The sequence below is a fragment of the Schistocerca americana genome, chromosome 2 (genome assembly GCF_021461395.2).
Source record: "Schistocerca americana isolate TAMUIC-IGC-003095 chromosome 2, iqSchAmer2.1, whole genome shotgun sequence".
In the NCBI taxonomy this organism is placed as follows: Eukaryota; Metazoa; Arthropoda; class Insecta; order Orthoptera; family Acrididae; genus Schistocerca; species Schistocerca americana.
The window spans coordinates 273,135,999-273,257,894 of NC_060120.1; the positions used below are offsets into that span (position 1 = coordinate 273,135,999).

General features: G+C 39.9%; 1 protein-coding gene across 3 annotated transcripts; it reads left to right on the forward strand.

Annotated features, from left to right (window-relative positions):
* Positions 1-50,766: 50,766 nt before the first annotated feature.
* Positions 50,767-119,317, forward strand: LOC124594766 (oligoribonuclease, mitochondrial). 3 transcript variants are annotated; one of them, XM_047133154.1, is made up of 7 exons: positions 50,767-51,115; positions 64,835-64,937; positions 74,036-74,139; positions 97,238-97,399; positions 97,477-97,570; positions 118,675-118,801; positions 119,113-119,317. In XM_047133154.1, exons 2-7 carry the CDS (start codon positions 64,910-64,912, stop codon positions 119,234-119,236), a joined length of 639 nt encoding a protein of 212 aa, XP_046989110.1. In that variant the 5' UTR covers positions 50,767-51,115; positions 64,835-64,909; the 3' UTR covers positions 119,237-119,317. The 3 variants fall into 3 exon arrangements, with proteins under 3 accessions (XP_046989110.1, XP_046989111.1, XP_046989108.1); XM_047133155.1 differs by lacking the exon at positions 64,835-64,937 and having other exon boundaries at positions 50,770-50,949; XM_047133152.1 differs by lacking the exon at positions 64,835-64,937 and having other exon boundaries at positions 50,771-51,115.
* The last annotated feature ends 2,579 nt before the right edge of the window (positions 119,318-121,896 follow it).

Sequence of the window (121,896 nt, forward strand, 5' to 3'; positions counted from 1 at the left end):
TCTGCTATCGTATTCATCATTTAAAGTCGTTAAAATAGTACCTGCAGATTTTATTTAATTGCAATCTTTCATTTATAAATTTCTATGTTACATTCAAAATACGCAATTGCCGAGTGATAGGAACCTTCGACCATTCGATTCATGCGTATATTCATATTGTATACTGTAGACTCAGCAGTATCTGTCTTGTAATGCGCAACTACGTATCCCAGCCCCAAGACAACGAAAACAGCCAAACCTTTTAATATTTCAACTCTGAGTCTGAAGGTACGTGGTTGAGGGCCACCATTAATTTTTTTAAGCCCGCAGGCTTATGTCACAAGTAGAAAAACTGCGATCCCTTAGGGTCAGAGGGACAAGCGTTTAGGAGCTATAGGACCCACAAAGTGTCAGTAAAGTAGTGGAAATATTACACCAACAGTCGCTAAAATGCTCGGTTCACGTACTCACATGAATCAATAACATGGTAGGAAGTTGGCAATCTCAAAATAAAGGAAGAAAGAAGTGGTTGAAGAGAAACAATATACGTTGGGATGTTGAAAATGAGACTTTTCACAGACTTCAAATAAAATCTATTACAAAAGACAAAGTTCGATGCAGTTCATCAAACAAACAGTGAGACTGGAAGAAAGAGAGTTCCCAATTGGCACAATTTACAAAAGCGGTAGCCTCACACTTTGCACACCGATCATTTGTCAATGAATGGAAGCAGAAATCCAGTGGCAGAATCCGCATTCCAGGTTCGTCGTCCAAGCATCCGTCCTTATAAACAGCAAGCTTAATCAAATTCTTGAAACGAGGAGCGCTGAACTGATGAAGAGAAAAGGACTGCAGGGCCAGAAAACTATCGCTATGCCAAATGTGGTGCAGTTTCTCGATAATGATTGTGTCCGTTATGTAATGAACAAAAGATTTATAGTGCATGAAAAATTGAATATCCGGAGGCTGGATCTTTCCCGTACACCCTTCAGATAGCAGCTCCTTTTGTATACCATCAGGTACTTCGGAAGCAGACAATACACAATCTTTGTCAGAGCACCATGAATCCACTAAAAGCAGAATTTTCTTCCTGTCATCGCGCATACTTGGCCAACGTACGTCACAACAGAACGGTTTGGGGCCCGCTTTCGACATGTTTGCTGTTTTTCCAGCACACGATTGTATATTCGGAGGATTTGCCGGCTTTGACTGCGGGAATTTTCCAGATGGCCCCAATATTTCGCCTTCCATTGATATCGCAGGCAGAATCATTCAACTGTGCTGCGTTGTAGAGACTTATCAAACAACAGCGCGAACAACTGTTGTTCCTCTGGTTCCTTTGTCAAATCTGCTTTGGTCAGCATTTACCTAAAACATGTGCCGCTGGAATGTTTTCTGTAACGATGAGGATCCGAATCTTCGCAACAAAATAATAGCACGCATGTGACAAATTTGCCTCCTTATGGTGGCAGTTCCTGCCGACTCTGTTGATTATTGCTCTGTCAGCAATGTTATTCAGCTTCTTGAAGCGATGTGTCCAGGAATCAGAAGCTTTGAAATCGATTGCATATTGTCGATCCATCGCTATCTTAAGTTGCATGGCTCACAGTCGCAACGCCCGGTCGTGGATAATTGCTCCTTCTGTTTCCTTCTCTTTGAATTTCTGCGGCACAGCCTGACTGATATTTTTCGATCGACTGAGTATTAATTTTTTTCTCCAAATTGTACAGAATGTTCATGTCCTTAATTTTCTTGAACTGTATCTTTACTGACCCATGCGAACGACGTTTTGTCCGAGGTTGATCTGACTTAGGATCTGTGGTCCAGAACTCTAAAAGTGCGCTGCATGTAAGCAGCCCAGTCCTCTTCTCTCATACCTGCTGGACCATCATGCTCTCGCCTTTCGGGCGGACGCACGTGCTCGGATGCCGATTAACTCGAAGCAGAGGCAGGCGACTGCTGAGCATTGCTGTTCCTTATCGACAAGTCATCTCCTAAGCCCATTTCCTTGTACCTTCTTCTCCATTGCCTCCAACAAATCGTAATGTTCGGATCTCTTCCACAATCTCGATATCGTTTTCCAGGAGAGTAGTTATGTGTTTTATCATCTCCGATTCCTCGCTATTCGGAGATCGTTTGCTTGTTCAGAATCTGGAGACCAAATCCGCTACAACGACTATCGGATCTATCTGTAATGTAAGAAGACATCCAATACGTTAATCCTTGACAGCAGCTTAAACAAACACAGAAGAAATCGAGACATCACGACGGAAATATGCTCATCTATACACACTTTACTGATGTTCTCTGGGTCCTATACCTCCTACACGCTTGTCCAGCTGCCACTAAGATCTCACAGTTTTTCTGCTTGTGGCATAAGCTTTCAGAAAATAGACGGGTTTCCGGTAAACCGGTATCAAAGGAGAGAAGGTTTCTTGCACTACTCTAGAAGGTAGTAACAGCGGAGCTCCTCAGCACCGTTGCCGAAAACGACTTACAGAAATGACCTCCCAATTTTTCTTGGTGGCATTCAGGTATAAAACGTTCTCGTTGTTCAAGCGCCATCAAATCACAGATGAAACTCAAATTTCTGGGGATATTCACGATCTTCCGATCTTCGCCGTTAGCAGCCGACTGAATGCCGAGACCGACGTGTGTCTTACAATGTAGTGGCCTTGCTTACTATTGGTGGGATAACCTTACAAGAGGTGGTAGATTGCTCGTCATTAAAACTGGATCACGTTGTAGACGGCACGCAACAAACGTCGAACTGGCATGAGGTGAACTACGTGCTTGGATATGAAAATGGTTAGCATTGGAGACAACCACACAATGTATGAGGGGCAGTCAAGCGGAAACTAAATACCCGCCACAGTGGGACCATGGAATGGTTCCATTCAAAAGTAATCACCATGTGCATTAAGACATTTATCCCTCTAGGAAACGAGTCGGTCAGAGGGCTTTCGGCCGCTGACGGATCCACAATCGTACCACTTTTCCACATCCTAGTCCCACGTCAACAGGCGTCCACGCATGTTTTTCTTCAGGTCGTCAAAGAAGACAGAATCACATGGGGGGCCATCTGGATTGTGCGGAGGATGTTGCAGTGTTTCCCAACCAAATCGCTGAAGCGTAGTCTTTCGGTGATTGGCAGTGTTGGGGCGGCCGTTAGCGTGCAGCAGAAGGATGCCGTCCAACAGCATTCCTGGGGGACTTTACGACGCGTCGCAGTTTCTGCAAAGTGTCTTCATAGTGCGACTTTGAGAAAGGTAGGATTGTAGCCTGTCGCGATTGCGGTTTATCGTATCGCGATATTGCTGCTCGCGTTGGTCGAGATCCAATGACTGTCAGCAGAATATGCAATCGGTGGGTTCAGGAGGGTAACACGGAACGCCGTGCTGAATCCCAACGGCCTCGGATCACTAGCAGTCGAGATGACAGGCAATTTATCCGCGTGGCTGTAACGGATCGTGCAGCCACGTCTCGATCCCTGAGTCAACAGATGGGGACGTTTGCAAGACAACAACCATCTGCACGAACAGTTCGACGACGTTTGCAGCAGCATGGACTATCAGCTCGGAGACCATGGCTGCGGTTACCCCTGGCGCTGCATCACAGACAGGAGCGCCTGCGATGGTTTACTTAACGACGAACCTGGGTGCACGAATGGCAAAACGTCATTTTTTCGGATGAATCCAGGTTCAGTTTACAGCATCATGATGGTCGCATCCGTGTTTGGCGACATCGCGGTGAACGCACATTGGAAGCGTGTATTCGTCATCGCCATACTGACGTATCACCCGGCGTGATGGTATGGGGTGCCATTGGTTACACGTCTCGGTCACCTCTTGTTCGCATTCACGGTACTTTGAACAGTGAACGTTACATTTCAGATGTGTTTCGACCCGTGGCTCTACCCTTCATTCGATCCCTGCGAAACCCTAAATTTCAGCAGGATAATGCACGACCTCATGCTGCAGGTACTGCACAGACCTTTCTGGATACAGAAAATGTTCGACTGCTGCCCTGGCCAGCACGTTCTCCACATATCTCACCAATTGAAAATGTCTGGTCAATTGTGGCCGAGCAAGTGACTCGTCACAATACGCCAGTCACTGCTCTTGATGAACTGTGGTATCGTGTTGAAGCTGCATGGGCAGCTGTACCTGTACACGCCATCCAAGCTCTGTTTGACTCAATGCCCAGGTATTTCAAGGCCGTTATTACGGCCAGAGGTGGTTGTTCTGGGTACTGATTTCTCAGGATCTATGCACACAAATTGCGTGAAAATGTAATCACCTGTCAGTTCTAGTATAATATATTTGTCCAATGAATACCCGTTTATTATGTGCATTTCTTCTTGGTGTAGCAATTTTAATGGCCAGTAGTGCATGTTCATTAATCGTTGCGCTCGCAGTGTGTGCTGAAAAAAAAAGTTATTCTTTCTGCCACCAGGTGAAAATATGATACAGTAAGCAGTCAGAATGTCTTGTGGGTGCAGCAAAAGGGGAGGAACGATCAAGCACATGGTTACGGTGGTTCTGGCACGTTTATTAGCATGTCGTCACAAGTTACAACATACTTTCAGTATGGTCCCCGACTCAGCAACATAATTCATTTGTAACATGGCATGGTCAATAGCTGATCGTAGCATTTCCGGTGTAATCAGCATGATGTATCGTTGTACGCTATGTTTCGGACCCGGAAAAGTCCATGTACGAGGGTTGTCCAGAAAGTAAGTTCCGATCAGTCGCGAAATGGATACCACTGGGTAAATCCGGTAAAGCTTTGCATAGATGTGTTGGGCAGTGTCTCTAGTATGCGCGTCGATTGTGTCGCGTCGCTCTTTAAGGATTTTAGTGAACAGTGAGCACGTGAAGGCCAAGTATTAGGGCCTGGTTAGAGATTTCGCCTGTGTCATGCAGCCCATGTAACACAACTGTCGAGCAGTTCCTTCTTCATGCCAATTCTAGGGGGCACGCTGCAGGGGCAATGAAGACGCTCCTGCAGCGTTTCCGATGAGGAGTGTTCGATCACCCACAATACAGTCTGTAATTGGCTCTCCCTGAGTCTCATCTCTGCTCACAAGAACTTCTGGCCATGAAAACTAATTTTTTCCACAGACAACGTGCTGCAGAGCAGTGCAGATAACTGGCCGAAAGCACATGCGGCTGCTTTCTATGACGAGGATATTGGAAAGTTGATACAACACTACGGCAAAACTCGAAGTTGGAGTTGCGACTATGTAGAGAAGTAGGTGCAAGGTGTACCTAACTGTTGCAAATAAAACGTTTCTGGTTTTCACTGTGGTTTCCATTTTGTGACCGATCGGAACTTACTTTCTGGACAACCCTCGTACATCCCCAACAGACACTATCTTTCAGATATCCCCACAGCCAGAAGTCACATGGAGCTAGGTCGAGAGGTCTGGATGGCTACAAATCTTGAAATTACCTAGAGACGATGTGGTTGTTAGCATCCTGAGTAATCTGTTCCTCGTCCATCCAAAGAATATTCCGTGTAGGGATACGAGTGTAAAAAGCGCCGCAAAATCGTTTGAACTGTTGACCAGGTATAAGACAATTCCCATGACACGGATCGAGCAGCTCCAGAAATTGAAGTATGTGTTGCAAGTTCCACTATAGCTACAGCAACTTCATCAACATATGCCGTGGGAATGGTTCTACACCACGTAATTGCCTGATCATATTCATTAACCCATTTATTGAGATGGGCCCTTTTTTCAGTTGTTTCTATCGAAATATTCCCGCAATGAAGCGTTGCTATTGCTGCTAATACGCTGAAACACGTTTACCAGCAATGCCCGCTCTTTCTTCTCAACAGCCATTGGATTTCATACTTCAGCCTTCATAAACCTTTGTTGTATGACGGTATTGATTTGCATCTGGACTGAGTACCATAGACAGCAGTGTTCTCTAGTAGTCGCTTGTGGTACCAACTGTGTGTAGCCAAACGACTGTAGTGCAGAGAGTTTAGAGGACCTGCGACACAGCTTTGCTTTGTTAGTTGGTGCGGCGTACATATTGGAATTCGGGGGAGGCCTGCTTTTTGTGTTGTCGAGTATGCATAGAGGTACCAGTTGGTTATAATTAAATTGACGGTGTTCCGAGTGCTGAAGAGCGAGCTGAATACATAACAGGCTTTAGTCGAAGGTGGTCGTCACGTCCCTACATGAGCTCGTGTGAACAGCTTTGGAAGATGTGGGATGTTTCCACTGTTGGATTTGCCGTTTGCCATCCAACAGTCGGAATGCTGTTGTATGCAATCATCATTAACTGGTGTGCTTGAAGAGCACGCTGAAAACATAATAGTTTCACTTTCTGCCACCTTTCTAGTACTGTAAGCAGTCAGAATGTGAAATGTTTCCTGATTTGACGGCTGTATGCTGTTTGTCGCTTGGAGATGCGTGTTGATTTCTTTTGTGAAGTGACCGTTGGATTAAAGGGCTACGATAGTTGAAGTTTTCTGTATGAAACGCAGTGGCTGATGAGAAGAAAACCGTGCACTGCTGGTAAAATTGTTTCAACAGAACGGCAGCAGTAGCAATGCTGCATTGCGAGAATATTGCCGACAGAAACAGCTGCACAAAGGGCCCATCTCAGTAAATGGGCTAAAGAATACGATCAAGAAATTTGAAGAAACAGGTGAATTAGGTGGTGCAGGCCCATTCCCATGGCAGATATTGACGAAGTTGCTGCAGCTACATTCGAACGGGCGGCACATACGTAGTGGTATTAGTTTATATGTGGTCTGCCTTTCATAATTAGCAGTGTTCTCTGGTGGTATCTTGTGGTAACCATGTAAGTAGGCTGTTTAGGTTTTCTTATTGGTAACGCCACGTAGCGCTCTGTATGAAAATCACTGGCTGTGCTGTGTGCAGTCTGTGGCCAGTTTGCATTGTTGTCTGCCATTGTAGTGTTGGGCAGCTGGATGTTAACAGCGCGTAGCGTTGCGCAGTTGGAGGTGAGCCGCCAGCAGTGGTGGATGTGGGGAAGTGAGATGGCGGATTTTTGAGAATGGATAATCTGGAGGTGTGTCCATCAGAAACAGTACATTTTTAAGAATGGATGTCATGAACTGCTATATATATTATGACTATTAAGGTAAATACATTTTTTGTTCTCTATTAAAATCTTTCATTTGCTAACTATGCCTATCAGTAGTTAGTGCCTTCCGTAGTTTGAATCTTTTATTTATCTGGCAGTAGTGGCGCTGGCTGTTTTGCAGTAGTTCGAGTAACGAAGATTTTTGTGAGGTAAGTGATTTGTGAAACGTATAGGTTAATGTTAGTCAGGGCAATTCTTTTGTAGGGATTACCGAAAGTCAGATTGCGTTGCGCCAAAAATATTGTGTGTCAGTTTAAGCACAATCTTGTACAATATTTGTAAGGGGACGTTTCAACCATTGTGTATAGTTAAACGACTGAATCTCACAAAATTTCGGCGTTTAGAGGACCTGCGACACAGCTATGTTATGTTGGTTGCATTCAGCTGTGGCCCATTTTTTTGCTGTCAAGTGTACACCGTTATTATCTTTAGTAAGTAAGCTCCGAGCTCTCCGTCTAATGTTCTTGTGGACATAGACGGAATGGTAACTCCTATTATAGTACACTACGGGCCATTAACATTTCTACACCAAGAAGAAATGCAGATGATAAACGGGTATTCATTGGACAAATATATTATGCTAGAAATGACATGTGCTTACATTTTCACCCAATTTGGGTGCATAGATCCTGAGAAATCAGTACCCAGAAAAACCACCTCTAGCCGTAATAACGGCCTTGATACACCAGGGCATTGAGTCAAACAGAGCTTGGATGGCGTGTACAGGTACAGCTGCCCATGCAGCTTCAACACGTTACCACAGTTCATCAAGAGTAGTGACTGGCGTATTGTGACGAGCCAGTTGCTCGGCTACCATTGACCAGGCATTTTCAATTGGTGAGAGATCTGGAGAATGTGCTGTCCAGGGCAGTAGTCGAACATTTTCTGTATTCAGAAAGGCCCGTACAGGACCTGCAACATGCGGTCGTGCATTATCCTGCTGAAATGTAGGGTTTCGCAGCGACCGAATGAAGGGCAGAGCCACGGGTCGTAACACATCTGAAATGTAACGTCCACTGTTCAAAGTGCCGCCAATGCGAACAAGAGGTGACCGAGACGTGTAACCAATGGCACCCCATACTATCACGTCGGGGGATACGCTAGTATGGCGATGACGAATACACGCTTCCAATGTGCATTCACCGCGATGTCGGCATACACGGATGCGACCATCAAGGTGCTGTAAACAGATCCTGGATTCATCCGAAAAAATGACATTTTGCCATTCATGTACCCATGTTCGTCGTTGAGTACACCATCGCAGGCACTCCTGTCTGTGATGCAGCGTCAAGGGTAACCGCAGCCATGGTCTCCGCGCTGATAGTCCATGCTACTGCAAACGTCGTCGAACTGTTCGTGCAGATGGTTGTTGTCTTGCAAACGTCCCCATCTGGTGACTCAGGGATCCAGAAATGGCTGCACGATCCATTACAGTCATGCGGATAAGATGCCTGTCATCTCGACTGCTAGTGATAAGAGGCCGTTGGGATCCAGCACGGCGTTCCGTATTACCCTCCTGAACCCACCGATTCCATATTCTGCTAACAGTTATTGGATCTCGAGCAACGCGAGCAGCAATGTCGCGATAGGATAAACCGCAATCGCGATAGGCTACAATCCGACCTTTATCAAAGTCGGAAACGTGATGGTACGCATTTCTCCTCCTTAAACGAGGCATCACAATAACGTTTCAGCAGGCAACGCCGGTCAACTGCTGTTTGTGTATGAGAAATCAGTTGGAAACTTTCCTTATGTCAGCACGTTGTAGGTGTCGCCACCGGTGCCAACCTTGTGTGAATGCTCTGAAAAGCTAATCATTTGTATATCACAGCATCTTCTTCCTGTCGGTTAAATTTCGCGTCTGTAGCACGTCATCTTCGTGGTGGAGCAATTTTAATGACCAATAGTGTAGCATATGCCTGCACACATGATTTCTGCGTATTACCTGGATTCACTGCCTGATAGTAGCTGATGGTAGCCTAATATTAAATGATTGTTTATATATATATATATATATATATATATATATATATATATATATATATATATAATATTTATTCAATATTTTCCAACCTTTCTCTGTCTGTTTCAAATATTTCATTTCCTTCGCATGTGCCCAGTACTAAACGTTCGTTCCTGTTCTCCTATGACAAACAGTGGCTTATTATATTGACTGTGTCAACATTCTATAATTCCTGCTGCAAGCATTCATTCCAGCTCTTCCTCAACCGCTACCTTCTTCACCTGACGAATGGGATATGGCGGTACAAAATATAAGACATGTTTTTTGATCTTTATTTTATATGGTGGCTCTTTGATTCCACCTCGTACCTGCGAAACTACCTTTCTGTATTTACATAACCTTCACAGCTTTTGAGCACCGCCTTCATCTACATCATGCGCAGTAGCAATCTCCTGTCGAATTTCATCACCTAAAAGAGCCTCTTTTTCTTCTTATAATATCTTCTCCTACTCATTCACGCTATCTCCCTATTTTATTGTCTCCTCTTGACATCTTCTTCAGCAGTAGCTCAATAAATACATGTAAAACTTATATTGCCATCAGAAACTACTTTTTTTTACAAAATGTTACTTCTATCATTTCATCGTTAGTTGGTATTTTCACTACCTTTTTTACATAAACTATCTTCACTTTATTATCTGCCATACTTCAATCAATGCTTCCCTGATTGGATGACATTTTCTACTTGCAAGTTATACCTACAACTGTCTGTAAAATTCTGTATACTACCTGACTTTCTTTTGAATACTTTGTCTGACCAAGTGTTTGCGACCAGCCACATTAACAGCTGTTGCACGGATGAGTGCTCAATAACAAGTCACTGTAAAACTTAATGTTGAGCTAAGAGATGCTTGACCATGTGTTATTGCACCTCACAGGTGTTGGATTTGTTCTCACATTGATAGAGATGCAGCAACGGTTACCTCCTATCGATGAAAACCAGCAACCTTCCCTACACTTCTGAAGCTTCGGCACTCACATGTCGCTGCTACAACGTGACTCCTAAGCTGTACATCAGTATGTTCTGGAGACTGAATGTACCTACTTACGGAAGTGTATGTGATTTCTCCAATACATCCCAAAAAGTGAGAGTCGCTGTTTGCCTTGGGTTCTTTTTAGAACATCTGTTATCAATTTTTTTTAAAACCTACAGACGAAAGTGACACTACCCTTTAAGACCAGCGGTTCTGGAAAGACTACACTGGAACGTAAAGTTATCAGGCACTGGTGTCTTCTAATGCCAACTTCACCTTACAGATGTGTCCCTAAACGCGAAAGAATTCAAGCAGTTCACAAAAAGACCTGTTTTTAAGTTATGATGATTAGCAACTTTTCTAATCCAAGTAGGTATTGACTCATGAAAATGAGTGGAAAATATCTTATAAGACGTGTATATTTCTATTCTCTATTGTCAAACCACAATTTATGAAAGATGTTTATATTTCATTAATAGGATTAAGTAGGAATAATTAATATTTGTCATGTTGGAAATCACTGTGGTAGCAGGGAATGTCTGCACCAAAGTACTGTTGGCAAGAGAGACCGCAAATTGATATACGAGGGCAGTTCAATAAGTAATGCAACACACTTTTTTTCTGAAACAGGGGTTGTTTTATTCAGCATTGAAACACACCAGGTTATTCCCCAATCTTTTAGCTACACAACACTATTTTTCAACGTAATCTCCATTCAATGCTACGGCCTTACGCCACCTTGAAATGAGGGCCTGTATGCCTGCACGGTACCATTCCACTGGTCGATGTCGGAGCCAACGTTGTACTGCATCAATAACTTCTTCATCATCCGCGTAGTGCCTCCCACGGATTGCGTCCTTCATTGGGCCAAACATATGGAAATCCGACGGTGCGAGATCGGGGCTGTAGGGTGCATGAGGAAGAACAGTCCACTGAAGTTTTGTGAGCTCCTCTCGGGTGCAAAGACTTGTATGAGGACTTGCGTTGTCATGAAGAAGGAGAAGTTCGTTCAGATTTTTGTGCCTACAAACACGCTGAAGTCGTTTCTTCAATTTCTGAAGAGTAGCACAACACACTTCAGAGTTGATCGTTTGACCATGGGGAAGGACATCGAACAGAATAACCCCTTCAGCGTCCCAGAAGACTGTAACCATGACTTTACTGGCTGAGGATATGGCTTTAAACTTTTTCTTGGTAGGGGAGTGGGTGTGGCGCCACTCCATTGATTGCCGTTTTGTTTCAGGTTCGAAGTGATGAACCCATGTTTCATCGCCTGTAACAATCTTTGACAAGAAATTGTCACCCTCAGCCACATGACGAGCAAGCAATTCCACACAGATGGTTCTCCTTTGCTCTTTATGGTGTTCGGTTAGACAACGAGGGACCCAGCGGGAACAAACCTTTGAATATCCCAACTGGTGAACAATTGTGACAGCACTACCAACAGAGATGTCAAGTTGAGCACTGAGTTGTTTGATGGTGATCCGTCGATCATCTTGAACGAGTGTGTTCGCACGCTCCGCCATTGCAGGAGTCACAGCTGTGCACGGCCAGCCCGCACGCGGGAAATCAGACAGTCTTGCTTGACCTTGCGGCGATGATGACACACGCTTTGCCCAACGACTCACTGTGCTTTTGTCCACTGCCAGATCACCGTAGACATTCTGCAAGCGCCTATGAATATCTGAGATGCCCTGGTTTTCCGCCAAAAGAAACTCGATCACTGCCCGTTGTTTGCAACGCACATCTGTTACAGACGCCATTTTAACAGCTCCATACAGCGCTGCCACCTGTCGGAAGTCAATGAAACTATACGAGACGAAGCGGGAATGTTTGAAAATATTCCACAAGAAATTTCCGGTTTTTTCAACCAAAATTGGCCGAGAAAAAAAAATGTGTTGCATTACTTATTGAACTGCCCTCGTAGTTTCAAAAAGGGTGGGAGAGACCACGTATGGATACATTTTAAGAAAAGAGTGGGAAAGACCGCGCATTGATACATTTTGTAATGATAGCAGGGATTGTCTGCAACAGAAAGCATTGTTGGCAGGAGAGACCGCACTTTAGCGTTCGTAGGAAGTCAGTAGTAAGCGAGAAGTGAAGCGAGTCGGTAGCAGGTCTGAAGCGAGAGGTTGGAGAGGAGCGGTGTGCCTGCCAGCCACTAGCTATGACTTACAAGAGATTATAAACGAATGTACAGAGACATCAGCTAACTATTATCGTAAGAGGAACTAATATTATTGAATTAATTTTTTGAGAAACTCAAGACTACTGAAGGTATGTTTGCGCATTGCTACTTGTAAGATTATTGTAAAAAGTAAGTCCCATTTGAACGTTTGTAAAATCATTTCATTCAGAATATAATTAATTTTTGCCAGCAATATTGCATTACTGATTATAATCCATCCCAAAAACCATCAACGTAAAACTTCGTAAAAATTTTATTGTTGTCAAGAAAAAGTGTAACTATGAATTACGTAACTTCAGTCAAATTAATTAAAGAATAACGTCAGCTTTGCTATTAAAGAATAACGCCCGCTTTGGTAATAAATACAGCCACTTATTATGACAGCCCACCAGCAGTTAATAGAATATAGTAAACCAGAGTAAGTATATTCATGTCACAGTTCGATGTAGCAGTTAGATGGCGATCCAGTAACAGTAAAAAGGTAAGGAACAGTTTTGGGTTATTGCAGATAACGACTGGGGGCCACGACGACGACACATTCTATGTTTCGTCGAAATAATCAGAAAATCACTTTTAATAAGCAGCAATTAAATTTGTATGCGAAGATTGAGAAAGAAAATAAACTTCAAATGGAAGATTTCATTTGTTATTATTAAGCAAGAGATAGAAATCCTAAGGAAAGATTTCATAGGTTATTGTAGAAGGAAACAAGAAAAGAGATGTAGAGGAGACGGGAAGGTTTCAATCTCTAGTCCTATTTAGTCATCATTATCTGTTTGTAATGTCTCGTCTGCCTTCATATTGCATATAAAACTGATATGCACACTCACAAATTACTGTTGTTCCTGTAATAATTTTTAGCCTCAGTCGCATTATTTTCTTTACTCTAAGTAATTATAAATTTCTATCATTTTCTACAATGAAAGCTTTCAGTGTGTGTGATTCTATCATTTTATTGCCACCCCCTGAGGCATGCCCCCAAAAGCTTGTGATACGTTCTTAGCTCTGACTTGTGCACACCTTCTCCAGTGCTGACTTAACAGAACGTTCATTTACATGTCAGCTTGCATTTCCTCAACGAGAACAACAGGTCTCTACTTGGCTCAATTTCCATTTTTAAAGGGGCACATTGGAAAGACACTGGACTCACATTCGAGAGGATGGTGGTTTAAATCTGCTTTGGACCCATCCAGATTTAGGTTTTCAAGTCTTTCATGTATGGCTTAAGATTAATACTCAGTGGTTTCTTGAAAGGAAACTGCCGATTTACCTCCCCTTCTATTCCAACTCTAATGACTTCATCATTGAGCCGGCCGGGCTGACCGAGCGGTTCTAGGCGCTTCAGTCTGGAACCGCGCGACCGCTACGGTCGCAGGTTCGAATCCTGCCTCGGGCTGATGAACACTCCAAAGGGATGTGATTGCTGTAACATGTACTTATGAAATAATTTAAAAATATACAACAGTAATATAAATTTTGTTATTTCTTTCTCATTATTTCTTTACTGCATGGAATTGATATTAACCATCCCAGCTCAATGACACATCATCCAGCCTCAGTTTTATTGTCAGTTACTGGCCTTGGCAAATTATTGTAACTCTATTAAGTTTCCATTAAATTTGAGGCACCAACCTGGTCAAATCACACACACTCATCAGAGTGAGGATGTGCAATAGTTGAGGCTCTGAACTGGATTAGGGATGCTTTAGATTTTAATGGATGCCCTAAATTAAAAGTGGCAAGTACCAGTTAATAGTGAGCTTCAGGGTTGTTCAGCCAAGTTGCTGATTTCATTTCATGCACAATTCTGCACATTTGGCAGAAAATGGTAACAACAACTTGGCTGAACACCTGCAAGCTCACTGTTAATCAATTACTCCAAGAAAACCTGAGAGATCACAAGTGCCAATTGGTTCCTTTAAAATAGACACAGCCAAAATAGTTCCCAAAAGTTGCTCCATCTGAGATGTTAGGCTATTTCTAATATCTTTGGCGTCGTAGAGGCATTGATTCACAATGTACAATATCAATGAGTCCCAATTAGAATCGGTCAACCCTGTGGGTTTCTCTGTGATGGTGAGTAGGTGGAATAAAATGCACAAAATGATTCCATGAAATGTAATCACTTTATTAATCATTAGTGATCATGCAAAAAATGACACATGCATTAGCACACATAGTCCATAACGAACTAGATAAAGACCATGCTCATGGAACACAGGACACTTATATTAGCACATACAGTCCAAAACGAACTAGACAAAGACCAATAACAAATTAAAGGACATAACACACATTATATTCTTAGGGCTCGAATTTGCTTGCTTATATAGACATCAGCATGTCAATGTCACTACAACCCACACAAATACCGGTGCGTAACTAAAGGTCATCTTAAAACAAACAATGGAAACTCCATGTTGGAATATCAACAATATTAGGTAAAGGACAGATTACTACTCATTGTAAAGATGATCCGCTGAGCCGCAGGCAGGCACAACGAAAAGCCTGTTCCTCATTTATAGCTCCCAGCCAAAGCCTTCTTCAGCAAACAAAAGAAAACACACACATGTTCACACAAGCAAGTACACCTCATGCACAGGCGTCCGCTACAACTGGCATCTCTGACCAGAATGCGACTGCCACGTGAATAGGAATCTGCAGTGGGGCAGGGAAGTGGTAGAGATAGCAGGGTATGTGTGCAGCGCTGTATGGCGGGGTGCACAGGGTCTAGATGGCAATCTGACGTGACTGCCAGGCGGAGTGTCGAATTAACACTGGCCGTCATGTCACGTCACATCATGTATGTCAAAACATTCCACGATTCACTTCAAATGGCGGCTTTCACACAGTCAGTTGTAGCGATCTAACGATCAATAAAAAACAAATGATTACAATGGTGAAATGTGGTATATCTTTCATACAATTTCTTTGTCTTTGTTTCCAGAACCTTTTGAGTTCATTTAGTCGAATGTTCGTTTATATGTGGGTAATTATTAGAGGAGTGTTCCCTATGTTCTTTGTGTCTACCTACTGGATCTACAGCTCCACCTAGCATTCCTGCAGTGATGATCAGGCTTTGAACAGGTAAATAACGACTCCATCAGCAACAGTGGGGTAAGACAGGAGGACAACGGCAATTCTCAGTTTCCACTCTGAACTGCAGGATCAGGTATTTCCGACGCCCTACAACCGCAACGTCATATAAAATTGCCAGCATTTTGGACGTTCAGATCCAAACTTTGGTTCTAGCATGCAGAGAGCATTTTTTGCCAGCATGCCATTCACAATGACACCATCCAATCCCATTGCATCATAGCACATGTCAATGGATTACAAACGATTCTGGCAGAAGGGGTCTTACATTCTCGCAGTTATGTGGTGCTTAAGAACTGCTTAATTAAACATTTCGCCTCAACACCCGAAATTAGGCTACAGCAGTTAATGACTGATGAAGGGTTCGGTAAAAAGTCACCTTGTCAACTTCTGCATGAACCTCATACACTAGCAGTACCGGATTACCTTCCAGAACAATCTTTTTGCATGCCTTGGCTTAAGAGATTACCAGATAATATGAGGATAATTTTGGCCATGGAAAAAGATGTCCCCTTCAAGAGTCAGCAGAAAAATCTGAGGCTCTGGCGGCATGCTTACAATTGAAAGCTGGCACTACTATCGACTGCATTATTTCCCCTGGAGGCCACAGAGTGAGCATTTTGGAAACAGGTTCATTCAATGGTCCTGGAGCAAGCACAGAAGGGGAAACACCAGCTACCCCTACCGAGCAGCTAGCAGGAAGCATTCAGGTTCTGTCCACGTAAGTGACAGCTCTGCAAAACAAGCAATGTTTGTCAGACATAGTACAATGAAAGGTTATAGAAGGATAAGACTCTCTGGTGCTGGTTTCATCAGATGTTTGGAGTCAAGGCATGCAAATCCGCAGCATCATGTCAGTACCCACGCTCATTTGATGGCCTCTAAAGAGCTCTGCAGGTCGTCGCACAAGAATTCTCAGTCCCCCTCCCTTATCCCATTCTGCTGCAGCTACAATGCCAAAAGGCCTTGTTCATTCGCAAACGATATTGTCTATGGTGTGCAATGCACGATGACTATGGTGGAAATATCAGGTCATCATCCTTTACTCGCACCCAGCTGTTCAGATTGGCACATGTTCCTGAGTTCAATGACATCAGCACCAGAGGAAGTTATCGGATGTTGAAATACACTACTGGCCATTAAAATTTGCTACACCAAGAAGAAATGCAGATGATAAATGGGTATTCATTGGATAAATATATTGTACTATAACTGACATGTGATTACATTTTCATGCAATTTGGGTGCATCGATCCTGAGAAATCAGTACCCAGAACAACCACCTCTGGCCGCAATAACGGCCTTGATACACCAGGGCATTGAGTCAAACAGAGCTTGGATGGCGTGTACAGGTACAGCTGTCCATGCAGCTTCAACACGATACCACAGTTCATCAAGAGTTGTGATTGGCGTATTGTAATGAGCCAGTTGCTCGGCCACCATTGACCAGACGTTTTCAATTGGTGAGAGAACTGGAGAATGTACTGGCCAGGGCAGCAGTCGAACATTTTCTGTATCCAGAAAGGCCCGTGCAGTACATGTCACGATGTATGTAAAGCCCTCTATCGGTTAAGTTCTTACGATTGGTGCGCGCCTACCTAAGATCCTGGCGAGCGACCCAACAGAGGGCGCTGTTCATTGATCTGTCTCTGTTTCAGTTGTCATATAGACATTTTATCTTTCATAAGTAATTTATAGGTTGCCACAGGCAATGTATTACGCTATATTAATTGTTGAACGTAAATTCACCATAAAAAATAAGGGTCGGACCTATACTCTTCATATATTTTCTTTTAATAATTTTGCACGGGTATGTGCATTCATCTTTTAATGTATCACAATTGGTTTCTATGATAGTCATCAATTTTAATAAGTCTGCTACATGCATTTTATCAAATGTGCTTTTATCATATTATGTTTTTGCATAAACGATGACTACATATAAGCACGCCCACAGTAGCGACATCTAGGGAGCGTGTAGGCAAACAGGTTTCTGGATGCTACTGTACCTCAGTAGCTAGTTGGCAATAATCACTATGTGGACGACGTGTCCTATTCTACACTATATTTTAAATCTATGTGACGATGCTATGCTGATTATATTTATATGTTTTGATGATGCCATTATGGCCGTATCACTTTAGGACATGGTGTAAAAAAGGTATGTTATACCATATTTCATCTGTACATTTCCCTGGTGTATGACAGTAAATTGTGATACATATTGCTGTTTTATGTTAAAAGGCACACTGCTCATTAGATGTATCTAATTTAGATCTGAAGATTGTCATTACAGAGTGAAATCGGTCATCATCTAAAGAATTCATTTGTGATCAGAGACTGGAATAAAACAGCATTTTACAGTATTGGATCACTGTTTGTACACACGATTATGTCGCAGTTGGTGAAAATAACTTAACAGTTATGATTTTTTAAAAATAGGATGGTTCTTTTTGATACACGCTGTAGTGTGCTGCCAGGACACTTGTTTCAGCCAGACAGCATGGCGGGAACTCTCAGCCATGAATAATTGAACTATTATAGCATATGCCAGAAGGAATTTTGCGTTAGATCTTGGTTTACAAGGACACTTAGCTTAGAGCTTTTGGTTGTGAATGTCACTGAGTCCATCCTGGGAACACACTTTTTGCACTATTTCGACCTCGTTGTGGATGGAAAGAGCGGACTATTGAAAAATGACCTTGGTGACTAGTACTGATAAAAAATGACACCACATTCTCAACAGATTTCCAGGCATTTCTTCTATGTCAGAGGCTAAGGCGACAGTTCGTCATAACACACAGCATTTCATGTGCCTCTTACCAGAACAGCCAGTGGTAGCTAAATCACACTGTCTCACCCCTGAAAGGTTTACAGCAGCGAAAAATGATATAGGCAGGCAGATCAGTGATGGGATAATGAGACCTTTGGAAAATCAAGGTGCTTCGCCATTGCACATGGTGCAGAAAGATGACACTACAAGGAGGCTGTGTGGTGACGACTGGATATTTAATTCAAAGGTGATTCTGGGTCAATATTCTATATCAGATGTTGTGGACTTAAACATTTCAGTGGTGGGTGCAACAATATTCTCCTTTATTGACTGAATCCACAATTACCCCACTTCCTGACTTCCTGGTGGTACCACCTGACACATCCAAAACAGCAATCACCACACACTTTAGGTTATTTGAATATTGTTATTTGGTATATACGTTGAAAAATGCTACCCACACGGTAGCATGCCATTCATCAAGTGCTCACTGGACTCGACTACTTATTCTTTTATACAGACGACATTCTAGTCTTTTCACAGTCATGATACCAAAATAAAAAACGTCTATGGCAAGATTTAAGGCACCTATGGGATGCTGGTGTCGGAGTCGACAAAGACATGTGCGTTTTTGACGAGGCGAGAGTGAAATTCCTCGGTTTTGAGGTGTCAGGGGAAGGACTCTCATTCTTGCAAAATGTGTAACGGGTATTCTGAAAGTTTCAAGGCCAAAAACATTCAAAGATCTAAGAAGTTTCGTTGGAAAGTTAAATTATTATCAGTGGCACTTAGTCCAAGCCGTGGCATTGCTGACACCATTAACAAAACTATTTAAGGAAAGTACACAGTGTGTTCAAAGAAGGTACCTTGGAATCCAAAATAAGTGACATCATTCAAGAAAGCAAAGGAATATGCTGTGGGGGCGATTCTGCCTGCACATTTGCAGCTTAAGGTACCAATGGCTTACATGTTTGACGCAAGCCAGATGGCCGTTGGGATGATCCGTTGAGAGTGCTTGGCATGACATTTCAGGGCTCGACTGAAGGAAGAAACTTTACAATTTATATAGAGTCTGGTAAGAGGCACGTGAAATGCTGTGTGTTATGACGAACTGTCGCCTTAGCCTCTGACATAGAAGAAATGCCAGGAAATTTGTTGAGAATGTGCTGTCATTCTTTATCAGTACTAGTCACCAAGTCATTGCATTTTTCAATAGCCCACTCTTTCCATCCTGAGATCCTTCCCATTGCCAACATCACTGTTGTAACTGTGCGAAAACACTACTCGCCAGTTGGATCGCAAAATTCGACACACCCCAAACAATAACAACCCACAGGGTCTATAATTCGAGGCACAATTATTCCAAGAGCTACTTTGCCTTTGCAGTTGTACCCACATTCATACAATGAGCTACCATCCACCCAGCAGTGGGATGGTGGAAAGATTCCAAGTTGGTCAGGCATGTGGACTACATACTGCAATCCACAACAGACGTGCCCCATATAGATGGTAGCAAAAACATAGTCGCTGACGGCCTGTCAAGATGTGCAAGCGTGAAGATCGTACAATGGGATAACAATGTCCACGCCCAAGAACTGGATCCAGAGCCATGCATCGGCATGAGCAGGAATGATTCAGTTTAAACCTGAAACAAGTAAAGACACTGCCATGCAGTTATGTAGTGGGATGCTTCACATGGCATAACATGGGTTTTCAAACCCAGGCCTTTTCAGCACGGTATTTCTGCTACATTCCATGGACCATCGCATCCAGGAGTACAGGCTACCACACAGACGCTGTCCAAGTAGGTGGTGTGGCCCAGAGTCAATAACGACTGCCGTAAATGGGTACAGTAGTGTGATCACTGCCAGTACCTACAGCGTGGTTTAGCCACATCCATCTGGATCTGGTCCAGTCACTACCACACTCAAATGGCTACTGTTGTTTGGTCGCTATCGTAGATTATTTCACAAGGTGGCCTGAGACCCTTTCCATTGCCAATATCACTGTTGTAACTGTGGGAAAACACTACTCGGCAGTTGGATCGCAAAATTCGACACACCCCAAACAATAACAACTGACAGTGAAGTATAGTATGTTGTTGTCGTTGTGGTCTTCAGTCCAGAGACCGATTTGATGCAACTCTCCGTGCTACTCTATCCCGTGCAAGCCTCTTCGTCTCTGAATAACTACTGCAAACTACATCCTTCTGAATCTGCTTAGTATATTCATCTCTTAGTCTCCATTTACGATTTTTACCCTCTACGCTTCCCTCCAATACTAAACTGGTGATCCCTTGATGCCTAAGAACGTGTCCTACCAACCGATCCCTTCTTCTAGTCAAGTTGTGCCACAAATTCCTCTTCTCCCCAATTCTATTCAGTACCTCTTCCTTAGTTACGTGATCTACCTATCTCATCTTCAGGATGGTTTTGTAGCATCACATTTCAAAATCTTCTATTCTCTTTTTGTCCAAACTAGTTATTGTCAATGTTTCACTTCCATACGTGGCTACACTCCATACAAATGCCTTCAGAGAAGATATCCTGACACTTAAATCTATACTCGATGTTAACTAATTTCTCTTCTCCAGAAACGCATTCCTTGCTATAGCCAATCTACATTTTATATCCCCCCAACTTCGACAGACATCAGTTATTTTGCTTCCCAAATAGCAAAACTCATTTACTACTTAAAGTGTCTCATTTCCTAATCTAATTTCCTCAGCATCACTTGATTTAATTAGACTATATTCTATTATCCTCGTTTTGCTTTTGTTGATGTTCATCTTATATCCTCCTTTCAAAACACTGTCCATTCCGTTCAGCTGCTCTGTCAGGTTCTTTGCTGTCTCTGACAGATTTATAATATTGTCGGCAAACCTCAAAATTTTTATTTCTTCTCCATGGATTTTAATTCCTCCTCCAAATTTTTCTTTTGTCTCCTTTACTGCTTGCTTGGTATACAGATCGAATAACATCGGAGATAGGCTACAACCCTGTCTCACTCCCTTCTCAAACACAGCTTTCCTTTCCTGCCCCTTGACTCTTATAACTGCCATCTGGTTTCTGTAGAAATTGTAAATAACCTTTCGCTCCCTGTATTTTGCCTCTGCCACCTTCATAATTTGAAAGAGAGTATTCCAATCAACACTGTGAAAAGCTTTCTCTAAGTCTACAAATGCTAAAAATGTAGGTTTGCCTTTCCTTAACCTATTTCTAAGATAAGCCGTGGGGTCAGTATTGCCTCATGTGTTCCAACATATCTATGGATTAAAAACTGATCTTCCCCAAGGTCGGCTTCTATCAGTTTTTCCATTCATCTGTAAAGAATTCGTGTTAGTATTTTGCAATCGTGACTTATTAAACTGATATTTTGGTAATTTTTACATTGCTTTCTTTGGGATCGGAATTATTATATTGTTTTTAAAGTCTGACGGTATTTCGCCTGTGTCATACATCTGGCTCTCCAGATGGAAGTGTTTTGTCATGGCTGGCTCTCCCAAGGCTATCAGTAGTTCTAACGGAATGTTGTCCACTCCCAGTGCCTTGTTGCGACATAGGTATTTCAGTACTCTGTCAAGTTCTTGACGCAGTATCATAACTCCCATTTCATCTTCATCTATATCCTCTTCCATTCCCATAATATTGACCTCAAGTACATTGCCCTTGTATAGATCCTCTGTATCCTCCTTCCACCTTTCTGCTTTCCCTTCTTTGCTTGGGACTTGTTTTCCATCTGAGCTCTTGATATTCATACAGCTGGTTCTCATTTCTCCAATGTTTGTTGTGGTCTTCAGTCCTGAGACTGGTTTGATGCAGCTCTCCATGCTACTCTATCCTGTGCAAGCTTTTTCATCTCCCAGTACCTACTGCAACCTACATCCTTCTGAATCTGCTTAGTGTATTCATCTCTTGGTCTCCCTCTACGATTTTTGCCCTCCACGCTGCCCTCCAATACTAAATTGGTGATCCCTTGATGCCTCAGAACATGTCCTACCAACCGATCCCTTCTTCTGGTCAAGTTGTGCCACAAACTTCTCTTCTCCCCAATCCTATTCAATACTTCCTCATTAGTTATGTGATCTACCCATCTAATCTTCAGCATTCTTCTGTAGCACCACATTTCGAAAGCTTCTATTCTCTTCTTGTCCAAACTATTTATCGTCCATGTTTCACTTCCATACATGGCTACACTCCATACGAATACTTTCAGAAATGACTTCCTGACACTTAAATCTATACTGGATGTTAACAAATTTCTCTTCTTCAGAAACGCTTTCCTTGCCATTGCCAGCCTACATTTTATATCCTCTCTACTTCGACCATCATCAGTTATTTTGCTCCCCAAATAGCAAAACTCCTTTACTACTTTAAGTGCCTCATTTCCTAATCTAATTCCCTCAGCATCACCCGACTTAATTAGACTACATTCCATTATCCTTGTTTTGCTTTTGTTGATGTTCATCTTATACCCTCCTTTCAAGACACTGTCCATTCCATTCAACTGCTCTTCCAAGTCCTTTGCTGTCTCCGACAGAATTACAATGTCATCGGCGAACCTCAATGTTTTTATTTCTTCTCCATGAATTTTAATACCTACTGCGAATTTTTCTTTTGTTTCCTTTACTGCTTGCTCAATATACAGATTGAACAACATCGGGGAGAGGCTACAACCCTGTCTTACTCCCTTCCCAACCACTGCTTCCCTTTCATGTCCCTCGACTCTTATAACTGCCATCTGGTTTCTGTACAAATTGTAAATAGCCTTTCGCTCCCTGTATTTTACCCCTGCCACCTTTAGAATTTGAAAGAGAGTATTCCAGTCAACATTGTCAAAAGCTTTCTCTAAGTCTACAAATGCTAGAAACGTAGGTTTGCCTTTCCTTAATCTTTCTTCTAAGATAAGTCGTAAGGTCAGTATTGCCTCACGTGTTCCAGTGTTTCTACGGAATCCAAATTGATCTTCCCCGAGGTTGGCTTCTACTAGTTTTTCCATTCGTCTGTAAAGAATTCGTGTTAGTATTTTGCAGCTGTGACTTATTACGCTGATAGTTCGGTAATTTTCACATCTGTCAACACCTGCTTTCTTTGGGATTGGAATTATTATATTCTTCTTGAAATCTGAGGGTATTTCGCCTGTTTCATACATCTTGCTCACCAGATGATAGAGTTTTGTCAGGACTGGCTCTCCCACGGCCGTCAGTAGTTCCAATGGAATATTGTCTACTCCGGGAGCCTTGTTTCGACTCAGGTCTTTCAGTGCTCTGTCAAACTCTTCACGCAGTATCATATCTCCCATTTCATCTTCATCTACATCCTCTTCCATTTCCATAATATTGTCCTCAAGTACATCGCCCTTGTATAGACCCTCTATATACTCCTTCCACCTTTCTGCTTTCCCTTCTTTGCTTACAACTGGGTTTCCATCTGAGCTCTTGATATTCATACAAGTCGTTCTCTTATCTCCAAAGGTCTCTTTAATTTTCCTGTAGGCGGTATCTATCTTACCCCTAATGAGATAGGCCTCTACATCCTTACATTTGTCCTCTAGCCATCCCTGCTTAGCCATTTTGCACTTCCTGTCGATCTCATTTTTGAGACGTTTGTATTCCTTTTTGCCTGTTTCACTTACTGCATTTTTATATTTTCTCCTTTCATCAATTAAATTCAATATTTCTTCTGTTACCCAAGGATTTCTACTAGCCCTCGTCTTTTTACCTACTTGATCCTCTGCTGCCTTCACTACTTCATCCCTCAAAGCTACCCATTCTTCTTCTACTGTATTTATTTCCCCCATTCCTGTCAATTGCTCCCTTATGCTCTCCCTGAATCTCTGTACAACCTCTGGTTCTTTTAGTTTATCCAGGTCCCATCTCCTTAAATTCCCACCTTTTTGCAGTTTCTTCAGTTTTAATCTACAGGTCATAACCAATAGATTGTGGTCAGAGTCCACATCTGCCCCTGGAAATGTCTTACAATTTAAAACCTGGTTCCTAAATCTCTGTCTTACCATTATATAATCTATCTGATACCTTTTAGTATCTCCAGGGTTCTTCCATGTATACAACCTTCTTTCATGATTCTTAAACCAAGTGTTAGTTATGATTATGTTGTGCTCTGTGCAAAATTCGACCAGGCGGCTTCCTCTTTCATTTCTGTCCCCCAATCCATATTCACCTACTATGTTTCCTTCTCTCCCTTTTCCTACACTCGAATTCCAGTCACCCATGACTATTAAATTTTCGCCTCCCTTCACAATCTGAATAATTTCTTTTATTTCATCATACATTTCTTCAATTTCTTCGTCATCTGCAGAGCTAGTTGGCATATAAACTTGTACTACTGTAGTAGGCGTGGGCTTCGTATCTATCTTGGCCACAATAATGCGTTCACTATGCTGTTTGTAGTAGCTTACCCGCATTCCTATTTTCCTATTCATTATTAAACCTACTCCTGCATTACCCCTATTTGATTTTGTGTTTATAACCCTGTAGTCACCTGACCAGAAGTCTTGTTCCTCCTGCCACCGAACTTCACTAATTCCCACTATATCTAACTTCAACCTATCCATTTCCCTTTTTAAATTTTCTAACCTACCTGCCCGATTAAGGGATCTGACATTCCACGCTCCGATCCGTAGAACGCCAGTTTTCTTTCTCCTGATAACGACATCCTCTTGAGCAGTCCCCGCCCGGAGATCCGAATGGGGGACTATTTTACCTCCGGAATATTTTACCCAAGAGGACGCCATCATCATGTAATCATACAGTAAAGCTGCATGCCCTCGTGACACATGATTTTAACCGGCCGCTGTGACCGAGCAGTTCTAGGCGCTTCAGTCCGGAACTGCACTTCTGCTACTGTCGCAGGTTCGAATCGTGCCTCGGGCATGGCTGTGTGTGATGTCCTTATGTTAGTTGAGTTTAAATAGTTCTCAGTCGAGGGGACTGATGACCTCAGATGTTAAGTCCCACAGTGCTTAGAGCCATTTTGTACATGCTTTTACATCCTTACATTTGTCTTCTAGCCATCCCTGCTTAGCCATATTGCACTTCCAGTCGATCTCAATTTTGAGGCGTTTGTATTCCTTTTCGCCTGCTTCATTTACTGCGTTTTTATATACAAGGGTAATCCCAAAAGTAAGGTCTCCTATTTTTTATAAGTACATACACCTGTTTATTTCTACAATGGCTTTCATTAATATACAGCTTGAACATTTAGCTCTTTTTCGACATAATCACCATTTCTGTCGATGCACTTTTGTAGACGCTGTGGCAGTTTTTGTATGCCCATGTCATACCAGCTCGCCGCCATGCTATTCAGAAACTTATGAACCTCTTCTTTCACCTCGTCGTCTGAGCTGGATCGCCTTCCGGCCAAATGTTCTTTTAACGTAGGGAACAGGTGATGCTCAGGACTATAGGGCGGGTGGGTGGTTATGTTCCACTGAAGCTGTTGCAAGAGAGCAACGGTTTGCCGAGTGATGTGTGGGCGACCGTGGTCATGGAGAATGTGTACGCTCTTGCTCAACATTCCTCTTCTCCGGTTCTGAATTCCCCGTTTGAGTTTTTTCAGTCTCACAGTACCTGTCAGCGTTAAATGTGGTCTCGGCGATACAGCCCCGACGACGAGGTGAAAGAGAGGTTCATAACTTTCTGAACAGCATGGCGGCGAGCTGGTATGACATACAAAAACTGCCACGCCGTCTACAAAAATGCATCGAGAGAAATGGTGATTATGTCGAAAAATAACTAAATTTTCAAGCTGTAAACTGTTGTAACCCATTGTAGAAATAAATAGGTCTATGTACTTATAAAAAAATAGGAGACCTTACTTTTGAGATTACCCTAGTACTCTCCTTTCATCAATTAATTCCACTATATCTTCTGTTACCCACGGATTTCTACTAGCCCTTGTCTATTTACCTACCTGATCCTCTGCTGCCTTCACTATTTCGTCTCTCAAAGCTATCCATTCTTCTTCTATTGTATTCCTTTCCCCTGTTCTTGTCAATCGTTCCCTAATGCTCTCTCTGAAACTCTCTACAGCCTCTGGTTCTTTCAGTTTATCCAGGTCCCATCTCCTTAATTTCCTACCTTTTTGCAGTTTCTTCAGCTTTAGTCTACAGTTCACAACCAATAAATTGTGATCCGAGTCCACATCTGCCACTGGAAATGTCTTACAGTTTAAAACCTGGTTCCTAAATCTCAGTCTTACCATTATATACTCTACCTGAAACCTTCCAGTGTCTCCAGGCCTCTTCCATGCATACTACCTTCTTTCATTATTCTTAAACCAAATGTTAGCTATGATTAAGTTATGCTATGTGAAAAATTCTACCAGACGGGTTCCTCTTTCATTTCTTACCCCCAGTCCATATTCACCTACTACTTTTCCTTCTCTTCCTTTTCTTACTATCGAATTTCAGCCCCCAATGACTATTAAATTTTCGTCTCCCTTAACTGTCTGAATAATTCCTTTTATCAAATCATACATTTCCTCACTCTCTTCATCCTCTGCGGAGCTAGTTGTCATACAAATCTGTACTACTGTGGTAGGCGTGGGTTTCATGTCTATCTTGGATTCAATAATGCGTTCTCTATTATGACTGTAGTAGCTTATCCATGTCCCTATTTTTGCTCATAATTCGTATGTCTTTCATATAGTTTCTTCATCTTTGTTTATGGCGCCTTTTGAACTTGTGCAATCGAATATTCATCTATATGTTGATGATTAGTGAAGGAACGTTCTCTACATTCTTTTGCATTTGCCTACTATGTCTGCAAATAGCATTCCTACACTGACAACGGACTGTCACATCACGTCACGTCAAGGTTCTTTGGGAAGAAGGGTTTGACGCTGTCACCGTCTGCTAACATCGGAAGTTAACTTGTCTTTGCCAGGCATACTTATGCAATAATACCATAGTGGATTTTGTGGTTTTGTGTTTTCTTAATTTTTATTTTATTATTGTGCTTTGTTTTTGTGTCAAATTGAAAATGCTCCATGACGCCTTACATATTTTTTTCAGTTGTTTGTTCTTCCACAAGACAGGTGAGTTATCTGAAAGTGTATAATTATCTGTTTGTCTTCTTGTACAATTAACCACAAAACCACAGTATTTTATTTTTGGAAACTTCCTTTTTGTTACAGGACCTACATCGCACTCCAACAACAAAACAACTGAAGTCTAAATCTGTTGCTCAATACATTTTAAAATGTTATTTATTATAAGAAAAATACGCTTAACACAAAGAACAATTATTTACAGATCTGTAGCTTATGAACATAAACATAACCCTGCATCACCCCCCACCCTCCGCTCAGTTTGTAAGTCAATTATGCGAACTTTTTGGGGAATTTCACAACTTGACCAAATTGGGTAACTTCCTTTGATGAAACTGTTGGAGTTGTGGGTAACTCATTCACTGGTGAAGCACTCTCGTAGGCACGTTTCAATCTGTCAAGTGAGATGTTCGATGGCACAGCCTTAAATTTTAGTGCGAAATATTTGGCTTTTCATCCAGGACTTCATAGGAGCCTTCATAGGGAGGCACTAGTTTGGCTTTCAATTTTTCATTCCTTAAAAATACATGAGTTGTATTATGCAGATCTTTACTAACAAGTGGTGTTTCCTTAACCTTCTGGGAACATTCTGAAGGGCATAGTTCATCCATATGTTTTGGCGTAACTGAGAAATGAAAGATGATGGATCTAGTTCTAGTTTGTTTTCTGATGTTACAATTAAATCACCAGCAGTGTTAGAGTTTGTCATACACCATCTCTGCAACTGTTGAGTTCTTGTCTTCTCTCACACAGCAACACAGTAGTGGGAGACTGCTTGGAATTATGTCATTCCATTTATTTTTACAATGTGCTCTGATGGCTGCCTTCAATGTGAGATGTAATCACTTTATTTTTCTCATTTCATTTGGGTGGTATACCGTAGTCTGAGTTAACTTAGAACCACAAGTCTTTGCTAATGCATGGAACAGCTCTGATTTGTACTGTGCTCCTTGGCCAGTCACTATTTGGTTAGGTGCTCCAAATCTAGTGATCCAGGAGTTATAAAATGCTCATGTCGCGGTTTCTGCTCGCTCATCACGTAATGGAATGACTTCTGCCCAGTTATTGAACTGATCAACGCACGTTAAACAGTCTATGAATTCGTCTGAGGGGGGCAGGGGGCCAGTTAGATCTATGTGTACTACCTTAAGTCGTCCATCTGTACTTGGAAACTGACCAATAGCAGATTTAGTATCTCTAGTGCCTTTGTTCTTTTGGCATGCTATGCAGATTTCGCCCAGTTCTAGATATCCCATTTTATGTTTGACCAAATGAATCTGTGCATGAGTAATTTCACAGAAGACTTAATATCAGAATGTGTCATGCTGTGGTAATGCTGAAAAACGGAATATATAAATTATTGTGTAATATGAGGACGAATGTTACTGGTTGATATCAGCACACCAGAATATCTTCCACCAGGGTTTCATGCTGTTTAAATTTCAATGAGGTATGAAGACTAGAGCGAAGTTTCATAAATTCTTCATCACTCACTTGAACATCTGCTATCATCTGGTAAACTGTTGGTACTACTTCTTCCAGTCTGGATAATTTGTCAGACACACTATTTTCTTTTCCAGAAAGGTGTCTGCTATCTGTCGTAAATTGTGATATGAATTGTAGATGATGGAATTGCATAGAGGTTGCTTTAACGTTCGGTTGTTTAAAAGCATGTGTCAGAGGAGCATGGTCAGTATACCCAGCAAATGAACGTCCTTCAAACGAGTATTTAAAATACCTTATTGCCATGTACATGCTGAGAACTTCCCTATTGTATGTTGAATATTTCTTCTGAGATGGCGAGAACTTTTTCGAGTAGAAACCAGCTAATTTCCATATTCCTTCTTCTTTCTGTTGCACCACTGCACCAGATGTAAAATCTGAAGCGTCTACAAGTAATGCAAGATCATTTTTACATTGTGGTGTAAACCAACTCGCGTCCACAGTAGAATACTGCACGTGCACACTGGGTAATGCTAAATGAGCTAGAGCGAATTTCAGAATCCAGACTATATCTTTGATCTCCTGGCTGACATACATGGATCCGAGAAGACCAGTAAGGCCCAAACGACAAAGAACCTTGGAAAAATAATCTGTATCTGCCAACTAAATGCTGAGCGACTTAGCAGAGTCAAGAATGAATACATCTCGAAGTTCCTGCTAGAAGAAAATATTGACATGGCCTTGATCCAGGAAACTCATATGGAAAACGACAACCAGCAACACTATAGGGGTAAAATCCGTGGACATGAACTACTCGGCCCAACCTATCATCGATCATTTGGTGCTGCGACCTATGTCTAGAACAACATCGAAAACGCCCAACTCGTACAGTCAAGCACAGATGGCGATATCCACCAATTAACTGCCAAAATAGCCGATATAATTGTTGGTAACATACATAAGCCACCGAAAATACAATGGCCTCAAAGGATGTTATATGCCCATGCACACCCATCTATATATGCGGGCCACAGTAATAGTCATCATACAACTTGGAAATATAGAACAACAGATCAAAACGGTGAACAATAGTCGCTCTACGTTAAGTTCCTATTAAATTGTCTTTCGCCCTGACTTCTGATAATCAAAATAATTGCTCACCACAAAAGTGGAAAATAACTGTCACCACTTACCAAGCGATTTGTTAACATTATGGGCGGCACACTAACAGTTACTCTGAGAAATCTAAGTCATCCAGGACGGTGTGTATTCCCAGGAGGGTCCATGGCAGTGTTTCTGACCAGGAACTGCTGTGGCACATTAGGCTGCCTTAACGGTGTGATGCCACCACTCTGTGAGACCATTGCTCAGTGACAGGTACGAGGTGATTTAGAACTTGTGAACACCGCACAGCTCACAAAGTTTGGAAAACAGTGAGGATTTGAATTGGCAGACCTGGTCAGTAGTTACAGATTAAGGGCAACCAAAACGAGAAATCCAGGTGTTGATGAAGGCACTGGCGACTGAATCATCTCTAATATCAGATAGATGAATGACTTTGATCTACTTTATGATCGAGTTGATGACTGACAGTATATACCGAAAGCCCTGGGAAGGAGGGAGGGGGCGACGATATCGATGTGCACATGATGTAGGCGTCCTTTGGAGATGCTGAATGGCCTAGAGAGGCCTGTGCATGTTGTTCAACTTTATTTCTCTGGCAAGGTACAGAGACCTGTGTTCAATCGCGACAATCGTTGGTTACCCCTCACCAGACGAATCGTTCAACCAGTTTAGTAGAGTCCTTGACGCCTGGGTGAGCGAGAGAGTGTATGGAGTTGCAAACTGCTCGTCAGGGAGGGGGTGGTATCGCTGGTTGGAAAGTACCTGTTGAAGTGTCGCACACAATGGGGATGGCTGAGCCAGATGGTTGGCTTGGTTCAAGAGTCACATGCATTTTGTGTTCTTTGATAAGTTTGCCAATGGACGTCGTTGGTTTGCTGGAAAGCCAACTCACCCACGTCAATGGGTAAAATGATAATGTTCTCCTGTGACAGAAAATCAGCGACAACTTTGTAAAAACCGTGCACATAGCATATGTTTGTCGAAAAATGTCTGATTACATCTACGTGCTGCAGGTGTCAGAGAGGGATGTCTTTGCCTGGGCTGCAGAAGGCATCTGCATGTAGCCAATGGTTGGCAAAGATAGTAAACGCTCGCCCTTCGATAACGTCACGAAAATTTATTATCACCTCACGGACATCAAGGAGTTTGTAGCCTAAAGTAGACCAGTTTTGTTAGGCAGGAGAGAGTTTTTGGAAAAAAAATCGGAGAGGTTCAGTAGTATCACTGATACGTTGTTCTATTGACGTACTGCTCACGTCAGCAGAGATGTAAATGCGGGCGACAGACACCAGGTGTGCCAGTGTGATGGTGTGGAACAAGGCAGACTTGAAGGACGAATGCTTGGATCATGTCATCAGTCTATGGAACTTTCCTCATGCCCGAAGTCTTTTTACTGATCAGGGTGTCAGTGAGCAGTGCGATGGAGGTAATGTAAGGAAGGTGACGACGGTAAAAGTATATAATGGCTAGGAATCTTCACAATTCATACTTGTCCGTTGGTACAGGGAGGTTACAGATAAACTCGACATGGTCGGATGTCAGATGGATGCACTCAGTTGATACTGTATAGCCAAAAATAGTTACATCATCGTGAGGTAGTTGATGAGACTTCTCATGGTTAATTTCGACATCGTTGTTGTGGAGAGTGTCTTAGACCTGCACCAAATGCTTTTCATGTTCCTTGGGAGAGTGAAAGAAAATCAGGGTGTCATCTAAATAGGCATATATGAATGGGAGGACTGAACAATAAAGAATCATTTAATCGCTGGGCCGCATTTTTCAGACCATATAGCGTGAAATAGTACTGGGAAAGTCCGAAAGGAGTAGTTAGAGGAGCCTTGGGGATGTCCTTGAACATGGGAATTTGGTGGTAGGCCTCGTGGCAATCAAATACAGTGAACACATGTGTGCCATTGAGCAGTTGGGAGACATCCTGAATGTGTGGGATTGTATAATTTTCTATAATAGTGTAAGAATTCAGAACCTTATAGTCACCACACAGTTGAATCACCTCATCTTTCTTCTGGACAAGGTGTATGAAGGAAGACCAATATGCATGTGTCAAGTAATTCACCAATAGCTGATATGTGTCACAGTTTTTTGGGATTGAGGCAGCAAGCCTTGTGTATGGGGGGGGGGATCTTATTAGTAATTGTACCTATGTGTGGGCTGTGTGAACCTGTGGGAATAACTTCACTCTTGGTCCGAGGGGGAAGAGCACACTTCGAGCAATCACTAGATCACTGGGTAGTATGTTTACTGACCTTGGAGTCCTGGACAGAAGGTGGCAGCGGAGGTGGCGCGAGTGTAGCTACTGAAATGTCGTTGGGCATAATGATTGCTTCATGGCGAGCTGATGTAGTGTCTGATGAGTTCACACCATTGTGCCAATGCTGTGCCAATGCTGTGCCAATCAGCTGGTGAAGTATGGCGTTGTGCCCTCACAGAGCAGCAGGAGCAGAGTGTTCAAGCATAAGTTCGACCAGTGATGTGATGAATTGAGACGTTATATTGGAGAATTTGGGTGAGAGAGTTAAAGAGGGGATACTTAGGGGGGAAAATGGAGTAGAGCTTAATGATCACAGGAATAGAGAGCCATAGGTGTGCTGGAGCAATGAGGCCCACTGGATATTAGGTGATAGCCCGAAATGTTGAAGGAAGTCTATACCCAAAATGGATATATCGATATCTGCAATGTGGAAAGTCCAAAAAATGAAGATCTGAAGTGAGGTGGACCTGAAGCTCTGCAGTACGAAGGGGAGTGATACTAGTGTTGCTAGCCACACATAGCAAGACCAGTCCACAAGCAGTGTTTGGGAATAAACAGGGAGGTCAGCAGTTCCATGTGATGTCGCCAAAGGTAGTGTGGTACCAACAGAGGGGGTATGTAGAGTGAGAGGTACTCCGTATTGCCTGTGGGACATCTGTTGGATTCTGTGATGAGACAGCCAACTGCTTGGATGAGGCCTCGGGATTGCTCAGGAACACTCAGCAGTAGGTGCAGGTTGGGCACAAAGGTTGTCGCTAGGTGGCTTAATGTCCTCTTGAAGAGCTGTGTGTACTCTTGCACATCCTCTGCCAATTGGGCAAGATAGAGGGTTGTGGGGGAAGGGGTCATCAGTAGTTCCAACCCTGTTTTCCACATACCCATCAGGGTTGGTGCACTGGTGTCTATGATGAAGGATGTGGTAAACCTGGTATGCAAGGTGTAAATTAGACTCCAAATAATCTGAATCGTCAGAAAGGAACTGTAGTTGTAGCTCATATGGTAGCTTAATGAGACACAAGGTCCATAATGCGATTCAGGCATGAACTGCACATCAACCAATATGCCAGAGCTGGGATGGAGTCTGTGAACCCAAGCTTTCTTCGTGGATAATGTGGTGAATAACTTCAGATGGAGGGGGGTCAGAAACTCGATTATCGATGCTTTGGCAGTTGAGTACTTATGGAGAATACACAGGCAGAGAACAACGGCGCTAGTAAGGACTGTGTGATCATGTTGATAGCTCACCAGGAAGATAAAACGTGAGTCCTCATCTGTGATGCTGTGTACGATGAAACGGTTGTCAACCAGGGCGAACCAGGTCTCAGGGTTGTATTAAAATGGGGGTCAATTTAGGGAACCTGCTTGTGAGAACACGCTCTGTCGGAGAAAGTTGAATTGGTGCACCCTGAGTGTTTGAGAGAGACGACGCACTGACGGAGTAATCTTGACTGAGTGATGCATGGTGTCCAAGAGCAGTGTCACCCAGCATTTTCGTGGGAGGGTCGAGAAGGTGACCACACGCAGTGCACGACGTGGTAGGCGCGAGAGCTGCTCAACACAGTTTTCAGATAAAGTGTTCACAATAACTTCGGAATACTGTCCGTCTGTACCTTCTGCAATGAACCCATAGAGGTCCCAGTCTATAGTCAGTAGGTTTAAGTCGCCTCCAACTAGCGTTGCATGATCTGGATATTTGCGCGCTACTGACCATAGACTTTCTTCGAATGACTCTAGAATTGTCACAGTGGAATCAGGAGGCTGATAAAAAGTCCAACAATTAACTTCGTTTCACCTAGATCTGTTATACACGACCAGATAACTTCACTATCACACTGAACTTCGACCTCAATAGACTGGAATCGGAAAGGGAGGTAATGACAGTGGCACGTAAAGTGCCCTCCGCCACACACCATTGGGTGGCTTGCGGAGTATAAATGTAGATGTAGATGAATAACCACTCCACTCATACGGCATCTCGTCTGTCTTTCCGATATATGTTCCATGACTCGTTAAATATCTCAGAGCTTTCTACTTCAGGTTTCAGCCAGCTGTTGGCCCCAAGGGTAATCTGAACACGAGAACTGTCCTGAAAAGACAGTGAATTCAGGAACTTCATTACTAGTACTTTGAGAATTTACTGATAAAATTTATGCAGTCGAGGTTTCTTTATTCTGAATGTGGTCTGATTTCGCTATTGCATATCAACTGGCGAATGTTCATCACAGTATCTTAAACAACGTCATAGTGTAAAATACCCCAACTGCACTCCACAAGTACTTTGCTACCCAAATACCTTCTTCCTTTGTGTAGTTTATCCCTGATCTGTCAAAGGGAGTACTATAATTCCCCACCCAACAATGCAGATCCAGAAATCTACTGTCAAGACTGTCACAGAGTCGACAAAGTCTTTAGCTGAGACCCTGCACATGGCTCCAAACCAAAGAACCTCGACTGACTCTGGAAACAACGCTTCAAATTGCGAGCTCTGCTTGCACCCTGCGAGCAACGCCAGCAGTCTTCATCACCTCTGCCAGCCGCCTGTATAAACTGTGAATGGCTTCAGAATCGAAACAAGTGCCGCTGGTGCCGACGTGAGCCACAGCTTGAAACCAACTGCACCCTGCATGCTCAATAGCCGCAAACAAGGCCTCCTCCACATTTTTTTTCGCAAGCTTTTGTACATGGCTGTACGTTCAGAGACTGTGAATGGTTAAAGTAGTTCAAATGGCTCTGAGCACTATGGGACTTAACTTCTGAGGTCATTAGTCCCCTAGAACTTAGAACTACTTAACCATAACTAACCTAAGGACATCACACACATCCCACACACATCCATGCCCAAAGCAGGATTCGAACCTGCGAACATAGCGGTCGCGCGGTTACAGACTGTAGCGCCTAGAACCGCTCGGCCACTACAGCCGGCCCGTGAATAGTTACAATTGAAAGAAAACAGCCCTCGGTCACTATTTTTTAACGAATTAACCGGGTTTCAACACTGCTAGGGGTGCCTTCCTCAGAATTTAAATCGAAGAATGGTCTATAACATGGTCACAGAATTATGACAAAAAACGTATGATACAGGGTATAAGTACGGAATCATTGTGAAAGACTGGCAGTACTTATATGTCATTTATAAAATAATAAATATGCCAAAAAGGCATTAGTCACAAAGATATTTAAGATAAAAAAAACTGTGATGGCAAGCCACTAAGGGCTGCTCATTACTTGCATAGTGCAGGTTGCAAACGGACTCTAATGCCCTTTTGGCATATTTATTATTTTATAAATGACATATAAGTAGTGCCAGTCTTTCACAATGATTCCGTACTTATACCCTGTATCATACTTTTTTAGTCATAATTCTGTGACCATGTTGATTTAAATTCTGAGGAAGGCACTCCTAGCAGTTTTGAAACCCGGTTAATTCGTTAAAAATTAGTGACCGAGGGCTGTTTTCTTTCTATTGCCTCCTCCACATCTTGGTACAGAGCCCCAACGCCACCCCTCCAGCAGAAATATCGAGTGCATGTTGCTTTTCTTTCTGGCTCTGAACGCCATCTGTCTAAGGGGCTCCATAATGCGCATAATGTTGGGCCTCCCAATAACTAGTAAATCCCTCTCCTCCATGTGCCAGCTAAAACCCAGCTGAAGGAGCAGCCACCTGTCCGCTCACAGGGTGAATGGGCAAGGCCATATGACCTTCCATATTGGCCCTCAGCCTCAAGAGACGTAAATGCATTACCACGGACCACTCATGAGTAGCATACAAGAGCATGTAATTTCAATTTCTATTTTGGTTTATCTGACTTTCTTGTCTACTGCGACAAACACACCATCTCCATTTTCCATTTACCTACACTTTCGATGCACACTTAAATTTTCTCCAAAGATCTTATCGCTACCTGTTTCAGGTTTCAGCCAGCTTTTTGTACCTCGTATTATGTGAGCTTTACTGCTTTTCCGAAGTGCTTCAAACACTGACACTTTGTTGTGAATGGTTCTGCAGTTAACCATTAGGATTTTAATACTCTCACGCGTGGGAGGCATGTACTGTCACATGACACAAGTTCGAAGTAGAAAAGAAGTTTCAGTGGCAAGCGCCTACAGTGCCTTGAGTGACATGTTGAGTGTAATAACTTGTAGTCTTGGGGGCGCTGTGCGCCAACGACGATGTATACACCATATTATCCCATGGACAGTGATGTCTGGTCCAAAACATGCGCATTCAACAGTCTGTGAAACATGTGGAGTGCTGAGGTCGACATGACCTTGTGGAAACATTGCAGATGATGCACTTGGTTCGCAACACTGTGAATCTGGATATGTTAGAGGGCCATCTTGTGTTGCATGAGGAAGGAAATGTTACTGTTCCATTTTAAAGGTTACTTGAAGTAGACGCTGCACTTGAGATTCACAGTGCATAGGCAAATTGAGATGAAAGAACAAGGGGTTCATTGTTTGTGGCGTGCAAACAAGAGTCACTGAAATAATGGCTGAAAAGGCGAAAAAGAGTCCGGCATCATCAATAAGGTAATTCTCTACCTTTTGTTGTATGGCGAACGAATAAGAATCATCAACACAGTGTCTGCTGAAGAACACTTTCATTAAGTAGCAATAGCGCATATACACAAAGCGTTAACATCCGAGACTACATCCATGAAAAGATAAACATGTCAAAGGTCCTTGATCAAAGAGTCTGCAAGTCAAACATAAAGATGATGTTTCATGTGGTTGATAGTTGACACATGGTATTAAAGGTCCGTCCTCAAACAACGACCAATCTGCACAGATACCTGCACAAGTCTAGATCTATACTCTGTGAACTACCTTGAAGTCCGTGGCAGAGTGTATGTCTCATTGTACCAGTTGTTAGGGTTTCTTCATGCTCCGTTCACATATGAAGTGTGGGAAGAATGATAGTTTGAATCCCTCTGTGAATATAGTAATTATTCTAATCTTATCCTGACGATTCCTTTGTGAGTGATACTTAGGAGGCTGTAGTATACTCCTAGTCATCATTTAAAGCCGATTCAGGAGTCTGGCCGGCCGGGGTGGCCGAGCGGTTCTAGGCGCTACAGTCTGGAACCACGCGACCGTTACGGTCGCAGGTTCGAATTCTGCTTCGGGCATGGATGTGTGTGATGTCCTTAGGTTAGTTAGGTTTAAGTAGTTCTAAGTTCTAGGAAACTGATGACCTCAGAAGTTAAGTCCCACAGTGCTCAGAGCCATTTGAACCATTTGATTCAGGAGACTGCTGGTTTAGCTTCTTCAGTATCTCTATGACTCTCTCCCATGGATCAAACAAATCTGTGACCACTCGTGCTGTCTTACTATGTATACAGTAAATATCTCCAGTTAAACCTGTTGGTGTGGATACGACACACCTGAGCAATATTCTTGAACCAGTTGCACGAATGATTTATAAGCAGTCTCCTTTGTGTACTGATTGCACTTCCCTCATATTCTATCAATAAACTAAAGTCTACCACCTGCTTTACCCATGACTGATCATTCCATTTCATATCCCAACAAAATGTTACCCCTATGACTTCGTTTGAGTTGGCCGATTCTAGCAGTGAGCCCATCGATATTATAGTCATAGGATATTGGAGTGTACAATTTTTGATTTGTCAGTATGTAAAGCAAATTGCCAATCTTTGCAAGATCTGTCTGAATAGTTATGTAGCTTCTTTCATTCAGTACTTCATTATATATAAATGCATCATGTGCAAAAAGTATGAGGTTACTATTAATAATGTCTGCAAGGCAACTAATATGCAACATAAACAGTAAGGGTCCCAACGCACTTCCCTGGAGCGCACACAAAGCTACTTCTACATCTGACGATGACTCCCCACCCAAGATAACATGTTGTGTCCTCTCAACCAAAAGGTCCTCAATCCAGTCACAAACTTCACTTGATACCCCATGTGATCGTTCTTTTACAATAAGTGTAGGTCTGGTATGGAGTCAAATGTTTTTCGGAAATCAAGAAAAAATGCATCTACACGTTTCATTCAGCAACTTTCTATCTATAGCCCTACTCTCTGTTCTACACCTATTATGCAGTAATTTGTTTCTCTGTAAATTTCTTTATAGTGACTGTATACCATGGAGGGTCCCTCCTATTATGAACTGTTCTACTGGGTACATATCTATCCAGTGCATGGTCAACTATTCTTTTAATCTTGAGTCAGCATTCCTCTACATGTTCTTGTTCTGTGCTGAAAGCTTCAAGTTCCTCATTGAGGTATGATGCTACTGGTTTTTTTATCTTGTTTACTGAATATATATGTCTTTCTGCTTGTTTTAGTTGTCCTTTGTACTTTTGTAATCATTGTTGCCAAAACCACATCATGGTCACTCATACCAGTTTTGATGTGAATGTCGTCAAAAGGTTCAGGTATATTTGTTGCCATTAGATCCAATATATTTCCATCACGAATGTGGTTCCTAACTATCTGTTCTAGGTACTTTCCAGAGGAGGCATTTAGTAATGTGTCTTATCATGCCCACCCCTAACAAAACTGTAGTTCTCCCAGTTGACTGTTAGGGGATTAAAGTCTCCACCAATGATCACAGTATGTTGGGGAACTTACACACGAGTGACTGGGGTTTTCTCTAAAGTTTTTGGTTATTTCAGGAGATTCAATTGGTGGGCGATAGATGGACCCAGTTATCATTTTATAACCACCCCTGATACTGAGTTTTCCCCAAAGAATGACACATGCAGCTTCAATTTCTATTTTGGTTGACCTGAGTTTCTCGTCTACTGTGACAAACACACCACCTCCATTTTTCATTTACCTATACTTTTGGTGTGCACGGAAATTTTCTCCAAAGATCTCATTGCTACCTATTTCAGATTGCAGCCAACTTTTTGTACCTAGTATTATGTGAGCCTTACTGTTTCTCAGGAGCGCTTCAAACTCTGGCACCTTGTCGTGAATGCATCTGCAGTTAACCATTGTGGGAGGCATGTATCATCACATGACAGAAGTTCCAATCTACTGCTCCCTCACCATCTGTCAGTGTAGAAAAGAAGTTTCAGTGACAAGTACCTACACTCTCGTACAGTAACCTCAAAGTTCATTTCATTTATTCAGAAATGGAGAAAATTCTATTGGAATCTGTATTCACAACTTGTTTCACAAAAAAAAGACATAGGAAGATGGTCTACATAATGGATGTTTAAGTAAAGGCAGTTTTTGCGTGGATGACTGGGTGTTGTGTGATGTCCTTAGGTTATTAGGTTTAAGTAGTTCTAATTTCTAGGGGACTGATGACAATAGATGTTAAGTCCCATAGTGCTCAGAGCCATTTGAACCATTTGAAGTGCCGGCCAGAGTGGCCGAGCGGTTAAAGGCGCTACAGTCTGGAACCGCACGACCGCTATGGTCGCAGGTTCGAATCCTGCCTCGGGTATGGATGTGTGTGATGTCCTTAGGTTAGTTAGGTTTAAGTAGTTCTAAGTTCTAGGGGACTTATGACCACGGCAGTTGAGTCCCATAGTGCTCAGAGCCATTATTATACTATTTGAAGTTTTTGCGTGTTTATTTCAGACTTGCAGGATGAACTCAATGACTGGCGTAATTATTTGAGAATGGATTTAGAAACATATATCTATCTTTTGACACTCATAACTCCTAGTATAATATGAAAAAAACCTTGTATTGGGAGATCAGTTTCTCCACGTGAATGCATACCTTAACCAACTGATAGGATCATTGCGCAAAGGTTTTACAAAGCAGGATCACGTTGTGATAGTGGGTGGAGCAGGAAATAGTATTGACAGGGTTCAGGACTACAATATTCATCGTGACCTCGTAAAAACAGTATCTGCAATGAAACATACAAATGTTGGCTTTCTGCTTTCTTGCAGTATGATAGGCCCCAATTCAAAAGGTCTGTCAGGAGGGTCAATATGGAGTTAGATCACTGCTTTGGACTGCTACTTTGACACGCTTGGGTTTGGTTCCTGCTGATACTATTGGTAGGTGGGACATCACAAGGCATGCCTTGCATCATAATAGGAAAGGAAGGGTAAATTGGCTGGGATGATAGTAAAATCCTTAAGAGGGTGGGGGCACTGAAATTCATGGGAGTTCCTTTCTTTTAGGCTCAGATTAGTGTGCAATGATTCAGCATTATCTGAAATTAAGCTTAATAAGATCCTCAGACAGGCAGATGTTAGAGAAGATAAAATACCACAACATTCTCACAAATGTACAATGAAAATAATGTTAATATATCATAAGATTCTTATAAAAATTCAGTGAAAAATAATGTTAGTACGTTGCATCGGAATATCAGGGGATTGAAAAACAAAGTAGATGAGCTTCCTGTTTGTTTTGAAGATTTAGAAACTGAGGGTGGAACAGATGTACTATGCATGTCTGAACATCATGTAGTCATAGATATGGAAAAGGTAAATGTAGGTGAATATTAGCTTTCAGCACATATAAGTATACATACCATGGAGAGAGGAGTATTTTCCATATATGTTACTACTGCTAATAGTGTTAAAAATTTAGAAACTAAAAAATTTTATGTAGAGCAACATTTAGAAGCGAGTGCCTGTGAGTTTAAACTAAATAATGGTACTTTTATAATAGTTGTGTATAGGTCTCCACTGGGAAATTTTCACCTATTTCTGAAAAAGTTGGGTTTTTTATTGTGCTATCTGTCAGACAGAGGAAAGCAAATTATTATTTGTGGGGATTTCAATGAAGATTTTCTGAAAGAGTTTGATCGAGAGAATGACCTTGATGTATTACTTGATTCATTCAATTTGACATTATTTATTGGTTTTCCTACTCAGGTAGTACAGGAAAGTAGCACAGTGATAGATAATGTTTTTACAGACAAAGATAAATTTAATCAAACTTTTCCTGCTAAGAATGGTCTTCCTTATCATGATGTGCTGTACTGAGTACAGTGATGCAGGACAATCCTCCAAAATAATGCATTCAATTAACGATTTAACAATTGTACATTTTAGGGAACCTTGCAAAAATTAGATTGGGGCAAGGTGTCCAGGGAACCTGACACTAATTTAAAGTGTAACCTATTTCATAATGCCTTCATGGGTATATTTGAAAACAGTGATACATAAGTATAAGAAACTGTCTAAAAAGCCAAACTTACTAAAGGGATAAAAATCTTGCAAATAGACAAGGAAAATATATCTTATAGCTAGAACAAGTAATGATCCACAAACAGTTAAACATTATAAAAACTGTTGCACTATATTAAGAAAAGTCATTAAGAAGTCGAAAAGGATGTGCATTATGTCTGAGATTATCACCTCTGATAAAAAATTAAAACAATTGGGAATATTGTTAAAAGGGAAACAGGGCAACCAAGAGTGCAGGCAGACTGTATTTGTATCAGACTCAATGCAAGTTTGTTAACAAAAAGTCAGAAGCAAATACCATTGATCATCGTTCTTATTTGTTGTAGAGAAAACAGGATCCAGTTGTTCAGTAGAAAATGTAAGGCTGTGTATGGAAGAGTCAATACCTATGCACTTTTATAAAATTGAAATTCAGCCCGCCTCTCCAACTAAAATCAGGAAAATGATATATTCACTCCAAAGTGAAAGCTCACATGGAATTCATGGCAATTCCAAGAGAGCACTAAAAGCTTGTTCCCAACAGATCAGCCATACAAATAGTAGCTCACTGAAAGAGGACATTTTTCTGGATAAACTGAAATATATTACTGTTAAACCATTGCATAAAAAGGGGGATAGGTCTGATGCTAACAGCTAGCGCCCAATCTCGCTTCAGACAGCTTTATTCAAAATCACTGAAAAAATCATGTATTAAAGAGTAGCTTCACATATTTGTAAAACTCAAAACTAACAAAATGTCAATTTGGTTTTCAAAAAGGCTTTTCAACCGAAGATGCTATATATGCTTTCACTGATCATGTATATTAAATGCTCTGAGTAACCACACAGCACCCAAAGGGATATTTTGTGATCTCTCAAAGACTTTTGACTGTGTGCATCATGAAATTCTTCTAGATAAACTTAAGTATTGTGGTATGTGTGGGACAGCACACAAATGGTTTGGTTCATATTTAACTGGAAGAATGTAGAAGGTTGAAATTAACAGTACAGATACTCTGCAAAAATCAGCAGAGTCCTCTAACTGGAGTGGTATCAAGAATGGTATTCCACACGGTTCAGCCATCAGTCCCATATTGTACTTTTAATGACTTGCCCCTCTATTTCATGAAAATGCAAAGCTAGTTCTTTTTGCTGATGATACAAATATAGTACTTTGTCTAAAGTACTGGAGGGGACTTGGAGTGTGGGCCTATATAGACGTGAGACTTGGGCAATGGAAAGAGAAGTAGGCTAGAGGCCCTGGAGATGTGGTGGTATAGAAGGATGGTGAAGATCAGCTGGAGAGGCAAAGTAGCAAATGAAGAGGTGCTTAGAAGAGTACAGGAAACCAGATTCTATGGAGCCACATCTACAAAAGAAGAGACAAAATTGTAGGGCATATCCTAAGACACAACATCATTGGAACAATAGCAGAACGAGCTATCGAGGGAAGCAATCGGCAGGGTGACCATCGATATCATATATGCAACAGATCATGAATGATGTTGGACATAACATGTACATGGAAATGAAGAGGAAGGCAGACAGAAGGGAGGAATGGCGCTCTGCTGCGAACCAACCTCAGGGTTAAACACAAGAAGAAGAAGACACACCCAACAAAGAAGAATCAGCTGCAGAAACTGTAAATAGCACCCTTCATGTAATTATTAAGTGGTTCCCTGGACTCTCTTTATATTTTGAGAAAACGCAGTATGTACAGCTCTAACACCATTGACAAATATTGACTTTGAACAGAAATCTATTGCTAAGGCAGAATATTCAAATTTCTGAGAGTATGCATTGATGAGAAATTGAATTGGAAGAGAAACATTTATGATCTGCTGAAATGTATGAGTTCAGCTACTTATGCTATTAGTGTTATCTATCAGGGTTATTCCAAATTTTGGTGATAAAAATATCAGTAAATTATCCTACTAAGCCTATTCTCATTCACTGCTTTTATATGGCAACATATTTCGAGGTACTCGTTGCACAAAAGTGTGTAATCAGAATAATAGCTGGAGCACACCCAAGATCACCCTGCAGACATTTAAAGAACTAAGGATATTCACAGTACCTCCACAATACATATATTCACTTATGGCTGGCCGGAGTGGCCGTGCGGTTCTAGGCGCTACAGTCTGGAACTGTGAGACTGCTACGGTCGCAGGTTCGAATCCTGTCTCGGGCATAGATGTGTGTGATGTCCTTAGGTTAGTTAGGTTTAAGTAGTTGTAAGTTCTAGGGGAATGATGACCTCAGAAGTTGAGTCCCATAGTGCTCAGAGCCATTCACTTATGAAATTTGTTACTAACACATCCCAACTCAAAAATACAAACATCAAAAAAAGTTTTGCATCTCCTCGGTTCCAAGAGTTCTGGAACCTGTACGGAAAATTGGAATAGAGATCAACATAAACATCATTTCCGCCCTTTTTATTGCTCATGAAAACCACACACTGCATATTGTATAACCATACAGCGAGGCCTTCAGAGGTGGTGGTCCAGATTGCTGTACACACCGGTACCTCTAATATCCAGTAGCACATCCTCTTGCATTGATGCTTGCCTGTATTTGTCGTGACATACTATTCACAAGTTCATCAAGGCACTGTTGCTCCAGATTGTCCCACTCCTCAACGGCGATTCAGCATAGATCCCTCAGAGTGGTTTGTGGGTCACGTTGTCCATAAACAGCCCTTTTCACTCTATCCCAGGCATGTGCAATAGGGTTAATGTCTGGAGAACATACTAGCCACTCTAGTCGAGCGATGTCGTTATCCTGAGGGAAGTCATTAACATGCCTGCACGATGGGGGAGAAAATTGTCGTCCATGAAGACGATGCTGCCGATATGGTCGCACTATCAGTCAGAGGATGGCATTCACATATGGTACAGCCGTTACGGCGCCTTCCATGACCACCAGTGGCATACGACGACGCCACATAATGCCACCACGAACCAGCAGGGAATCTCCATCTTGCTGCACTCGCTGGGCAGTGTGTCTAAGGCGTTCAGCCTGACCGGGTTGCCTCCAAACACTTTTCTGATGACTGGCTGGCTGATCACACATCAGTGAAGAGAACGTGATGTCAATCCTGAGCGGTCCATTTGGCATGTTGTTGGGCCCATCTGTACCGCGCTGCATAGTGGCGTGGTTGCAAAGATGGACCTCGCCATGGATGTCAGGAGTGAACTTGCGCATCATGCAGCCTATTGCACATTGTTTGAGTCGTAACACGACGTCCTGTGGCTGCATGAAAAGCATTATTCAACATGGTGGGCGTTGCTGTCAGGGTTCCTCCGAGCCATAAACCATAGGTAGCGGTCATCCACTGCAGTAGTAGCCCTTGGGCGGCCTGAGCGAGGTATGTGATTGACAGTTGCTGTCTCTCTGTATCTCCTCCATGTCCAAACAACATTGCTTTAATTTACCCCGAGACGCCTGGACGCTTCCCTTGTTAAGAACCCTTCCTGGCACAAAGTAACAATGCGGACGAGATCGAACCGCGATATTGACCATCTAGGCATGGTTGGACTACACACAATATGGGCCGTTTACCTCTTTCTTGGTGGAATGACTGGAACTGACCGGCTTTCGGACCCCCTCCGCCTAACAGGCGTTGCTCATGCATGGTTGTTTATATCTTTGGGCGGGTTTAGTGACATCTCTGAACAGTCAAACGGACTATTTCTGTGATACAATATCCACAGTCAACATCTATCTTCAGGAGTTCTAATAACAAAGTGTGTAGCTATAACACCAGAAGAAAGAATGATCTTCACTATTCTGGGTTAAATCCGACTTTATCACAGCACAAAAGTCTTTGGTCGTTTACCAAATAGCATTCAAAATCTGGCAGGTATCCAACCAACATTAAAACAAAAAAAAATTCATTACATGAATTTTTAGATGTGAAGTAATAACTGTAATATATATATATATATATATATATATATATATATATATATATATATATATATATATATATATATATATAAAGAAACCTTATGTTAAACTGACACATTCCACAGCATTACGAAATGCTGTATTCATGATCTAGGGAACAAGTCTTAATGCAATGCAACGTAATGAGTCCTGGCGGTGATGTTGAGAATCTTGGCAATTGGAACTGCAAGGATCTAGAATTTGTTACTGCAGTTTCGAGACAAGAGTTGACTACAATCATACCCAACACACGAGCTACTTACTCTGTCCTGGAGGATGATTTCACGAAGGCACATACTGTACTTCAATTTTGACAAGGTGCAAATCATATTTTTACGATTTGAGATATGTTTAAGAAAAAGCGTAATCTTAAAATCTATGTGGCCAATGGGCTATGTAGTTCATTTTGTTTCTAAGTCGAGATTTTCAATTCGCTGTCTGAAGGCTATCAGCAACTTTTGCAGCAGAATATAAAATTCCATTCTGAACTCTACACAGGGATTCATAGTATATCTGGAAAGTTGTGCTCATTGTACTGAGGTAGTGAATTCTACAGTTCGCCTCTAAATAACTCTTGTTATCACATATCATTTTAGGAAAGAAAGAGATGTAATAATTACTATGTCCCTGAAGGCCATGTTCCAAGATCTTCCATTATTTGCTCAACACAATATCCTGATTGCAGTCTTCTTTAAAACAAATAGGGCCTACCATATTTTTGTTATGCTGTCACATCTCACATTATATTCAGGCATTGGACAGCAGTGAGTGAAAGTATTCTAGCAATCCCCAGACACCAGATCGAATAGATTTCATTACTTCGCTTAACTCTTTGCAGTAAACAGTCGGCAACGAATATTTTTTTTAAATTGTGTAGTACAGTTTCCCTGTTTGACTTGGGGTCATTCGCTCGTAATTTCTCTGTTAATGAATTACAAGACCTGCCTTCTTATCCCTATAGCCGAGTTCACACACACATCTAACGTGGCTCCATGGCTTGTGGCTTGCTGTAGTGGTATCGGGAGCTATGGTTCACGCAGATTTTAGAATCTTATTGTATTCGTTGATATAGGCATTTCGAACAATTAATTTTTAGTTTAACAGCTACCACATCACACTTTGGAGCTATTTTCTGGATATAATCCACAATTTATATAATGCTTAGTCTAACAAATTACGAAATTACGAAGTTTATACGACATACATACGCACACGAACACACACACACACACACACACACACACACACACACACACACACACTGTTGTAGAAAATCAGACATAGGTTGCTATTCTTGTAGTTCTAGAAGCCGCGGAAGTGTACCTGCCGACCGCTGTTTTCACTTTTTCAGAAATAAAAGGGAAACACACTGAAATCGAATAGATTACAGTAGCAATTACTGCACAATAACTGCGACAGAGTGCACGTGTTTCGCAACACTGCCACCAGAGAGCAGTGGTGATAGCAAAATGGAGCAACAAAGTACAACCAAGCTGAACTTTTCGTGGCGTGACAAAAGTTGTATATCTTAAGTTGCTCCACTAAAATCTGGATGTTGACACATACAACTGTAGTATGCCACTAGATGTGGCAAAGTTTTGTTGTATGTGTGAATCTGGGTTATCACTCTATTACCTGCTTTTAATTATCCGCTAATAATATGACTCCTACACATTTCGATAAATTTGGTCATGAGTCATCTAGAAAACGGACGTGTATCTGCCATTTTAAAATTATCTCTGTACACACAGACGAGAAACACCTGAGTGAACAAACAACTGACTCAAACACATTTTAGCGATAGACTGTGGCGATCTCCCGCCCACAAGATCCAACTTGTCTGTGCAGATGTGATTTATTTATTTATTTTATCCATCTTTCAGCATTAACATGCAATCGATGTCGTCAGAAGAATTACATCTATTTGTGCATTATGTTTTATGTAATAAATATTACATGGTAAAAATATAGCAGTGTTGTACCCTATTGGTTTATAACTGCCTCTACACCCATATCTATACATAACAGTAAACCTTAATTTATCAGCATTAACATGCAGTCGATGTTGTCAGAAGAATTATAGGTATTTGTACACTATGTTTTAAATAATAAAATACTACATGGTAAAAAATATAGCAGTGTTGTGCCCTGTTAGCTTATAGCTGCCTCTACACCCATATCTATACATAATAGTAAGTCTTAATTTATCACTCTATATTATGAATGTATTTTCCTTCACCCACATTTTGGTTTTAGTTTTGAAAATATCCAGTGAAACCAATTGAACCTGTATGAGTAAAGCATTGAATAATTTTATGCCTATGTATTCATACCTAGATTGGGTTTTCTTAATCCTGGTTGTGGGTATATCAATCATATTTGTTTGTCGAGTAATTTGTTGATGAAAAGATTTCCTTATAGTATAGTGGTTTAAGTTTTATGTTAAATAGGCAACAATATATGTAAATAGATGGGACTGTGAGAATTTTTAAGTCTTTACAATCAAGTCTACGTGGGGTCTTATTGTCAGTGATTCCATAAAGACATCTAATTGCTTTTTTTTGCCAAGTGAACATTTTTTTGGCTCCTGGGGAGTTATAAAAGAATACCACATTGTAGGTGGCAGTAAAAGAAGGCATAGTATGAATGAAGTAATAAATCTTGTGTAACACATATGTGTAGTTTGGCTAGTAGGTAGATAACTCGTGGTAACTTTTGACATACATATTCTGTATGTGTGACCCACGTTAATTTCGTGTCAACGTGTATTCCTAGTAGTTTAACAGGTGATAACTCAGTGTTACTGTTTGATAGACTGAAGATTATCTTGATAGTCTTTTCATGGTTCATAGTTAACTCATTAGCTTTAAACCAGATATTAGATGTTTTGCGACATTCTTCACTTTCCTCCTTCAATTTGCTTATATCCTTTCCAGAATTAGCTAATGTTGTGACATCAGGATAAAGAATAGATTTACAGGGTAAGTTACTCGGAAAGTAATTTACAAATAATATAAATAGTAGAGGGCCAAGCACTGAGTCCTGAGGAATATCTCGATTTATACTTAGAGTCTGTGACTTTTGGCCATTATGCTGTACAATTTGTTTTCTATTGCTGAGGTATGATTCAATTAATGAGAGTTCCAAGTGTTTGATTCCATAGCAACACAGTTTATCTAGTAATAATTTGTGGTTAACTGAGTCAAAAGCCTTACTCAATTCAATTAGAATGGCTTTAGCAGATAATTCTGGCTCGAATGAGCTTAGTACAAAAGAGATAAGGTTTTCAACTGCTTTGACTGTTGATAAGTTTAACCTAAATCCATACTGAGAATCATTTAATATATTATTGTCTGATAGGTGTATGCATATTTGCTGCAGTATGCAATATTCTATTACTTTTGAGAGAATAGGCACAAGTGATATTGGTCTATAATTATTGATACAAGACTTGTCACCCTTTTTGTAAAATGGTATGACAACTGTATTTTTGAGACATTCTGGAAAGTGTCCACTAGAGAGCATCCAATTTATCGGTATGCAAAGAGGATATGATATGAGATCTACAATTTTTTAATTACAATGTTTGATAGGCCATAAACATCTTCATATCTGGAGTATCCTAATTTAGAGGTTGCTTTAATTATATCAATTACCTGCACTTCTCTCCATTTACAAGCTGACACTATATTTGTAATGTTTTGTTGAAAATTTCTGCCAGACGTGGGGTGAGAAACAGATATGTGGGTAGAATTGGAATTATAGTTGCCCTGAGTTGAGAGGCTAAGTTTGGCAGGGTTGACAAAAAAGTGATTGAAATCATCAGCAGTGATATTAGCAGCATTTGTGTTGTCTTTATAGTTTATATTCATACCTAGCTCTGCTTTTATTACTTTCCATGCAGCCTTACATTTAGTGTGTGATTTTTTAATGAAATCAGCATTTGCCTTACACTTGGCTATTTTAATTTCAGATTTGTATTTTCTTTTCAGGTTTTTGTAAGTTTCTTTATCCACTGCTCCCTTTTTGACCTTATCGTGACAAGTAATTACCAATAGTCTCAGTTTTTGTAACTGAGGTGAAAACCACTTCTGTGAAGTTGAGGAACTAGGTTTCAGTAATTATTTTCACCCATATACCTCATAGTCTGACAGGTAATCGGCAATAAATAAGCCTAGCTCAAAATCACATTTGTATAGATTTGTTATTAGATTGTCAAGACAGGAGAAATGCCTTGTAGAACTTTCATTAACACAAAAGAAATTATAGGATCTTAAAATGTTTACTAAATTAACATTTCTGGCTGTCATTTTCCTAATGTCTATGTTTAGATCCCCAAAAATTAATATTTTGTATTTAGTATACTTTTGTATACTGATCTCAAGTTTTTTAAACATTCTGTAAATTGTTCCACATTACTTTCAGGAGTGTGATATAAAAAAAAGTTATGAGCTGTATACTAGGTATAATTAAAGCAGCTGCTTCAAAACACCTTTAATGCATAAGTCACTAACTTCAAGTACAGAAAACTTTAAGTCTAGATCATTTGCTGACATATGTGGATGAACCCTCATAAGATTCACTGGGTCTGCCGCAGTATGTAGCTAATTTGAAGCCTGATGGTACATTACAGTTTTATATCTTCTTCCTTTAACCAATGTTCGTTTATACATAAAATCGTTCTTTTGTTACTTTTTAATAGTATGCCAACCTCATCAGCTTTATTTTTCAGAGACCTGATATTTAAGTGCAGAAATAAGATAGAGTTTCTGTCACAGGAGGGGAGGAGTACAGTATTATGGGGCAATGGAGAACGGTTAACTGTTTTTCCAGCCCCGGAATCTATGTTGGAACCTACAGATCCGAGCAATTTCGCTCAAGTCCCCAATTCCAATTTCTGCACAAATCTCATATCTACGCAGATATTCCGTTCACACACAATGATCTGTCTGCGCAGATGTGATGTGCGTAGACATTTTCGCATGCAGATCGTGCGTGTGGACAGGCCTTAAGATAAAAATGCAGAAATATACAACAGCTTCCTGTGTGCCGCTCCTGGACGAACGGCAAAGACAAAATTATGCTTATTACATAGTGCTGTCAAAACGAAATCTCGTATGACGAAACGCAGAACAGCAGTAGAACAGAAAAAAGAAGAAATATAAATCAGCATCTACAAAATTAGCCTCTGAAGATGCCTTTCAAATAATGAAGGCAGAACGCGGATGGTGAAGAAAAAATTTTTCATTTATGATTAGATGTTTCTGAAGTAAAAATTACCAACATAAAAGTAATCGGTAAATTCATTTCGCAGTTGTTTGGCTGCTGTGATCATTGATAAATGTTTAGGGGTCCCAATGCTATATTTGATTCGGCCCATCTGTCTTTGCGTCATTCTCCCTTTCGACACTGGCATTTAGCACGAGTATTGAACACACAAAACTTCTGCCAGTTTGATAAAAACTTCTTGTAACTGGCAATTACTTGAGCAAGATACAAGAAACTGTGTCCACTACAACTTGCAGAAGCTATGGGGTCTAAGTTCTGCAAGTTGACGAAACTTGCGGAATTCAACTAGCCAGGAGACTGGGGTTGTTTTTACGTGCAAGGCTCTTGCAGATGTTTATTTGGTAGTGGACACACACTGTACAGAAGAAGCCACACATTTCTGAGTACACGAAGGATTACGCTCTTAACAACAGAGGTGTTAGCTGACATGCACTTGCTTTTGGGTTCATAGTTCGCGCGAATTACAAAGATTTTGCGAGCCCGTAAATGTTGATCAAAATAATGAGGGGCTTTTGAGGGCAGAGGGTGTATAGTAAGTGTGTTTTGATTATAATGTTGGAGAAGCGCTCTAGTTTAGCAGGAAGATTCATATATCGGACGTTTTCAGTAAGAATTGCGTTAGATGTATTGCAGACGCCTGTATAACGCCGCATTTCAACCAGTTCTTCAGTACTTTGGCCGCTCCAGAATAAAACTAAGTAAGAAACCTGTATGTTATATACGACTTCTGAACTGGCAGAATGTGTTAAAACAGTCTCCTCCAATTACCTCCCTCTTTAACGCGCATTTGATAACTAATTACAGTAATTACTGAATGACAACTTTTTCCACTCACTAGCTGATTTTTATATATATCAGTAATCACACAAATACTAAAAGAAAAAAAGAGAACGTTGAATTATATAGTTTAAAGCAAATTTTGTTAAAAGTCGTATTCATGGTGTGTGAAACAAATATTAATCTAATCTGATCAAGCCATTTTTGAAACTGTCGAGAAGGTGTTACACTCTAACCTTCGTTTTAAAAAGAAATTGAGTGTCATGTAATATTTTGTCTAATGTAATATCTTGTTCAGACACCTTTTATTAAACTGACACGTTCCACATCATTACGAAGTGTCATATTCATGATATATGGAACAAGTACTAATCTAATCTGTCTTGAAAACAACAGACACATATCCGATGAACGTATTGAGAGTAATATATGCATATTGAAACACCGCTTACGTTGTAGGTGTCTGGCTTTACCTTAAGACTACAAATTGTAACATTCTGTACTTCCTCTGAGTTTGTAAGTAACCCGTTTCGTTTCTTGAGCGGCAGCAGCCGCCAGGCAGTTTATTTATTTTGATCCAGCTTTGAGCATTTTTATGCAATGGATGTCGTCGTAGGAAAATTACATATATTTTACAAATATGTTTTGTTGACATTGTTACAGTACACATACTGACAATAATACAAGGCACATAAAATATGTATAATTTTGCAGTACATAGAAAATAATATACAGAAGTATCAAATAAATTATTGACATACTAAGGCAAATACAACATAGTTTACAGTTAGAAATAATTTACTATCTCAGATCATCTTTAGAACAGTTTTGAAATTCTAAAATATTGTAGAAAGCCTTTTCTTTCACTCATTTTTCATTTTTTGTTTGAAAGTCATTAAATGAGACATGATATACCTGTAAAGGTAAAGTATTAAATTATTTTATGCCCAGGTATTCATAACTAGAATGTGTTTTCTTTAATCTAGCTGTGGGCATATCTGTCTGTTTCATTTGCTTAGTTTTATGTTGGTGTACAACTTCCCTTGAGATGTAGGCTTAGCTGTTTTAAGTTTCCTTTAATATTGAGTAGACAGCTGAATTTTTATTGTTCCTTAAACCAGACATCTTTCACCTGATTGCAGTGAGCATTTTCTTCTGGTCTACATTTGTGACCATTTGCTGTTGTGCAAGCACTTCATGAACCACACAGTAACTTTCCAATCAGTCATAATTTTACAGTTCACTGCACATAACCTTGCAGTGCATTGCACTTGACATTATACAATAATTGTATTCTTTTAGTTTACCTGATGAAGAAGACTGTAGTTTAGTAATTTGGATATTGCATTTATTACTACATTTTATCAAAGGCAAATTCATTCAAGAAAACTATAGAATTATTAGACTGATTTACAGGCTAGTAGGCCTACTTACCTTCAGGAAACAAAATGTTTGGTGCTGTCAATACACACGTATCAAAGAGTGTGTAAGTGGTGACACCATCCGCCAACTTTGGAACTGTTGGTTCCTGCTCAGGGTGGGGGGAAAGGATAGGTTGGGGAGATTAAAAAGGAAAGGAAGGTCACCAAGACCCCAGCTACTCTGTGATGTAGAACATGTCATTTGTAAACTAACTTATCATCCATACAATCTGCCGTATGAATCTCATACTATTGTACTCTCCCATATTACCTATCACTAACCATTTTGACAGTATTCTTATTTTATTATTCAAATCCAGCTGGTAAGCAGATGTTACTGTTAATATTTGACTGTTTAGATTTACCTTATGTTATCCTTTTAAGATATAAATCACTAACGGTAGGTAGATTGAAAAACAAGTTATCAGTGAGGCTTGCACTGTGCCTTAAACAGTCAGAGGACAAATAAATAAACATTATTTAGACACAGTAGAATCCATAACTTAGCAAAAACTTGAGAGAATCTGTGATAATACTTGAAGGTGTAACATTAATACGGCACTGGAAAGTAATGGATGGAATACAAATGCTGGAGAGTGTCAAGATAATGCTCACTATATGGTGGAGGCATTGAGTGGTAGACTAGCACATAAGAAACATTGAAATTACTGCTTAAGTTTTTGGACAATGTTCTTCTGGTTGGTCATCAAGCAGATGTAAAAAGGCTGTTCAGAAATCGAAGCAAAGTTTTGTGTATGTCAAGGCTGTTTTCACAGGTGGCACTACCTTGTTGCTGTGCACTACCCCTGGGGAGACTGCAATAGGATGGGGTGGTTGGGTGCGTGTGAGACAGGTCTTTCACCTGAGTCTTTCATACAGATATGCCATGTATAGTAAGGTGTAGGGAATAGATGTGGCATAAAGAGATACCAGGATGTTTTGTAGGTTGGGTGGGCAAAGGAAAACCACTTTGAGTGAGGAAGGAAGGATATCGCCCATTTCAGGGCACATTGAACGGCAGTTGAATGCCTGATGGAGGATATGGTTAAGTTGTTCCATTCCAGGAATGGGGTGGTAATTCCTAAGCAGATGGGTAGTTGAGGGATCTCTCATATTAGGAGGATTTGCAGATATGGTGCAGGAGCTCTGTGAACTAGATTTGCACAGTAGTACTTGTTCTGTACAGCTTTCACAAGACTTTCAGCATAGTGGACAATGGCATCTCAGCTGGGCTCCACAGTATTAATGTCTAGAGTCATGGGGGTCATACACCACTGTCATGAGTGTGGACAGTTCTCAGGAATAGTGCATTGTCTTGCTGAAAGTACAAATCACCTGCAGCGTACTGTAGGTGAACAAGTGGATGCATGTGATAGAAAAGAAGTTCATGTATCGTTTGCCAGTGAGAAATGATGTAGATATATCTTGGAATCAACTTCATCTGTTGTAAACATACCACCATGCAATAGTACCTGAACTACCTTCCTGAACAGTTCTTCATTGGCAAGTGAGGTGCATTGCCTTGTGTGGTACCTTTGGCACATATCAGTGAGTGTCACACTAGTCATTCCAGGTAACATTTTTCCCTTTTTTGCATTCAGAATCTATAACAAGCTCACTAGATATTACTGTATTTTTTTGTGGCTATAAACATGCTTCCACCACCAGTGTTCGATCTATCTTTGTGATATACATTCCAGTTGGTTTTTAGAATTTCATTGCTATTAACATCTGGTTCAGACAGCTTTATGTTCCTAGTACTGTTTGGGAATTGTTACCATTTATAAGTAGACTAGTTCTGGGCCCATTCCAATGACACTCCTGCAGCAAACTGCCACTATATTAACATTTTCTTTCTCTGAACTATTATGACAAATGCTACCCTGCCTGGAATTGGAATGCACCTTATCGTGCCTGTGGAGGGATTTCTCTGTCTCAAAAAAAAAACCACTCGTGCACACCACACATACTCTGCTAACCTAGTAGGTACTTCATTGGTGTGGGACTCGCCTGACCAAAACCCCACTTGTGCACACCACACATACTCCGCTACCCTAGTAGCCACTTCATTGGTGTGGGACACGCCTGACTTACATGGGGGATCCAACAATTTTCCGCCCAATAGCTGAGGTCAGGAAATCCACGTAAAAGATCATCACAGAATTGCTGAGCCTCTAGCTTAAGCGTTCCACTCAGCTCCAACCGAGATTGATTGTGAGAATGATGCTGCTAAACGATAGCTCTGTTCCCACCCTGCAGGCAAGGCTAACGGTCTTTACCAAAGCAGCCAGTCACTTGTAGGAAATGAGGATGGCCTCTGAACCCATGCGGCAAGCATCGTTCGTGCCTACATCAGCCTCAATTTGCAGAAGGGTGCAGACCCTCCTCCAGACCTTGGACAAGGCCCCTGGAAAGCAAACAAAGTGGACACTGATCTTCTTTCTCACCCTGCCCGCTGTTTCCTGACGCTTAATGGCTCAGCGTTCATTAGCTGGGTACGGGCTACCCTGGGGTATCTGAGCTGGGGACTAGGGATGGCAGTTGAAATAACCGTTTTCCAGATGCATCAGTTTATTTCATGTCCAGTTTAACCTGATCGTTAAAACTGCTGAAAATAACTGGTTCCTGAAATAAGTGATGTTCTGTTTCTTATTGCTGTTATTTCCAGTAATAAGTGTAGACATCGAACAAAGAGTGAGAAATTCTAATATTCCCTCGTACTTTTGCATTATATGTTTAAAGACAAGCAGAGTCAAAATATAAAATAAAATGGATTAATGAAAGAAAACTTAGTCTGTTTTGCTGCAAAAGTAATGTGGGGTTGAATACTACAAAAAATTTTCCTACTGATTCTAATTTTTTGAAACTCTGCTCAAAAATGGTGTTGTGATTGAGGATTGTACCTGGTTTGAGCGTTATGAATAGCCAGTGCTAAAATATGAAAGCTGAGATTGGAGAGCTCTTATTTTTCGTGTTGAGTTGTCTGTTTACAGGGTCTACATGCAGAAAAAAGCACATTATGTAGACACAGGCAGCGAATCAGTTACTTTTTATTTTTGTTAGAAACTATAAATGAATTGTTAAGTTTTTAGTTTATTACTGTTGCCATAATTTCCTTTCTGTTTTAGGATTTCATGTAAATGGTTGACAAGGAATAAGTTTTTGTGTAAACTTTGTAGTATTCTTTTACTTTAGTTATTTTGAATTACAAACCTGTTTTGTAGTCGGATATATTAATCTAATTTTTAACAGGGATTTGGATATATTTGATGCTTTTCCAAAAAATTCAAATACATGCACGCATACATACATACATACATACATACATTAATCCTTGTTCCATAGATCATGAATACATTATTTCGTAATGATGTGGAACATGACACTTTAACATAAGTTTTCTTTACCCAAAATAATTAATCAGTTTTTTATTTATTTTCTTTTTTACTTTTTTACGGTTACTACTTTGTATCTAAGAATTCATCTATTGAGTAGAGGGAGTTGTCATTCAGAAATTCTTTTAATTTACTTTTAAATGTTGGTTGGATATCTGTCAGATTTTTAATACTATTTTGCAAATGACCAAAGATTTTTGTGGCAGCGTAGTTTACCCCTTTCCGTGCCAAAGTGAGATTTAATCCGGAATAGTGAAAATCATTCTTTCTTCTAGCATTGTAGCTATGTACTTCACTGTTATTTTTGAATTGGGATGGGTCATTAATGAAAAATTTCCATAAGTGAATATATGTATTGCGAAGGTACAGTGAATATTCCATCTTCCTTAAATAAATGTCTGGAAGGTGATCTTGTGTGGGCTCCAGCTATTATTCTGACCACACACTTTTGTGCAATGAATATTTTCTCTGTTAATGACGAATTACCCCAAAATATGGTGCCATATGAAAGCAGTGAATGAAAATAGGTATACTAGGCCAATTTACCGATATGTTTATCACCAAAAATTGCAATAATCCATATAGCATAAGTAGCTGAACCTAACCGTTTCAGCAGATCATCATTGTGTTTCTTCCAATTCAATTTCTCATCAGTGCACACACCCATAAATTTTGAGTATTCTGCTTTAGCAACAAACTTCTGTTCATAGACTATATTTATCAATGGTGTTATGCCATATACTGTACAGAATTGTGTAAACTGTTTTTTCTCAAAATTTAGTGAGGGTCCATTTGCAGAGAACCACTTAATAATTTTCTTAAAGACATTATTTGAAATTTCCTCAGCTGATTCTTGCTTGTTGCGTTTGATTACTATACCTGTATCATCAGCAAAAAGAACTAGCTTTGCATCTTCATGAATGTAGAGTGGCTAGTCATTAATGTATATTAAGAACAATAAGGAACCCAAGACTGAACCTTGTGGGCCACCATTCTTGATACCTCCCCAGTTAGAGGACTCTGCTGGTTTTTGCAGACCATCTGTACTGTTAATTTCAACCTTCTGCATTCTTCCAGTTAAGTATGAATTAAACCATTTATGCAATGTCCCACTCATACCACTATACTGAAGCTTATCTAGAAGAAATTCATGATTCACACAATCAAAAGCCTTTGGGAGATAACAAAATATCCCAATGGATGATGTTCAGTTATTCAATGCATCTAACATTTGATCAGTGAAAGCATATATAGCACTTTCTTTTGAAAAGCCTTTCTGAAAATGAAATTGACATTTTGTTAGTACTTCATTTTTACAAACATGTGATGCTACTCTTGAATACATTACTTTATCAAGAACATTGGATAAAGCTGTCAGAAGTGAGATTGGGTGGTAGTTGTTAGCATCAGATCTATCACCTTTTTTTATGCAATGGTTTAATAATAGTGTATTTCAGTCTTTATCTGGAAAAATGCCCTGTTTCAGTGAGCTACTACATATGTGGCTGAGAATCCTACTTATTTGTTGGGAACAAGCTTTTAGTACTCCGTTTGAAATTCCATCAATTCCATGCGAGCTTTTGCTTTTGAATGAATTTATTATTTTCCTAATTTCAAAAGAAGAGGTGGTTTGAATTTCAATTTTATCAAATTGCATAGGTGCTGCCTCTTCCATATACTGCCTTGCATTTTGTAATGAACAGCTGGAGCCTATTTTCTCTACAACACTTAAAAAATGGTTATTAAAATGTTTTCTACTTCTGACTTCTTGTTAACAAACTTTTCATTGTGTTTGATAGAAATACAGTCTTCCTGTGCTCTATATTGCCCTGTTTCCCTTTTAACAGTATTTCAAATTGTTTTAATCTTATCAGATGTGCTAATGTCGGACATAATGCACATACTTTTGGACGTTTCTAATAACTTTTCTTAATACAGTGCAGTAGTTCTTATAGTGTTTCACTGTTTGAGGATCATTAATCCTCCTAGCTAAAAGATACAGTTCCCTTCTCCATTTACAAGATATTTTCATCCATTTAGTAAGCCATGGCTTTTTACATGGTTTCTTACAATTATGTTTCACTGTTTTCTTAGGGAAACTGTTTTCAAATATACTCATAAAGGTATCATAAAATAGATTAAATTTTAAATTAGCATTGTGTTCCCTGTACACCTCATCCAGTCTAACTGTTGCAAGCTTTCCCTAAAATTTTGAATTGTTAAATCATTAATAGTACGCACTATTTTGGAGGACTGTTTTCATTACTGTATGGAGGTTTGTCATATACTGTAACTAACTGTGCATCATTATCAGACAGACCATTCTTAACAGGAAAAGTTTTTATTTGATTAAATTTATCTTGGTCTATGGAAACATTATCTATCAGTGTGCTGCTTTCCTGTACCACCTGAGTAGGAAAATCAATAAATAATGTCAGATTGAAAGAATAAACTAATACTTCCAAGTTCAAGCTTACTGTCAGACTCTTTCAGAAAATCTTCATTGAAATCCCCACAAATAATAATTTGCTTTCCTCTGTCTGACAGATAGCACAACAAAGAATCCAAGTTTTTCAAAAATAGTTGAAATTTCCAGATGGGGACCTATACATGGCTACAATTATAAAAGTGCCATTATTTAGTTTAAGCTCACATTCACATTATTCTATATATTGCCATATGCAAAATTTTTGAGTTTCCAAATTTTTCACGCTATGACAGACTTAACATGTATGGGACCTACTCTTCTCTCCATAATGTCTCTACTTACATATGCTGAAAGCTTATATCCACCTATATTTATCATTTCCATACCTGTGACTATATGGTGTTTAGACAGGCATAGCACATCTTTTCCACCCTCAGTTTCTAAATCTTATAAACAGACAAGAAGCTCATCTACTTTTTTTTTTTAATCCCCTGATATTCTGATGCAATATACTAACATTATTTTTCACTGTGCCTTTATGTGAACCTTGTGAGAGCTTCTTGCCTGAAGGTAAATGGTGCATTACACCATGAAGGGATCAGGCTGGCCACAAGCACTTAAGGACCAGCCCCCTTGCCCAGCCTCTGTGCTGAAGCTGGTTAACCATCATTTAATATCTGATGGCAACTCCTCATGGTGTGTCAGGCGTACACGTCCCCAGTTCTCCACCATACCATACTGTTGCTAGTCCATTTATGGAAAGCCTCTTTACCAATTGTCCATGGCAAGGAGGCCATTTGGGATCTGCACGAAGTGTCTTTTGGAGCCCCTTGGCGTAGGGCACATACAAGCTCAAATCCGTGATTTTAACTGACTGCCACCCTGGTTACTGCAGAGGCACCAAGTAATATTATGTTTAGTGGAGTACAGGATAGATTGCACTCCTGCTTCTGTTTTTAATATTATATTTTATGACATTTTAAATGAGCACAACAACTATGTAGCTGTATTTACAGATAAGTCTAAACAGGGGGAATCCGTTGGTTATCCCCCTGTGGGTCCGGGGGCTAGAATAGGCCCAAGGTATTCCTGCCTGTCATACGAGGCGACTAAAAGGAGTTTCACACATTTCGGCCTTTATTGTCGACGATGACCATGGACTTGCACCTGATATCCAGCACAGTAGCCAGTCCGTTGTGGTGGAGCCGCCATGTACCCTGGTTGGTTGTAGCCCCCAGACCACACAGGGATTGCTCTGCTGATGCCTGTGCCGTTAACTCCCCATGTATGCCAAGGGGTAGATGCCTATCCCCCTGGGGCATCAGGACTCCCGGCAATGGCCCTCCTGCCAGGTGGCCTTTGCTGCGGCTGGGTGGTGCCTGTGGGGAGGGTCCCTGGTAACGGAGTGGGTGGCATCAGGGCAGATGACACGCAATGAAGCGTAGTCCATCATTTCTTGCTGGTGGTGAAACACCAGCAGTCTCTAAGTGATCACGAGCTCAATTCAACGCACAGAAGTACGACCCCAAATCGTTCCCCTCACTGGCCTCGCCATGGGAGGAACATCACACTAAGGATGGCATCGGATCTTATTCACCCTGGTACCTTGTATGTTAGAAAGCTAATGGGGAATCTTTAATGAAGATGAAGCCTCAGTTTTTTGTTGAGCATTTAAAGGACAAGTTCGGGGAGGTGGAGGGCTAGTCCAAAATGAGACCTGGGTCTTGATCAAAACAGCATCTTCTGCCCAGTCATGGGAGTTACTCATTTGTGACAAGCTGGGGGATGTTTCTGTAACCATCACGCCCCATAACAGCTTAAATATGGTGCAGGTTATCATATTTCACAGAGACCTTCTTTTGCAGTCCGGCGACGAGCTGCATGCCAATTTAGAGTGGAGAGGTGTACATTTTGTTCGACGTATCCACCGGGGTCCAAAGGATAATCAGGTTGCCACCAGTGCCTTCGTCTTGGCCTTCAAGGGCGATACATTGCCCAAGGAGGTCAAGGTGATGGTCTACCGGTGTGATGTAAAGCCCTATATCCCTCCCCTGATGCGGTGCTTTAAGTGCTGGAAGTTTGGCCATATGGCTTCCTGCTGTCCTTTCAGCGTCACATGCCATGATTGCGGACGCCCATCACATCCCAATACTCCATGTGCCCCGCCTCCCATCTGTGTCAGCTGCGGAGAGCACCACTCGCCTTGCTCGCCTGACTGCAGGATTCTCCAGAAAGAAAGGAAAATCCTGGAGTACAGGACCCTGGATAGACTGATCTACACCGAGGCTAAGAGAAAATTTGAACTGCCCTTCTTCACAAAGGCTGGGAAAGGTGTCCTTCTGCTGGGCGCCAGGGCACATGAATATTGCAGGGAATAAAACGACAGATGTAGCAGCAAAGGAGGTGTCTCATGATCCTCAGTTTGTTCAGTGTGCCATCCACGTGCATGCTATTATCTCACTGTTGAGGTACAGAGTCATGTGTCAATAGGGAGTGACAGGCAATAAGCTCAGTATAGTAAAGCCCACAATGTGACTGTGGCATATTTCCGTCTGACAAGGCAGACAAAATGAGGTCCTCCTTGTTCGTCTTTCCATAGACCACAGCCCTACGATGCATGGCTTCTTACCCCAGGGAGAGCACCCTCCAAAGTTTGGTGCTTGTGGTGAACAGATCACTGTGCACCGCATTTTATTAGACTGTGTTTTGTTTTCATACCAGAGGGCAGCAGCAGATTTGGCGACACATCTGCCCTCTATTTTAAGTGACTATTAAATGAATGTGGTTTGAGTTATGAAGTTTAATGATTTGTCCAACATGTTTCTTAAGGCTTTGGGTGATGCTCTTAATGTGTTAATAGGGTGACTGGCTCACCAATGTTTTTCATAAGTGATCAACTTTCCCTGTGCCTATCTTTCATATTCTCTGTCGTTTTACTTATATTTTAATCCCAGGTACAGGACCATTCAGCCTTTCTCCATTGTCTTAAGGCATGTAAAATAGTGATTGTTTGGATCAACGCGGGTGAAGTTGGAGTGGGTGAATGAGTGTCATTTTACAGGTGCCCCCCCCCCCCTCCCCCCCCTCACTGTATGACAGCAAGTTTAGGCATTTCATCCTCATTCTTTTAAAATAAGTGCATGGGTGCCTAATAATCTCACTGTTGAGTACTCGTAAACTCCAGCTCTCCCTCCACACACACACACACACACACACACACACACACACACACACACACACACACACAATTTCCCTTAGGGGCTCCATTACTTGCCTAAAATTGGAGCTCACAATGAATAAGCAATTCCACCCTCTGCACTTGTTCATACCTCTTAGGAAGGCTGACTACAGTCCCAATAAGTGAGCTATCCTGTGCTGGCTCAGTGTATTTTCAGCAGTGGGCAATTCCTCAAAACTGTTTTAGAGGTGTAAAGGGGCAGCCTTGTGGCCTGTACCTGCTGTCACATTCCATTCAGAGATCCACGATCCCGCCACTGTTCGTCAGTGACAATCAACTGTCTGCGACATGCGAATTGGAAGGTGCATCAGCATCAGGTGTCCAAGATGACACTATAGGCTCCAAAGGTGCCAAAGCATTCATCTCAGGTGCCCCAACACCATGGCAGTAACCTGAGTCCTGTGGACTGCAGCCAAAACAGCTTACAGATGTTTACGGACAGCGGCCAGTTCTCCCTGCATCCATACACAACAGACACAGTCCCTACCCATCTTCAATCAGTTCTTGTCTGTACCACAAGTAATGTAACACCAACCCAAGAAGTCACTAAGCTCTGCAGCTACTCTTCAGCAACTGATACATGACAAGAAGAGAACAGAAGCTCCTGAAATGTGGTGCTATAGAAGAATGCTGAAAATTAGAATGAATAACTAACTAATGACGTACTGAGTCAAATTGGACGTAAATGGAATCTATTACACAACTCATATAAAAAAACTGATCGGTTGACAAGAAAAGTCCTGAGGCATCAAGCAGCTTGCTAATGGGAAAGGGAGGGGGGGTGAATATAGTAGAGCAAGACCCATGCTTGACTGCAGTAAACAGGTTCAAATAGATATGCAGTGAATAGACAAAATTATGGAAGCACTGCAAGAAATACATGCTTGAACATGAATGCAGATGCTAACCCAGCCTGTAGGTTGCCCTGTTGTATTTTACCACAGATTGCGCCTGTGCAATGCCCTCAATGTGTTCAAGTGTCAGTCATGGTGAGAACAGTGTTGTTTGAAGCTGTGAGTGCATTATGTCGGAGCTCATTGACTTCGAATGTGGGCAAATTATTGGTGCTCATATAATGGGTGCTTCAGTAACAAGTATTTGATGTGTCAAGAGAGACTGTGTAGAAGATTCATCTCACATACAAAGAAAGCAGAAAAACATCAGACAAGTCACACTGTGAATGAAACTGTGTGTTGACTGTCATTGAAGAGGACTGTGGTGAAAATTAAGAAGATACCCTCAAAAGTCACTGCAGAACAGCTTGTCACACTCACAGATCCTGTCAGCACCAAAACAACATGAAGGGAGCTCCGAAAGCTGGAAATTGTAGGAGAAGCTGGAATTCCAAAACCACTCATCACTGATGCAAATGCCAGTAACAGGAAAACCTGGTGCCAAAGCCATAAAACCTGAACCATACGGCAATGGAAAGAAGTCATTTGGTCATTGTCTTGTTTCACACTGTTTCCAAATTCTGACAAAATTTACATCCCAAGAATGGAAGGAGCCGGGGGTTCCATGGACATCGTGGGTACTCTGCATGTCACATTACTGCTATCAAATAAGCATTTTGGCTGATCAAGTCTACCCCATAGTACATTGTTTGTTCCCCAATAGTGATGCTGTGTTCCAAGATGACAGAGCTTCTGGTGACATAGCTTGTATCATCCAGGAATGGTTTTGTGAGCACGAGGATGAGTTGTCACGTCTCCCCTGGCTATCACAGTCACCAGATGCCAATATAATTGAGCTCTTTATTCTACCATGGAGAGAAGGACGTGTGGTAGCCATCCACCTCCATCATTGTTACCTGAACTTGCCACTATTTTGCAGGAAGAAGGGTATAAGATTCCTTTGAAAGCCAAACAGAACCTGTATTTATCGATTCTGAAATGACTGGAAGCTATTTTGAATGCCAACAGTTTTCTTACACTATATTAGATGTGGTAATGTGTTGTTGTTCTTGGTGTTTCTGTATTTTTGTCTAGCCTTTGCGCATCACACTAATTACGCAGAGATGAGGCGACATGCACAGGTAGGATAATGTGATGAGCTACTATAAAGGGTGTACACAACATCATCATCATCTTAACAACATGGAACATAGGTTCACATTAACAAGTTATACTACAGTAATAAAACTAAATATGGAGAAGAGAAACATTAAATATGTGTCCTACAAGGTTTGGTACTTGGTCCACTGCTGTCTTTGACCTAGATAAATGGCTTACCAAAGGCATTGAAGAAAGTGTAGAAACTGATATGAGATGTTGATAAAAGTATAAGATATTCAAATACAGATAAGAGAATGAACAGGCTTAAAGCCGGTTCACAGCAAACAGCTTTGTGTGTTAAGATTTTTAATTGTGTAGTTCCAAACAAACAAAGAGTCATGTGTGTTCTTAGGTTTTGTCAGTGAATGTTGTGCTTTAAACCCTCTTGATCAAACCCTTTGACAGAGGATGTTAGCAGGAATAACCGCAATGGTGATACATTATTCTGTCCAAAATTTATTCTACTATTACCAATCCATGTGGCTGCATGACCAAGAGACTTCGAAGGAAATGAAAATGACTTAAAGGATAAGAAATATGGGCGCGCACTGGATGCAGCTCCAAGTATGAAATTCTTAGTCATCCAGATGGATAAATAAATCCAGATGGATAAATAAAGTTAGGCAGTACTAGCGTGTGGATGTGTTAACTGAACAGCTCAGTTCTGCCTGCTTGACATTTTGAAATCTCTCTCACTTTGTTAATCTGCCGATATGTGTGTCACTTCTCTTGGTACTGTCCTGTGGCATAATCTTCTGGGGCAGTGCAGCTAATATCAAAAAAGTATTTATTCTACAGCTGCGTGCAGCACCATGTTATGACATGTTGATAGCCAGATATCTTGGAGAAGCCTCTTTAGGCACTGTAGCGGTTCACCTACTTTGTTTTTTCGTTTGGTGTCCTTGGTGTCGACGTACTGGGTTGCAACGCTGGCTGAAAAATGGGTTGTGGATTCTGACACTGACTGCTGTAAATAATGTAGCCAACAGATGCACAGTTGCGTTTCACAGTCTTTTACTTTCACTTTTCACACGCCCCCAATAATACACAGTTACATATGGCCAGTGCACTATTGTTCTAACTTCCCGTAAACCTCATTAATAGTTTGCAGGCGAACATCCACATACTGCTACAATAGTTTCCTGTTGAACATCTACGAGCAGCAAAAGCTCAACCACGATGTTTACAGTTCCTGAAGAATACAAAGGTATGTGTGGAGCAGACACTGTCAATGTTTTAACACATGTCCTAATTGTGTAACACTTATTACACTGTTAAGTTGATGCATTGTTGTCGTTCTAACCAACACAGTTTCTTCGTCTGAAACTCGGCCATGGACTGACTGTTTTGTGACCAAAAAACCGGCCCTTATATATCCCCACAATAATAGGTACTGCACTTACACATTGTACAAAGTTAAATTTACACAAATTACAGTTGAAACTTAACTCATTAAATTAACTGCATACAGCGAAAAATTGTGTTTTTTAACAATTTCTTCTATTACAAGGGTTAAGTTGAATTATTTGTTTAAATGATGAAATTAACATATATAGTTAAGTAAACAATACTTTTGACAAAACAGTTAATTACTTTGGAATTAAGTGCTGGCTTTGCTAACATGTTTTCGAATAGAGCCAAATAAATCCTTTAAGAATACTCTTAGCTGTTCCTCCAAATGTTAATAATTAGCACAGAATTTATATTTGTTTATATGTCAATAACAGAATTTAAGTTATGAAACAATTACTGATGATGTCACCCTATAACAAAAGATACTAACCAGACATAGTCAAAATAAATTAGAAAATCAATTACATACATAAAACTAAGCACAAAATTAGATCTGTTGTTATATTCTTTAAAACTAAGGGCCAATCTTTCATTTTTATGAAAATGCAGATTATACTCACGTATGTTAATGGTAAATTGTAAAAAGTGAAAAAAACGAATTTAAGGAGGCAGATGGCAAAACAAGAGGGGAAGTAAAATTATCCCAACTCGCTTCGTCACATCACCCCCTCGTTAGATTGACGAGATAGATACTGCAAATAGCTAAATGGGCAGTTCAGTGAACACAAGTGACACCAGAAATTGGGTTTAACATCTACAGAAAAAGAAATACTACATCCGTGTTTTCAAATTTTAACTTATATGAAGTTACCATATAAAAATCTCCATACAAAATATTGAAGTAGTGTATCATACATTTGTACAAACCATCTACAAGATACACTTTTAATAAAATTTTAGGCATCTTCATCATACGTGATGTCCTTTTTGGGTAAGTGATGATTATATACATATAAGATACATATAATTTGATACAAGTCCTGTCTTGCTTAGCAAAAAAATTAATCCTCATGGGCAGCAAAGAGTTAAATTACACTGCGCATTGCAGTTCATGTGTGGACAAAAAAAATTCACTTGCTCAATGTTTAGTAATTTTCACAAGCACTTCCACTTTTTCAATCGGCTTTAACGCACTTTCTCATGAAGCTCTCCATGCCTTCAACAGGTCCAAGTGGAAGTTAGTTAGGAAATGCACTGCAATTAATTCCCTTGGAGGTGGTTCTCCTCCGCCACAGTACATGAAAAAATTAGACGAAATACCCTATTTTAGTACACTTACTTTTTCTTCTAACTTAGCCTAAGAAAAAAACATTTAAAATTAATGACAAATGATATAGTCATTACATCATAAATAAATACATGGTTCTTATAACATTACAATAATTACACTAAATTGACTGTAGTATGAAAGGTGTGGGCTAATAAAAATTTAAAATCAAGTACACATTACACTACAAAACATGACTCAAAGTCATAACTGTCTGAAACTGGTTAAACTTGAAAGATTTTTGTTTCTTTCCCATTTGCAAAATCGTAAAAACTCAAGATGTGCAGTAGCATAGATTTACTAATCATTACATTATGAATAAAGGATAGTCACCATCACATAACTTAATTACAACTCAACTCAAAATTAAGGGGATGGAAGTTGTACCAAATCGTAGCCCCACTTGTCTACCCAACTCTGAGCACTACTCTCGTTCAAGCAGAAAATTAAATTCTCATAAAATGTTACCAAATAGTTGACCTGTCTGAATGTCCACATGAGTCTAGCATCACAGTTATCAGTTAATCAGGAGAATTACTTTTCTTCATCCCAGTATTACCACTTTAAGCTCATAATTCCTCAGAACACAAATAGAAGTTTTTAGACAATCTGTAGACCCAATGATGTAGTGTTACATGTGCTGTACCTCACAAAAATATTGCTCTTTCTGTTAATCTCTCATTCCAGCTTAAGTGTCATGAATTGCACAATATACACAGTAGCCAATGTTGCCTAGTTCAAAATTAGATCATCAATACAGTTACACCACACATTTGTTTGTATACAGTTATCTTTTTCATTACTCAATCATGTCTGTCAGTTCCATTATTTTACTTAACTAAGTGAGAAAGGTAACTGGTGGAGTGAATTCTCAGAAAATATCCTTACTGCAAAGACAGACTCCCTAACACTTAACACCCTAACATTATTCATTATTTTCTTATTTCATTATTGTTTCTTTATCTAATAAATAAACACCTGCTCTGCTTATTTAATGCACAATTGATGCTACTCAGAAACACTCCACAGTAACAGATCCTTATGCAAAGGCAAACTTAACTTTAATTATTGCTCAGACAAAAATATCACTCAGCAAAACTATTATTTCACTGTATTCTAGCAAATTTCTTGAAATTCTGGGCTGAATCGTGATATACATACAAACCTTGCTTATTCGTTCCACACACATTACTTCAGGCAACTATGTTTGAAGTTGTAATTCCTTAATTTTAGAAGAGACTGTACCATGACACATTTCTATGGGTAGTTAGTTATCTTCATATACTGAGTGCACCGAACACAAACACTTCTATTACACCGCAATTAATATTAATATCTCGTATTCAAGATGATTCTTTACTGCACCTATGAGCTTATTACTTCAGATGTTAATTATCCTCCACATATGCTGACACCTTTTCTTGCATTACTTATAACTGACACAACATACTTTTTCTAGCATATTCCTAAACTTAAGTATCCTACTACACAAATTACATGAAAGTCGAAGACAGAATGTTTGTGATTCACTTATAGACTACAGATAGGATAATAGAAGAGTTTGACTGCCTCAGGAAACATGGAAAATGAGACAGACAGCTGGGGTAAGCATTATCCCCACATAATGAATCCAACTCAGGATGCTGAACCCCCTACATTCTATTTGCACAAAAAAATAGTCTCAAATGTTACATCAATGCTGGTATTTTGAATTGCCATGAAATTGCCCTTCAACAGCTGTCTCGCCAATTCCACAGTTAATAGTACCTCTTGTTTCACACTCTTTGATAGCTTACCAGTAACACTATTAATTTTTGTTCCAGAAACATGTATTACTACTATACCCTCTGTGTTCTTAATTGACTCAAAAAATGCTTGTGACATGCCATTCAAATCACTACCACTGTATAGTAAACACTTCACATGTATACCTTGTACCCTTGCTGTTATTACAGGATGCCGCACTGACATTTTACTTGCCATGTGTTCTTCTTCATACAACAAATCCTCATTAATCCTTTCCCTGGAAAAACTATCATCCTGCTTGCCAAACTGATTATCAGAGACAGTCAATTGACAGACTAATTGTCCCCTGTGAATACATTTTTCCAAGTATTATGTATGTAAAAAAAATATTGACTGCTATATGAAAAATTCTTTAGTACACAGCTATGAAACTAGAAACCAATACCATCTGCATCTAGAGAGGAAAAATAAAGTTAAAACTCAGCAGAGCTTGTTGTACAATGCCGTTAAATTATATAATAAATTACCCCAAAATATAAAAGATATCGACACAATTGGACAGTTCAAAACAAAACTAATTTTTTTTTATTAAATAAAAGTTATTACACAGTAACAGACTATCTGAATTAAAATATGTAGTGTAATTAAGGTAACCTGCATCATTGTAATTCATGAGGAAATAATTATAATATGAAATCCAGAATTGTACAGTACTACAAGAAAATTACATAAGGATATAAAACTAATGTAAGATACCTCAAAAATGTGTATAAATATTAATTTTACGTGTATAAATTGTAAGTATATATTGTAAGTATATTGTATTGTATATGATTTTGCTGACGAAATCCACACAATGTAAATTGGTACATGGATTAATAAAGAAATCAATCAATCAATCACTTCCTCATTACCCCCTTTCAAACTCTAACTCTTCATTAGGCATAACATTACCCTCGTTTATCCTCTCTTTAGTTACCACATGGGCATCATTATTATAAATTCAAATACCTCATCCTCATCACTGCTGGATTCGTCACTGCTATCATCATTACAACTACTGTCAGAATCAGACCCACTGTCACTTCCACAGTCCTCAAATATTTGGCTAATTAGTTGATCTTTGTTTCCAGTATTAGACCACAAAACAAAACACCTGACTTCCTTATGTTCTCTTAAAAATTTAACATCCATTTTGACACTTTGGACATCCTGTGCAACATAAAAGCACGCTGTTTCATCACTTAATTTTATTATAATAAGTTCCTCCTCACCTTTTTTCAGGCAAATCATTAAATTCCCTAATGAAATCCAGTGGATGCACTTCCCCATACGGTTCAAAATTATTAAATTTTTTACAACTAACAAATGAAGGACTGTTTGGGACACTGCATACTCTATGCTTTTGATTTTATACCTCTTCCATCTTTTTCTCCATTTCAGCCAATTTGGAATTTACATTTTTATTTACTTTCAACATTTTTTCCTCTACCACTACTGCACACTTGGTTTCTACTTCTGTTTCTAAATAATTTGGTTCACAAGTTTAACCCTGTTTTCAGCACAAAATTTCCTGGCTGCTTTTACTTCATCTTTACACCGTTTTTCAGGCTCCTCCACCCTCCTACTATAGTCATCACAAAGTATCTTTCTCTCTTCTACACATTTACTACTCATTAATGTTAATTTCTCATTAGTATTCTGCTCTACTTTCTTTATACAGGGTGTTACAAAAAGGTATGGCCAAACTTTCAGAAAACATTCCTCACACACAAATAAAGAAAAGATGTTATGTGGACATGTGTCCGGAAACACTTAATTTCCATGTTAGAGCTCATTTTAGTTTCGTCAGTATGTACTGTACTTCCTCGATACACCACCAGTTGGCCCAATTGAAGGAAGGTAATGTTGACTTCGGTGCTTGTGTTGACATGCGACTCATTGCTCTACAGTACTAGCATCAAGCACATCAGTATGTAGCATCAACAGGTTAGTGTTCATCACGAACGTGGTTTTGCAGTCAGTGCAATGTTTACAAATGCGGAGTTGGCAGATGCCCATTTGATGTAGGGATTAGCATGGGGCAATAGCCGTGGCGCGGTACGTTTGTATTGAGACAGATTTCCAGAACAAAGATGTCCCGACAGGAAGACGTTCGAAGCAATTGATCAGCTTCTTAGGGAGCACAGAACATTCCAGCCTATGACTCGCAACTGGGGAAGACCTAGAACGACAAGGACACCTGCAATGGACGAGGCAATTCTTCGTGCAGTTGACGATAATTCTAATGTCAGTGTCAGAGAAGTTGCTGCTGTACAAGGTAATGTTGGAGAGTGCTACGGGAGAACCGGTTCGTTTCCGTACCATGTACAGCGTGTGCAGGCACTATCAGCAGCTGATTGGCCTCCACGGGTACACTTCTGCGAATGGTTCATCCAACAATATGTTAATCCTCATTTCAGTGCAAATGTTCTCTTTACGGATGAGGCTTCATTCCAACGTGATCAAATTTTAAATTTTCACAATCACCATGTGTGGGCAATTGTGCAATCACGTCATCAACACAGGTTTTCTGTGAACGTTTGTGCAGGCATTGTTGGTGATGTCTTGATTGGGCCCCATGTTCTTCCACTTACGCTCAATGGAGCACGTTATCATGATTTCATAAGGGATACTCTACCTGTGCTGCTAGAACATGTGCCTTTACAAGTACGACACAACATGTGGTTCATGCACGATGGAGCTCCTGCACATTTCAGTCAAAGTGTTCGTACGCTTCTCAACAACAGATTCAGTGACCGATGGATTGGTAGAGGTGGACCAATTCCATGGCCTCCACGCTCTCCTGACCTCAACCCTCTTGACTTTCATTTATGGGGGCATTTGAAAGCTCTTGTCTACGCAACCTTGGTACCAAATGTAGAGACTCTTCGTGCTCGTATTGTGGACGGCTGTGATACAATACGCCATTCTCCAGGGCTGCATCAGTGCATCAGGGATTCCATGCGACGGAGGGTGGATGCATGTATCCTCGCTAACGGAGGACATTTTGAACATTTCCTGTAACAAAGTGTTTAAAGTCACGCTGGTACGTTCTGTTGCTGTGTGTTTCCATTCCATGATTCATGTGATTTGAAGAGAAGTAATAAAATGAGCTCTAACATGGAAAGTAAGTGTTTCCAGACACATGTCCACATAACAATTTTCTTTCTTTGTGTGTGAGGAATGTTTCCTGAAAGTTTGGCCGTACCTTTTTGTAACACCCTGTATTTTCACCACAATCTTTCATTACTTCCTCAAACTTCTTATTTAATTCTGAAAGATTAGAGCTGACTACTGTAATCTCCTTTTTAATTTCTTTCTTCAGTTCATCCTTGAAGCTAACCATGTCAGTTTTAACGCTATCAGTTTTCTTTTCCACCCCATTAATGTCTTTTATAATACTACTAATGTCATCTTCCATACCACTAATGTCTTCTTTCATACTCATATTATTCAAACAACTGAAACTACTCATAATTTGCCTTCACATCGCTTCCAAATTTCCATCTGCCATAAACTGTTGCCTTGCTGACTTTTGCTACTAGATTCCTCCTCCTTAATCTTAATGATCTCACCCACTTCAGTACTGTTTTCATCCATTTCGCTCACACCACCACACAATGTAGATGACACTTCTATCATTTCATCTACAATAGGACTTTCACCCCCATGATTCAAAGTTACATTCATATCTGATTTATAATTACTAGCATCTACAGAAACAGTCCCACTTAGGTCTTTCTGTTCACTTAAAAACTTAAGCACTACAGCTTTGTTCTCAGACACACTGTCTTGTTCGTTAAGGTCACTCATTATGTATCACTAAATACAAAACAGATTTTGCTATGAAATACATTATTTTTCAATCACTCGTATCCTGCTGCTGTTGCTGCTGCTGCAGCAGCAGTTGTCATCCAATTCATCATCTGCACGGCTGCAACAAGCTGTAAGGCTCTTTTTTTAATTGTGATTTCATTCCCCTGCCCTGTATGGGCAGGGGAGGGCTGTCAGCGACACAATCCGCCGCTCTTCAGCCGAGTGACATGACAACTAAAATAAGAATGAAATGTTACATACAGAAGGCAATAAAAAAGGGGAACATAAAACAGAGTAATGGGAGAAAATGGAGGTAAAAATAGACTGACATAGAGACGTTCGTGGGGGACAGTTAAAAAAGTCACCAGAAAGTGTAAGGCTCTCGGCGAGGCGTCTTGTTTATTTCCAGTTGGTTGTTGGTTGTTTTTTGGGGAAGGAGACCAGACAGCGTGGTCATCGGTTTAGGGAAGGAAGTCGGCCGTGCCCTTTCAGAGGAACCATCCCTGTATTTGCCTGGAGTGATTTAGGGAAATCACGGAAAACCTAAATCAGGATGGCCGGACGCGGGATTGAACCGTCGTCCTCCCGAATGCGATTTATCTCCGGTCAGCTGTGTCCATCTGCATGCTGATTGGCTGCTCCTGTACTCAGCGGCTGCTTCCATAGAACCTGCTCGCTGATTGGCTGCTGTTATACTGCACTGTAAACCGCTGTTGAGTTTACTGTTCAAAGTTTGCGAGTCCTTGTTGTTTGTGGCTACGTACAATACTTCTCACTCAAGGCACCTTACATAGCAGTTTGCTTGCTTTATTTCTTCTTTTGGTGTCCTCAGTGTCAAAGTACTCCATTGCTACACTGTCTGAAAAATGGGTTGCGGATTCTGACACTGACTACTGTACATAATGTAGCCGACAGATGCACAGTTGCGTTTCACAGTCTTTTACTTTCACTTTTCATAACCCCCCAATAATACACAGTTACATACGGCCAGTGCACTATTGATCTAACTTCCCGTAAACCTCATTAATAGTTTGCAGGCTAACATCCACATACTGCTACAGTAGTTTCCTGTTGAACATCTATGAGCAGTTCTTGAAGAATAGAAAGGTACGTGTGGAGCAGACACTGTCACTGTTTTAACATATGGCCTAATTGTGTAACACTTATTACACTGTTAAGTTGATGCATTGTTGTCATTCTAACCAACACAGGTTCCTCGACTGAAACTTGGCCGTGGACTGACTGTTTCATGATCCACAACTGGGCTCTTATATATTTTCACAATAATAGGTACTGAAACTACACATTGTTCGTAGTTAAATTTACAGAAATTACAATTAAATCTTAACTCATTAAATTAACTACATACATCAAAAAATTGTGTCTTTTTAACAGTTTCTTCTACTGCAAGGGTTAACCCGAATTATTTGTTTAAACAAGGAAACTAACATATGTAATTATGTAAACAATATGTTTGACAAAACTGTCAATTACTGTGGAATTAAGTGCTGGCTTTGCTAACATGTTTTCGAATAGAGCCAAATAAATCCTTTAAGAATATTATTAGTTGTTCCTTCAAATGTTTATAGTTAGTACAGAATTTATATTTGTTTATATGTCAATAATAGAATTTAACTTACAAAACAATTACTGATGTCACTCTATAACAAAAGATACTAACTAGGCACAGTCAAAATAAAATAGAAAATCAATTACATACGTAAAACTAAGCACAAAATTAGGTTTGTTATTATATTCTTTAAACTAAGGGCCAATCTTTGTCTTTTATGAAAATGCAGATTATACTCACGTATCTTAATGGTAAATCGTAAAAAGTGAAAAAACGAATTTAAGGAGGCAGATGGCAAAACAAGAGGGAAAGTAAAATCATCCCAGCTTGCTTTGTCACAGCGTCTTGGTATTTCTTCCAGTTACGTGCCAGTACATATACTCCCAAATGATATTTGTTGTTCTGAATAACTGTCAAATTGAGTAAATGAACACTGCTTATAGTTTGTTGTTAGTAAGCTTTACGGCTCCTTCTAGCTGTTAATAAATTTTGAATCATGATTTATTTTCAGGTCATCTGCCGTCTGCAACTGCTGCTTTTTATCAGACATCACCCCAGAGAATGTGTGAACGACTTAAAATGCAAGGAGACTATCTTGTGTGGATGGATATGGAGGTGAGAACATAAGTTACTAACAGAATTTTCTTTTCAATGCTGTAGAATAAAATGTTCCTGGTCTATATGAGGAACTCTTTCCGTAAATGTGTAGATGAGACATTACTTTTTTGTTAGCTTGAAAACTACGCACAAAAATATTAATAGTGGTTTTCTATTTTGTACCTTAATCTTCTTTTATTTAGTTATTTATTTTTATGGTGATATACATGTCACAAGTACAAATTTCTCATATATGTAAATGGACTTGCGTGTAACATAATCGTGCAGAATTAATTAGTGTTGCAGATTTTTTTTTTTTTTTTTTTTTTTTTTTTTTTTTTTTTTTTTTTGTTTGGATAATAACCTACAGCAACAGAAGAAGTTGTAAGAATATGTTCAGAGAATTATCAGATGGTTTTCTGCAAATGTATATTTCATTCTACACATCAACAGGTATAACATCAGTAACAAATTTAAAACTGGGTAAGGGATAATAAGGACACCAGAACCTTCCAGGTTTCCTAGGTATGCATATTCATGAGGATTTAAATTGAAATAACAAACATTTTATAGGTTCTTAACAACAAAATTTAGGCTTGTTGCATTTTCTCGTTGAAAGTTTTGGAGGAAAACAACAAATCATTAAGATAACATATTTTGCTTATTTCCCCTCAGTACTGTCATATATATTTTGGCATAATTCATCTTTAAGAAAGTAAGTTTCATTGCATGGTAAGCATTCCATAAAAATAATATGTGATGTCCACCCACAATTGTATTGTAGACAACTGTTTACCTCATAGAGGAGGCATTAATGCACACATAGTAGAAACAAAAAAGAATACTAAAAATATTTATGCCTTCAGATAAAAACCTTCATCAAAAGTAAAACTCTCACACAACAACAACAACAACAAAAACAACAACAACAGCAACAACTACTCTCACATGAATGGCTATTGTCTCCAGGTACTAAGGCCTGAGCGCCCAGAGGCTCAAAGGATGGACTTTGTAGGAAAACTTAAATATTCCTAGTAATTTTTTGTTGTTGTGCTTGTCTGCATTTCAATATCCTCTTCGTGGTGAGTAGCAGTCTATCCTTTCTGTACTGTTACTCCATACTGGACCTTCCATTCTTTGTTTGAGTTAGATGTATTAACTACAGCATCACAGTACATATTTTCTTTAAAGACATTTATTATACAAGGCATCTTCACAAAGCAAGTGTACCAGATTTTTATGGAGACTGACATCAAAATCATTCATTAGAACTAGATATGACAATCTTCTCATAAGATTCGTACAACATCAAAAGTCATATATGAACCAAGTCTGTACCTGTGCTGTCGAGTCCTTTGGGATCACCAGATGAATAAGTTTATTGTCCTCGGATATGAAGGTCAAAATTATTTTTTCTTTCTGACTACCCACCTTTTCATAGTTTTAAAAGAATGTGTTGGATTGAGAATTCGAGAATCTCTTTTTGAAGCCCCAGATGCTCTCATAAGAGCATCAAAATCTGGTAATCAAATGGCTGACTAGATCGAAAAGTATTTGAAAGATGTTTTCTTTCCCAGTGAGTGAGAAACATCTGTAGATTTGGTAGATTCTTAGGGCTGTCAGTGTGAAAGAACCGTATAGAGCACCACGCCTGAGGACATGGAACTTGTTCACCTGGTGATCCCCAAGGGCTCAACAGCAAATGAGATATATATCGCTTTCGATGTTGGAAAAACTTTGACAAGATTTTCAGATCTTGCTCTGATGAACAATTCTGATGTCAATCTCCACTTGAGAAACAATATAAATACGCTGCAGTCACTAGTATGTAGTCAATTCTTTTTGTCCAGGCTTGCCAATGTACTGAAATGTGGCTGATAAAAATCAGGATATTTAGAGGATCACCTGCGACAGTTTGAAATCCTGACAATTTTTTTTTTTTTTTTATATTGTGTTTTCCATCGTGTATATTATGTGAAGAAATTGCTTTCATTTTATGTGCATCGTGTAAGGAAACATTATTTTTTAAGCATTTATTTACAGATTAAATAATGATAATGATTTTGTATCATCATAATGAGTTACTAATTATTTTCAATTAATGTAATAGACATGTGTGAAATGGTGAAAAAGGAAAAAGAAAGTAAAATTTAAAATAACAATTTAACTTGTAGAATAAATATACTAATAACAGATATTTATATTTTAATTAGGTATGTTGAAAATACTCTGTCAGCACATTGTGTATAGCTTATTTTGCAAAAATGGCATTTCAGAGACGAGCTTTATTACACATGGATGTATGTTGCTTGAAAGCTTCTTTAATTTATGATGTAACAAAAGTTTTTCTTTTTCAAAATTCATTAATGGTTGTGTGGTATTTTGAAAAATTTCAAATTATTACAAAATTCGATCATACAGTTATCAAGACCATTAATGACACATCAACTTTCATATAGAAACATTTTTCATATATAACCATTTCTAAAATGTTCCCTTCAAACCCAATATGACAAATTACCTTATAGGGTGTATTTTACCCTTTAAGGTGAAATTGGGCACAAACAAGAAAATACATATTGCATTATCTCCCCCCCCCCCCCCCCTCCCCCCCCCCCCCCCACCCCCCCACACACACACACAGTTTCATCAAGATCGTTTACTGGTGCTAGGGAATGTTCCCTTGTCAGTTACCACCCCTCAAAAAGCCACTGCCTGTTATGGTCATAGTACACTTACTTTCTGAACATGGCTCGTAAATAATACATGTGAAATCAGAAGGGCTGATTTTCATAATTGCCAGAAAAATTACACTGTTATTCTTACTTCATTACTCATTAAAACTGAGTGCAGTTCAGAAAGGGGTGCATAATGATAATCCTGCTGTCAAAATCTTTGATTACTACCCATAGATAGGAAATGCCTGACATGTGGCTTGCTTTCAAATTTAACTGTAAACTGTAATGTTCCTTCTGGACATCCCACTTCACCCACAGAAGAATTTTTACTTTTAGTTGATGACAGATGCCTCAGCACATACTACAGCTCAGTGCATAGACTCCACGTGTTACCACTGTAGATAAATACTAACAGTGTTCTTCTGAGTGTTCTTCTGTTGCCTCCATTTTATGCACAATATTTCGATGACTGATTCAGCTGTCCTCTTCAGGTGCTGCAAGTTTTCCTGTTACGTGTACTTGCTGCCTGGTCTCCAACCAGATAGAGAGGACACATAACAGCAGTACTTGCAGCACCTGAAGAAAGTAGCTGGGTCTTGAAATATTATGCATGAAATGGAAACAGCAACTCTGCAGGACACAAGAGAGTACAGTGGAGATCAGTTTCACCGAGAAACCATGAGAGATCGTGAGATACAAGGCCTGTGTAAAAAGTATCCGACCTATGGCCAGAAAAAATATTTCAAATACCTAACGGGGTTGGGACCCTAATCACCTTCAAAGTAGGCCCTTTGTGCTTGCATACACTTAGCCCATCGATCCTTCCACTGCTGGAAACACCTCTGGAAGTCTTCTTTTGGAATGGTGTTCAGCTCCATCATTGTGTTCCGCATTATCTCTTCTCTATTCTCAAAACGGGAGCCCTTCAGTGGTGTATTCAATTTTGGAAACAACCAGAAGTCACAAGGAGCCATGCCTGGAAAATAGGGAGGTTGGCAAATGGCTGTAATTCCATGTTTGGCCAATAAATTTTGGATCAAGTGGGATGAATGTGCGGGGATGTTGTTATGACGCATTGCCAGTTTTTCGCTGTCCACAAGTCTGGTCTTTTGCGCCGAACTGCGTCACAGAGTCATCGGAGATCATCTTGATAGTACTCCTTTGTCACTGTCATCAAGGAAGACAGTCAGCATCACCTTGATTTTGCTTCGTACTTGCCGCACTTTCTTCGGCCTTGGAGACTCGAAATGCTTCCATTGCAACAACTGTCTTTTTGTTTCTGGCTCGTATCCGTACACCCATGACTATCTCCAGTTATCACAGTGTTCAGAAACCCAGGATCAGTGTTGGTGGTGTTAAGAAGGTCCTGTGCAACGTCAAAACGAAGGTCTTTTTGTTCCAGCGACAACAACTTGGGTACGAATTTCATAGCTACTCGGTGTATCTTCAAATCATCATGCAAAATTTTATGTGCAGAATCTTTACTCACTCCAACCTCTTAGGAAATCTCCCGCATGGTCAAACGACTATCTGCCATCACCAAATTTTGCACCCTCTCAACAACAGCTGCAGTTTGAGCAGTTTGGGGCCTGCCAAAAGGCTGGTCACTCTCCACTGATGTGCAACCATTTTTTAATCTGTTGAACCACTCCTTAATTTGTGTTACACCCATCGCATCTTCTCCAAATACCCGCTGAATCTTATGAATTGCTTCGCTTTAAGAATCACCAAGCTTTTGAGAAAATTTGATGCAGTATCTTTGCTCAACACGTTCAGTCATCTTGAGAGAATCAGTAATTTGATGAACACGTTGTGTAGCACCTCACTCGGTGACCAATAGGCAGAGACTGACGTGGAAGGCAGGAACAAAATTCACACGTGCGCATAAAGGTCTCTTCCTTTACTGTGTACAGTGGCGCTGCGCTATTGTCTCTATTTTGCGTGGGAAAATCACAGGTCGCATACTTTTCAGACAGACATCACACATACTGGTCTGAAGATGGTCTATCTATAACCAAAGCCGATTACCGGAAAAATAAACACCATTTTCAATGTAGACTGATTGTTTTTTGTTAAATTACAATACAAGATCACTGTTGTTCCAATTATGACTACAAAAATTATTAACGAGCTTATTAGCATTTTTGGAACACAGCAGCAATTCTATGTGAGAGGGATTCGACAAATCGTTGATAGATTTCCAGAAATAAAGCTCCAGTTGTCTACACGCTGGTCATGCAATTCCCATAAATTATGGGCTGGTGGTTTTTGGATGCGAAGCTGGCACTTAATAGCCCAGATGTGTCCCATCGGGTTCAGATCAGGTGAACTGAGAAGCGAAGACATCAATGTGAGTTGTCGATCATGCTTCTCCAACCAGTGTAGCATGATCCAGGCCTTGTGAAATGGACATTTGAATTGCATCACCACACACAGATCCATCGTGGGCTGTAATTATTGTATGGCAACAAAATTTGGTAGGTGTGCTAATGAGTTAATATAGAAGCAATTTATGCTGGAAAAAAATTAGTTCCAATTTTGGCCACCTGGTGAAAATCTAGCACTGTACAGCACCTTGTCAATGTCTTTCATGCTCATATTGAACAAATTGTATAACCAGTGGTTCATAAAAAAAAATCAACGTTTTACTTTTTCACTTGTTTGACCTTTCCTGTCCATATATCACTCCTAATCCATTACATATGGAAACATTTCTATGCATATTTCTTGCATTCACAGTGCCAGATTTACACCTGGTGGCCAAAAGTGGAACCAATTTTTTACAGTGTAAATCAGTTCTGCATTAATGTGTTAGAATATCTACCAAGTTTTGTTGCCTTACGATAATTACAGTCTATACTGGACCTCTGTGACTAGCTACACTTTAACTATTACCACCTGGTATCTTCTGAGTAAGGCAGTTAGGACCGTGTTTTAATAACAAAATTCAGAAAACTCTGAGAAAACAGAAATTTTTGCATTCTTTGTTTGAAAAAGAACATGTAAATGTCCACAAGCTAAAGTTAGGAGAATTCATATGGCTCCATGAAGCACACAGTTACATCCACAATTATACCCAAGTGAAACTTCTTGCTGAGAAGACAAGAATATTATAATAAAATAATCAAATGGATTGACCGTATTTACTTGAATCTAAGCTGCACCTGAAAAATGAGACTGCAAATCAAGGAAAACAAATTTTCCTGAATCTAAGCCACACCTGAAATTGGAGACTCAAAATTCAAGGGGAGCGGAAAGTTTTAGACCGCGCCTCCAAATTGAAACAAAGTTAGTCCACTGTAACATGAGACACAATTTAGGTTGAATGGATGAAGATACATCTACAGTAGTTTGGCTCGAGTCGTAAGCTTAGCAGTTAAGCTTTACCAGGTAGCCATTGCTGTGCGTCATGCGCTCCGTCTGTATTTATACGGGTACCCTTTCTTTTTCACGTGCTTCGTCTGGTTTGAATCGATTGCTTATTTTGCTTTGATCTGATAAGTGGCGTTCTCTTTGTTATAGGTGTTTACGTCACTCTAAGCTGAAAATGCATTATTGTATTGTGCCATGCATTGTTTTTCGCATTCTGATAATGAGTGTTTACAACCTGTCATCGCTCACGGTATGGCTTGCTTTTCTGTGCACTACCGCCTCTTACAATAAAAAAAAAAGAGAGAGGAATTGTCTCATTAGCGAAACAATGGCAATAGACTGCTATTTGTTGCTACTTATACTGCTGCTTCCTTTGATAATGATCAACAAGAACCAAATAATAGACTGCGTATGATAGAAAATGTTTTGAATGAGAGTTTAGCGAAAATTTTTCTCCGTTTGAAAATCTTTGCAGATGCCTCTTTAGTACATTACATTCTGCACAGAAATCAGAGTCATCTTAGATTTAAAAATCTAGTCAGTTGCCGTGCTTCATTTCTGACTGTATCACTATTCAACATAATACCAATATAAACATACATGATATGTATATTCTTCCGCATTTGCTGTTGTCTAACTCTAGTTTCATAGTTTATTAGGCAGACAGGATTTAAAAGAGATAGCAGCAAACACGAAAGAATACATGGCATAATGTTTACATTCGTATTATTCTTATGGTGAAGAGAATATTGCATGTGATTCAAGATTCATAAAAGTTCCTATTAGCAACCATCTCTTGTTACAGGTAGGAAAAAATTCAGAATGTAAAGTTGGCCATATTGACATACATCCCAAACAGTCTTGCCGGTCGGATTTTCATAGTAGATTTTTAGTGATAACTTCAAATGCAGTGTGTGTTGTAGTCTTCAGTCCGTAGACTGGTCTGATGCAGCTCTCCACACTTTTCTATCATGTGCAATGCAGAGTAGCAACACTTATAAAATAAGAATGAAAACAACTTAGAAATTAAATGCTGAAATTTTAAAACAAAATTTTATTAGGTTTGTAATACATCTTATATGAAATGTCAAAACTATCAGTCATGATTCTGAATCACTGTCACTCGATTCTTTGTTGCTCATTTCTTCATACAGAGCATCGTCCTCCATACCATCTAGTGCATTGGATATCAAACATTTTTTAAATGCTTGTTGCACAGTCTGATTTGGAACACACTTGCATGCATCATAAATCCATTGGCACACTTGCGACAAACTTGCACGTTTTACGCATCCTGTTGGTGTCAGTTGTCTGTCGCTTTTCGAAAGCCAGTCTGTGTACATGTGCTTAAGCTTGCTCTTAAATGGTTTATTCAAACAGATGTCAAGAGGTTGCAGAATTGACGTCATCCCGCTTGGAATTACTGACAAGTCCGTTTTGCTTTCCTCTAAGTTTCGTATTACTGCAGGTGATGTATGGCCTGCATATGCATGTAATACCAACAGGCTGTGTAAACCAAGCATTGCGCCAGGACAACAATCCACACATGCCTAATCAATTCCAGCACCATGTCCTCCGAAAGCCACCCTGTTTTGTTTGCTCGTACAATTACAGTTTTTGGAAACACTTCCGATTTCGGTAAAGTCTTTCGCTTGAAAACTACGAATGGGGATAATTTATGTCCATCTGTTGTGGAAGCAAGCATGACGGACATCCGCTGTTTTTCACCCCCTGATGTAGGAACACTTATGTCTTTCTTTCCTTTGGCGTCAACCGTATAATTTGACGGCTTGTCAAAATATACAGGAGTTTGGTCAGCATTTCCTATCTGACCAAGAAGGTATTGCTTTTCTGTGCGCCGCCTAATTATGAAGTGCTGAAATTCCACAAGTTTTTCTTCATAATTTTTTGGCAGCTTCTGTGCAACTGAAGTTCGCCTCCGAAGTGAAAAACCCCAGCGCTTCATAAACAGATCAATCCAGCTGCGAATAGCCTTAAAATTTTCGATTTTTTGCTCTCTAGCAATTTCACATGCCTTAATTTTTAAAATTTCGGCATTCACAGGCAGGAATTTCTGACGCTGTTCCTTAACAAATTCATTTAAAGTCACTTCCAGTGCATGATATTGGCCACACTTTGGCCCACTAAATGCATTCCTGCTATTTGAACATTCAAATAATTTGTCTGTCTGCCGTCGCCATCGCCTGACGTTGCTCTCATCAATCCCGTATCGCAGACCTGCAGCACAATTAGAACTTTGTTGTGCAAAAGAAATAACTCCCCTCTTGAATTTGGCACTATAATGAAAGCGCTTCATTATGGTTCACTAACGCTAACAAGTGTTTCAAAAAATTCCATGAAGTAATAGGTGCCGCTACGTGAAATCTTAATAAGCCCCAGCGTATCAACTCGTGCAACAATCCTAAAGCCTTGTACATTGTTGGTACTTGTGTGTAAAGAAATTTATTTATGTTGCTACAAATATTTGAAAGGCTGCTACATTCGAAGATGAACAATATGGAATTTATATTTACTTCGTTGGATAATGTATGAAAATGAAAATGCAGTGGTCAAAACTCGGGGCGGAGAAAAAACCTCGTCTTCCAACTTCTTTTAAATTTATTTCCTGACGCAAAAGTTTTGACGCCAGTATTTATCTTTGTGCCGGCAAAGCATGCCTGTGTAGCACTACATATATTCGACAACATAAGTTAGTTTAGATGGTGCCTACCAACATTTTTCAGAACTTCCGCTTACTTTGCACTCGATTCTAAGCCGCAGGCTGTTTTTTAGATTACAAAAACCAGAAAAAAAGTGCGGCTTAGATTCGAGTAAATACGGTGAAGACTTCTGTTCAGTCACTTGCCAACCACACTGGTGTGGCAATAGAAGACAGTGAATTGTACAGACCTACTGTCTACATATACATCTATACTTTGCAAACCATTGTGAGGTGCGTGGCATAGGATGCATTCCATTGTATCAGTTATTAGGGTTTCTTCCTGTTCCATTCCATTATGAAGTGTGGGAAGAATGACTATTTGAATGTGTCTGTGTGTGCAGTAATTATTCTAATCTTACTCTCACAGTCCGTATGTGAACAATATGTAGGAGGTTGTAGTATATCCCTAGAATAATCATTTAAAACCGGCTCTTGAAACTTTGTTAATAGACTTTCTTGGGATAGTTTACATCGTATCTTCACGGGTCTACCAGTTCAGTTCCTTCAGTATCTCTGACACTCTCCCATGGATTAAACAAACCTGTTATCATTTGTGCTGCCCTTCTCTGCATACATTCAATATCACCTGTTAGTCCTATCTGGTACAGGCCCCACACATTTGAGCAATATTCTAGAACCAGTAGCAAGAGTGATCTGTAAGCAATCTCTTTTGTATGTTGATTGCAGTTCCCCAGTATTCTAAAAATAAACTGAAGTCCACCACCTGCTTTCCCCATGACTGAACCTATGTGATCATTCCATTTTATATCCATACAAAGTGTTACACCCAGATATTTCTATGAGTTGGCCAATTCCAACTTATTGACATTCTAGTCATAGAATACTGAGGTTTTTCATTTTGTGAAGTGCAAAATTTTACATTTATTAACACTTGAAGCAAGTTGCTTATCTCTGCCAGCAACCATTAAAAACTTGGTTTCAGATAAAGCACGGTTTAAACAGAGTTTGAAAGACTTTTTGATTGGCAACTCCTGCTCTGTAGATGAATGTCTTGACAGGGACTGTTGGCCAACTTAAGTAAAAATGTCTGTTAGATTTCAGTTTTGACAGCACTTGGTCACAACATTCAAGATTAGGTATTTTGTGTATGATAAATTTATTAAAAGTGCGTAACAATGTTTCATTCTGACAGACTGTTAATTCTGTAAATATTATCAGTTCCAGTTTACTGTAATATTTTGACAATCTCCTGACAAATGATCAGAGTAGTAAGTTTACATCCAAATGTTTTATATTTTGTTATGTTATACTTCCTGACATGTTCCAGACCCATGAGAATCATTTCATTTTTGGGTGTTTGAAATGAAAACTGAATCTGATCTGATCTAATCTGCACCGCTTTGAAATCTCATCAAGACTGCCTGTATTATGTAGCTTCTTTCAGATAGAACTTCATTACAGACAACTGCATCATCTCTAAAAAAACCTGCTTTTACTATTAACATTGTCTGCAAAGTCATTAATATTCAACATGAAAAGCAAAGGTGGATGATGGAGCCCCTTAGGGAAATAGCGGAAAGGTCGGGAAAGAAGGCCAGTGTTCACTCTGTCTGCTTGCCAGGGGGTCTTATCCGATATGTGGAGGAGGCCCTGCAGGCGGCGATAGAGAGCACTGGGTGCACCCGACTGCAAATTGTTGCTCATGTCGACACCAGTGACTCCTGCCGTCTGGGTTCAGAGGTTATCCTCAGTTCATACAGATGGTTGGCGGAGTTGGTGAAGGCGGAAAGCCTCGTTTGCGGGGTGGAATCTGAGCTAACTATTTGTAGTATCGTTCCCAGAACTGATCGCGGTCCTCTGGTTTGGAGCCGAGTGGAAGGCTTAAACCAGAGGCTCAGACGATTCTATGGAGATCTGGGGTGCAAATTTCTTGACCTCCGCTATCGGGTTGGGAAATGTTCGGTCCCCCTGAATAGGTCAGGCGTGCACTACACGCAGGAAGCAGCTACAAGGGTAGCGGAGTACGTGTGGAGTGCACATGTGGGGTTTTTAGGTTAGAGAATTCCCTCCCTAGGCCCGACAAGACACCTCCTGAGACGCGACAAGGTGGTAGTAGGCAAAATGCAACAGGGAATAACAATATTAATGAGGTAATAGTAAACTGCAGGAGCGTCTATAGAAAGGTCCCAGAACTACTCTCATTAATAAACAGCCACAATGCCCACATAGTACCAGGGACAGAAAGTTGGCTGCACCAAATGCAAACAGTAATGAAATTCTAAACTCAGATTGGAATGTATACTGCAGAGACAGACTGGACAGTGAAGGGGGAGGCTTGTTTATAGCGATAAAAAGTGGAATAGTATCGAAGGAAATTGACGGAGATCCGAAATGTGAAATAATTTGGGTGAAGGTCACGGTTAAAGCAGGCTCAAACACGGTAATTGGATGTATCTATAGGCCCCCTGGCTCAGCAGCTGTTGTTGCAGAACACTTGAAGGAGAATTTGGAAAATATTTCGAGTAGATTTCCCGACCATGTTATAGTTCTGGGTGGAGATTTTAATTTGCCAGATATAGACTGGGAGACTCAAATGTTTATAACGGGTGGCAGGGATAAAGAATCCAGTGAAATTTTTTTAAGTGCATTATCTGAAAACTACCTTGAGCAGTTAAACAGAGAACCGACTCGTGGCAATAACATATTAGACCTTCTGGTGACAAACAGACCCAAACTATTTGAAACAGTTAACGCAGAACAGGGAATCAGCGATCATAAAGCAGTTACTGCATCGATGATTTCAGCCGTAAATAGAAATATTAAAAAAGGTAGAAAGATTTTTCTGTTTGTCAAAAATGACAAAAAGCAGATTTCAGAGTACTTGACGGCTCAACACAAAAGTTTTGTCTCAAGTACAGATAGCGTCGAGGATCAGTAGACATAGTTCAAAACCATCGTACAATATGCATTAGACGAGTATGTTCCAAGCAAGATCGTAAGAGATGGAAAAGAGCCACCATGGTACAACAACCGAGTTAGAAAACTGCTGTGGAAGCAAAGGGAAGTTTACAGCAAACATAAGCATAGCCAAAGCCTTGCAGACAAACAAAAATTACGTGAAGCAAAATGTAGTGTGAGGAGGGCTATGCGAGAGGGGTTCAATGAATTCGAAAGTACAGTTCTATGTACTGACTTGGCAGAAAATCCTAAGAAATTTTGGTCTTATGTCAAAGCGGTAGGTGGATCAAAACAAAATATCCAGACACTCTGTGACCAAAATGGTACTGAAACAGAGGATGACAGACTAGAGGCCGAAATACTAAATGTCTTTGGAAAGCTGTTTCACAGAGGAAGACTGCACTGTAGCTCCTTCTCTAGATTGTCATACAGATGACAAAATGGTAGATATCAAAATAGATGACAGTGGGATAGAAAAACAATTAAAATCGCTCAAAAGAGGAAAGGCCACTGGACCTGATGGGATACCAGTTCGATTTTACACAGAGTATGTGAAGGAACTTGCCCCCCTTCTTGCAGCGGTGTACCGTAGGTCTCTAGAAGAGCGTTGCGTTCCAAAGGATTGGAAAAGGGCACAGGTCATCCCAGTTTTCAAGAAGGGACGTCGGACAGATGTGCAGAACTATAGACCTATATCTCTAATGTCAATCAGTTGTAGAATTTTGGAACACGTATTTTGTTCGAGTGTAATGACTTTCCTGGAGACTAGAAATGTACTCTGTAGGAATCAGCATGGGTTTTGAAAAAGATGATCGTGTGAAACCCAGCTCGCGCTATTCGTCCACGAGGCTCAGAGGGCCATAGACATGGGTTCCCAGGTAGATGCCGTGTTTGTTGACTTCCGCAGGGCGTTTGATACAGTTCCCCACAGTTGTTTAATGAACAAAGTAAGAGCATATGGACTATCAGACCAATAGTGTGATTGGATTGAAGAGTTCCTAGATAACAGAACACAGCATGTCATTCTCAATGGAGAGAAGTCTTTCGAAGTGAGAGTGATTTCGGGTGTGCCGCAGGGGAGTGTCGTAGGACCGTTGCTGTTCACAATATACATAAAGGACATTGTGGATAACATTGGAAGTTCACTGAGGCTTTTTGCGGATGATGCTGTGGTATATCGAGAGGTTGTAACAATGGAGAATTGTACTGAAATGCGGGAGGATCTGCAATGAATTGACGCATGGCGCAGGGAATGGCAATTGAATCTCAATGTAGACAAGTGTAATGTGCTGTGAATACATAGAAAGAAAGATCCTTTATCATTTAGCTACAATATAGCAGATCAGCAACTGGAAGCAGTTAATTCCATAAATTATCTGGGAGTAGGCATTTGGAGTGATTTAAAATGGAATGATCATATAAAGTTGATCATCAGTAAAGTCGATGCCAGACTGAGATTCATTGGAAGAATCCTAAGGAAATGCAATGCAAAAACAAAGGAAGTAGGTTACAGAACACTTGTTTGCCCACTGCTTGAGTAATTGCGAAAGCGTTGTGGAGATGATAGATAAACTCCAGTGGAAGACTCTGCAGGAGAGACGGTCAGTAGCTCGGTACGGGCTTTTGTTGAAGTTTCGAGAACATACCGTCACCGAGGAATCAAGCAGTATATTGCTCCCTCCTACGTATATCTCGTGAAGAGACCATGAGGATAAAATCAGAGAGATTAGAGCCCACACAGAGGCATACCGACAATCTTTCTTTTCATGAACAATACAAGACTGGAATAGAAGGGAGAACCGATAGAGGTACTCAAAGTACCCTCCGCCACACACCGTCAGGTGGCTTGCAGAGTATGGATGTAGATGTAGTTGTGGAAAGGTCCCAACACACTTCCCTGGGGCACACCCAAAGTTACTTCTACGCCTGACAATGACTCTCCATTCTAGTTAACACGTTGCATTGTCCCTACCAAAAAGTCCTCAGTTCAGTCACATATTTCACTTGATACTCCATATGATCCTTCTTTTGACAATAAGCATAGGTGTGGTACTGAGGCAAGTGCTTTGTAGAAATCAAGATGTACAGCATCTACCTAATCATCTTAATCCAAAACATTCAGTATGTCACACGAGAAAAATGCAAGTTGGGTTTCATATGAGCAATGTTTTCGGAATCCATGCTGGTTGGCACTGATGAGATCATTCTGTTAGAGATACCTCATTGTGTTTGAGTTCAGAATATGTTCTAAGATTATACAACAAATTGATGTCAAGGATATTGGATGGTAGTTTTGTAGATCACTTGTACTACCCTTATTGCAGACAGATATGACCTGTGCTATTTTCCAAGTACTGGGCACAGTTTTTTGTTCAAGTGATCTACAATAGACTATAGTTAGAAGAGGGCTAACTCAGACACAACAATTGCCCAGTCTCCCATATGGAGGAAATAGCAGAAGGCACCCCTGGCATAGAGTGTCAATTGAAAGCATTGAAAACAAATAGAAAGTATTCTGTGGCATTGGCCCCTTACTTAGCTTTCACTTATTGCAAATCTTTTGCCCAGCGCGAAGTCCCAATGAACTAAGGAAAAGTGCAAGTGAATCCTGTATATAAGTAGATTAAAATAGTGGGCCTGCATAATAACATCCCAATATCCTTAGAATTGGTTTGGTGCAGAGTTCTTGAGCTTATTTTAAGTTTGGATGTAATAAATTTCCCTGAGAGAGAAAAGCTTTTGACAACAAATCAGCATGGCTTTAGAAAGCATCACTCGTGCAAAATTCACCTTGCCGTTTTGTTGCACGATATCCTGCAATCTATGGATGAAGAGCAAAAGACAGGATCCCTATTCCTAGATTTCTGGAAAGAGTTTGACACTGTGTCACACTGCAGACTGTTAACAAAAGTCTGAGCATACATAATAGATTCTCAGATCTGTGAGAGGCTCAAAGACTTCTTCAGTAATAAAAACCAGTATGTTGTCAACAACAGCAAGTGATCATCAGGATGTGCTCCAGGGAAGTGTAATAGAATCACTCTTGGTCTGTGTATACATGAACAGTCTGATGAGATGGGGTGAGCAGCATTCTGCGACTGTTTCCTGATGACACTGTAGCATACAAAAAAGTGTCGTTGACTGACAGCAGAAGAATACAGGATGATCTAAACAGAATATATATTTGCTGTAATGAATGTTTGCTCTAAATGTAGACAAGTACAGGATGTTGGGAAATTCCCATACAGACTTTGAAGACTTGTAGAGGGGAGTGAATACATAATATTTTGAATAGGAACCTGTGTCCAGAAATGTACCGTTTCCATTATATGATGGTTTCAATTCAAATGTTTAACTCATCCATTTCTGCAGGATGAATTGAATTAGGCATGGCGTAGTACAGCTATTAGGTAACAATTCAAAAGGAAACATAATGAAACATCCATTAATCACTTAAGCACATTTGTTTGTTTTAACACTTAAACATTATGTGTTTACATTGTTCCAAAACAGAAAAGGACCCAACCATATTGTCCATACAGAACAGTACTGATGCATTACAAAAGTGGCTCGATGTGCCAATCACCAATGTTATCACAGACATTGTACTTATAAAGCATGTTCTGGTACATGCTCTCCATCCCACCTGGTGTCTCTTCAATTTCAATTGCAGCATATGTGGGTCCACTACACATGTGAATTGAAACCATCATAGAATGGATGTGGTACATTTTCATACATGGGTTCCAATTTAAAATATTACGCACTCACTCCCCTCTAAAAGTCCTATTACTTTGTAACAGGTATTTCCAAACACCATGTTTAAGTTAATGTAGATAAATAGGAAAAACAATCCTGTAATGTTTTAATATAGTATTAGTGGTGTGCTGCTTGGCACTTTCAAATAAATTAACTATCTAGGTGTAACATTTCAAAGCAATATGAAATGGAATGGACATGTAAGGTCTCTAGTAGAGAAGGCAAATGGTTACCTTCAGTTTATTGGGAGACTTTTAGGAAAGTGTAGCTCATCAATAAAGGAGACCACATAAGGAACACTTGTGAGTCCCAATACTGCTAGTGTGTTTGGGATTGCAGCCTGGTTGGGGTAAGGGAAGGCATCAAAGTAATTCAGAAGTTCACTGTTAGAGTTGTTACTGGGAGATTTGATCAACATGTGATTACTATGGAAAGGCATCATGAACTCACATGAGAATCCCTGGAAGGAAGAAGAGGTTCTTTTTATGAAAAAGTATTGAGAAAATTTAGAGACCAAACATTTGTAGCTGTCTGCAGAACTATTCCAATCCTACTGCCATCAATGTACATTTCATGTGAGGAGAAATAAGGGCTCATATGGAGGCATATAGATAGTTGTTTTTCCCTTGCTTCTTTTGCGAATGGAACCGGAAAATTGTGGGGAAAGGTACCCTCTGCCATGCACCGTATGGTGGCTCCCAGAATATGCACGTTTATCTGGAAGAGATGCAGGTGGCCTGTAATAATGTTCACAGTCCACAGCTGATGTGGTGCCTTAGATTACCACCACAGCTCCCACAAAAGCCCAGGTGAATGTTCCACATAGAATAACACTACCCCCACTGGCCTGGTGCTTGTTGCAGACAGCCATTTGTCAGGATGATGGCATATCCAGACAAACCATGGAGCCGGTGTAGCAAAAAAATGTGATCATTCAATCAGGTTACATATTTCTATGTATCTACAGTCCAATCTCCACAATCCCGTTCCTACTGTGACCCTGATTGATGATGTCATTGATTCAACATGGGAACACATAGGATTCATCTTCTGTAGAGCCCCACATTCGCCAATATGCACTGAATGGTGTGTCATCCAAAATATTTGTGCCAGCATCACCATTACGCTTTATCTTCTGTCACAGATGCCTGTCTATATTGCTTTACAGTGCCAACAAGTCTGATTTCCACATTCTGTTACAAGTGTGGACGTCCAACACCTTGCCTACATGTGGTTTAAGTGCCCTTCAACAATTTTCCATAGGTGCTTATGACTGTAGCATGCCAAACAGCTTACCAGCGTTACTGTTTCCGAGATGTTTGTTCCCAGGTGCCAGACCATAACAGTCTGCCCTTTGTCAATGTCCTTTGGCCACTTGGGGCCTGTATTGTCACTAGAATGACTCCCATTGATCTCTGCTCCGCTTATATACTTACTTTGCCACATCATGTGGCCTCAGTGTCACTAGGCAGCACTCACTCAGGTAGTGGTCATGTTGTTTTGGCTCATCAGTGCATGAGAATGTGAGAAGTTAGAACTAGCAGAGAATAGATGGCAAAGCGGATGATTGGGGGGAAAAAAAAGCATAGACAGTACAAAGATTCTCACAAACAAAGGAAAAGGTAAAAAAAAAAAAAAACATTACAGGGGAAGAAAGCTCAAGTAAAGCAAAAAGTAAATAATGTTAACTACGAAATATGAAAGTATGTTCCACAAAGAAAGTTAATAACTGGCTGTGAGTGAGGTGGATGGTAATGGCAGGAAAAAAAGGAAAAAAAAAATAGAAAGACAAAGGATTAAACAAACAGAAAAGAGAGACTAGAAAAAGTTTAGACCAGGTTCCTTAGATAATTTGCTATATAAGCTGTAGTGGAACAAGTAATTTTACTGAAAATGAATATGAACAGTCACAACCACAACAAACTTTTTTTTTAAATGTAAGATCACCAGTCTCAGTCTTTTAGACTGCACATAGCATTCGTGGAGGTGTAATGCCTACTCCGTTCACAGCCACCATCTACCATCATGGTGTAGGTCTGAACAGGGTCTAGAACAAACTGAAGCTGGTAATCTTATATTTAAAAAAAGTTTATTGTGGTTGTGACTGTTCATATTCATTTTTAAGCAATAAATAAACCACTGTACTTCAGGGAGACCTGTTATCAAAAATTACTGATTTTACTGGTTGTTAATGTAACTCCCTTTCACACGTTTATGTCTACATGGTTACACTGCAATTTACACTTAATTGTTTGGCAGAGGGTGCACAGAATCATTGTGACTATTTCTCTACCATTCCACCCTGGAATAGCATTTGTGGAGAGAGTGAACACCTAAATTTTTTGTTATGAACTCTGATTTATCTTATGTCATGACGGTCATTTCTCTTGGTATAAGTGGGAGTCATCAAAATATTTTGGTATTAGGAGGAGAAAGTTGATGATTGGCCTGTGGAGAATAGATGCTTATTGCTGGAAGTGGCAATTGATACTCAACATAAACAAATGCAATTTATTGTGAATACATAGAAAGACCATTTATTGTATTATTATACAGTTACAAAACAATCACCGGAAGCAATTCATCATCATCATCATCATCATCTTGGACAGTTTCCAGCCACTGGCTGGGTCTGTCGGGAACACAAGCCTCTCCATCGTGTTCTGTCTTTCCACCATTCCCCCTCTTCCACCTTCGTCCAGTTCTCTCCTCTTCTCATCACACATTCCTTCACTCCCTTCAGCCATCTATCTCTTGGTCTTCCTCTGGCCCTCTTCCCCTCCAGTTGCAGATCAAACATCCTCTTTGGAATTCTTCCCTCATCCATTCTCTTCATGTGTCCATACCACTGCAGTCTTGATTTTTCTATCCTGTCCTGTACTGGTTCCTCCTTTAGTCTTTCCCTCACATACACATTTCGCAATCTGTCTCGTCTTGTTACACTCAACCTGCTCCTCTGGAACTTCATTTCACTAGCCTGTATTCTACTTTTGTCGCTTTTGTGCATTACCCATGTCTCACTTCCGTATGCCAATATGGGGACAAAGTAGGTTCGGTATATAATTCCCTTGGATTTCTGTGGCACCTCCTTGCTCCAAATAAGCCCCCTAATGCATTTGTAGAACTGCTCTGCTTTTCTGCACCTTTCATTTATTTCCATCGCGTTTCCCCCCTTACTTTCAAATCATGTTTCCCAGGTACTTGAAGTTCTCTACCACTTGTAGTTTTTCCCCTCCACAAGTTATATCCACATTTGGCCTATTCTTCTTCCTTGTTGTGACAATTATTTCACTTTTCTTTGCAGAGAAATGCATTCCATATTGTGCTGCCATTGCCTCCCATACATCTAACTGCTCTTGCACCTCCTTCTCGCAATTTCCCCATAACATCAGGTCATCGGCAAAAAGCACTGCTTTCATTTTATGATCTCCAATTGCATCTGATACTTGCTGTAGGATTTCATCCATAACAATAATAAACAATAAAGGCGAAAGTGCACTTCCCTGTCGCAGCCCATTTTCCATCTTGAACCATGCAGTACGTTCCCTCCCCACTTTCCCTCATACATTTTTCTGACTTTTCGTGTTATCTCTTCATCTATCCCTTTTGCGTTCAGCACATCCCAGAGCTTGTCCCTATAGATACTGTCATACGCCTTCTCAATATCTAAAAAGGCCATGATTAAGTCCTTCCCGTACTCATAGTGCCTTTCCTGCAGTTGCCTTACCGCAAATATGAGGTCCGTTGTTGATCTTCCCGGTCTGAAACCATACTGCTCCTCTTGCAGTCTACTTTCAATACTGCTTCTTATTCTATTCTCCAGGATCTTTTCATAGATTTTTCCACAGTGGCATAGCAGGGTGATTCCTCTGTAGTTCTCACATCTCCTTTTATCCCCTTTCTTGAAGATCGGGACTATAATTCCTTTCTACCGGAAGCAATTATTTCCATAAAATATCTAGGGGTAAGCGTATGAGAGGTTACATGTGGAACAACCACATAAAGTTAATAGTGACTAAGGCAGATGCCAGACATATTCATTCAAAGAAACCTCAGGAAGTGATGTCCAATAAAGGAAATAGCTTACAAAATACTTCTTGACTAATACTTGACTACTGCTTGTTAGTGTAGTATCCATACCAGGTAGGACTGATACAGGACGTAGAGAAGATCCAAAGAAGAGCAGGATATTTTGTTACAGATTCATTTAGTAAGCATGAAAGCACAGAGGAGGTGTTCAGTTTCACATGCTGAAAGAGAGGCTTTCTGCATTATGGTATGGTCAACTGTTACAATGTTCAGGGAGTGCACATTCCTAGAAGAGTCAACAAAGTGCTCCTATGTGTATCTTGCGAAAAGACCAACAAGAAAAAAATTAGTGTGTTACAAGTCCACATTGGTGCTTACCAGCAGTCATTCTTCCTGTGAACGAGAAAAAGGAGAAGTAACACTGGTATACAAAGTACTGACCACCACACACCACAAGGTCAGAGTGTAGATGTGATGTACACTGAAACTTCTTGAAGACATCTCACTGCAATGAAAAGTGCCTTTGTTTTAATGAATGCCAACCCAACTCGCTTGCCATATCCCTGACACACTGTACCATGTATCAAGTTGTTACGAACAAACTGCCTTTCTTTGCATTTTTTCGATATACTCCAGCAGTTGTATCTGGCAAGGATCCCACCCTGTGCAGCCATACTCCAGAACAGGATGGAGAAGTGTAGTGTAGACAGTCTCATTAGTAGATTTGTTGCACCTTCTACATGTTCTACTGAAAAACACAAAATGTGATTGACCTTTCCCCCAAAATTTTCTTTGTGATGCCTCGAATTTAAGTTGAACATAATTGTAACTATTAGGTGTCTAGTTAAATCAGCAAGCTTCAAATTTGTCTGATTTAACCAAAATATAATGGAATTTTTTTAGTATTTATGCAGAGGAACTCCCACATTTTACTGTTCAGGATCAATTGCCACTTTTCACACCGTGTGTGTAAACTGCATAAAATCTAAGAGTGCTGCTCACATTGTCTCCTAAATTGTATATACAGATTAATAAAAGCAGAGAGTCTTTAACACTTCCTTTGGGAACCCAGATCTAACTTTGGTTTCACTAGATTACTTACTGTCAGTTAGTACAAATTGTGATCTTTGACAGGAAAGATGATATGCAACAGGCATGCAATTTGATGAGAAGCTGCTTGTGAAGAATGGTATCAAAAGGCTCATGGAAATCTAGAAGCATGGAATAAACTTTAGATCCCCTGCAGATAGCAGTTGTTGCTTCATCCAAATAAAGAGCCATTTTTGTTTCACAAGAACAATATTTTCGGAATCCATGCTGGTTGTGTGTCAATAGATTGTTTTGTTCATGTTATTTCATTGTGTGGGAATACAGTGTACATTCCAAAATCCTCCTGTAAATTGGAGTCAGTGATACAGACCTATATTTCAGCAGGTTACTTCTATTTCTTTTTTATGTGTGAAATTTTCCGGTCTTTAGGTACAGATCTTTCATCGAGCGAATGGTTGTGTATGTAAGTGAGCAATATCGTCAGCATATTGTGAAAAGACTATGCAGAAGTGGCTAGAAGACAAGAGTCTACAGAAGCATGTATAACTAGGGGAAAGACAGATACCACCTAAAGGAAAATTAAAGAGGCCTTTAGAGGCAAGAGAAGCTGCTGTGTGAATATCAAGAGCTCCAATTGAAAAACAACGATAAGCAAGGAGGGAAGCTTAAAAGTGGAAGGAATATATACACAGGGACTATACAAGGGAAATGGACTTCAATGCAGTATTATGGAAAGGGAAGAGGACGTAGATAAAGATAAGATTGAAGTTACAATACTGTGAGAACAACTTGACAGAGCACTGAAAGATGTAACCTGAAACAAGGCACCTAGAGTAGACAACATGTCCTCAGACTTTCTGATACCCCTGGGACAGCCATCCGTGACTAAACTATTCTATCTGGTGTGATATAAGGCAGGGGTAATACCATCAGACTTGAAGAAGAATGTAATAATTCCAGTTTCATTGAAAGCGGGTCTGACAGGTGTGAATATTACCAAACTAGTATAATAAATCATGGTTGCAAAATACTATCACAAATTACTTACAGAAGAATGGAGAAGTTGATAGAAGCCGACATCGGGGAAGATCAGTTTCAGTTCTGGAGAAATGCCAGAACATGCGAGACAATACTAATCCTAGAACATAGGTTTAAGAAAGGCAAAGAAATATCTATAGCATTTGTAGATTTGGAGAAAGCTTTTGACAGAGTTGACTGGACTGCACTCTTTGTATTTATGAAGCACACTGGCTCTGTTGAGTCATGAGGTAGAGAGATGATTGTGAAAGTGATAAATACACGTTGTGATCGGCACACTTAATTTTCCTGTTGTTCACTTTTCATTGACCTATTCATTGTTGAAGCTCCTCATGAAAACATGTTCTTTCAAAATATTGTTTTTATCCATTGTTATATGTTAATAATCTCCAACTGTGATTAGTGAAAAACGTGTACACCAGGTTTGTTGTGTATAGGATGTTGGCTGTGGGTGTAAGTAGTGGGCTACAAAAATTTCAGAAATAGGACCCTGGTTATTGTATTGTATTGTATGGAACTGGGGACCTAGAAATGATGGAGAGGCTTCGTCCCTGCCGTAGCCCTCAGTGGTTCACAACCAACAACAGGCTACAGTAGTCCACTCACCCCACCGCCGCCCCACACCGAACCCAGGGTTATTGTGCGGTTCGGCCCCCAGTGGACCCCCCCCCCCCCCCCCCCCCCAACTCCATCGCCCCCTCCCCCCAGGAACGTCTCACACCAGACAAGTGTAACCCCAATGTTTGTGAGGTAGAGTAATTATGGTGTACGTGTATGTGGAGAAAGTGTTTGTGCAACAATCGCTGACATAGTGTAACTGAGGCGGAATAAGGGGAACCAGCCTGCATTCGCTGAGGTGGATGGAAAACTGCCTTAAAAACCATCCACAGACTGGCCAACACATCGGATCTCGACACTAATCCATCAGGCGGATTTGTGCTGGGGATTGGCAGGCTTTCCCAGCTGGAAAGCAGTGTGTTAGACTGCACAGCTAACTGGGCGGGCAGGTCCCTGGTTAACTCCAAAAATGTTTTCTTGTTGTTAACATTACTTTTATATTTGGTATTGTGTTGTGTTTGTGAAAGAATTGTGTTCAGTTGCCATATTAAAACATGTGTTCTCCGGTAATTGGTGGGGTGAGGCAGGAAGCCCAGCACTCAGGAAACAAAGACAAACTTCCCAATAGGGCTGTTTGAAGTAAAGTATTGTGGTGTTCAAGTTAATCTCGATTACGGCTTTACTTTTCTATGATATGATCTTGATTTATATTTAGTCTTAGTTTACCATGGGCATTGCACATCACTCTTTGAGCCTCAATGTAGTTTGACCTTTCGTCTATCCATACAATATGATACGACAAGAAATTGGGTCCTACCCCACTTAAGCAAAAATTTACTAACTATTTTACATGTTACCTGATAAATACTACCAGAGTCTCAGCTAACGTATGTTTGCATGTGCTTGCTCCTTCATCAACATCTACATTTTCCCTATAACATGTATCGTTTTATGGGAAACAAGGAGACTCATGATTTATTTTATTTTTCAGATGACTGGCTTAGATCCAATTAAAGATCACATTCTAGAAGTCAGCTGTATTGTAACAAATGCTGATCTGAATGTTGTGCAAGAAGGACCTAATTTGATTATACACCAACCTGACGAGATACTGGGCAATATGAATGAGTGGTGCATTAAAAATCATGGAAAGGTTTAATATAAATATTGATAACAATATTGCAGTAGTAGTTAATTTCATGGATTGTCATTTCATTTGAGATCTTTCAGACAGGTCTTACTGAGGCTTCTAGGAAGAGCACTATTACGATTCAAGATGCACAAAACTCATTGTTGAGCTTTTTGAAGGAAAATGTGCCCCAAGGTAAGCACAACTTAAATTGAAGTAATTCTTATTTTATGATATTATGTATTTGATATGACTCTCTCTTCTTCTGTACTTCCTCTAGGAATTTTCAGATTAATGTGGGAGTACATTTTACTCCTTAATGATATTTGTAGGTGTTAATATAAATTGGTTTCATATTACTTGCTCTAATATTTTGAATGAGGACTTGTATTTTAGTGAAAATGCTTTTAATTAGCTGCCCGCAGTCATCTTTCTTAATAGTGTTATAAGTAATAATGCAGGAGTAGGTTTAATAATGAATAAAGAAATAGGAGTGCAGGTAAGCTACTACAAACAGCATGCTGCTGCTGTGGTCTTCAGTCCTGAGACTGGTTTGATGCAGCTCTCCATGCTACTCTATCCTGTGCAAGCTTCTTCATCTCTCAGTACCTACTGCAACCTACATCCTTCTGAATGTGCTTAGTGTATCCATCTCTTGGTCTCCCTCAACGATTTTTACCCTCCACGCTGCCCTCCAATACTAAATTGGTGATCCCTTGATGTCTCAGAACATATCCTACCAACCAATCCCTTCTTCTAGTCAAGTTGTGCCACAAACTCCTCTTCTCCCCATACCTATTCAGTACCACCTCATTAGTTATGTGATCTACCCATCTAATCTTCAGCATACTTCTGGAGCATCACATTTCGAAAGCTTCTATTCTCTTCTTGTCTAAACTATTTATCATCCACGTTTCACTTCCATAGATGCCTGCACTCCACACAAATACTTTCAGAAACTACTTCCTGACATTTAAATCTATACTCGATGTTAACAAATTTTTCTTCTTCAGAAACGCTTTCCTTGCCATTGCCAGGCTACATTTTATATCCTCTCTACTTCGACCATCATCAGTTATTTTGCTCCCCAAATAGCAAAACTCCTTTACTACTTTAAGTGTCTCATTTCCTAATCTAATTCCCTCAGCATCACCTGACTTAATACGACTACATTCCATTATCCTTGTTTTGCTTTTGTTGATTTTCATCTGATACCCTCCTTTCAAGACACTGTCCATTCTGTTCAACTGCTCTTCCAAGTCCTTTGCTGTCTCTGACAGAATTACAATGTCATCGGCAAACCTCAAAGTTTTTATTTCTTCTTCATGGATTTCAATACCTACTCCGAACTTTTCTTTTGTTTCCTTTACTGCTTGCTCAATATACAGATTGAATAACATTGGGGTAGGCTACAACAATGTCTCACTCCGTTCCCAACCACTGCTTCCCTTTCATACCCCTCAACTCTTATAACTGCTATCTGGTTTCTGTACAAATTGTAAATAGCCTTTTGCTCCCTGTATTTTACCCCTGCCACCTTCAGAATTTGAAAGAGAGTATTCCAATCAACATTGTCAAAAGCTTTCTCTAAGTCTACAAATGCTAGAAACGTAGGTTTGCCTTTTCTTAATCTTTCTTCTAAGATAAGTCGTAGGGTCAGTATTGCCTCACGTGTTCCAACATTTCTACGGAATCCAAACTGATCTTCCGCGAGGTCGGCTTCTATCAGTTTTTCCATTCATCTGTAAAGAATTCGCATTAGTATTTTGCAGTGTGATAGCTTATTAAACTGATAGTTCGGTAATTTTCACATCTGTCAACACCTGCTTTATTTGGGATTGGAATTATTACATTCTTCTTGAAGTCGGAGGGTATTTCGCCTGTCTCATACATCTTACTCACCAGATGGTAGAGTTTTGTCAGGACTGGCTCTCCCAAGGTTGTCAGTAGTTCTAATGGAATGTTGTGTACTCCAGGGGCCTTTTTTCCACTCAGGTCTTTCAGTGCTCTGTCAAACTCTTCACGCAGTACCATATCTCCCATTTCATCTTCATCTACATCCTCTTCCGTTTCCATAATATTGTCCTCAAGTACATCACCCTTGTTTAGACCCCCTATATACGCCTTCCATCTTTCTGCTTTCCCTTCTTTGCTTTGAACTGGATTTCCATCAAAGCTCTTGATATTCATGCAAGTGGTTCTCCTTTCTCCAAAGGTCTCTTTAATTTTCCTGTAGGCAATATCTATCTTACTCCTAGTGAGATAAGCCTCTAAATCCTGACATTTGTCCTCTAGTCATCCCTGCTTAGCCATTTTGCACTTCCTGTCGATCTCATTTTTGAGACGTTTGTATTCCTTTTTGCCCGATTCATTTACTGCATTTTTATATTTTCTTCTTTCATCAATTAAATTCAATATTTCTTCTGTTACCCAAGGGTTTCTACTAGCCCTCGTCTTTTTACCTATTTGATCCTCTGCTGCCTTCGCTATTTCATCCCATAAAGCTACCCATTCTTCTTCTATTGTATTTCTTTCCCCCATTCCTGTCAGTTGGTCCCTTATGCTCTCCCTGAAACTCTTTACAACCTCTGGTTTAGTCAGTTTATCCAGGTCCCATCTCCTTAAATTCCCATTTTTTTGCAGTTTCTTCAATTTTAATCTACAGTTCATAAGAAGTATATAGAGGGTCTATACAAGGGTGATGTACTTGAGGACATTTTATGGAAATGGAAGAAGATGTAAATGAAGATGAAATGGGAGATATGATACTGTGTGAAGAGTTTGACAGAGCACTGAAAGATCTGAGTCGAAACAAGGCCCCCTCGAGTAGACAACATTCCATTAGAAGTATTGATAGCCTCGGAAGAGCCAGCCCTGACAAAACTCTACCATCTGGTGAGCAAGATGTATGATACAGGCGAAATACCCTCAGACTTCAAGAAGAATATAATAATTCCAATCCCAAATAAAGCAGGTGTTGATAGATGTGAAAATTACCGAACTATCAGTTTAGTAAGTCACAGCTGCAAAATACTAACGCGAATTCTTTACAGACGAATGGAAAAACTGATAGAAGCCGACCTCGGGGAAGATCAGTTTGGATTCCGTAGAAATGTTGGAACACGTGAGGCAATACTGACCCTACGACTTATCTTAGAAGAAAGATTAAGAAAAGGCAAACCTACGTTTCTAGCATTTGTAGACTTAGAGAAAGTTTTTGACAATGTTGATTGGAATACTCTCTTTCAAATTCTGAAGGTGGCAGGGGTAAAATACAGGGAGCAAAAGGCTATTTACAATTTGTACAGAAACCAGATAGCAGTTATAAGAGTTGAGGGGTATGAAAGGGAAGCAGTGGTTGGGAACAGAGTGAGACATTGTTGTAGCCTACCCCAATGTTATTCAATCTGTATATTGAGCAAGCAGTAAAGGAAACAAAAGAAAAATTCGGAGTAGGTATTAAAATCCATGGAGAACAAATAAAAACTTTGAGGTTCGCCGATGACATTGTAATTCTGTCAGAGACAGCAAAGGACTTGGACAGTGTCTTGAAAGGAGGATATAAGATGAACATCAACAAAAGCAAAACGAGGATAATGGAATGTAGTCGAATTAAGTCTTCGAAGGAGGATATAAGATGAACATCAACAAAAGCAAAATGAGGATAATGGAATGTAGTCGAATTAAGTCTTCGTGTTGCTGAGGGAATTAGATTAGGAAATGAGACACTTAAAGTAGTAATGGAGTTTTGTTATTTCAGTAGCAAAATAACTGATGATGGTCGAAACAGAGAGGATATAAAATGTAGACCGGCAATGGCAAGGAAAGCGTTTCTGAAGAAGAGAAATTTGTTAACATCGAGTATTGATTTAAGTGTCAGGAAGTCGTTTCTGAAAGTATTTGTGTGGAGTGTAGCCATGTATGGAAATAAAACATGGACGATAAATAGTTTGAACAAGAAGAGAATAGAAGCTTTCAAAATGTGGTGCTACAGAAGAATGCTGAAGATTAGATGGGTAGATCACATAACTAATGAGGAGGTACTGAATAGGTATGGGGAGAGGAGGAGTTTGTGGCACAACTTGACTAGAAGAAGGGATTGGTTGGTAGGACATGTTCTGAGGCATCAAGGGATCACCAATTTAGTATTGGAGGGCAGTGTGGAGGGTAAAAATTGTAGAGGGAGACCAAGAGATGAATACACTAAGCACATTCAGAAGGATGTAGGTTGCGGTAGGTACTGGGAGATGAAGAGGCTTGCACAGGATAGAGTAGCATGGAGAGCTGCATCAAACCAGTCTCTGTACTGAAGACCACAACAACAACAATAACAACAACAAGTAATAATATTCATCATAAACAATCTTCCATACCTGACTGTAGATAACTGTTACTTTCAACAGTTTGTAGTGTATTCATATACGTTTTAATCAATCAGTGGTTGGTTAAGACATTCAGCACTGCCCCCTCTCCTCTACAATAGCATAGCTGAACTGACAGTTTTCTAGCAAATTTAAAGAATAATTACACAGTAGTCAAGCCTCTTAAAGGCACACATCTAGCATTGTTTTAAAATACATACTTTATAGATTACAAAATATGGTTACTTATAAATGTCTTTGCATTAGTACTTGTGTATTAGCATTGCGAAAAACATGAAAAAAGTCCCTCCCAGAAAAAGTTATCCATTTGCACACATAGAAATAAAAACAAAGAAATAACTTCACTAGTGCATATTTATTTCTCATTTTATAATAAAATATAATTACATGTAGTTTGTACAGAACTTGCTTTTAAATGGTAGTTGTGAACACATCATGGTACACTAAGTCCAACATTGCAGTCTTTGCTCCACCGTCTGCTTTCTCTCCTTACCCACAAGCCAGTCTCTTTCTTAATGTAGCACATGACATTTACTTTGTTGACAGTGAGTGGTACCTTTTACAGAAAATGGCAACCAAATTTTCTATCTAGGCTAGTGGCTGGTGTTAGTTCCAATGATAGAATGTCTACTCCTGGTGCTTCGACATCCATGCTAACTTTCTTTTGCTTGATGACTTTCTTGTACATCCACAGTAGAAAACCATCCTCAGTAGAAAAAAAATTTTTTTTCCACCACTTCGTTGTTTTGCTTGTTAATGGGTAGTAGATTTAATGTGATTGACACAGTGTACACCAGTCTTGTTCATATTATAATCTATGACAATATTTGGCTTTATTGTTCTTGTAAAACCTCCTTTTGAATGTACAGAAACCTTTGTGTGGTTGCCTGATGTTTTGTGGATAGACAATATCATCATGTTTATTGGAAATGAGCACTAGACTAGGACCCTATATATATAGTTTTGTTTTGAAGCTTAGTAGGCCTTTTCTGTTGTTCATGACAGTTTCAGTAAAGGCACATTTGTAAATACGCAACTGCTGCTGCATAAAGACAAAATAGGAACTACCACAGGCATCCTACTGCCAGCAGTCGTGTAGCATGCAGGAAAACATATTTCAGTGACTGGTAAAGCTACATCTGTATAGAATCTGAATGCCATCCATACGGCTGATAACATGCACCCGTATGGTGTGTATGGGCATAGTGCTGAATGTGTGAATAGCAAATACTTTGCATGTAAGTGTGTAAGACAATAATGGGTGCTCTATGAATGCTATTAACTTTATTTCCACTCTATGTGAATGCACATAAAGTAAAACAGATTAATATTAATTAATTGTTAATGAAGCCCATAGAAGTCAGTTGACAGCTCCTTTTTTGTTTATATATATCGTAATGGCTTGATGAAAATTAATTGCATGTTTATGTATGAGATACTCCTCTTTGAGCTAAAACGCTCATGACGTTTTGAAGGAAATTCTTTCACATGTGCTTATGAAACAAGACTACTGCTGCCTTGTCACAGAGTTAGCTTTTTTGAAGATACACCATACTACATGGCTTTAAAGCTTAGAAATAAAACACAACCAAGGTTCACGGATTAGACACTAGGAACTACAGAAGCAAACATAGAAAAATACTTAAAAAAGATTTTATAAATGAGGAAGACAAGTAGCAAAAATTTAAAAAAATATATCTTATAATGTCTCTGCATGTGTGTGTGTTCTCTTTTAATGGAAGTACAAGTTCTTTGTATATATAACTATATTTACAAATTACAGAAAAAAGTAACATTTTCATTTTATTACAGTGTGAAAAAATTTACAAAAGAGGAAGACATGCAATACCTATTTAGCTTTTTTAATTTTACAAGTGTATGTGTGCATGTGTGCGTGTGTGTGTGTGTGTGTGTGTGTGTGTGTGTGTGTGTGTGTGTGTGTGTGCAAACATGCTGTACAAATAAACCCCTGCTGCAAGTAAAATGTAAATACTTTCTAATTACAAGAAGTTGCAACAAGTAAATTATTTTGTTATTTTTAAGTTAAATAATATTCAGGTAACAATAAGTAAATCCTGCTATTTCCGTGCCAACAGTTCCATTAACAAATTATGATCTCATTTGTCAACACACTTAGCTTTAGATTAGATTGGCGCATTATGTTCTGACAGAGAGGGAGTTGGCACTTGAGGGGGGGGGGGGGGGGGGGGGGAAGGCGAAGGCGAGTTGGAAGAGGAGTGTTAAAGAAAGACAGAGGTAAATGAGAGTATTCCCAACTTCATTAAGAAAATCTACCAGTTAATTCTTAAAGAGATGTGTATTGGATGCCTAACTGGAACATTTGTTGTACTCAGTATTTTACAAACAGTATTATGTAGATATTGCAGATAACTGATTTACGGACGTAAGGCTGTTTGTCCAAGGCACAGTTCTCCACCCAATGTTTCATCAGCCAATCCTGGAGTCATCATCAGAGGCTTTAGACTCAGAAAGCTGTTACAAATTTGAACAAACTCGCCAAGCTGAACTGTTTATACATACATATCCGTGCAACAGTTGGTTCTGCACACTTTTCTTTTTGGTTTAAACACTATATCAGTACCATATTTTTTGAGTACTTTGCTGATGCAGTCTGTGACAGTTTTTACAAATGAAAGAAAAACTTTCCCTTTACTTTGTCCTTTCTCACTAGAAGCGCCAGATCTCTTAGGGTGTAGTGCCCTACTTGACTCTGTCATACTGACCATTTCTTCCAAAGGCCTTTCTTAAATAATTGAGCTAGTCCTCCAAGTAATGAGTTTTCTTTAAAAAAACCTTGTTTATAAGTTTAGTTGTATGATTGTTTTTAAGTGTAGTCGCATGAGTAGGACTAAAAAATTAAATGTTTTTCATTAATGTTAGCACTAATCGTGTTTACATATCCTGTAAACTGACTTGTGAATGTGAATGCACCTCGTTGTTATCTTGAAGTTGCTGGCTGCTGAGAAAAAACTGAATTCTCTTTGGTGGTAAAAGTCTCCATCCTGACCTTACAGCAATGTGAAGTTTAGTCATAATGTATATGTTACGCATTTGAATTGCTGAATATTAACAACACAAATTTTTATTTTCAAATAATTTTCCCACCTATGATTAACCCAGAACAATCAGGTCTTGAATTCCATGTATTTATTCATTAGTTCTTTCAGCAAGTAACTCTGAATACTATGAAGATAACTTGCCTCTCATGACAAAAGGTATAAAAAAAATAAGATAATTGTGTATCAGGTAGAAAACTAAAGTTCAAACCATCTCACATGATACTCTTTGGCAAACTGAGTACATTATTTTAATTTTACAGTATGTTTTGTAGTACATAATACTCATAGAATGCAGGCTTTCCCAGTTATTTTACTGAGATGGTGATTGAAAGCCTACTTACAGAAATTGCAGACAGCATCTCAAGCAGGAAAGAGGAGTGATCAAAACACTGGTGGACAGGGCTAAATGAATTTGAGTTAATTACATGGTCCATAGATCATCTGACAGTGTGTATATACGACCCGGGAGATGCGTGAAAAACCCCAAAAATTTTTTCATCCGGGAGAAAACCGGGAATAACCCAGGAATTTTTTAGAATTCCAGGAACATCTTATTGTTTTACTGTTAAATTTTTGTAATTTTGACTGATCAGTACTCTAATAAAGGATATTACTGTATCTCGCTACTGCGGAATAATACTGCGGCAATAAAACATAGGGGAGGGGGGGGGGGGGGGTACCTTCTCCCGTTTCTGGCTACAGAAGTGTGGCTGTTAGCTGTATAAGCAGTAGCAGCAAGATGCTACCCGGAAAATTTTACTGGTGCGCCCAAACTGCCAGATTCATGCAGGCACAACAGGTCCAGATTTAGGGGGTGGGAGGCTAACAAGGGTATCTTCCTCGGGCAGCAGTTTTGTTTCACAAAGCGCCTAGCATACTGTGGACGTTGGTCTATTGATTAATCGGACGATTTTGAAATGGACCCCTGTTGGTTTATGAACACATTCTAAGTTGATTTCCGATTGAATCATAAGTTGATTTTTGAATGTGTGCATAGTGCATGTGATGTCTCTGCCAGGGGAATCCCCATCACATCTAGAAATAAACTTTACTGCAGACAAAAGGTGATGAACCTATACAAGATGAGCGGGATAAAGCTGAATGGGTGAATGCTAATCACTGTTTATGTGGTTGACTTGGTTTGTGAACGATCAGCATTTTTATAATTACTTGTGACATCCACAGATTCACAGACTACCAGGAATAACAGGTAAGAAAGATTACTTATTATCTTCTTGTTGTATCCAAGAAAATGAAATTTTAACAGAACATTTTTGGCTAGCTTAAATTCTATTCTGGAAGTAGCGTGGAAAACACTTTGGAAGAACACGTAATAATGCCTATCTGGAGAATAAATGCGAGATAACTAAACTGCTGATTGTGGCAGGGTTAGTGAAGTTAACCGGAGAATAAGTTTTGACACTGGAAGGAATAGTAACAGAATTAGTGATGGAAAGACTGTTTTTTAGAACGAGGAAGAAGATGAAACAGTGACATCACACAAATTACGGAAGAATATGACTATTCCAAATTTATATAAAAATTTCATACTGCTGTTTTTCGATCTCATGCTTGAGAAGCTGGAGCGTATGAATAAAATGTGAAACTATTTCCTAAAGTCAAGCTTTTTGCTTGTAGTAGGCCAAATAGGCATTTCATATTGGTACTCCGTGAGTTATATTCTATCGTGTTATAAAAATTACCATTTGTGCCAAAAGTCTCATTTATTTGATGTGTGTTACATCTGCTGCGATATTAGGCAGGCCTATTTCGTTTTATCTAACAGACAATGACAAAATACACGTAATCAGATCAAGAAACCACACCAGTCTTGGGTACCATTTGTATTAACAGCTTTTTCAGTATTAGAGAACGACATTCTGCCGTATTTGTTCCAGGCTGCATGCGTTTTTTTGTATTTGCGAGCATCAACATTTTTTTACAATTTTTCAGTAGTGGATTGTCCTAAGCCTTTCAGATAAAATGCACTTAGTTCAACACACTCTGGGCTACAAATTGACATCATTATCACTTAGCTGAATGTATTCTTTAATATATTTTTAATAGTTCAAAGTTATCAGCCACAAATTAATAAAACCTCAGTTTTTGAACAGTAGTTTTCCAAATAGAGATTAATTTCTCAGCTTTAACCTTTTTTCCCTGCTATTACACTGTATAGTATAGTTACTAGAGTATCAACGGTGAGCAGCTCACACTTAAAAAAATACACTATTTTAAAAAATGGATTTTTTTAAAAATTTTCCATTTTGTGGCCTGCAATATCTTTGTGTGGGACCAGATAAAAATCTGAAAAATTCACAGTTAATAGACCTTTATGATATCAAACTTCAGTATAAATTTCCACTTTTAGATTCAATTGGAAGTTATGGAAAAAAAATACAAACACGAGTCAAAAATACGTTTTTTAACATCTGCGATATCTGGTAGGCTGATCAAATAAAGTATATCAATTGCATAATGTAACACACCACATTACACTAGCTAATGATTACCACAATGCTGTGGTAATTGTTTCAGCATGATAACAATTGCATCTGCAATCCTATACAAGTCCGATTGTTGTCTTGTCAAAATGGATTTCTGTGGCCTGGAGCTATCAAGTGAATTAAAATACATTCACAGAATTACTGAAGGCTAAAATATGTTATTAGTTTTAAATTTTATTTTATTTCCACTTTTCTGACAGTCAAGCATTAACTGCCTTGCAGAACAATGAAGTTATTTTTGTCGGTTTGCTAAAGAAACATGGCTTTTATTAATCTTTTCCACTGATTCATTACAGGCGGTAAAGACAAGCCATCATGTGAATTACTTTTGAACACATTATCCGAAAACTGTCTTGAATAGCTAAATCGACAGCCAACGTGTAATGGACATATTTTAGATCTGGTAGCCACAAACCGACCAGACCTCATCGACGGTGTCAAGTGATGAGACAGGGATTAGCGATCATGATGTTGTCGTTACGACTTTGGTTACGAAAGTTAAAAAGTTGGTCAAGAAGGCTAGGAGAGTATTCTTACTAGAAAGAGCAGATAAGCACTTAGTAAATGGATCGACTTCATTTATTTCTGGTACGATGGACGTGGAAGAATTATGGGCAAATTTGAAACACATTGTAAATCACGCATTGGAGAAGTATGTGCCGAAAAAGTGGGTTACCGACGGAAAAGACCCACCGTGGTTTAACAGCGCAATTCGGAGAATGCTCAGGAAGCAAAGAGTTGCACTCGCGGTACAAGAAAGATCGGGAGAACGAGGACGGGCAAAAGTTAGTAGAGACTCTAGCTGCTGTAAAAAGAGTGATGCGCGAAGCATACAACCATTACCACTGTCATACCTTAGCAAAAGATCTTGCTGAAAACCCAAGAAAATTTTGGTCTTATGTAAAATCGGTAAGCAGGTCGAAGGCTTCCATCCAGTCACTCACTGATCAGTATGACCTGGCAACGGAAGACAGCAAAACAAAAGCTGAAATTTTAAACTTAGCATTTGAGAAATCTTTCACACAGGAGGAGCGTACAAACATACCGCTGTTTGAGTCTCATACAGATTCCCTTATGGAGGACATAGTGATAGACATCCCTGGGGTTGTCAAGCAGCTGAATGGGTTGAAAATAAATAAATAAATCGCCAGGTCCTGATGGGACTCCAATTAAGTTTTACAGAGAGTACTCTACTGCGTTGGCTCCTTACTTAGCTAGCATTTATCGCGAATCTCTTGCCCAATGTAAAGTCCCAAGCGACAGGAAAAAAGCGCAGGTGACGCCTGTATATAAGAAATGTAGAAGGACGGATCCTCAAAACTACAGACCAATATCCTTAACATCGGTTTGTTGCAGGATTCTCGAACATATTCTCAGTTCGAATATAATGAATTTCCTTGAGACAGAGAAGTTGCTGTCCATGCATCAGCACGGTTTTAGAAAGCATCGCTCCTACGAAACGCAACTCGCCCTTTTTTCACATGATATCTTGCAAACCATGGATGAAAGGTATCAGACGGATGCCATATTCCTTGACTTCCGGAAAGTGTTTGACTCTGTGCCCCACTGCAGACTCCTAACTAAGGTACGAGCATATGGGATTGGTTCCCAAATATGTGAGTGGCTTGACGACATCTTGACTGGCTTACAAAATTACATTGCAATCTCAATTTCAGTGCTTCGGAAAGTAACATGCGGTGTTTGGTGGAATTAATTTATACTTTCGTAGTATGAATATATGCAGTGTACATGTTAATGCATGTGTACATGTTTCCAAAACATGTTTTTTTTTTTCCTTGAGTTTTGTTTTCTCGAGTGCAGGGAAGTTCTATGCCGGTGTATATAACCATAACCATTCAAAGGATTGATAATTTTACAGTTCTGAGAAAAAGTATACTATCACTTAACAAGGAAAAAGTTTATTTTCACCTGGGAGAAAGTGTATTTTTAACCGGGAAATCCAGGATTTTTTTTTTCCTTGTCCACGAACACACCCTATCTGAACGATTCTTTTATTGAAATGATGTGGAACAAGTCAGTTCGCAGGATATGTAAACACGATTAGTGCTAACATTAATGAGAACATTTAATTTTTTAGTCCTACTCATGCGACTACACTTAAAAACAATCATACAACTGAACTTATAAACAAGGTTTTTTTAAAGAAAACTCATTACTTAGAGGACTAGCTCAATTATTTAAGAAAAGCCTTTGGAAGAAATGGTCAGTATGACAGAGTCAAGTAGGGCACTACACCCTAAGAGATCTGGCGCTTCTAGTGAGAAAGGACAAAGTAAAGGGAAAGTTTTTCTTTCATTTGTAAAAACTGTCACAGACTGCATCAGCAAAGTACTCAAAAAATATGGTATTGATATAGTGTTTAAACCAAAAAGAAAAGTGTGCAGAACCAACTGTTGCACGGATATGTATGTATAAACAGTTCAGCTTGGCGAGTTTGTTCAAATTTGTAACAGCTTTCTGAGTCTAAAGCCTCTGATGATGACTCCAGGATTGGCTGATGAAACATTGGGTGGAGAACTGTGCCTTGGGCAAACAGCCTTACGTCCGTAAATCAGTTTTTTCTCAGCAGCCAGCAACTTCAAGATAACAACGAGGTGCATTCACATTCATATCAAAGCAGTCATTTTTTGGGTTATTTTTCTAGAGTCTTGGTGATCTGTGACACAAAAGAGCAACACCTGTATGTGTGACTGCAATGGAAAGAAGTTGTGGGTCCAGATGAAGCTGCCTAAGGTAATGAGGAAAGAGGTTTTAGGTAGGGTGGCAGGTGATCGGCGTGAAAGAAAGTGCTCCATCTCAGCGAGGCCCTGGACGTGCGGGATATTTGTGTATAAGGAAGTGGCATCAATGGTTACAAGGATGGTTTCTGGGGGGTAACGGATTGGGTAAGGATTCCAGGCGTTTGAGAAACTGGTTGGTGTCTTTGATGAAGGATGGGAGACTGCATGTAATGGGTTGAAGGTGTTGATCTACGTAGGCAGAGATACGTTCTGTGGGGGCTTGGTAACCAGCTACAATGGGGCAGCCGGGATGATTGGGTTTGTGAATTTTAGGAAGAAGGTAGAAGGTACGGGTGCGGGGTGTCGGTGGGGTCAGGAGGTTGATGGAGTCAGGTGAAAGGTTTTGTAGGGGGACAAAGTTTGTCAAGGTAATCCCGTTCCTGATGTCCAGGTGGAGCTTCAAGGAATCCTCAGAACCTTAGGCTCCCTACAAAACCTTTCACCTGACTCCATCAGCCTCCTGACCCCACCGACACCCCGCACCCGTACCTTCTACCTTCTTCCTAAAATTCACAAACCCAATCATGCCGGCCGCCCCATTGTAGCTGGTTACCAAGCCCCCACAGAACGTATCTCTGCCTACGTAGATCAACACCTTCAACCCATTACATGCAGTCTCCCATCCTTCATCAAAGACACCAACCACTTTCTCAAACACCTGGAATCCTTACCCAATCCGTTATCCCCAGAAACCACCCTTGAAACCATTGATGCCACTTCCTTATACACAAATATCCCGCACGTCCAGGGCCTCGCTGCGATGGAGCACTTCCTTTCACGCCGATCACCTGCCACCCTACCTAAAACCTCTTTCCTCATTACCTTAGGCAGCTTCATCTGGACCCACAACTTCTTCACTTTTGGAGGCCAGACATACCAACAATTAAAGGGAACAGCCATGGGTACCAGGATGGCCTCCTCGTACGCCAACCATTTCATGGGTCGCTTAGAGGAAGCCTTCTTGGTTACCCGAGCCTGCCAACCCAAAGTTTGGTGCAGATTTATTGATGACATCTTCATGATCTGGACTCACAGTGAAGAAGAACTCCAGAATTTCCTCTCCAACCTCAACTCCTTTGGTTCCATCAGATTCACCTGGTCCTACTCCAAATCCCATGCCACTTTCCTTGATGTTGACCTCCACCTTTCCAATGGCCAACTTCACACGTCTGTCCACATCAAACCCACCAACAAGCAACAGTACCTCCATTATGACAGCTGCCACCCATTCCACATCAAACGGTCCCTTCCCTACAGCCTAGGTCTTCGTGGCAAACGAATCTGCTCCAGTCCGGAATCCCTGAACCATTACAGCAACAACCTGACAACAGCTTTCGCATCCTGCAACTACCCTCCCGATCTGGTACAGAAGCAAATAACCAGAGCCACTTCCTCGTCCTCTCAAACCCAGAACCTCGCACAGAAGAAACACAAAAGTGTCCCACTTGTGACAGGATACTTTCCGGGACTGGATCAGACTCTGAATGTGGCCCTCCAGCAGGGATACGACTTCCTCAAATCCTGCCCTGAAATGAGATCCATCCTTCATGAAATCCTCCCCACTCCACCAAGAGTGTCTTTCCGCCGTCCACCTAACCTTCGCAACCTCTTAGTTCATCCCTATGAAATCCCCAAACCACCTTCCCTACCCTCTGGCTCCTACCCCTGTAACCGCCCCCGGTGTAAAACCTGTCCCATGCACCCTCCCACCACCACCTATTCCAGTCCTGTAACCCGGAAGGTGTACACGATCAAAGGCAGAGCCACGTGTGAAAGCACCCACGTGATTTACCAACTGACCTGCCTACACTGTGAAGCGTTCTATGTGGGAATGACCAGCAACAAACTGTCCATTCGCATGAATGGACACAGGCAGACAGTGTTTGTTGGTAATGAGGATCACCCTGTGGCTAAACATGCCTTGGTGCACGGCCAGCACATCTTGGCACAGTGTTACACCGTCCGGGTTATCTGGATACTTCCCACTAACACCAACCTGTCAGAACTCCGGAGATGGGAACTTGCCCTTCAGCATATCCTTTCTTCTCGCTATCCGCCAGGCCTCAATCTCCGCTAATTTCTAATTTCAATTTGCCGCCGCTCATACCTCACCTGTCTCTCAACTTCATCTTTGCCTCTGTACATCTGCCCCGACTGACATCTCTGCCCAAACTCTTTGCCTTTACAAATGTCTGCTTGTGTCTGTGTATGTGTGGATGGATATGTGTGTGTGTGCGAGTGTATACCTGTCCTTTTTTCCCCCTAAGGTAAGTCTTTCCGCTCCCGGGATTGGAATGACTCCTTACCCTCTCCCTTAAAACCCATATCCTTCTGTCTTTCCTTCTCCTTCCCTCTTTCCTGACGAGGCAACCATTGGTTGCGAAAGCTAGAATTTTGTGTGTATGTTTGTGTTTGTTTGTGTGTCTATCGACCTGCCAGCGCTTTTGTTTGGTAAGTTTCATCATCTTTCTTTTTAGACATATATATATATATATATATATATATATATATATATATATAAAAAACAAAGATTATGAGACTTACCAAACAAAAGCGCTGGCAGGTCGATAGACACACAAACAAACACAAACATACACACAGAATTCAAGCTTTTGCAACAAACGGTTGCTTCATCAGGAAAGAGGGAAGGAGAGGGAAAGACGAAAGGTTGTGGGTTTTAAGGGAGAGGGTAAGGAGTCATTCCAGTCCCGGGAGCGGAAATACTTACCTTAGGGGGAAAAAAGGACAGGTATACACTCTCTCACACACACACACATATCCATCCGCACATACACAGACACAAGCAGACATGGCTTGAATTTCGTGTGTATGTTTGTGTTTGTTTGTGTGTCTGTCGACCTGCCAGCACTTTCATTTGGTAAGTCACATCATCTTTGTTTTTAGATATATTTTTCCTACGTGGAATGTTTCCCTCTATTATAACCATCTTTGTTTTTAGATATACAGGGTGATTCAAAAAGAATACCACAACTTTAAAAATGTGTATTTAATGAAAGAAACATAATATAACCTTCTGTTATACATCATTACAAAGAGTATTTAAAAAGGTTTTTGTTCACTCAAAAACAAGTTCAGAGATGTTCAGTATGGCCCCCTCCAGACACACGAGCAATATCAACCCGATACTCCAACTCGTTCCACACTCTCTGTAGCATATCAGGCGCAACAGTTTGGATAGCTGCTGTTATTTCTCGTTTCAAATCATCAATGGTGGCTGGGAGAGGTGGCCGAAACACCATATCCTTAACATACCCCCATACGAAAAAATCGCAGGGGGTAAGATCAGGGCTTCTTGGAGGCCAGTGATGAAGTGCTCTGTCACGGGCTGCCTGGCGGCCGATCCATCGCCTCGGGTAGTTGACGTTCAGGTAGTTACGGACAGATAAGTGCCAATGTGGTGGCGCTCCATCCTGCTGAAATATGAATTGTTGTGCTTCTTGTTCGAGCTGAGGGAACAGCCAATTCTCTAACATCTCCAGATACTGTAGTCCAGTTACAGTAGCACCTTAGAAGAAAAAGGGACCAAAAACTTTATTGGCTGAAATGGCACAGAAAACGTTCACCTTAGGCGAGTCACGTTCATACTGAGTTGTTTCCCGCAGATTCTCAGTGCCCCATATACAGACATTGTGACGGTTGACTTTCCCGTTAGTGTGGAAGTTGCTTCATCACTAAACACAATCTTTGAAACGAAAGATTCATCTGATTCCGTTTGAGCAAGGATAAAATCACAGAAATCGATTCTTTTAATCTTATCAGCTGCAGACAGTGCTTGAACCAATTTCAGACGATAAGGTTTCATAACTCACCTTTTTCGTAGGACTCTCCATACAGTTGATTGTGGAATTTGCAGCTCTCTGCTAGCTCTGCGACTCGATTTTCCTGGGCTGCGAACAAATGCTTGCTGGATGCATGCTACATTTTCATCACTCGTTCTCGGCCGTCCAGAACTTTTCCCTTTGCACAAACACCCATTCTCTGTAAACTGTTTATACCAACGTTTAATACACCACCTATCGGGAGGTTTAACACCATACTTCGTTCGAAATACACGCTGAACAACTGTCGTCGATTCACTTCTGCCGTACTCAATAACACAAAAAGCTTTCTGCTGAGCGGTCGCCATCTTAGCATCAACTGACGCTGACGCCTAGTCAACAGTGCCTCAAGCGAACAAATGTACAACTAAATGAAACTTTATAGCTCCCTTAATTCGCCGACAGATAGTGCTTAGCTCTGCCTTTTGTCGTTGCAGAGTTTTAAATTCCTAAAGGTGTGGTATTCTTTTTGAATCACCCTGTATTTTTCCCACGAGGAATGTTTCCCTCTATTATATTCATATATATATATACAGGGTGTTACAAAAAGGTACGTGCAAACTTTCAGGAAACATTCCTCATGCACAAATAAAGAAAAGATGTTATGTGGACATGTGTCCGGAAACGCTTAATTTCCATGTTAGAGCTCATTTTAGTTTCGTCCACCTACACTCAATGGAGCACGTTATCATGGTTTCATACAGGATACTCTACATGTGCTGCTAGAACATGTGCCTTTACAAGTATGACACAAAATGTGGTTCATGCACAATGGAGCTCCTGCACATTTCAGTCGAAGTGTTCGTACGCTTCTCAACAACAGATTCGGTGACCAATGGATTGGTACAAGTGGACCAATTCCATGGCCTCCACGCTCTCCTGACCTCAACCCTCTTGACTTTCATTTGTGGGGGCATTTGAAAGCTCTTGTCTACGTAACCCCGATACCAAATGTAGAGACTCTTCGTGCTCGTATTGTGGACGGCTGTGATACAATACGCCTTTCTCCAGGGCTGCATCAGCGCATCAGGGATTCCATGCAATGGAGGGTGGATGCATGTATCCTCGCTAACGGAAGACATTTTGAACATTTCCTGTAACAAAGTGTTTGAAGTCACGCTGGTACGTTCTGTTGCTGTGTGTTTCCATTCCATGATTCATGTGATTTGAAGAGAAGCAATAAAATGAGCTCTAACATGGAAAGTAAGCGTTTCCGGACACATGTCCACATAACAATTTTCTTTCTTTGTGTGTGAGGAATGTTTCCTGAAAGTTTGGCTGTACCTTTTTGTAACACCCTGTATGGTATGGTATGTTAGTCATAAGTAATGTAATCATAAGAGAATGGAAGAAAATAAAGTGGTTCTGTTAAAGAATTTATGTCAAAGAGGTAAGGTAAACTGAAAATGAAAGATGTCAACATATGTAGAGAATAATTAACATCTGAAGTAATCAGCTCATGTGTGAAATTAGTATAATTTGGTGCAGCAGCAGAGGCAATATGTAGTTTAAACAATCTTAAATATGAGATCTGAGAAAATATATAGTATATAGAAATATAGAAGTGTGTCATGGTACAGCCTTGTCTAACATAAAAAAATTACAACTTTAAACATTGTTGCCTTGGAGTAATGTTTGGAAAGAATAAGCAAGATTTATACATCACCATTCAGGCTATAATGTCAAGCAAATAATAGTTTTTCTAAGTGATAATTTTGTATGATCAGTAATGAGAGTTGTTTGCCTTAGCATAAGGAAGTGTGAAGTGATTTTCAGTTGAGTCAGTTTTGCACTGAATAAGCAGAGCAGGTGTTACTTATTAGATAATGAAACAATAATGAAATATAAAACAATGAATAATGTTAGGGTCTTAATGGTTGGGGAGCTTGTCTCTGCAGTAGGGATATTTTTTGAGAATACACTCCACTAGCTAACAAGGTAAGAAATGTAAGTGAAATAATGGAGTTGACAGACATGATTAATGAAAAAGATAACTGTATACAAATAAATGTGGTGTAACTATCTTGATGATCTATTGTTGAACTAGGCAACATTGGGTACTTTGTATATTGTGCAATTCATGACACTGCAGCTGGGAATGAGAGCTTAACAGAAAGAGTAATATTTTTGTGAGGTACAAATCATCTAACACTGCATTATTAGACCTATATATTATCTAAAAAAACTTATGTTTGTGTTCTGAGGAGTTATGAGCTTGAAGTGGTAGTACTGGAACAAAGAACAATAAATTTGCTATTAATGAGGCTTATTGAAAGTTAAACAATAGTGCACTGGCCATATAACTGTGTAATACTGGGGGCTGTGAAAAGTGAAAGTAAAAGACAGCGAAACACAAATGTGCCTCTGTCGGCTACATCATTTAAAGCAGTCTGTTGTACTTTCACTACCCATTTTTCAGCCAGTGTAGCAACGCAGTAAGTCGACACCGAGGACAACAAACGAAGAAATAAACAAAGCAGACTGAGCACTGTCACAACCCCCCAATAATACACAGTTTTATGGCCAGTGCACTATTGTTTAACTTGCAATAAGTCTCAGTTTGCGGGCAAACCTCCACAGACTGCTACAATAGTTTACTATTGAACATCTATGGGCAGTAAAAACCTAACCACAAAGTTCACAGTTCTTAAAGAACAGAAAGGTACGTATGGAGCAGACACTATCATTGTTTTAACACATGGCCTAAATTTGTAACACTTATTTCACAGTTAAGTTGATGCAATGTTGTCATTCTAACCAAAGGCAGGTTCCTCGTCTGAAACTCTGCTGCGGACTGACTGTCTTGGGACCAAAACCTTATATATCCTCACAATAATAGGTGCTGAAACTACACATTGTTCGAAGTTTAATTTACAGAAATTACAATTAAAACTTAACTCATTAAACCAACTGAATACATCGAAAAATTGGTCGTTTTTCATAGTTTCTTCTGCTACAAGGGTAAAGCCAAATAATTTTTTTAAATCGTGAAATTAACATATATAGTTACGCAGACAATATTTTTGTCAAAACTGTTAATTACTTTGGAATTAATGAAGGGCTGGTTTTGCCAACATGTTTTCGAATAGAGCCCAATATCTCCTTTAAGAATAGTATTAGTTGTTCCTCCTAATGTTTATACTTAGTGTAGACTTCATACTTGTTTATAGGTCAACAATAGAATTTAAGTTACTAAACAATTACTGATTTCGCACTATAGTGAAAGATACTAACTAGGAATAGTGAAAATAAATTAGAAAATCAATTGCATACATATAACTAAGCACAAAATTAGATCTAGTGTTATATTCTTTAAAACTGAGGGCCGACCTTTCTTTCTCTTTTTTGAAAATACAGATTATACTCGCATATGTTAGTGGTAATTAGTTAAAAGTGAAAAAATGGATTTAAGGAGCCAGATGTCAAAACAAGAGGGGAAGTAAAAATATCCCAGCTTGCTTCATCACAAGTAACACAGACAACCTGCACCCTAATTTTTCATGGCCACATTGTGGGGATACTGGAAATGTAGTTCACTTCAATGGAAGGAGCTTATTACTGCGAAAATGAAAATTTTCTAAAGATTGTACAATAAACATCAGATGACTGGAACTGTTACCTCAAATGGTTTAACCCAGGATTGCAACATGATCATTGTTGAGAAGAGCCAATACCTACATTTTTTCCGTAAATTTATGCACAGATTTTAGGGGTCTCTATTGAACTATTCTGTGAGGAAGCTGTGTCTTATGTAAGCATTTATTCTCTGCAGACTATGGTGAATTGCAGAATTGAGGGAACTTGCTATTATGATTCCATTATGAGTTGTTTTCTTTTGATTTACTCATGAGGACAAGAGTGCCTACATACCTTTAAAAATTCTAAATTAATATCCTTTAACCTCTGTAAACCCTATGTTCTGGTATGTACAGGATGTTAACTAGGTACACAATGTTAACAAATACTTGAAAATGGTATCACAATACTGTCGACACTCATGATTGACAGTTTCCTTCATAACCTACCTGTGATGCCCTTTGATTCAGCTGCATGTGAACCTGTATGATTGTTTTATTTTATATGTTGGCTCATTGTAATTAAAAAACAATTTGGTTTTGATGTTTAATTATTATTTTTTAATCATTTGTTACCACTGTTTGCTTTCAATAAAAAAAGGATCGTTATGATTTTCTGTATTTGTGACCCGTTTCTTAATTTCACTTCATACCGCTTCAGATTAAGACAGAACTAGAGATCCTTGTGCCTTCCTTTTGATAACAGGGACTTAACTGAGCACTCTATGACAATGAGATCGCAGATATGAAGTTATCAATGTATACCATGGAAAGCAAGGATTCCTTTGCCCACACAGAAACACAGCTAATGGCATTGTGGCATGAGTTTCTGTTCAGAATGAAATGTTATACTACATTTTTCAACAATCCTTAATCCTACCCTGTTCTTGCTGAGTGATTGTTCGGCTCTGATTACTTATGAAATGTCACACAACATACCAATAAAGCGTAATGCATATTTGAGAAGTATGGCTTGTGTTAGAGAGTTTAAAATAGCACCTTTATTTTGTATCAGTAAATTTCTGTGTGTGTGTGTGTGTGTGTGTAATTCAGTGGAAGTAGTTGTATAATATTGCTGTCAAGGAACAAGACTGTTTTTTTTTTTTTCTTTATAGGGAAATGCCCAGTTGCAGGCAATACTATTTATATGGATCGTTTATTCCTTCAATATCATATGCCAGAAGTGAATAACTATCTACACTACAGAAATGTGGATGTTTCATCACTTAAAGAGCTATGCAGGTTTGAGCAAAATACTTACTATAGACTGACATTATCTCAGAATGGTATAAGAAGTTGTAATATCTTTTTCTTGTTCCTTTCTGCACGCATTGCAGGGCATATGTTTGCGTGTCTGCGTGTACTTTTACTAGACAAAGAGGAACTCTAAGGGTAGTGTGAATACTGTTTTCTGTTATGTGTTTGTGTGTGCCACGCATTGATCCACTATATGTCAGTGGTTGCCTTTCCCTTATTTTACATGTTTTCTCCATCCGGGATTTTCCATTATTGCTGTACTATTATTAATGTTGTTATTGTTTTTAATGTTTCAGACGTTGGTATCCTAATGAATTCAGGGCAATGCCAAAGAAGCAGTTGAAGCACAGAGCACTGGACGACATACGAGAAAGCATTGAAGAGCTGAAGTACTATAGAGACACTATTTTTAAAAAATAAACTTCATACTACAGAAATGTTGTATTAAAAAAAAAAAACCATTCACTTCCACCTTACAAAGAATTGCTTTATCTATAAATTGGTTCTATTAAAAGTAAGTAATCCATGTACATTTTATATTCTTTTAATTAAAAAGTTGTTATACAATGGAGTTAGCAATTTTATTTTTTTGTCTACCTATCCTGGTTAGATTATGACTGACCATCAGGTCCTCTCGTGCAACTTCCCATTTTACTCATCATGTCATCCGTACTTACCCACCAGGCACAGCAGTTTCATAGAGAACATTGCAGCCTGTGTTATGACCCCATCTTGATATTCCCTTTAGCACTTAATATTGTGGGTACATTACCGCAACAAACACCACACATATAAGCAAGCTAAATGAGAACCAAAATTTATTCATGTTTGCAAATATACGTTCCTCATCCACTCACAACAGAGAACTGGTTTGCATACATGATCTAAATATTAACTGAAAGTTGCTTTACAAGTCTAAAGATTGTAATGTGCTTGCCAAAGATTATACATCAAACTCGAAGCACATCTAATCCCACACATCCCATCCCTTTTCTCTCATGATAGGGTGGAGCACTGAGAATGTATGGAAATTTGTGGAGAACTTGACGACCAACCTTGGTATGGAGAGACATTGAGGGTTGTGGAAATTGTGTGTCCTGGCTAAGCGATGGTGCTGTAGGTGTCATTGCTATCTGCAGATCACTCATTGTGTGTGATGATGAATGAGAGTGGTGCTGAGTTGGTGGGTGTCAGTGGGTAAGGTACGCCTGTATTACCCTTCAAGTGACACTGTTTCTGGTTTATCATTGTATAGAATTTTCGCAGAATGATCATTGCAATTCAAAGTTGATAAAGGGCTGCGTAATGTGACCAGAGCCAGTGCATTGGTGCAATGTGTCTGTCCTAAACATTACGTGAGTGAACACTGTAAGTCCTTATGAATAAAAATGTTGTCTTCTGTGAGGTGTGATGCCAGTGTAGGGCAAAGCTTAGAGATAGATGTTTCACTTGCTACACTAAAACATAAATTCCTGTGTGGAGGGGCACTGCTGCAGCACAAAAAATTCTGACGGGAGCTGTAGTGTTTCACCAGTGATTACCTTGGCTGATGTGTCTCCCTGTGTATCCTGCTTGGCTGTGGTGCGGGGCCGGGTAACACTAACTGGCAATGCCACCATCCCAGTTGTATCATTGCACATAAGAACTGCTTTTAGCATCCTGTGATAGTGCTCCACCATCTGGTTGCTAGTGGGGTGGTAAATATTTGTTTGGTGGTGGAGGTGGAAACCAGACAACTTGGCAAGTTCCCAGAATAACAATGAGACAAACTGTCATCCTTGGTCCGTTGCTACCTGTGCCAGGAAGCTGAACCACATGATGTAGTATGGAAATATTTCCATGCAAATGTCTGTAATAGGTGTAGCTTCCACCAACGGATGTATCAGTATACTGACATAAAGAAATATCGGAATCTTTCGACTGGGTACAGTGGGTCCAATAAGTCAGTGGGTACACAGGAAAAACACTATGTGGTTTCAGAAAACTGACTTATTGGCTTACATACATTGCGGATAACTTCTACTTGCCAGCTCTTCACATATGCTCTAGTCCATGAGTGACAGTATTTTTTAATACTCAGTCAATCATATCTGTCTTTGACTAGTTTAATTGCGCTACAAGCTCTGTGGTGCAACTCCAACATTTGATTTCAAACCAGGAACATACTGCTTACAGAAAAAAAATACCATCCCTAAAAATATAACTGTTCAAAGTCAGTGGGGTGAGGAATGTTTTGTATTGCTTCCACTTGCATTTGAAGTGAACGATGGCTGCTGCAGAAACTGCGTGGCCTAAAAAATTGCACTTGTTGTTTACGAAGCATGCACTTATCTTTTTTCGCTATTAAACCAAAGTTTGCCATCTACTGAACACAATTTGCAAATATTCTTTATGTTCTCTTGCTGTTTGTGAAAACACTAGCACATTGCCCAAGTAGCTGAAACAATAAATTAGTCCACATAATACCGCATCCACAAATCTTTGCCATGTTTGCACAGCATTCTTTAACACTAAAGGCATTCATGGCTATTTGAACAACACAATACATGTTGTGTTATGGCTGCTTTCTGAATGTCCTGAGGCACTTCCAGAATTTGATAATAAGCTTTCTTGAAATCTGTAACAGTGGAAATGGTCATCTTGAATACTGAATGGGATAGCAGTCAGGTATAGTGTGGTTGTTTAGTGCAAGATAATCATCATACACTCTCCCATGTTCCATCTTTTTTCTTAACAAGATGCAGTGGTGAAACCCAGGAACTACTGGATCTGCAGATTACTCCTGCCTGAAGCAATTCGTAGATTCCTTTTTTCATTGTGGAGTACTTGTCTTGAGCTAAATGACAAGGTTTCTGGGAAACAGGTATAGCCTGGGTGTGGTGTGACATATGCCGTACGTGACGTTGCAGAGTTGTGTCGGAACTTGTAAATGTGTTCTAGATTGCACTTCTCGATCCTTTTTAACCTATGATGTTCCATTTTAGCAGCATTTTACAGAATACCACTTGGTTATCAATTCCTAGTTTTAATCACATAAATTTGTTTTTTTTTTCATATTACCATTAGCTTACATTGCAAAA

Coding starts and splice junctions, on each gene's coding strand:
- LOC124594766 (XM_047133152.1), top strand. CDS start 51,040: ATGTATTGCAGACGCCTGTATAACGCCGCATTTCAACCAGTTCTTCAG. Junction 74,140..97,237: donor TTGTGTGGATGGATATGGAG/GTGAGAACATAA, acceptor TTTATTTTTCAG/ATGACTGGCTTAGATCCAAT. Junction 97,400..97,476: donor GCATTAAAAATCATGGAAAG/GTTTAATATAAA, acceptor GAGATCTTTCAG/ACAGGTCTTACTGAGGCTTC.